The sequence below is a fragment of the Nomascus leucogenys genome, chromosome 13, assembly GCF_006542625.1.
Source record: "Nomascus leucogenys isolate Asia chromosome 13, Asia_NLE_v1, whole genome shotgun sequence".
Classification (NCBI taxonomy): Eukaryota; Metazoa; Chordata; class Mammalia; order Primates; family Hylobatidae; genus Nomascus; species Nomascus leucogenys.
The window spans coordinates 19,793,162-19,915,057 of NC_044393.1; the positions used below are offsets into that span (position 1 = coordinate 19,793,162).

Here is a 121,896-nt window from a genome sequence, read left to right on the forward strand (position 1 = left end):
ATCGCTTGAACCTGGGAGGCGGAGGTTGCAGTGAGCCAAGATGGCACCACTGCACTCCAGCCTGGGCAACAGAGCGAGACTCCATCTCAAAAAAATAAAAATAAAAATTTATTGATAAATTTATATAAAAAAGAACACTGGGGCAGGCATAACAGAACATATCTACAGGGTGGATCCAAGCCTACACATTGTCAGTTTGCAACCTCTGCATTAGAGCATTTAATTTTTGCCACACTCCCAGAGGCAGTATGTTTGGTAACATAGCGCTCGTTACCTTAACAGATACAAATCTCAGTGTATAAACACGTGGAAGTTTATTTTTCACTAATATAAAGTCCAGTTGGCAGCGGTGTGGGGAGGAACAAAGAGTTCTATCAACTTTCCCTTGGGGCTTTCAAGCTACCCCAGGCATTGATATCCAATGGGCAGATGGGAAGAGAGAGTGGAGGATCATGGGGGTTTTATGGGCAGCAGTATTCCTCACTTCTGCCCACATTCATTGGCCACAAGTCAGTCATGTGGTCGCCCCACCTCAATGCAAAGTGGAGCTGGGAAATGCAGTCCCTGGTGAGTGGGAGCCTCTTTCCAACACCTACTGCGTCCTATGGACTGAGAACACAGGGCTCTGGGGGCAGAGATCCATTTCTGCCTCATGCAGTTATTATCATCATCTCTATTTTACAGATGAAGAGATGAATCTCAGAGAGGGTAAGTGACCTGTGAGAAGTCACACAGCCAGGAGCTCTGTCTTACTGACTCCAATCCAGGGATCTTTCCTCCATCTGTGTTTCTCAACCTTGCATCTCATGAGAATCACCTATGGCACTTGTTAAACATACAGGTTCCTGGTCCTCACCCCAGACTTTGAATCTGAATGTTCAGCAGAAGAATGTGGTAATCCTAGATGGTTCTTATATTAGGCTCTACACTGGTGGCTGAACCTTAGCACCATCTGGGTAGCTTTATGAAACAAGAATCTCTTGGCCCTGACACCTAGCAATTCTGATTCAGTTGGTCTGGGGCAGGAGCCCTGACATGGACATTTTATAAAGCTCCCAGGTGATCCTGAGAACACTGCTTCTGCTCCAAACCAAACTAGGCTGGTCATCAGTCTCACCCAGTAAAGATTTCAAGCTAAAGCAGTGAAAGAGAAGTAGAAGTAGAGGAGTAGAGGGGTGTCAATCAGTGATTTTCTACCCTGTGTGCACATTAGAACTAAGGCCTTTTATAAAGTAGCAATGCCAGGAATCCAGCCCTAGAGATTCTGATTTAATTGGTTTATGGTATGGCCTGGGAATCCACATTTATTTATTTATTTATTTATTATTTATTTATTTTTAAGATGGAGTCTCACTCTGTTGCCAAGACTGGAGTGCAGTGGCATGATCTCAGCTCACTGCAACCTCTGCCTCTCGGGTATAAGTGATTCTCCTGCCTCAGCCTCCCCGAGTAGCTGGGCTTATGCCTGCCACAACAACCAGTTAATTTTTGTATTTTTAGTAGAGACAGGGTTTCACCATGTTAGCCAGGTTGGTCTCAAACTCCTGACCTCAAGTGATCCGCCTGCCTTGGCTTCCCAAAGTGTTGGGATTACAGGCGTGAGCCTGTAATAAAACAAATAAATAAATAATAAATATGAATATAAATAAAATAAAATATAAATATAAATAAATAAAAAATACATAAATAAAAAATAAATAAATAGGTGCCTGGCCTATTTATTTATAAAATAAATTTATAAAAATAAATATATTTAAAAAATATAAATAAATAAAATATAAATAAAAAAATATAAAATATAAATATAAATAAATAATTAGGCACCCAGCCTATTTATTTATTTTTGAGATGGAGTCTCGCTGTGTCACCAGGATGGAGTGCAATGGCATAATCTTGGTTCTCTGCAACCTCTGCCTCCTGGGTTCAAGCAATTCTCCTGTCTCAGGCTCCCAAGTAGCTGGGACTACAGGCACCCACCACCACACCCAGCTAATTTTTGTATTTTTAGTAGAGATAGGGTTTCACCATGTTGGCCAGGCTGGTCTCAAACTCCTGACCTCAGGTCATTTGCCCGCCTCAGACTCCCAAAGTGCTGGGATTATAGGCATGAGCCACCGCGCCCAGCCACTTTCCCTATTTTTAAAGCTCTCATAGAGGACTGTGATCCTCCCCTCTGCCCCAGGGTCTTGCTACTCAAAGCATAGTCTAAAGCATCAGCACATCACTGGGAGCTTGTAAGAAATGCAGAGTCTCAGGCTCTACCCTAAACCCACAGTTTAGCAGACTCCCAGGAGATTGACATGCACTTTGATTGTGAGAAGTTCTGTTGTAAGGCACACAGGCTCCTTTTGGGAGGACAGCAGATTAGGTCCTCCAATCAGGGCTGGCCCATCTTCTCTTCCTTCCCCACCCAGCTCGTGAAGCTGCGAAAGTTTTTTCAGTGTCAGCATAGCTGGCCCCCACGTGTCTGGCCCTTGCTGTCCCCTGCTGTGGCCATCTGCTCATGAATACTCTGTCGGAAGGTCTGGGCATGTGCAGTTTGGTGAATCAGCAGGGGTTTGCAGGCCCTTCCTGCCAGGGAAGGGTATCACAGACCCTGGGCATCCACTCAAGGAGCAGACCATGGGATTGCATGCTTCACCCAAGGAAGATCTAAAGGTCTTTAGATCTGCAGGTTGGAGAAAATGACAGACTTGTTCTGTGAGGTTCTGGGACCAATCAGAGGAAGTTATAGGGAGGGCTGTTGCAGTTCAATATAAGGAAAAGGTTCAAACAGGCAGGAAGGCGCTGAGGCAGAGGGCAGTGAACATCCTGTTTCTGAAAAGAACATGCAGGGGTTGAATGATCTTCTTTCAGGGAGAACCTGTGGGTTGGGTGTGAGCTTGGAGGGGGCCTCCACTCAGGGCTGGAACATGCAGCCTCCTCAAAGGCAGGGAGGCCAGGTCATGGCACAAGAAGAGCACGGGGAGCGAGATGATTCAGGGTTCCTCTGTGTCTCTCCCTGCCAACGTTGATTCGTCAAACCGCGCCTATGCCCAGACCTCCTGACAGTTTCCATAATGAGGGAGCTGTGGCAGAGGTCATGGGGCATGAAGACAGTTTGGTTAAACACAAACTGTCTGAGTGTGAAATAACGTCCGTGTTGGTCTCTGCTAGTTTGTAAGCTCAGTAAGGTCAGTGGTGGCTACCTGTTGAGTCTGCAGCACTGGCAGAGAGTCCAGCAGATAATATTCATAGCATCTGCCCAATAAATATTTGTTGACTTAAATATAATTGGTTGAAAATATTAGTCCCTTGTTTGTTTGTTTTTTAAGACAGTCTCACTCTGTTGCCCGGGCTGGAGTGCAGTGGCGCGATCTCAGTTGACTGCAACCTCTGCCTCTTGGGTTCAAGTGACTCTCCCGCCTCAACCTCCCAAGTAGCTGGGACTACAGGTGCATGCCACCACACCTGGCTAATTTTTGTATTTTTAGTAGAGACAGGGTTTCACCATGTTGGCCAGGCTGGTCTTGAACTCCTGACCTCAAGTGATCTGCCTGCCTCAGCCTCCCAAATTGCTGGGATTACAGGCGTGAGCCACCACTCCCGGCCCCTTGTGTGTGTGTGTTTTTTATTTTTTGAGACGGAGTTTTGCTCTTGTCACCCAGGCTGGAGTGCAATGCCAGGATCTTGGCTCACTGCAACCTTTGCCTCCTAGGTTCAAGCAACTCTCCTGCCATAGCCTCCCCAGTAGCTGGGATTACAGGCGTCTGCCACACCTGCCACATTTTTATATTTTTAATAGAGACAGGGTTTCACCGTGTTGGCCAGGCTGGTCTCAAACTCCTAACTTCAGGTGATCCGCCCACCTCAGCCTCCCAAAGTGCTGGGATTACAGGCATGAGCCACTGCACCCGGCCCCTTGCGTGTTTCTTATTGATAATTTTTATCACTGTAGGATAATTTGACATCCTTTCGTGCCCTTTTGAGCACTTTTGTCAGCTGTTCAAATTTTATGGTTTTTTTTCCCTTGATTTCTCTTTATGCTGTAATTCTTCTTCACCCAACTTATATGTGCACTGCACTCGTTGTAACAGCAACACAACTAGAATATCCTAAAGGGCCCACAAAAGACGGTTTGTTAAATTAAGATCAGCATATTAGTAAGGGACAACAGCAAATTGCAAAATAGCCTGTGTGGTATTTTTTATATATATGCAAAGAAAATACTTAAAACGCTGGTTCTTGTTTCAATGAGTCAGGAAACTCTCTGTGAATTGAATGAGAGGTAGAAACTCGAACCCAAACACACAACTTTAGTGAATTCAGGGGCTCCCTTCCCTAAAAGCAGGCTACTAATCTGGGTTAAGAATCACATATCGACCAGGTGTTGTGACTCATGCCTGTAATTCCAGCACCTTGGGAGGCCGAGGCCGGCTGATCACGTGAGGTCAGGAGTTCGAGACCAACCTGGCCAACATGGTGAAACTCCATTTCTACTAAAAATACAAAAAATTAGCCGGATATGGTCGGGGGCTCCTGTAATCCCAGCTACCCAGGAGGCTGAGGCAGGAGAATTGCTTCAACAGGGGAGGTGGCGGTTGCAGTGAGCCCAGATTTCACCACAGCACTCCAGCCTAGGCAACAGAGAGAGGCTACATTTCAATAAAACAAACGAAAAAGAACCACACATCTAGAGGGCTTCCACCAGGATGCCACGGCCTTTGGGTGGGTGGAATCATGGGTGTTCTTTAGGAGCTACTTTTTGCTTGACTGTATCTTTTTTTTTCCTTCCTGTTCTGAGCATTGGTTACTTTTGAATAAGAGACAGGAGCTGGACTTACTCTAAACTCTACTTTAAATCTCTAGTTCATTTTAGCCAGCTTTCTCTAATTGGCAGTGTTTTTGAGGAAACTTCAGATTGAAAAAGGGTGAATGCTTCCAATAACCAGTTAATGAGGAAGCCGAGGCCCAAGAGGTCCAGTGATTTATCTGCCCAGGGCGGGCAGCAGGGCAGGCTGAGAACTCAGGCCCATCTCCTTATGTCCTCTCCTTCCCTCCCGATTACTGCCATCTCTCCAAGTCAGCAATGCCCAGGTGTCTCAGGCATTCATGGCCTTGCAGCTTGGACACTCCATGCCCCTGACATGACTGGTGTGGATTCTAGAGTAGAGACGTTAGACCATGCAACCTCCACATACGCCTTTGCTTTACTGGAAAACCACACTGGGCTGCAGATCAAACACACAGAACTGCTGGCAGAAGTCCTGTGCCCGGCACCAGGGCCAGGAGCTGTCTGCCCACTCTGAACGTCGGCTGTTGGAGGAGCCCACTCCACACAATTCACAAGGGCTGCAGGCAAGTTTACGCTACTTCCACCACGTGGGACATTTTCTTGGGAATATCCAAGTGATACCAACAAGTTCCCCGTGGACACTTCCTCCAGGCTGACTCTGGCTGACTCTGCACCAAGTGGAAGGAGCGCGGCACTGCCCCAGGAGTCCTTGCCATGCCGGGTCGGGGGGTGAGGGGGTGGGAGTGGGTGAGACTGGGCTCCACTCCGTTTCCACTCTGACGGGACGTAGTGGAGATGAGGAGGGAATGTGAGCCCGACCAGAGTCTATGCCAGCAGCTCCAGCTCTAACTCCGCAACAGCACCAGGGGGCTTGGCTCAGCTCTGACAGCCCTGGAAGTTCACTGGGCAAACAGATCTCAGGTTTCAAAGCTGGGAAATGAACGTGAGTATGAAATGTGCCCCTGGGCAGATGAGTCCATGGTGTATGTGCTGGGTTTCCCAGGGTCGGCCGCAAGGTACATTTTGTTTTGGAGGTCTGCTCAGTGGTAAGGAGTCTCTCTGGGCCAAGATGATTCTTGGAGACAGCCCCTGGGCCTGGGTGTCCACCAAGTGAAAATGGTTTGGAAGAGCAATAGAGGAATTCCGAAGGCCAGAGGATGGGAGACTGGAACCTGAAGCACGGATGGATTCTCAAGGCCCACACTGAGGACTTCTTTCTATACCTTATCAAGGAAAAACAAGCAGGCACGTACACAATTAAGTCTTAGGAACACACTGCAAAGTCAGTCAACAGTTAATGGTCCAAGAGGTAGAGATCTTTAAAAAAACCCCTTAATGGCGCCAAGTGCAGTGACTTACGCCTGTAATCCCAGCACTTTGGGAGGCTGAGGCGGGTGGATCACGAGGTCAGGAGTTCGAGACCAGCCTGGCCAACATGGTGAAACCCCGTCTCTACTAAAAATACAAAAATTAGCCAGTCGTGGTGGTGGGTGCCTGTAGTCCCAGCTACTCGGGAGGCTGAGGTAGGAGAGTTGCTTGAACCCGGGAGGTGGAGGTTGCAGTGAACCGAGATTGTGCCATTGCACTCGAGCATGAGCAACAGAGAGATACTCCATCTCAAAAATAAAAAAAAAAAAAAAATCCTTAATGGCTTTTCCAAAGAATTATAGAAATCATACATGTTCATTATATCAAATTCAAGTAATATATAAAGGAAGAAATAAAGATATCTATATTATTCTGAAGAGGTACAGAATAAATTATTATTTTGCAAACTACCAGATTGGCAAGATTGAAAAGAATGACACTGTCCAACGCTGGCAATCTTGGTGGAGGCCAGGGTTTCTCATCCTTGGAACTATTGACATAATTCTTTGTTGTGGGGGACTCTCCTGTTTATTGTAAGGTGTCAAGCAGCATCCCTGGCTTCTGTCCACTAGATATCAGTAGCATCTCTGTCACCATCCCCCAAGTTGTGACAGCCAAAAATATCTCCAGTCATTGCCAAATGTCCCCTTAGGGGCAGAACCTCAGAGGAAGAAGCATCTCTTGCTGAGAACCACCATAGGCCAATGGGTGCCCCAAACACCACTGGTGGGAGTGGAATCCAGGAATTCTGCCTGTTCATCAAATATTACAATCTGTGTTACTAGCAACTTCACTTCACAATACATTTACAAGAGTACAAACTTGTTTGACAAGCATTTTGATGCAGCACCATTGGTAATATTTTAAACATTGGTAATAACCAGGCCAGGTGTGGTAGCTCACACCTGTAATCCCAGCACTTGGGGAGGCTGAAGCAGGTGGATCACCTGAAGTCAGGGGTTTGAGACCAGCCTGGCCAACATGTTGAAAACCCATCTTTACTAAAAATACAAAAATCAGCCAGGTACGGTGGCGCATGCCTGTAATCCCAGCTACTCGGGAGGCTGAGGCAGGAGAATCACTTGAACCCAGGAGGCGGAAGTTGCAGTGAGTCGAGATCGCACCACTGCACTCCAGCCTGAGTGACAGTGAGGCTCTGTCTCAAAATAAATAAATAAATAAAATAATAAAAATTGGTAATAACCCAAATTAAATAAGACATTAAATATACATACCTGTAAAATGCCCAGACATTGAAAAGAGACATTGAAAAGTTTCCATGTCTGTCTTTTTTTTTTTTTTTTTTCTGAGATGGAGTTTCACTCTTGTTGCCCAGGCTGGAATGCAATGGTGAGATCTCAGCTCACTGCAACCTCCGCCTCCCAGATTCAAGTGATTCTCCTGCCTCAGCCTCCTGAGTAGTTGGGATTAAAGGCACGTGCCACCACGCCCGGCTAATTTTTGTATTTTTAGTAGAGACGGGATTTCACCATGTTGGCCAGGCTGGTCTCGAACTCCTGACCTCGGGTGATCCACCCGCCTCGGCCTCCCAAAGTGCTGGGATTACAGGCATAAGCCACCACACCTGGCCATGTCTTTCTTTCTAGAATAGAAAAGTAGCTCTGATGTAGCAAGGTCTTAAAATTATGAGAGGGATAAATCAAGATGCAGTATAGAGGACATTTTTATAAAATTTAAAGAACAAACTGTATGAACAAGTGCATGTACATGTACTGAAAAAGTATACACAGAGAAATATGCATGGGTTTAGTTTATTTAAAGCCTGGAAGGAGGTGTACTAAACCACAAACAGCAGGCAGCCGTCTCTCTGCAGAGTAGAATGGAGGGGCATGGGGGAGCACAAGACAATTTTCGTTTCTACTTTAAGTATTTCAGCCCCATCCCATTAATGGATATATTACACTCAAACGAAAAGAAATCGTTCTACCACAAAGCCACACGCACCCACATGTTTACTGCAGTGCTATTCACAATAGCACAGACATGGAATCAACCCAGGTGTGGATCAACAGTGGATTTCATAAAGAAAATATGGTACCTACACACCATGGAATATTAGGCAGCCATATAAAAGAATGAAATCGTGTCTTTTGTAGCAACGTGGATGCAGCTGGAGGCCATTATCCTAAGTGGATTAACATAGAAACAGAAAACAAAATCATACACCACGTTCTTTTTATTATTTTTATTTTTTTGAGATGGAGTCTCACTCTGTCACCCAGGCTGGAGTGCAGTGGCACAATCTCAGCTCACTGCAACCTCCACCTCCTCGGTTCAAGCGATTCTCCTGTCTCAGCCTCCCGAGTAGCTGGGACTACAGGTGCCCACCACCACACCCGGCTAATTTTTTATGTTTTAGTAGAGACGGGGTTTCACTGTGTTAGCCAAGATGGTCTCGATCTCTTGACCTCATGATCCACCCATCTCGGCCTCCTAAAGTGCTGGACATGTTCTTACTTCTAAGTGGGAGCTAAACATTGAGTACACATGGTCATAAAAACGGGAACAGCAGACACTGGGGAACACAAGAATGGAGAGGGATGGGAGTAAGGGCTGAAAAAACTACTTATCAGGCACTATGCTCACCACTGGGGTGAATAATTCATTCGTACTCCAAACCTCAGCAGCCCACACTATACCTGTGTAACAAAGCTGCACATGTACCCCAATTCTAAAATAAAGGTTAAAAAAAGAGATAGGAAAAGAAAAAAAAAGGGAAAAAGAAAAAAAGCCCTCATTGGAGTCCTGTTCTGCCCACCCCTGGAATTACTAAGTAAGCCCAACTTAAGGGGTCCCTTGAGCTCCAGACTGTAAAGCCCCCAAGGCAGCATCATCCACACCACCTTATCAGATCCTCAAAGCAATTCTTCTAAGTTGGTAGACCAGGGTAGTTATTTCCATTCTGCAAATGGGGAAACTGAGACTCAGAAAGTACAGTGACTTGCCCAAGGGCCCACAAGAAGTGGTCGCCCTGGAGGGATGAGAGGGAACCCAGTTCTCTGGAGTCCCAGGCCGCTGTTCCTTCTGCTGCAACTCCCCAAGTAACAGGAACAGGTGCAGCAATGGGCCTTTACAATCAAGGGCCAAACATGCAACCCTGTTCAAGCTTGTGCCTCAACTCCTTCAATTCCTCATCAGCTTTTATTCCTTCAAAGCTGGTATTCATCTTTCTAAAGTAATTTCCATCCTTCTGGCTCTTCTTTTCTGAAGGCAGCACACTTTAGAAAGAGCAGGGCTTGAGATCTGACTGTCACTCACGAGCTCAAGTGGCTTCGCCTCTCTGGGCCTCATCTGCAAAATGGAGATAAACATAGTAACTCCCAGAATCATTCTGAGGATCAAGGCAGTCATGTGTGAATGCATTTTGTAAAATACAGAGCACTGGGGAATACTGATTTTATTTTAACAAAATAAAACTCTAGCTCTCTTTCTGGGAGGTTAGGATACCAGCAGTAGGGTAACTTAAAGGGAGAGTACACTGAACAGGAATCTGAAGTTGAAAAAGGCAGAAGTATTGGCAATATAAGTTGGGAAGGCCACACACAGATTTCAGATAATGAGTCCGTCCAGCTAAGCTCGTACCTTACCCGAGTTAGATTTCTTTAAAATCTATTACTGGACTTTGGGACTGTGCTGTCACCAGGGAGGGAGGCCACATGCTAAACATCTTAAAGCAGGGGCAACAGAGAAACAGAAAAACCAGTGAATTGGCTAGGCACGGTGGCTCATACCTGTAATCCCAACACTTTCGGAGGCCATGGCGGGTGGATCACTCGAGGTCAGGAGTTTGATACCAGCCTGGTCAACATGGTGAAACCCTGTCTCTATAAAAAATACAAAAAAGATTAGCTGGACGTGGTGGTGTGAGCCTGTAATTCCAGCTACTCAGGGCACTGAGGCAGGAGACTCGCTTGAACCCTGGAGGCAGAGGTTGCAGTGAGCCGAGATGGTGCCACTGCACTCCAGCTTGGGTGACACAGCAAGACTCCATCTCAAAAAAAAAAAAATTTCCAGCACTGAAAATTATATTTCCACCCGCAGGAAAACAGACCAGGCAGGAAATAGGTGAGTATCTCCACTCAGGGTTTATGGGACTGTTAGCTAATTTAAGAACATTATAACAGACAGCATAGGTGGAAGCACCTTGGGCATGGGACCAACCCCCACCAACCCAGGGACATGTAGTAAAACCTGCCTTGTAAAGAAATAGCAACAAAGGTGGACTTTGAAAAAGCTCACCTCTCTGCCTGAAAGGGTGTGGTGAGGACGGCCCTAATACACGCACTGCTGAGAGTAAACGGTTGAGAACTTTCCTTTGAAGCAATTTATTAGTGTGTTGCCGGAGACTTTAAACTGTTTATACCTTCCCACCCAGGAGTTCCAGGTGTAAAATTCTATTCTAAGAAAATAATCAGACAAGAATTTTTGGTTTAGAGTTTTTTATTACAACAAACACCCACACACACCCCTAATTGTCCAGAAACAGGTGAATGGTTAACTACAGAATAAGTTATGAATATATTTAAATGATGGACTATTATACAGTCATTAAAATAATGTTTTGAGGAATATTTTGTGACATAAAAATGCTAATAGTAAATTGAAGGAAAGCAGGATATAACATGTATGCCCAGTGTATGAGGCTGTTTGTGCACTGATATAAATAAATGCCTGAGTCTGTCTTTATAAAGAAAACAAGTTTAATTTGTTCTTGGTTCTGCAAGCTGTACAGGAAGTGGGGTGCTGGCATCTGCTTCTGGTGAGGCCATAGGGAATTTACAGTCATGGTGGAAGGCAAAGGGGAGCCCGTGTGTCACATGGCAAGAGCAGGAACAAGAGAGGGGGGAGGTGCCACACACCTTTAAACAACCAGATCTCCCATTAGCTCACTCATCACCACAGGGATGGCGCTAAGCCAAGCATGAGGAATATGCCCCCATGATCCAAACACCTCCCACCAGGCCCCACCTCCAACACTGGAGATTACAGTTTGACATGAGATTTGGAGGGGACAAACATCCAAGCCAGCTCATCCAGTGTACTAGCAATTAAAATGCACACACTTAAAATACTAATGACAATAGTAGCAGTGGCTAATGTTGTTGGATGCTGTATTAGTCTGTTTTGCGATGCTATAAAGCAATAGCTGAGACTGGGTAATGTACACAGGAAAGAAGTTTGCTTGGGTCACAGTTCTGCATGGCACCAGCATCTGCTTGGCTTCTAGTGAGTCTCAGGCTGCTTCCACTCATGGCAGGGGGTGAAGCGGAGCTGGCCTGCACAAGTAACACGGCCAGAGAGGGAAGCAAGAGAGAGGAGGCAGGAGGTACCAGGCTCTTTCTAACGAATGGGCCTGGGGTGAACTCATTACCATGGGAGGGCACCACGTCATTCCTGAGGGATCCACCCCCATGACCCAAACACCTCCCATCAGGCCCCACCTCCAACACTGGGGGTGACCTGAGATTTGGAGGGGACAAATAGCTAAGCCATGTCAGATGCTATGAGCCGCGCAGTGTTCTACCACATTAGTCATTTCATCCTCTCCTAGCCCTCTAAGGGAAGTCCTATGATTACTATCATCATCCCCGTTTTTCAGAGGAGTAAACTGGGCACAGGGGCTTGGGCAGTGTGCCCAAGGCCATGCAGAGGGGTGGGCGTGTGAGGCAGGGCTTCTCAGAGGCAGTGTGGCTCCTAGGCGCTCCGCGACACCTTTACCAAATGCTGCCAGGGGACATCCTCAAGGGTAGGGGCCAAGTCGAGTGCTTCTGAGGCAAAGGCCAAGCCCCTCAACTGAGTATCCCAAAGACAAGACCGCCTCCAGCTCGCAACCACAAAGACCTGGGCTTCAATCCGGCATAGATCCTTCTGACCTGTGTGAAAGCACCAAGCCATTTTCCTCTCTGAGCCTCAGTTTCCTCATCTGTAAAATGGGGATAAATAATAGTACCTGCCTCCCAGGGCTAACCAAGGGATAACAAAGATAAGGTGCCTGAGTCTTTATGTTTTCTAAATTTTCCATAAAGGTATATTTTTCTTTTGTTAAAATTATTTTTTATTAAAAAATAATATATTAACACATTAAAATATTTCCAAAGTTTGGGGGGCGGGTATTAAATAACCCAGGAGCCAGACGGATGGGAGGAGGTGAATCACATTCAATTTGATTCAATTAAACTGGAAGGGACTGGGGAAAGGCCAGGAGACCAGGCTTAGGGGGAAAGATAACCTGCTCAATTAGAAACACATCATGTTTCACCAGGTGTCAGAGGGACATCCACATAGGCGACTGACTAGGAAGACAGTGGACACAGAGGTGTGGCATCGAGGAGACACATGGGCTGCAGATATGAATGTGGTATCAGCAGCAGGCAAACGTGACCTGAAGCTACGGAAGACATTTACTGTTTCCGCTTGCCCTTTCCCTCTACCCCTTTTATGGGTGACAGCAGCCCACTTTTCCTTTCGGAGAAGTACCCCACACCTTTCCACACAGTCTTGGTGAGACAATCAAAGTGTCCTGCCACCCAAGCAGTGGGCACGTCTGCCAAGACAGGTGTAAAGGAGGATATTTCTTGAGATAAAACCAAATGCACTCTGTTGTGGCTAATTCCTAATTCCTAGTTAGCCTACAGCTCCCTCCAGCCATTGAATCAATGGGAGCCGTTGCCTGGCTCTGTTTTACATTAGATTTCTTGAGTCCACAGTGTGAGACATTAGTGTTAAAATGTGACTTCGTTTTTTCCTAACTTCCAAAATCTTCCCTTTACAGAGCAAGAGGACAACTTGAGGATGAGAGGATAGAGATTTTCTATAGGCCACAGTGTGGAGATGACACAGTGTAAGGTTCAGACAAGTTCCTGTACAGCAAGAGGGGCAAAAGCCTTCTGGTGCTGCCAAGGAGAAAAAAAGGAGGACAAGCGTTCAGGTGCAAGTGTCCACCCTCCTCGAAGGAAAACTCCTATGTAGGACTAAGAAGCATCTGGACAGGTTTGGGGGACACTAGGATCCCACTTTCCCAAGCACAGCCCAGGGAGAGATGCCCCCCACTGACCACACCACAGCCCTGAGCTGGCACCAAAGCTGTAACAGCAGCCTGTGTCCCCTTGACCTGTGGGTGCCATGTAGGTGGTGATCCAGGTATGTCCACATGTCCCAGTGATGTGCTAAGTGGACTGATGGACAAAGAGAGGTCAGGTGACAAGCTGCGAGGGTTGTGGCACATGAGGACCTCATGGCTACAGACAGGCAATTTTCTAAGCAGGTCCCTGTACTGCTAAGGAACTAAATCAGGTTCACCCCATTTTGGTAGTTTCCACCATAATCCATAATGCCCAGGGACAAATTCCGAGCGACCACGTGGGAGTGAAGACCAGCAAAGGGTAGGGAATGGCATCTGAGCCATAAGGCTCACCCACTGCCCCCTTATAGCCAGATGCCACCCCGGGAGGATGGGAGCACACAGTAGAGAGGAGGATCCTGAATACTGAATATCTGTGCAAAACACAGCGCTGTAAACCAGAAGAGAAGGAAATATCCCCTCAAGTTGGGAGAATGAAAGTTTGAGATGAAAATGAGATTAGATGAAAATACAGGGCTGGGTGTGGTGGCTCATGCCTGTAATCCTAGCACTTTGGGCGGTCCAGGCGGGCAGATCACTTGAGGTCAGGAGTTCGAGACCAGCCTGACCAATGTAGTAAAACAGCCATCTCTGCTAAAAATACAAAAATTAGCCAGGAATGGTGGCACATGCCTGCAGTCCCGGTTACTCGGGAGGCTGAGGCAGGAGGATAGCTTGAACCTGGGAGGTGGAAATTACAGTGAGCCGAGATCATGCCACTGCACTCCAGCCTGGGTGATAGAGCGAGACTCCACCTCAAAAAAAAAAAAAAAAAAGAAAAAGAAAAAGAAAAAATACAGAGGAAGTTGCAGTTTTTGCCCCTGTGAGTAGGAGTGGGTCAAATATGACCCTGCCACGAAAGCCAATCAGCTTCTTTCCTGGGAATTTGAATCCTGTATGGAGAGATGTATCAGGAACAAAGATGTGTGGAACTGAATCACCTGGAGGCAATGCTCAGAGATTCCTGGCACCTGGGAAAGGCTTGGTCTGGCTGCCAGGCTGATAAGGCCTAGCTGTTCAGCTTTTCCTTTTGTTGAGTGAGCTTTCTGACATTCTTCCAGTGGATTCCTTTTTCACTCGAGAAAGTCAGATTTGTTTTCCATATTCTCCAACCCGGGATCATCCTGGAAGTGAATGTGAGATGAGAAGAGAGCCAAGGCATGGCCCCTGAGGGTCAGCAGACCAGCGAGAAAAGAGGAGCCTGTAGAGGAGATAGAAAAGGTGAGGCTGAGAGGGTGCCCCTGTGAGCAGTGGCCACAGGGGCTGAAAGGAGAGCAAGTGGAGGAGGCGGCTGTGTTCAGTGTCAGGCAGGGCTCAAAACTCAAGCAACATGAGAACGAGACTAGGGCCACTGAATTCAGCAAAAGGAGGTTATCCATGACCTTGGCAAGGAATATTTTAGTGGGATAGAAGTCTGGTTGCAGTAGATTGAAGAGAGGGTGGTGAGACAGAGACACACAGAGAGAGAGAGAGAGAAGGGGGGTGGGTGGAGAGGGGAAGAAATACAGCCACTGAGAGAGAGACAGAGAGAGAGAGAGACCCAGAGAGAGAGAGAAGGGGGTGGGTGGAGAGGGGAAGAAGTAGAGCCACTGGCTAAGGCTCCAACAGGAAGAAAAGGGCAGGAGCTCTATGGGCAAGCTGGGTAGAAGGGGGCTTTGTGGGTTTGGGGTTTGCTTTTTTGTTTTTGGTTTTACTATGACAGAAGACATGATGTGTGTTTGCATATACAGAAGAAAGTGAGTTTCCTGAGAAGGGAGGAGAGCTGGGATTGGTTTTAGCTAGGAGGAGGGAAAGGAGAAAGGATAGCTATAGAGACAGGCAAAGATAAGGGACGGAGAGCAAGATTTCATATCTATTGGTTTCTGAAAACACAGATGGACTTTTCTGGTGAAAACTTTTCTTCTTCCCCTCAGGCAGAGTTAGATGCTCATGAATACATAAGCTGAAAATGAAATACTTTGAAAAATGATAGCTAGCTGAGTGTCAACACTTGAGGGGCAAGATTGGTTTTGAGCATATGGAGGGCAAAGAAAGAATTCTTGAGTTAGGCTGAGCCAGGAAACTGCAATACACTTTCCTGAACTGTGTTCAAATGTGGAGTAAGCTGAAGACTCTCACCAAGACACAGCTTGGTTCAAACTGAAAAAACCAAACCCAGCTATTCTACAATTGGGCAGATATAATAATTTATGAATTCCTAAAGGCTTAGCTCAGCAGCTTTAGAGCAGGAACTCCAAACTTTGTTTTGTTTTGCATAGGTTATACACTGACACGATTCAAAAATCAGAACACGAGGTACACACTCAGAAGCCCGGCCCCTCCTGCTGGCCCCCAACCACTTCCTGAAACACTTCTCTTAGTTTCTTGTCTAGCTTATCAGTTTTTCTTTATGAAGACAGAAGCAATACAAACATATATTCTTAGCTGTACATCGTGCTTTTTTTCACCTATATCTTAGAGATCTTTCCTCAGCACACACAGAGCTTCCTCAAACTTTTTCCCAGTTATATAGTATTTTGCTTTGTGGATGCACCAGTCCTGTACAGACACTTCAGTTGTTTCCGATCTTTTGCTATTGCAGCCAATGTTGCAATGGATCACCTTTTACATAAATTATTACATATATGTACAAATGTCATCTACAGGGTAGATTCTTGGACTTGTAATTTTGGTAGATATTGCCCAAATCAACAGGGCTGTCAATTTCACAATCCCACTGGTAATGTATTAAAGGGCCTGCTATTTATTCTCCCGACTCCCCCACCTCCAGCCCCAACCACAGGGCATGCTGTCAAGCTTTGGGATTTCTGCCAATCTGACAGGTTAAAAATGGCATCTCCGCATACTTTTTATAAGCACTTCTCTTTGAAGATTGAGACTGAGCATCTTTTCACAAGTTTAAGTGCTATTTGCATTTCTTTTGCTGTGAACCGTCTGTTCATGTCCTTTGCTCACTTTCTCTATTCGGCTGCTACTGCAGAAGTCCTTAACCAGTGGTTTGTGGCTTTCTGGGAGGAAGGGAGGGAGGGCTGTCTTGTGACTCAGATAAGGTTAAGAATTGTAGGGAAAAGAACAGCTCACCCTAACCTGATACCTATTTTGTGGTATACATAGAGATGTTTAAGTTTTAAAAACTTTTAACTGAAGTTTAGTTATACACACAGAAAAATGTACATATACTACATTACAGCACACACTCCTATAACCAACATCGATCAAGGAACAATATTAGCAGCACCCCAAAAGCCCCTCTGAACACTCCCTTCCAATCCTTACCACGTGGAGATTCTTTCTTCTGCAGCTTTATTTCTTGATTCTATTCTAAAGGCAAGTGATCCACAAATCCCGGGTCTTCCACAGTTTTGAAGCCACAGTGAAGGGCTTTATCATCGCGAAGGAAAGAGGCCCTGCAGTCCTAGGGCTCCCTCTGCTGGTGATCAGCAGCTACCAGGAAAAACTGCCCCTCCCCTCCTGGAGCTCTGAGGATTGACTGGAGTCTTGGAAATCAAACTGGTGCAGGCTTAATGGGAATCGGCACACAGGCGCATGGCTGAGGCATCAGAGTCCTCCTTCACTCTCCATCCTGTCAACATTTCGGGAAAGCAACTATCAAAACAATAGACCACAGTAGCTTGGGGGCTATGAAGAGAATGACAAGAAAGAGCAGCGAATTCCCGCTTCCCAACCCTTGCCTATTCCCCACCCACAAAAACAGGAGGCTGTTGTGAAAGTTCCTGCTGCTCGAATCAACAGTCAAAGGCATCAACAGTCCCCAGTCATGTTTCTAGAAAGCCAGTAGACAACTGGAATTATTTGCTGATATGACTGACTGACTGATGGACTCACTGGCTCCTGTGCTAGGTACAGAGATACAAAATGCAGCTCCTATTCTGGTGGACTGCATGCGAAGTCCCATGGGACAATGGCGTCAGGCCATTTAACCCACACAGGGGAGCAGGGGTTGAGGGAGGGAAGGTCAACGTAATAGGTTCTTCTTGCCCTCCAGAAATTTAGAATCTAGGAGGAGATATAAGAAATGCATGGGTAAAGGGCTGAAAATAAGTTCAGGAGGGACCTGAAGACGCTGCAGGTGAAATGTTACTGTGGTCCTAGAGACAGGGAGGGAACCTGAGCTGACAAAGTCAATGGGTGGTAGACAGAGGAGCTGGAGGCTCTTCAGTTGTGGGGAGGGGCAACAACACAGATGCCCAGAGAAGCCAACGGGCCCCCAGGGGACTCTCACGGTAGAAGAAAGTGGGGAGGATCACCACCATTGAGGCAGATCCTTAGGGTTGCGGGTCCAGGAACTCCATTTTGTCAGGGTACCCAGAGCCAAACAAATTCTGGGGGATGGACTATCTGTTGACTGAAGATCTATAAGCCAGGTGCAGTGTATTCGTTTGCAGAAAGCACTATGTCCTTCCCGCAACTGCAATGCTTGTGTTTGCCTTCCAGGGCTCCCTTGTTTCTTTCCTCCGATTATTTCCCACCCTCTCCTTAAGGGTCCTGACCTTTCCTGTGGCTTCAATGGCCACCTGTATGCAGACTCCACAGTCTTTATTTCCAGTCCCCACCTCCCATGTGAGCTTCAGAACCATATATCTTCATGCTTGCTAGACACCTCCACGCAGCTGCCCCACGGATCTCTCAGGTTCACTCTGTCCAAACTGAGCTAATTTAGAGATACATCAGCACAGAGACGCAGTGACAGCACAGACTCTACCAAGCTGCCTAGGTTCAAATTCTAGCTCCGCCACTTGTTAGCTGTGTGACCTTGGCGAGTTACTTAACTTCTCTTTGCTTCGGTTTCCTCATCTGGAAGATGAGTGTGATAATGGTAATCTCATAGGATTGTGGCGAGAACTAAAATGAGTCTTCTGATGCATAGGAAGAGCTATGAAAGTATCAGCTCTCATAGGCTGGGCACGGTAGCTCATGCCTGCAGTCCCAGCACTTTGGGAGGCCGAGGCAGGCAGATCACTTGAGGCCAGGAGTCCGAGACCAGCCTGGCCAACATGGCAAAACGCTGTCTCCACCAAAAAAAAAAAAAAAAAAAAAAAAAAAAAAAAAAAAAATTTAGCCAGGCATGGTGGCACACGTGGATGACTGAGGTAGGAGAATCACTTGAATTAGGGAAGCAGAGGTTGCAGTGAGCCAAGATTGCACCACTGCACCCCAGCCTGGGCAACAGAGCAAGACTCTGTCTCAAAAAAAAGAAAAGAAAAGAAAAGAAAAGAAATGAAAGTATTAGCTGTTACTATGATTCTCCATTTAAATGTTCTTCCTCTGCTCACTGTCAGCTGGGTTCAACAGAGTTTAATTGAGATGGGCACCAATATCCATTCAGTTGCTCAAACTGGAAAGCAACGTATCATAGTCAGCTTTCTCTCACTGCCCATCCTGTTCGTAGTCAAGCTCTCCCCGAGGCCTGATCTACACAACTTTCCAATCGGCTCACTTGTTCTCCATACTTAGGGCCACCTGCCCCTTCGATCACCATCATCTCAGGCCTGGATCACCATGCCGGCTCACGCTGAAACCAGTCATCTTTCTAAAATAAATTTGGTCATTTCTTTCCATAGCTCCTACAGTTCTCAGAAGGAGAAACCTCAGGATAAGTCCCTTGCCACAGCCTTTGGGAACTGATGCCTGTTTTCATCTGCACTTGAAACTTTTATGTTCAAATCCAAGCCCTCCCACACTCCCCAAACCTAGTCTTCTTGGATTCCCTTCTTTAGTGAAGGGGGCCACCTACTGGCGCGGCTCAGGCCAGACATCTCTGCTCAGCAGGCCGCCAAGCCCTGCTGGTCTCACCATCCTTCAGCCATGGTTCCCATTCTGGTCCTCCCTCAGATTATTTCGAGTATCTTCTAACTGGTCTATCTTACATTCCCCACCCTCCCCATCTACTTTCTAAGTCTGCTAGAATGATATAAATTGCTACTAAAAATACAAAAATTAGCAGAGCATGGTGGTGCTCGCCTGTAATCCCAGCTACTGAGGAGGCTGAGGCATGAGAATCGGTTGAACCTGGAGGCGGAGGTTACAGTGAGCCAAGATCGTGCCATTTCACTCCAGCCTGGGTGACAGAGCGAGACCTCAAAAAAAAAAAAAAAAAGTTTCAATAGTTTCTGGCACACAACACTCAATGCCTTCCTTTAACAAGTAATTACTGAGAGCCAACTATGTGCCACATAGAGTTCAGGCCTTGGGGATACACTGTATTTTCATCAATTCTAAGACACCATCATTTTAAAGACTCACCACTTACTGTAGGTACAAGTAAGAAAGAAAAAAAATATGACCAATTAAACCAGGACACACTGGCGATTATAAGACATATCCAGATTTTCTAACCGCTATTAATAAATTGTGGGAAAATGTGCATCTTTGATTAAAAAAAAAAAGTGACAAAAAAAAGACACAAAGTCCCTGTCCTCGGGTAGCTTCTATTCTAGTGAGGGGACCAAAAAATAACTATACATTGCCAGGTAGTGACAAGTGCTATGATAAAGCAGGGTAAAGAGATACAGAGTGAAAGGGGTGCTGGGGAAGCCAAGGAAGACCCCCCTGGGGAGCTGATATGAGCAGAGACTTTGAATGATGAGATGAACGGTGGGTAAACAATGCTCCAGAAGGGGAAACACATACAAAAGACCTGAGCGGGAAATATGCCTGCTGGGTTCAAATATATGCAAAGAAAGTGTGGCTGGAACAGTCCTAGGCCCTGGGCAGCCAATTTCCTCAAACCCAGTGTTATTTTCCAGGTGAAAGCAGGTATCCCTGGTCTAGCTGGGTACATACAGGAGGTGAAGGTGGGGAGGCTAAGAAAAGCAGTGTAACTCAGCGATCAGAAGGGTGCTATAGTCAGACTGCCTAGATTGGAATCCCCGTTCTACCATTTACAAGCTGCGTAACCTTGGACAAGTTATCTAACTATTCTGAGCCTAGTTTCCTCAGCTGTAAAACAGACATCATAAAAGTACATTTCACAAATTGGTTATGAAGATTACATGCGCTAACATCTTGTAAATCAAGACAAATAATCATTATCACTACCTTCTATCTCAAAGTCATTTTAATTTTATTTATTTATTTTTTTTTGAGACAAGGTCTTGCTCTGTAGCCCAGGCTGGAGTGCCATGGCATGATCTTGGCTCACTGCAACCTCCACCTCCTGGGTTCAAGCACTTCTCATGCCTCAGCCTCCAGAGTAGCTAGGATTACAGGCATGTGCCACCACTCCAGGCTAATTTTTGTATTTTTATTTATTTATTTATTTCAGTAGAGATGGGGTTTCACCATGTTAGCCACGCTGGTCTCAAGCTCTTGACCTCAGGTGATCCACCTGCCTCAGCCTCCCAAAGTGTTGGGATTACAGGTGTGAGCCATCACGTCTGGCCTACCCCAAGTCATTAAAAAAAGTTTATCGAGGTAAGAAATACATTAATTTGAGTCTTAAAACATAAGAACAGAATATTTTCCAGATTACCAACTGGTAGGATGGCAGCTACATGGTTAGGGAAAGAATTTTCTTTATTACTTTAGACTTGGCTTCTCCAAAGTTATTTTTTAAGAGAAACTATTATCTTCCTATATAAATTGTTCTTGCAGTATAAATTCATGGAATTAAGTCTCTCTTACTAAACCATGTACAAGACACTTGTAACAAGAAGGAAGCACTGTTAGAGGAATTTTACATCTACCACAGCTTTTTAATTAAATGGCATTACCATGTGCATTAATACAAAGTTGATTTCTTGAATATGAAGTCCACACACAAATTCAGGTTTTTTTTCCCATGGTTAAAAAGACTCGGAATTGCTGGTATAGGACACCGATCTGGCTTTTTGTTCACTCAGATCCATCCCATTTTGTAGCTTTTCTATCTCATTCCAAGTCATGATGTACCACACCGTGAGCCAGTCCTATGTATAATGACTTAAAACTTCAGGCCACATCAGGTGTGTGAGTTAACAGGCTTCAGCATTCACAAGACGTTCTCACCTTCCAAGTACTCCCCGAGTAATGAGTCACATTCTTGGAAAGCATCTAACTCTTTATGATGGAGATGTGCTTACATAAAACGAAATACTGTAACTTTTTAGTTTTTGGTATTTAATATAATTAGGGATGGAAAGCAGGTGAAATGAGAATTCACCAAAACTGTATTGAACATCTACTAACCCCCAGGAAGTGTGCTAAGCCCTGGGAATTCAATCATGATCCAGACAATTCTTACCCCTCAAGGATATATGAGAATTTTTTTTTTTTTTTTTTTTGAGACAGTCTTGCTCTGTTGGCCCAGGCTGGAGTGCTGTGGCGCAATCTCGGCTCACAGCAACCTCCGCCTCCCGGCTTCAAGAGATTCTCCTGCCTCAGCCTCGCGAGTAGCTGGGATTATAGGTGCATGCGCCACCATGCTCGGCTAATTTTTCGTATTTTTAGTAGAGACAGGGTTTCGCCATGTTGGTCAGGCTGGTCTCAAACTCCTGAACTCAAGTGATCCACCCGCCTCGGCCTCCCAAAGTGCTGGGATTATAGACATAAGCCACCGTGGCAGCCTTCTCAAGGATATATGAGATTTTATCTAAAGTTATGTTTTGAAGTGGCAGCTTAAAAAGACATATTTGGTCTAGATACACTTCACTTGGCAAGTTCTGAGAAAAGAAAGGCATCATATTTCCCGCTTTTTCTTGTCCAAGAGATGTTGAGAAGGGCAGTTTAAATCCTGACTTATTAGCACTGTGAGACAGGATAAAGGCAGCTACAACAAGTTATCTAATCTCTAACATAATCTAATGCTATCTAACTAGCATCATTAGGTTACAATGAACAGTTTTCTTTCATCCCGTCAGTTACTGAGCCTCTGGTACGAACGACGAGAATTTAAAATGTTTTATCCAGGGCCAACATCATGCTTCATGTTTAACAACGTTATACAATAAATTGTTAGATTTCATTTACAGACATAGGCCAGGCATTCCAAAGCCTGGCTGTAGTTAAGCTAGACACAGTTAAACCATCTTCGGCAGCCTATCTAGTTAGTTGACTACAACTAAGGTATTGGGGAATGATGGTGGATGGGGCCAGTTTTGGTTCAGGGAAAAACCCTCATTCTAGGGGTGGGCCACAATCAACGCCAGCCAACTCTATTGGGCAAAATCATCTGTTCTCACGAAGCTTTGAGAAGTGCAGACGTGGAGCTGGAGACTGGCAGGCGAGGAGAGGCACAGCTAGATCAGCAGAACCAGTCCTGGTGATGGAGCAGGTGGCAGCTGTTACACAGATCACCTTTTCCCGCCTGCCATCTGAGCAACATTCGGAATCAGAAAAATGTAAAGAACCCTAAAATTCATCTCCTTTGGTGAACTGCCTAAATCTTTTTGCAAAATTTGGTGTGTAGGTGCATTTCTTTGGCAAGAGGATCTACAGTTCTTACCAGATTCTCAAAGGAGTCTACGCCTGAAAAAACGAGATTCACCGATAAGGTTCAACTTCCTCACTTACTAGATGGAAAACTGAGAGGCCCAGAGGAGGAAAAGCAGTTGCCTCAAGACAAACAGCAGCGATATCAAAACCGAAGGCATTTCAATTCAATTCTAATTCCAGCTTCACAGTATTGACCCTGGCCACGTCCAATACCTCTTCGCTTCTCTGCAGGCCCTAAAAGATCACCAGGAGGCGAGGGCTGCTGTCCGAGTCCAGGAGAAGTCGCAGGCAGTCCAGATTCTAGCATCACAGAAACTCTGGCCAAGCGCTCAGCCGGGGATTGGCTGCCATAAAGACCCCCTGTCCTCGCCCCCGCCCCGCGGAATTCCGCTGCATAGGTGACTCCAGGTAGAGGACCAAGCACAAGGAGATCCCGGGGCGGTGGAGGCAGAGGACTACTGTGAAGAACGACGCCTCACTCACTCACCTGACAGACAGGAGGAAGCAGGCACGCCCCAAAAGCGGGTCGGGAGCAAATCCACGCCACTGGGAGGAGGCAAACCGAAGAATAACAGGAAATGACGTAAGGCGCACGTGCTTCTGAGGGGGGCGGGTGCGGGGCGTTCGAGAGGCGCGGCCGCCGCCCTGCGCCTGCGCAGTCGTCGCCTGCCGCGCTGCCGAGTCACTGGGATGGGAGGAGCATGAGTAGGGGGCGGGGTGCATGCCGGAGTGCGCAGGCGCGATGCGACTCCCGAGGCGCGGGCCGCCCCCTTGGCTGGTTTGGATCCGGGTCAGTCGGGCGCCGAGATTCGGGAGAGACGCTCTGAACTGACTGCACAGCATCACCGGAGCGCCCCAGCTGCGAGGAGGTAAGTTCTCTGACGTGACGGGGAGGGGCCGCAGCACTGCGTCTCGGCTTCCACAGCCGGTCTGGCCGCGGGCCGTTTTCCCCGGGCCCGCCCGCCTTGGGTCGCGTCGTCTCCCGACGCCTCCTGCCTGGGCCGGGCCTGGGCCTCTCCGTGCTCCCTTATCTGCCGCGGCCTGTGCCTGCTGGAGCTCCGAGCTCCGCGCTGTCTCCTCTTCCCGCCTTCGCGTCCTCCCGCGGTCCCCGCCCCGTCCCGCTCCTCCGCCGTCTCCCGCCCAGCGGCAGCTTCCCCTTTTCGCCCTCCTTGGCCGCTCTTTGCCCCTTCCAGTCCTTTCCCTCTCGCCTCGGAGCCCCATTCTCGTTGGCTACCTCTTCGGCCCCACTCCTTTCTTCTCCCGCATCCCCTGTGCCTCGCTCCGACTCCAGCCTCTCGTTCTGACCCCAGGCATCTCCCGAGGAGCGCAACTTTCCAGCTGGAGACCCCGGGCGGGCAGAGCCCCTGGACAGCTCCCTGCCCGGCGTTGTCCCCACACTCCAAGCCCCGTCCTACCCCTCTGGGTTCTGACTAGGAATTTTCCTCCGTTCATGTTTAACCGCGACAGGCACAGACTGGGTGAAAAGAAAGAACTTTGTGCTTTGGCTGCAGCACTACGAGTATAAAGGGATGAGTGGGTTGCACGGAGAGGTGTGAATGTGCTTTTTGTCCTGGGGGCCGATTGTTTCCTCCCGGTCTTGTTTGCCTCTTCGAGTTGCTGGGCATGGTTTTCTTCCCCATACTCTACGCTTCCTGGTGGTCTGGGAGTTTCGAAATCTTTAACGTTGTAATGACAACGCTTACCCGCGCATCCCTTCTTGATCGTTCTTAGGTCTTCTCAGGGGCCTGGAAATGTAGACCTAGACTTGCGATTCAAGGAGGTCTTGGTTAAAACGGCAAGATGTAAAAAAAGATTGTAACGCATCCATTTCGTTGAAAGAAAAAACCAGGAATTTGTCCTTTTGATGGGGAACTTAGAAGAACTTTATAATTTTTGTAAGATTGTGGAAAATCCGAGGCAAAGTTAAATTGCCCGGTGTGATTTGACTTAAAGAAACTTCGAATAGGCTTTTTAAAGTTTCATCTCTTTGGAGATTGTTCAGCTTCACGAGTTCACTGCAGCGAAAACGCCAAGACTGTCTCCCACAAATTTAATATTAATGAAGAAGGGCAAGTCAATTACATCTGTTGTCCACAGTTAGTTGTACAGCCCTTTCTTTGAATAGGGATCTGGGGATGCAGAGGAGCATAATGAGCCTTTTATAATTACAAACATGCTCTTCTCTAGCTCTTAAGGTTATGCCTGACGCTCATCTTTGCTCTTGGCTAAAATAACTGAGAAAAAAAGTGAGTAGTAAAAAAATGCTGGATGTCTGAAAATCGTTTAGACAGAACTTCATTCCTGAAGTTTTAGTCTGTAGCCAGATTTTAATTCTGGCCTGTTTTGGTTTTTAGATGATAGATCTTTTAGTGTGTCAACAGGAATGTAAAGTTTGTATTAACATCTAGGATGATCACCTGCCGTGCTATTAAGTCAGCATGGTATAATTAAAAGTTACATATATAGGTTCAGAGCCTCTTAGCACAATGTTACATGGTAAGCTCTTGGAGGGCAGGAATGAGATTCTAGTCCTTACGGAAATGGAGTTTAGGCTTCTATCCCTAGCGTTCATTCTAGTGCCATGCACGTGGTAGGAATTCTGTAAATATTTGTGAAAGAAATGAATTTATGCCTTTAGGGTTCAGCAGTGTATACTTAAATGTGATGTGTACGTAAATGCTGACTGATTTCCAGAGAGGGCTAAGGAGGACTTGTGGGGGGTCTGCGGGTTGGGGAGATTGGCTCAGATGATTTACGAACTCGGTAAGGGCTGAACATTGACTAACGGATCATAAGGTAATTGAGGAACACTGTAAGTCAAACTTCAATTTAGTTCTACCAGCAGGAAGAATTTGTTTACAACCTACAATAGTACTCTTTTAGATGATGTGAAGCTTTGAAAATATTGAAATAAGTGATTGTTCACCTCTCCCCCCAGGTATATAGGAATTGATTGTATATTTGAGGGATCCTACCCTAAATTGAGAATTAGAGACTAGAGAAGCATGGGATTGTGTGGATAATGTTTCTTCATGTTTATGTACTTAAATAAACCAGCAAAATATACGTGGAGAATGTATTTAAATTTTTTTTTGTCCTAAGAAGTTGAGGTGCAGGCTGGCAGAATTTTTTTTTTTTTTTAAGTAGCTGAATTCTTTTGAGACTGTTTTCAGTGTTCCCCAGAGAGCTCTGCCTAAAATACCTTAACTTCCGCAAATAAGTAAAGTGAAAAGTCCTGATTCCTTGCCTCTTTATTTTGCGCTGGTACTACAATAATATAGTGGTTACATTATATCAAACATTATGACACCTTGACCTTTGGAATATTAGAGGTCTCACAATAACTTCGGAGCCACCCTGAGAAACGAGCAGATATGAATCAGAGAGGACCCAAGGGCCGGTGGAGAGGCACTGCTCCCTCTGAGAATGCCCAAGAGGGGTGGGGGCGGGTGGCGGGGGGGGGCGGGTAAAGGCTTAGAAATAAAGAGGTGAAGTGAATCTTTTGCTTCAAATATTCTCTATTTCTATTTTTTTTTGTGGTACTTTTTTTTCTTTCTTTCTGATTCTCTCTGATATGTTCATAGATGCTGGTTTGCTTAATTTTTATTCAAAATTTGGTACTAATAACCCTGAGTGAAAAAATAATTTGGAGACTAGATTCAAGGGTTTATTAACAGACTTCTCTGTTGTGTTTCTTGTTGCCTCGGTTGGTTCTTCATCTCCTTTTCTCTGTTTAAATATAAAAATCAGGTGGAAAATATGGAGGACTTTAGTTAATCAAACTAGTTAAGAGATCATTTAGTGGTGCATCTACACAATAGTCATTTCTATTTTTTTTCTTTACTTTTCAGTCTTTCTTTAGGCTAAAGAAAAGTTTGTTTTTTTTTCTTTTTCCACTCATGTGCACAGTGATTTTTTAGGGGTTTGCAAGTATATAGTTCATTTATTTTCTTTCTTGTTTAACAATTAATTACACTATTCCAGGCTATGAAGAAAAACACAAATAGAAGTTATCAACCTTACTGGTAGAGTGCATTTCTAATTCTGCTTTCACAGTGGTAACGTCTTGTTCTCTAAAATGTGCCTTCCTGTGAACATAGCTGTCTGGGTCAGGATTGCTCTAGAGAAATGCTATCATGTGTCATGAAAGTTATACTTAACTAGGGTTAGGCCAGACAAATACTCAGTGTCATTTTAAAGAATCAGGGTGCTATAATTTGAGCTATTCTCTTTTATTTCTGATGTCATTTTGTTCATAGGTTTCTAAACCAACTGGGGAGATTCCCCTGTTAAAAAGTATGTATACTGAAACATAGATTTTAGATCATCTAGTTTCCAAAATTGTGTAATAGGATATTGGCATCATGTGTGTGAACAGTTTATATTCTGTCATAGTACATATCCATTTTTGGTATCATTTCATTTGTTTTCCTTTAAGAAATAAAACCTATAGTCTCCAGTTATCTACACTGAAACTTCCTTTTTGAAATAAAAATTTGCTTTTTTTTCCTAACAGTAATGGTAACAGGTATACTTTTGATCCCACCTGTTTTTACTTTGCTCACTTTATTTTCTTTTTTAGTGTTAACAGGAACATTGATAAGTAGTGTAAAAACTTGCACAATGAAATCTGAAGCCAAGGATGGAGAGGAGGAGAGTCTACAGACTGCTTTCAAGAAATTAAGAGTGGATGCATCAGGGTAATTAAATATGTAATATATTATTTGGAATTATTTACTCATTTTAAATAGTCCCTTTTCTCTAAAAACTTCTTCCTCTTTTAATATTTCTCATTATTGAAAGAAGATATAAATGCTAATAGTGTGACATTCTTCCAGATTCTGCACAGTATTGTTTTAGTTTAAAAAAAAAAAAAAACGTTTGGTTAAATTTGAAAAGTAGCAGTTCATTTGCCCTCTCAGGTTGGGTGTTTTGGTTTTCGTTCACTTTGAGGAGGGCTTCCCCCCACCTCTTTTTAATCAAAGATTATCAAGCAGTGTCCCACCAGGGATTTTATCATACGTCTCAAGGGAATCGCAGTATTTTTCACTAAAAGTGGGTTGGCTCAATGGAAATCTATGAAGACATTGTAGATTTCATGGTCTGTGATTGCTCAGTCTATCACTATGGAAACCTCTATTCAGTAGGGTTCTGTCACTGAGATCAATAACCTTGGACCCTTTGGCCAAACTAATTAGAGCACCTGCATGCCAGCTGCTGTCTGAATGTTAATGTTTCACCCTTTGCATAATGTTCTGTGTAAGACTCTTCTCACACCAATTCTTTCTCCCAGGCCAAAATAAATCAACATTTTTAATGGATATAAGAATTTCTTTTCATGAATGGAAACTAAACACTGGAAGCTCAGAGTAGAACACCCACAAGTAATAATCATCATCATTAAAGTTTATTATTCACTTCCCGTGCCCTCGACACTGGGTTAAGTATTTTGTGCACATTATTTAATCCTCACTACACCTTAGGACATGGATACTACTGTCATTTCAGTTTACAGATGAGACTCACACAAATACTTGCTAAAAGTCACATTGGTAAGAAGTTGCAGAGCCAGGATTTGAACCTAGACAGCCTATCTCCAGAACCTCTGCTCTTTTTTTTTTTTTTGAGATGGAGTCTGGCCCTGTCGCCCAGGCTGGAGTGCAGTGGCGTGATCTAAGCTCACTGCAAGCTCTGCCTCCCGGGTGCATGCCATTCTCCTGCCTCAGCCTCCCAGGTAGCTGGGACTACAGGCGCCCGTGACCACGCCTAGCTGATTTTTTGTATTTTTAGTAGAGATGGGGTTTCACCGTGTTAGTCAGGATGGTCTTGATCTCCTGACCTCATGATCCACCCGCCTCGGCCTCCCAAAGTGCTGGGGATACAGGCGAGAGCCACTGCGTTCGGCCCAGAACCTCTGCTCTTAACCATCCTTTATGTGGTACCTTGAAGACAATATGAAGAAATGCATGCAGTACCTAGCACAAAGTAAAAACTAGATGTTAGTTGTTGTTACGGCCACCTGCCTATTGCTAGTACTATTTTTGGCCTATCAAATGAGAAGGTTTATGCTGATAGATTTGCACAGTAGATGTTATAGGTGCTCGTATTTGCTTCCATGATACTTCAAAAACATATCTGTCCTCCTAATGGTTTTCTAATATGGTCAACTTGCCAGTTCATGTCAGTACTTAGATAAATTGTCTTGGGAAACAGAAGCAAAGCAGAGAAGCAGAGAGTTCCAGATTGTGGCTGCAGTGTATCCTTTGTGATTTCTTATATAGGAATAATTTTTTTAAATCAGGAAAATACTAGGAATGTGTACACACAACCATACATAGAAATCTCTTAGAGTGTAAATTTGTATAAGTAACTCTTGATACACCGACTTCTTTCCTGATATTTTAAGAAGTTGAAATGTAAAATAAAGCCAGGCCGGGCATGATGGCTCACGCCTGTAATTCCAGCACTTTGGGAGGCCGAGGTGAGCACATCGCTTGAGCTCAGGAGTTTGAGACCAGCCTCGGCAACATGGCGAAACCCTGTCTGCAAAAAAACCAAAGAATTAGCTAGGCATGGTGGTGCGTGCCTGTAGTCCCAGCTGCTCTGTAGGCTGAGGTGGGAGGATCACTTGAGCCCAGGAGCTGGACGTTGGAGTGAGCTGAGATCATGTCACTGCACTCCAGCCTGCGCAACAGAGCAAGACCCTGTCTCAAAAAAAGAAAAAAAAAAAAGTAAAATTAAGCCATTTTGGTATCCCTAAAAATTACTTGGAACATTATTTAAAAATTTTTCAAAATATATGGTCAAAAATTATATATTTGTTAAACCAAATGCTGGATGTTCTCACTTAGAAGTGGGAGCTAAACATTGAACACACATGGACATGGGAACAATAGACACGTGCTGACTACTGGAGTGGGGAGGGCAGGAGCGGAATGTGGGTGGAAAACCTACCTGTAGGGTGCTGTGCTCACTACCTGGGCACAGTACCCAGTAATCCTACGTATGTACCACTTGTATCTCAAGTAAAAACTGAAATGAAAAAAAATTATATATTTGTAGCATATATTCTGCCTTGAGTAAAATTATAAGAAGGGAAGGAGAATGAGAAAATAAGAGAAGGGGTGAGTCATTAGCATGACTAAGCAGAATAAGACTTGTGTAGTAGTGTATCATACATTCTAGTTGTTTTATATTGTTGCCAGTTTACAAATGGGATATCTGAGGATTGACTCATAAACTAACCAAGCCTTGCCAGGAATTTAGCATGATCCTGTTCAACAGGTTTTGATTCCTTAGTGGTATTTGTCTTATTAGGACAAATCTCTATATATTTATTACAAAACAATATCCTATTTATCTGACTGTAACATAATACATGCTTATTATGGAAAAATTTACAAAAACAAAACAGGATAAAAACGGAAGTAAAAATCACAGTTTACCATAACCACTGTTAACATCTAGACCACTGGTTCATGATAGCCTATACTTATTTTACATAGTTGAGATCATAATATATGTATAGGTGTTTAACCATGCTGCTTTCTCCTTATAAGCCTTCCCGCATATCATTAAAAGTTATTTGTACACTTAATTTCTAATAAATTCCCAACATTTTACTGTATAGATATGCCATAATTTAGAAATACAGTATTTTTTTCTATTAGATATTGAGGTTATTCCCAGTTACTTTTTACTTTAAATTATGTTTCGTTGAACATCCTTTCATTTTAGTAGATTAATGTCTCCTTCTAAAGAATTTTTGTCAACACCATAACATGTATAGTAGGAGGGGTGTGTGCGTGTGTGTTTGTGTGTGTGTGTGTGTGTGTGTATGTGTTGAAAAAGTCTGGAAGGATTTCCACCAATGTTCGATGTTGGTAGTCTCTGGGTTGTGAGGTTATGGATGATTCTGTTTTTCTTGCTTTTAGATTTTTTCACATTCTTTACTGGGAACCCATATTATCTGTATAATTTTAAACCATAAGGATTTAACTCTGAGTAATATTTCAAGTTCATTAGTTGCAAAAGTTAGAATATTTTTCTAAAAGTTGCATAATATTTGAAAATGTATTCAGTGTTAAGTTAGATGGAATCTCCTAAAGTTTTTGCTTCTAAACTTAGTTCCATGACTCTGGTTTGCCTGCATAAGATAAATGGTCAGTGTCATTAGCATTCTCTGGCCATAAGGCCTGATCTGCCCCAGGGAAACAGCCTGAAAGTCTATTTATATCCTGCTGCGGGGTACACTTACCAGTCATTCTTTGGCTTATGATTTTGCAGCCATGGGCTTTTAGGGATCCTCTAGATTTGGTTTTGAAGGAAAATTTACATTAAAAGCTGAGCAACTTTTGAGAAACCCAAACTAGAAAAAAAAATGTATTGATAAAAGTTGTATTTGAGTTAGTGAGAACAATATGTTCTCCTCATTTTACAGTTTTTTGTAGCCGTAAACTTTGTTCTTGTCTTCAGGTCCATAGCATCTCTGTCTGTTGGAGAAGGCACAGGTGTCAGAGCACCAGTCAGAACAGCAACAGATGATACCAAACCTAAAACCACATGTGCATCTAAAGACAGTTGGCACGGGTAAGAGCTTCTTATTGAAATGATTTTTATTCCAATATTACAAAATATTATTGGATTTTCCTTTCTGAGTGTCCAGAAAAGAGTTAGGTTATGATGTAGAACCTAAGACCCAATGATTAGATAAGGACCTATTCCTTCTTTTGCTGAATTTGCTGAGACTTTTTTTTGGCCTGGTCCATAGTCAATTTTTACAAATATTCTATGTCTATTTGAGAAGATTGGGACTTCTCTAATTATTCTTGGGTTCTCTATCCATTAAATCAGGCTTTTAAATGTGTTATTGGAACCTTTTTTTCAATTATTTGGTCAGCTTGACTTACAAATAATAGAGATGTATGTTGAAATCTACCCCATGGAAGTGAATTTGTCTATTTTCCCTTTAAATTCTATGTTTTTGCTTTATGTATCTTGAGGTTATTTTGTTGGATTTATATAGCATAGGTTTAGAATGTTTTCCTCCTGGTGAATTGAAACTTTTATTATGTAGTGACATTCTTAATCCCTCATAGTGGCTTTTGTCTTAAAGTTTTCTTCTAGTTAGTGTTTTGCTTGTGTGACTTTTTCTATTCTTTTTTTTTTTTTTTTTTTTTTTAAGATGGAGTCTTGTTCTTGCTCTGTCCCACAGACTGGAGTGCAGTGTCACAATCTCAGCTCACTGCACCCTCCGCCTCCCCGGTTTAAGCAATTCTTCTGCCTTGGCCTCCCAGGTACCTAGGGTTACACAGGTGCCTGCCACAAAGCCCGGGTAATTTTTGTATTTTTAGTAGAGACAGAATTTCATCATGTTGGCCAGGCTGGTCTCAAACCCCTGACCTCAGGTGATCCGCCCACCTCAGCCTCCCAAAGTGCTAGGATTACAGGCGTGAGCCACCACACCCAGCCTACTATTCTTTCAAGCGTTCTGTGTTCTTGTATTTTAGCTGTGTTTCATATAAATAGCATATGACTAGGTTTTATTTTTTTCTGTTTTATTCAATGTGATCAGTTTTTTTTAACTGCTGAGTTTAGTGCATTTACATTATTTGATTATTGATATCTTCAGAAGTGATTCTGTCATTTTACTTTATTTGTCCTGCTTTTTTCTATTTTTTTTCCCACCTTACCTCTCCTCCTTTACTTTCCAATTGTTTAAACACAATTGTTTGCAAGGATTTTGTTTGTTCTTTTCCTCTAGTGGTTTGGAAATGGCACACTTTGTTTCTAGTCTTTCAGTAGTTGTTAGCCTGGATTTTACCATGCGTGCTTTTAACAAAGACAAAAATTAATGGTATTTTAGCCCTTCTCCTTAGAACCCCTTTCTTCTGGTCTCCTGACTTCCATGATATAGTTGCCCAGTATTTTAGCTGTGTTACTTAATCTCACAAACTAGGTTTTATTATTATTATTTAAGCAGACAGTGTTTATTTAGATTTTTCTACTTGTTTATAACTTCTTTCCTCACCAGGCTTTCACCTCAGACCTCCCATATACAATCACTTACTTTTTTCCTAAAGTAGTTTCTTTACTGAAGGTTTATTATTAGTAAATAGGACCTCTGCATTGTATAACTCCATATAAATACATTTGAAAGGGCCCCTGATGTTAAATAACATCATGTCCTATTGGTAAATAACAATCATCTGTATCCATGGGGGATCAATTCCAGGTCCTCCCCACTCACACGCCCCTCTCAATACCAAAATCTGAGGATGCTTATGTCTGTTAGACAGAATGGTATAGTATTTGCATACAACCTATGCTCATTCTCCTGTATACTTTAAACCACCTCTAGAGTACTTATAATACCTACCACAGTGCTTACACAGCACTTCACTCACACAGACTCAGCATAGTGCTTAGAGCACAGCAAATTCAGGGTTTGCTTTTTGGAACTTGGTGGAAGCGACATTTTCAGTCTGCTGCTGGTTGAATCCACAGGTGTAGAATCCATGGATACAGAAGACCAACTGTACTTTGCTTTCATTTATCTGAAAATGTCTTTATTTCGTCCTTGTTTTTGAAAGATAGAGTTGATATACTCAACATTATATTTCTAGATTGACAGTTATTTTCTCTTAGCACTTAAATTAGATACAGTTCGTTGTCTTCTGGTTTCATTACATTGATACTGAAAAGCATACCTTCAATCCAATTGTTATTAATTTGGAAATAATCTTTCTAGTCTCTGGCTGCTTTTAAGATCTTCCTGCTGGGCCGGGCGCGGTGGCTCAAGCCTGTAATCCCAGCACTTTGGGAGGCCGAGGCGGGCGGATCACGAGGTCAGGAGATCGAGACCATCTTGGCTAACACGGTGAAACCCCGTCTCTACTAAAAATACAAAAAATTAGCCGGGCGTAGTGGCAGGCGCCTGTAGTCCCAGCTACTCGGGAGGCTGAGGCAGGAGAATGGCGTGAACCCGGGAGGCGGAGCTTGCAGTGAGCCAAGATCGCGCCACTGCACTCCAGCCTGGGCGACAGAGCGAGACTCCGTCTCAAAAAAAAAAAAAAAAAAAGATCTTCCTGCTGTCTTTGCTATTCTATAGTTTTGCTACAGAGTGTCTCTATGTGGATTTCTTTTTATCCTGCTCCAGTGTATTTCCTGTGTTCATAGATTCTCTTACCAATTCAGAAAATTTCTATCATTATGTCTATAAAAAAATCACTTGTCCTGTGTTCTCTGTATTTGTTTCTTCAGAAATTCCAGACTTATTCTGTCATCTCTCTTAACTTTTACATTTTTTCCAAATCCTTGTCTCTGTACTGCCTTTTAGGTCAGGGGTTGGAAAACTTTTTTTGTAAAGCACCGTATGGTAAATTTTTTAGCCGTTGGAGGCCAAGAAGGAAAAATCCAAGGATATTAATAAGTGCTTAAATAAGAGAGAAAACTCCTACTCTACCCTGTTTGCCTGGGGTTGGCCGTCCTGGCTGGTGGACACATTTTGTCTTCAGTTGCTGAGACAGTCGCAGGATAGAATGACTAGCCTGAAAGGAGGACCTTGTGGAATGGGTGGGTAGTAGGTAGTGCCAATTCTACTCTCTGTCCCAGTGAGGCTCAGATCCCAGCATGCTCTTTTCTCCTGCAGAGATCCCAGCATTGGTTGGAGTCTTGAACTGAGATTCTGCCTCTTAATGATCAGCAGTTGCCAACAGTAGAGACCCAACATGTAGATGTTAGCCAGTGTGGGCGCTGGACAGTGGTGCAGCGTGTCTACTGGCCAGGAAGGCGGGCAGGGAGAATGGGGACAGGGGAGGATCCCCTAGCCTGGTCTGTGGCTCACAGTGCTAGCCCACTGGAGCAGTGTCCACAAGCTGTACAAAAACAGGCAGGGAGCCAGATTTGACCCACAGGCTGTAATTTGCTGGCCCCTGTTACAAATAATTCAGATTTATTTTCCAGTCAGTCATTCTTTAGCTGTGTGTACAAGTCCCCCCTTATCTATCCATAGGGGGTATGTTCCAGGAACCCCAGTGGACGCCTGAAACTGCAGACAATATCAAACCCATTTGCCATCAGTCAGAACACGTTTTTGTTCATGTCTTCCACCCACACATTTAATGCCTTTCCATCTTAACTAAGGGCTTACATGCACTGTGGCTGTAACTTTCACATTTGAAGTGCAACAGCAAGTCTATAACAAATTTGTTTTTCCTTCTTCACAATTTTTCAGATGGAAGATTCGTTCTTAACGTAGATCTTAGCAACCTCAGTATATGATTTATTTTTTTCCTTTCCTTATTAAGTCAAGAACTTTCACCTTTTCACTTAAAGAAAGCTGTCTTAGTGCATTTTCTGTTGCTGTAACTGAATGCCTGAGACTGGGTAATTTTTAAAGAGACTTATTTCTTACATTTCTGGAGGCTGGGAAGTGTAAGAGCATGGCACCAGCATCTAGTGAGTGTATCATTGCTGCATCATAACATGGGGAAGGATATCACGTGGCAAGGGGGCTCGTGAGAAGTAGCCAAACAGGCTTTTATAACAGAGCCATTCTTGTGATAACTATCCCTCTCCCTCAATAACCTTTTAATTCATTAATCTGTGGATGGATTAATCCATTCTTGAAGGTGGAGTGTTTGTGACCCAATCACCCCCAAAGGTCTCAGCACTGATGCATTTGGGACCAAGTTTACAACGCATGAACTTTTGGGTGACACATTCTAACCACAGCAGAAGCACTTCGTGGCTTTTCTTGGTATACCCAAACTGCTAGCATCACTACTCTTGTACTTTGGGGCCATTGTTAAGTAAAATAAGAGTTACTTGAACACAAGCACTGCAGTACCATGATAGTTGATCTAATAACCAAGATGGCTACTAAATGACTAATGGTTAGGTAGCATATATGGTGTGGATACCCTGGACGAAGGGATGATTCACATCCCAGATGGGGCAGAGCAGGATGGTGCAAGATTTCGTCATGCCACTCACAGTGGGGCGCAATGTAAAACTTAATGAATTGTTTATTTCTGGAATTTTTTATTTAATATTTTCAGACCATGGTTGACTGCAGGTAACTGAAACTGTAGAAAGCGAAACCATGGATAAGATGGGACTACTGTGTTCTGTTTAGCTCATTCATTTTGTTTAATTTCAAATAAAACATTTTTTGTTTTTTAGTGTCCTGTTTGGTTCTTGTCTCTAATTCACTTAGCATTTTTGAGTATCTTTTCTTTTCATTCAGTTATTTAAATTTTTTTTTTTTTTTTTTTTTGAGACGGAGTCTCGCTCTGTTGCCCAGGCTGGAGTGCAGTGGCGTGATCTTGGCTCACTGCAAGCTCCGCCTCCCGGGTTCACGCCATTCTCCTTCCTCAGCCTCCCGAGTAGCTGGGACTACAGGCGCCCACCACCACGCCCGGCTAATTTTTTGTATTTTAGTAGAGACGGGGTTTCACCATGTTAGCCAGGATGGTCTCAATCTCCTGACCTCGTGATCTGCCTGCCTTGGCCTCCCAAAGTGCTGGGATTACAGGCGTGAGCCACTGCGCCTGGCTATTTAAATACTTTATAAATAGTTATCTTACATAGTGTGTCCAGTAATTCCCAGTATCTGAAAACCTCAGGGGTTGTAAATATTGTTAGTTTTTTGGTTTTGATTGATTGGCTGTTACCAATGATAGAAATGAATCAGAAATCTGTTTAATAGTAATGGCATAATGGTCATTTGTAATGTTAGCCTCACAGTGGTTCTGAAGCTGCTATATTCAGGTTTAGGGCACCATATTTAAGCTTTACAGGATCGGTTTCAGTTGTCTGTTTGAGGTGCTTCCCTCAGACCCACTAGTCAAAGGCTCCCAAGCTTAGAGTTGGAACAGGGCAGGTGTTCTGTCCCAAATGTTTGGCCCAAGTGATTCAGTTAAAAAATACCATTATCTCACCTGGTTCTATAGCTTGCTGATAAGATGGTGTTGAAGTTTTTGGGACACAAAGATTTAGGCAGCATGAAAATGGAGGCAGGTGCATCTCTTGCAGGAAATTTATGAGCTTAGACTCATAAATCTGAGGGAAGGTAAATTTCCTACTGTCATAAAGAATCTGTTTAGGACAGCTCTGTATCCCAACATCTTCTTGTATATTTTTTTTTCCTCTTTAGGTCTACAAGGAAGTCTTCACGAGGAGCGGTGAGAACTCAGCGTCGTCGACGTTCTAAGTCTCCTGTCCTTCACCCTCCAAAGTTTATACATTGCAGTACAATAGCGTCTTCTTCCAGCAGTCAACTCAAGCACAAAAGCCAGACTGACTCACCTGATGGCAGCAGTGGGCTGGGAATTTCATCCCCTAAAGAGTTCAGTGCAGGAGAAAGCTCTACTTCTCTCGATGCTAATCACACAGGGGCAGTCGTTGAGCCTTTGAGAACTTCTGTTCCAAGGCTCCCATCAGAGAGTAAGAAGGAAGACTCCTCTCATGCTACCCAAGTCTCCCAAGCAAGTCTCAAAGCTAGTGATCTCTCTGACTTTCAATCAGTTTCCAAGCTAAACCAGGGCAAGCCATGCACATGCATAGGCAAGGAATGCCAGTGTAAGAGATGGCACGATATGGAAGTGTATTCCTTTTCAGGCCTGCAGAGTGTCCCTCCCTTGGCTCCAGAACGAAGATCCACACTTGAGGACTACTCTCAGTCGCTGCACGCCAGAACTCTGTCTGGCTCTCCCCGATCCTGTTCTGAGCAAGCTCGAGTCTTTGTGGATGACGTGACCATTGAGGACCTATCAGGCTACATGGAGTATTACTTGTATATTCCCAAGAAAATGTCCCACATGGCAGAAATGATGTACACCTGATAGCAAGAAGCTAATTCATATGCTTTAAACCAATGAAGGCTTGTCAAAGAGATTTAGTTAATGGCAGACCTTGCGGCCACTTTGTGTGAGAAGACATCTCTTTCTGCTCACTGTGCTTGCAATAAAAACTTTTCTTGGCATCTCAGTTAATCTTCATTCTTTAAACTTACTCTCTGAGTTCTTACATACACTTCAAGGTGAGCAGATCAAAGAAAAATCCCCCTTATTTAGAAATGTTCCTGGGGGATGAAGAAACCATAATTACTTGTGACTGGCAGCAGTGGGTATATGGTAAAAGCCTTTGTAAAACAGTGCATTTTTCAGATTTGTTTAAGGTTTGGTAGCCAAGGAAAGTAAAATGTGATTTTGTAACTGCACTGAACATTTGTCATGCTGTAGTTGCCAGCCCAGAATATTAGAAGTTACAAGACTGATTTAAACCATCTCTGATTTAATGCAAGATTTATTGTGTCTATAAAGGTTTCTCTTGTTATTGTTAAGCCAGAGATCTAAGGTTTAGATTCAATTTGAATAAACTAGCTGGCCTGCCCTCTATTGTTTGAGAGAGTTATTAACCATCACTAAATAAGCCCCTGCTGGTGCCATTCATCCTGAGACATGTTACATGCAGTTTCAAGTTAGCAGCTTGGAATGGGCTGCCTCACTTGGAGGGATGGGGGTGTAATATTTGAAACGAGTGTGTCTTCACCATCTCCAGCATTTTAAATGTATGGCGTTTTTTGTTTTTTTTTTTGTTATCAGTTGTAATACTGGTCTCATACCTCAGTTTCAGATGTTACAGATGGTTACCTCTTTGAGCTGCCCTGTCACCCCAGCAACCCCAAAAGAGAATTTTGTACATTCTGTATCCCACAGATTTGGTCAACCATTTCAAAATTCCCTCCAGTTTGGTAAAAAAAAAAATCTGTCTTCGGTTTCAGCTGGATGATGAATCCTTGTTTTTCAGGTGGCTCCAAAAAGAATGTTGGATGTGTTCAGACCATCCTAAGCAGAGCCACCAAATTTAGTGACAGTGTCTAGCCATGTTAGCAATAATGTTAACAGATGCTTTTGTTTAAATTACAAAATACATTTGTACTATTTACTAAAATATCGCACTGGCTGTGGTTGATTCATGATAATGGGATGTGGGCTTCAACAAATAAGTGATTTGTACTTGGGGGAGAGGGGAAGGGTGTTTACTAGAAAAACCCTAAGCTTAAGTAGTGGGAGTCCTCTGCTGGTCATTGGTTTGGTGTGGATTTAGTGATATCTGAAGGCTGTAGTTAAAGCAAGGGAGCAAAATACCTTATCACAGCTCTAGAAGCTGTGACAGATATTTCCTAATAATGGTGACAGAAGGTGCACTATTTAGTATATCTAAGGCAGAAATTGTCAAACTTTTTGTAAGCACTTCCTTTACACTGACAAATTCAGGACCCAAAAGGTTTTGTTATAATCTCCAAAAGGATATAGATATTTACCATATTAGAAATTAAAACTAAGATATTTTTAAAATATTTATTTAAAAACTCATTACAAGCTAACAAAATTTTTGAATGAAAAATAGCTTTTCCAAAACAAAAAATAGTAGAAGAGTGGCATTCTACCTTTTTGCAAATCTTTTTTAATGTTTGGCTTAATTAGAAGACAGATTCTCATATGTTTCTGCATTCAGTCTCTAGGATATCGTGTATTGTGTGGTCTCTGGCAAACTTTTGTACACTTGGGAGAATGAATGTGAAAAAGGCAACTACAGGTTGAATATTCCTTATATGAAATGCTTGGGACCAGAAGTGTTTCAGGTCTCAGATTTTTTTTAGATTTTGAAAGATTTGCATTACGTGCTTATCAGTTCAGCTTCCGTAATCCTAAAAGCCAAACTGCTCCAATGAGCATGTCCTTTGATCCTCATGTCAGTGCTCAAAAAGTTCTAGATTTTGAAGCATTTCAGATTAGGGATCCTCAACCTGTAATGTTTTAGTACCATGAAAATAATTTTGACCTTAGATTTCCTAAAAGGGCCTCAGGGACTCCCAGGGATTCCCAGACCAAAATTTAAGCTCTGGTTGTAAAGGTACCACCCCACTTTCACCTCCACAAGTAATGTTTTGGCTCACCTTTAAAAAAATAAAAACGGGGCTGGGAACGGTGGCTCATGCCTGTAATCCCACCACTTTGGGAGGCGGAGGCTGGCAGATCACAAGGTCAGGAGATCGAGACCGTCCTGGCTAACACGGTGAAACCCCGTCTCTACTAAAAATACAAAAAATTAGCCGGGCGTGGCCGGCGCCTGTAGTCCCAGCTGCTCAGAGGCTGAGGCAGGAGAATGGCGTGAACCTGGGAGGTGCAGCTTGCAGTGAGCCGAGATCGCGCCACTGCACTCCAGCCTGGGCGACAGAGCAAGACTCCGTCTCAAAAATAAAATAACTGTAGAGGAGTGGAGCTATTGTAATTAAGTAGTGAGCTATTCAAGTTCATGTTAAATGGGCTTAACATGGGCTTAACATGTTCTTTGAATTAAGACAAGTTCTTAAGCCTTTAAATCCCTTTTAGTTTGTTTTTCAAGCCAGCGGTCTGGTTATTTACTTAGTGCTGTATATTAGTGCAGCAGTCACCAGAGAATGATGATACGTATTCTTTTCATACGAAGGTGTTAGGAGGGTGTATGGATTGAAAAGAGCAAAGTTCCAATGACCCAGTAACTCAAAATCCAACTTGCATGAAAGTTTAGGCATTCCAGATTTGTGGGAATAAGTTGTAGGTTATCTACATCTCAGCAAAATCTTCCTCAAAACATGAATCTTGAAGTTAAAAATTACTCTGCTCAGACCTAATTGGGCCAACTTTAACTTTAGGGTCCCTCATTGGGACATTTGACTTTCTTTTGTGAATGTGACGTACCAAACTAATTTCCTTTCTTTGATACATCTAGGAAAATGGATTTGGTTTGTGGATTGAGGGATTAAGTCTCACTCTGATGTTCAAAAAAAGTAATATCCTGATTTCCACATGCCTTTATTTAACAAGTTTTCATTGAACATTCATTCAATAAGTATCAAGTGCTTACAACACACCAGGGACACTGTACTAGATTCTGGGAATCAAACAGTAAGCAGAACAATACCCTTGTCCTCAGTAGAGAAAGGTGATGAACATATACGTTGTATGGAGATAAGAAGAATTAGGAGATAGAAAGGGGTGGGCTAGGGATAGGGCTGCTATTTGGCGTGGGCAGAGAAGATGCTGTGATAAGGTGACATTTGAGCAGAGACCTGAAGGAAGTAAGAGAGTGAGCCATGGGGGCATCTGAGGGAGGGAGCATTCTTGGCAGAAGGAACCACAAGGATGCCAATGCAGCTTGAGCAGGTGGGGTCAGAGAGAGATGGATAGGGCCAGATCATGGAGGGCCTGGTAGGCCATTTTAGAGGTGTTGGCTCTTACTGTGAGTGAGATAGGGAGCCATTTGGGGGAGCAGAGAAGAGAGACATGACCAGACTTAACGTCTTAACTTTTTTTTTTTTTTTTTGAGACAGAGTCTTGCTCTGTCACCCAGGCTGGAGTGCAGTGGCACAATCTCAGCTCACTGCAACCTCCACCTCCCAGGTTCAAGCAATTCTTCTGTCTCAGCCTCCCAGGTAGCTGGGATCACAGGTATGTGCCACCATGTCTGGCTAATTTTTTTGTATGTTTAGTAGAGATGGGGTTTTGCCGTTTTGCCAGTCTGGTCTCGAACTCCTGACTTCAGGCAATCTGCCCACCTTGCCTTCCAAAAGTGCTGGGATTACAGGCATGAGCCACCATGCCCAGCTGAGACTTAACCTTTTGAAAGAGCACTGGCTACTATGTGCAGACTAAGGGAAGGCAAGGAGGACAGTTAGGAAGCTACTGCAGTGTCAGGCAATGGGTTTGGTGGCTTGGGCACTTGGCAGTGCAGGAGATAATATGTGTTCTGGAAGGTTTTTTTTGTTTGTTTTGACGGAGTCTCACTCCGTTGCTCAGGCTAGAGTGCAGTGTTGTGATCTCAGCTCACTGCAATCTCCGCCTCCCAGTTCAAGCAATTCTCCTGCCTCAGCCTCTCGAGTAACTGGGACTACAGGTGCATGCCACCACACCCGGCTAATTTTTGTATATTTAGTAGAGATGGGGTTTCACCATATTGGCCAGGCCGGTCTTGAACTCCCGACCTCATGATCTACCTGCCTCTGCCTCCCAGAGTGCTGGGATTACAGGTGTGAGCCACCGCACCCAGCCTGTTCTGGAATTATTTTAATCCAAATCCCTTCAGGGATTTGCCGATGGACTGGATTTAAGGTGTGAGAGAAAGAGGAATTAAGGTTGACTCCAAAGGTTTTAATAAGTTTGGAGTCGGCTGGAGGGACACATTTGCAAGTGGAAATTGAGAGTTTCATTTGTTCTTGTCAAATCTGAGATGCTCGTGAGATATTTAGAAATGTTGAGTAGGTGGCTGGATGTCTGACTGAAGATCAGGAGAGTGGTGCAGACTGGGGATGCAGACTTCGAAGTCATCGGTAGAGGGAGGTTATGCAAAGCCATGTGACTAGAGACCTCCTCAGAAATGAATGTAGATAAAGAAGCCAGAGAACGAAGGTTTGGGACATTCCCAAGGTACAGAACTCAGGGGGATGAGGAGGAACCAGTAAGGCAGGGGCAGAACCGAGAGAGATTCTAGAAGTCAATTGAAAAAGGATTTCAGAAGGGGGTCATCAGCTGCTAGATGCTGGGAAGACCAGGAGCACCCACTATGTGCAGGCACTGGGTAGACACAGATGAGCTGCAATATCTACTGTACAGCAGGTGCTCGGGTTTTTTAATAATTTAAGTTCTGAGGTACATGTTCAGGGCATGCAGGTTTGTTACATAGGTAAGCATGTGCCGTGGTGGTTTGCTGCACCTATCAACCCATCACCTAGGTATTAAGCCTATTAAGCCCCGTATGCATTAGCGATTTATTCTGGTGCTCTCTCTCTTCCTGCTCCCCCACCCTACCCACAGGCCCCATTGTTCCCCTGTCTGTGTCCATGTGTTTCCATTGTTCAGCTCCCACTTATAAGTGAGAACGTGTTCGGTTTTCTGTTCCTGTGTTAGTTTGCTGAGAATAATGGCTTCCAGCTTCATCCGTGTCCCTGCAAAGGACGTGATCTCATTCCTTTTTATGGCTGCATAGTATTCCATGGTGTATATGTACCACATTTTCTTTACTCAGTCTATCATTGATGGACATTTGGGTTGATTCACTGATCATTAGAGAAATGCAAATCAAAACCAGAATGAGAAACCACCTCATACCAGTCAGAATGGCAATTATTAAAAAGTCAAGAAACAAAAGATGCTGGTAAGGCTGTGGAGAAATAGGGATGCTCTTATACTTTTGGTGGGAATATAAGTTAGTTCAACCCTTGTGGCAGACATTATGGTGATTCCTCAAAGACCTAGAACCAGAAATACCATTTGACCCAGCAGTCTCATTACTGATTTATATTCCTTTGGGAATGGGTTTGGTGGCTTGGGCACTTGGCAGTGCCCAAGGAATATATATTTATATTCCTTTGGGAATATAAATCATTCTATTATAAAGATACATGCACACCTATGTTCACTGCAGCACTATTCACTCTTTTTTGGAAAGAAGAAAATCCTTGCTTTAAACAACTCATAGTCTGGGGGAGGAGCCAGCATGTGGGAAGAGCACTAGCCCAGTTGGGAAACCTGCCTGGAAAGGCTTCCTGGGCAGTGAGGCTCGCTCTGCTGAGCCTTCCATGGCTGAGAAGAACTCCAGTGGATTTCTGGGTGCAGTCCTTCTCCTTGTTCTGGATTTCCAGTTCTCTCCCTTTGAGGCTCCCAGAGAAGCAGTCAAGCTTGAGAAGTTGAGCAGGAAATAGAGGGAGAAAGTGACCAGGGAACAGAACTAGGGAGTGGGAAGAGATCTGGGATGAAGAGAGGGAATAGGCTAGCTACCTTTAAAACCAGTTTATAATTATTTCAAGTTTATTTTATTTTTTATTTTTATTTATTTATTTTTGAGATGGAGTCTCACTCTGTCGCCTAGGTTGGAGTGCAGTGGCACAATCTCGGCTCGCTGCAACCTCTGCCTCCTGGGTTCAAGTGATTCTCCTGCCTCAGCGCCCCAGTAGCTGGGATTACAGGCAGGTGCCACCACGCCCGTCTAATTTTTCTATTTTTAGTAGAGACGGGGTTTTGCCATGTTGGCCAGGCTGGTCTCAAACCCCTGACCTCAGATAATCCGCCTACCTTGGCCTCTCGAAGTGCTAGGATTACAGGTGTGAGCCACCGCGCCAGGCCTATTTATTTTTAAATTATTATTTATTTGTTTTTTTTTGAGAGAGGATCTTGCTCCATCACTCAGGCTGGAGTGCAGTGGTGCGATCATGGCTCCCTGCAGCCTCGACCTCCCAGGCTCAAGCGATCCTCCTGCCTCAGCCTTCTGAGTAGCTGGGACCACAGGCATGCACCACCATGCCCAGCTAATATTTCAAGTTTAGTAAATTCCGTTGGATTTGAAGAACTTGGTTTTTCTGAGGAAAGTCCGTTGTAATGCACATAACGCCACAAGAGGTCTCCCTTTCCCTGAAATGCACTGGTTTAAAAGACGGGACAAATGGTAGCTTATCAGAAAGCTCTGGGCAGGTAAGGCCAGTACCAAATTTGGCAAAGAATCTTACTTAAACTTTTACAAAGTCAAAGTATCCCTTTACCAGTAACTTCGTTTTGCAGTTTAAAACATGAGAATAAGGAGTGCTTCGATGTCAAGATATTTAGTATTTAGGAGGGGTTCTCTCTTCCCTCTTTGATGAATATTTTATTAAGCCTGAAAAGTAATTTAGTATGTAAGAGTAATACTCATAAGAGCTAACACTGATTATATGTGTAATGTGTTCTAAGCCTTTTTACAGTATTAACTCTGTAATCCTCACCCAGTCATATAAGGTAGATACTGTTATTCTTGATACCAATAATCCTCTGAGGCAGGGACTTTTACAGATGAAGAATTTGCAGTTTAGGGAAATTAACAATTGGTCCAAGGTCACACAGCTTGTGAGGGGCAGGACTGGGATTTGAAGACGTATCTAACTCCAAAACTACTCATCCTGCGGCGAATGGATTCATGAATTTTTATGTTATTAAACAGTTTCTTAATTTGAAATTTTACCATGGTTTTGTTGTTGTTGTTGTTTTCTATCTATTTATTGATTTTTTGAAACAGGGTTGCCAGGCTGGAGTGCAGTGGCACAAATGTGGCTCATTGCAGCCTCCAACTCCTTGACTCAGCGATCCTCCTGCCTCAGCTTCCCATGTAGCTGGGACCGCAGGTGTGTATCACCACACCTGGCTAATTTTTTAAAAAAATTTTTTTAATTGTAGAGGCGGGGTCTCACTTTGTTGTCCAGGCTGGTCTCAAACCCCTGGGCTCAAGCAATCTCCCAGCCTTGGCCTCCCAAAGTGCTGGGATTACAGGTGTGAGCCACTATACCAGGCACTTACAGTGTTTTTAACCAGAAATGAAAATCAGATTCATCTGAGGAGCTTTTAAAAGAATTCGACTGCCCAAGTCTTCTCCCAGGACAATCTAATTCTGTAGGTCTCGGGTGGGGTTCTCAGATCTCTTTATGTTTTTAAGTTCTATAGGTGATTCTTATGTGTAGTAACCCTGGGTAGAGAGCTACCCTAGGGAGCTGCTATGAACAGTGGTTAAATTCACATAGGTGGAACACCCTCCTAAGATGTAGCAATGGCTGCCTGGCCTAAGCATATGATTACAGTATTGAATCCGCAGCTCAAACTCCCCTAGCTTCCAGTTTGAGATGCTCTTCCCTTGACAGCAGAGCTAGAAAGAAGTTTGTGATTCTCCGAAGACCTCAGTGAGAAGTGGCGAAAGCAGAACTCCCTGGGCGTAGCCCTGAGGTGTTCTTAGAAGTGAACCGTGCAAGCAGGCTGTCAGTCAACCTGGCCAGGGCTCACACCTAACTACCCAGAGGACACAGTTTTTATCCAGTACGTGCTCCCTATCAGCTTGGCAAACAGACAGTGACAGTGAGCCCAAGAGGCTGGGTGCCTCTACCTGGTGGTGAAACACAGATACAGAAGGGGCTCTTTAAGGTCGGGGCTGTGACCAAGGATGGAACCAAGTCCTAAGAACAGGTAACCTGCTGGAAGGAAAGGAGGGAACATTTTTCACCCACTTCCCGAACAGGAACAAGACTTCCGCAGTGACTTCACGTGGCCTAAGTTCTCACGGGGTTTGGAAATATGTCAGATAAGTTTAAAGTCAGATAATTGTCTAATGTTCTCTAGTACCTTCTGTGCTTAGTTCTCTCTTTCTCTTCCGTCCCCATCTTCACACTCACACTCACACACACACAAACACAAACACACACACTCTTACCACACACACTCACACACACAACACACTCTCACCACAGACACTCATACACTTTCACACACACTCACACGTTCACACACACACACAGACACACACAGACACACACAGATCTTCCTAGTCTTGGTGGCTGTTACCTTTCCCAGAATTCCTCTATACTCCCATTAACCTTGGGCTTAGCTGGGATTTGCAGTCATTAGCTCTGGCCACAGCTTCTTGCCGTGGAGATTTATTTGTTCTTTTTACTGGAGTTTGGTGGGAACCTGAGTGGCTGGGAATCCACCCAGGCCCTTCTCTCCTGGCCCTGCCCCAAGAGCTTTCTGAACTCTGGCCTCACAGGCTCCTAGGACACTAGAGCAAAAGACAGCTCGGAAAGGGAAATTTTAAAAAATCATGACCCTTGAGAATTTCTGAGAGGACCTCATTACAACACAACCTGCGTTGACAGGAAGGGGACTCCTTTGACCCTCAGGATCGGCTGGGTCTGCGGCAGGGGGCAGGGAGGGCGCGGAGGCATCAAGGGGTGGGGAGAGGAAGCTAGCGGGACGCCCAGTCTGTGTCTCAGGCAGAGAGGAGGGCAGGCTCCTCTCCCTTCTCTTTGCCCTTCAGGGGAGAGAGAAAGGGAACAGATGGTTGCTTCTTGCACCAAGTTCTCCCCGGCTTCCAGAGGTGGAGGGAGCTCAGGATGGTGCGTGAGCACTGGACTGAGATTCGGTGTATCTTCCAGACTCTGTTTCCACAGCCTCCCCTCTCTTTCTGACTTCCCTCCTCTGCTTTCGGAAGCACATGTGAAACTGTCTCCATTCCTTTCTCTTTAGGTCACCGGATTCCTTGATGGGGCTGGCAGTGGTGCTGTAACCCCAGGTCCCCTTAGGGCATGTGAGTGGTGATGGGGCTGAGGTCTGCCAACCTCCTCGCTCTGGGGGATTTTCAGTGTTCCAGGACTGGGCGTTCTGCTGGTCTCCCTCTCCCCTCCCTTCCCCGATTCCCCGGCGCCCTCCCTGCCCGCAGACCCAGGGGACTCTGAGAATGGAAGGGAGCTGTCATTCCCGGGAGGAAAAGACGCCAGGTTCCCTGGGCTGCCTGCACTCAGTTCTCAGCCTCCTTCCTCATCCCTCCAGCCACTGCCCGGGTCTGCAGCACGGGCGTGATTTGAAATACGCCTCCTTCCCGCTTTGAAGAAGGCTGGCCTGGCGGGGGGTTATTTTGGGAGCAGCTTCTGAGATCCAATGGCCTTGTTAGGGCAACACTGACCTTTCCGTCCCAGGAGGAGGGCAGGATTGGAGAAAGGGGGCGGGGCAGCGGCAGGGAGACCGACAGGCCCGCACACCCACTGGGGTGGAGAAGGGGGCCAGCGGGCTGCGGGAATTCAGCCTCCGGCGTGGGCTGTCACCGAGGGGAATTTCCCCTCTTTGAAAAGGCTGGGGACCCCTCCACCCCACCCTTTCAGTGGGCTTCTTAAAGAGATCACACCGTTTTCCCTTGGACTTTTGGAAGGCAGATTTGGGACGCTTTGTGGGACTTTGAACCTTTCCTTCCTGCTTTCTTTCCAGCAGGCAGCCTTACTCTGGCTGGTGGAGTCGGGGATCCCGGGCATGGCACTGACTAGCCTACCCGGTGCTGACTTGGCGCCGGGGCTCTTTCAGCCTCTGCTGGCATCCTGCTTCCCCCGTCCTGGGGTGCAGTGGTGAGTCTGGGGGCCTGCCCCCGAGGGCACTGGAGGAGTGTTGCAGGCATTACCCACGCCCTCTGCACCCACGCTGGAGCACGGGGAGGTTGTCAGGGGCTATGATGAGATGAGCGGGGGCCGCTTCGACTTTGATGATGGTGGGGCGTACTGCGGGGGCTGGGAGGGGGGAAAGGCCCATGGGCACGGACTGTGCACCGGCCCTAAGGGCCAGGGCGAATACTCTGGCTCCTGGAACTTTGGCTTTGAGGTGGCAGGTGTCTATACCTGGCCCAGCGGAAACACCTTTGAGGGATACTGGAGCCAGGGCAAACGGCATGGGCTGGGCATAGAGACCAAGGGGCGCTGGCTCTACAAGGGCGAGTGGACACATGGCTTCAAGGGACGCTACGGAATCCGGCAGAGCTCAAGCAGCGGTGCCAAGTACGAGGGCACCTGGAACAATGGCCTGCAAGACGGCTATGGCACCGAGACCTATGCTGATGGAGGTGAGGCCAGCTGGGGGCCTGCAGAGGTGGGGCGGGGCCAGGGGGGGTGAGAAACGCTGGCGGAGGGTGGGAAAGGTGACCGGCAATTGGCACAGAATCAGATGGGCTAGGATGTGATTTGCTGTGTGGCTTTGGGCAAGCTGCTCTACCTTTCTGAGCATCCATTTTCTTGTAGTAAAGATGGAGCTAATAAAGGGGTTATTGAGAGGATTAGTGGGAGTGCTTAGTACAAAGCCTGCCATACAAGTGCACACTCAACACACAATAAAATGTAACTACTACCGTTAGCATGTTCGGTATGCCCCTACATAAACAGCCGTGGAATATACTCTAGCAGAATTAGGGTCTAGTCTTAACTGTGCCATGAAAATTATTTTCAAGCAATAGATCATGAGGAGTATTCATCCACCCACCCACCCATCCATCCACCCATCCAACTATCCACTCATCTATCCACACACCAATCCACCCACCCGTCCGTCCATTCATCCATTCATCCATCCATCCACCCACCCATCTGCCTGCCCATCCATCCATCTACCCACCCACCCATTCATGCTTCCACCCAACCATTCATCTACCCATCCAGCCATTCATACATCTACCTGCCCATCCACCCATCCATCTTTCCATCCATCCATCCATCTATGATCCACCTATGGATTCTTTTTTTTTTTTTTTTTTTTTTCGAGACAAGGTCTCGTTCTGTTGCCCAGGCTGGAGTGTAGTGTCATGATCTCGGCTTTCTGCAGCCTCGACCTCCCAGGATCAAGTGATCCACCAACCTCAGCTTCCCTAGTAATTGGGACTACGGATGTGCACCACCATGCCCTGCTAATTTTTGTATTATTACGATTAATTTTTTTTTTTGTAGAGACAGCGCTTTTCCATATTGCCCAGACTGGTCTCAAACTTCTGAGCTCAAGCAATCTGCCTGTCTCGGCCTCCCAAATTGCTGGGATTACAGGTGTGAGACACTGCCCGGCCTACATTCCTTTTGTGTTTCCTTTTTTAAATTTTTTAAAGATAGTTCTTGCTCTGTTGCTCAGGCTGAAGTGCAGTGGCACAATCACAGCTCACTGCAACCTTGAACTCCTGGGCTCAAGCAATCCTCCCATCTCGGCCTCCTGAGTAGCTGGAACTACAGGCACATGCCACCAAGCCTAGCTAATTCATTGTTTTTTGGTAGAGATGGGGTCTTACTATGTGGCCCAGGCTGGTCTCAAACTCCTGGGCTCAAGCAATTCTCGGATTCCGTGGCTCATGCCTGTAATCTCAGCACTTTGGGAAGCCGTGGTGGGAGGATCACTTGAGGCCAGGAGTTCAACATCAGCCTGGGCAATCTAGCAAGATCCCCATCTCTACAAAACGAAAAATAAAAAAACAAAGATAGGCATGCAGACAAACAGTTATACACATTATACACAAGTATGTACAGATACTGTTGCAGAAAGGAGAATTTAGATTTGAGGAGGTCAGGAAATACTTCAAGTGGAGCCGATGCCTGAGCTTGGTCTCTACAGGAAAGTTACATTTGTGAGGGTGGGCATGGGGCAGAGAGAGGAGTGAGGACAAAGGCTCAGAAGCATGAGAGTAGCAGTGGGTTAAAGAAGCACAGAGGAGTTTTCTGTGGCAAAACAGCCCTGTGGAGTGGCAGAGCAGATGTCATTACCTAGTCCACGGGGTGTAACATTGGACATATCACTTAGCTAAGCCAGTTTCCTCATCTGTGAAAAGGGACACTTTAAAATATCAGTACTGCTCAAAATGTGGTCGGTGGACGGGCAGCATCAGCACCGTCTATCCATCAGTTGGAAATGCAAATTCAGTGGCCCACCCAGACCTTCTCATCAGAATCTCTGAGTGTGGGCCCTAACACCGCTTTCACAAGCGTATCAGGCAATTTTTATACACATCAAAGTTTAAAAAGTATTGATTTAAATTACGGCCTAGCAAACCATAGATCATGGGCTGAACTGGCTCGCTGTCAGTTCTGCACAGCTTATAAGCTGAGAACAATGGAAAAGAAGAAGAAGAAGAAGAACAATATTTTTTTGACATGTGAAATTATTTGTAAAGCCCCTACGTAACATCCTCAATTTTGCTTCTTGTCCTGCAAAACCCAAAGTATTTACTATCTGACTTTTTTTGTTTGTTTGTTTTTTGAGACAGGGTCTTACTCTGTAGCCCAGGCTGGAGTGCAGTGGCACAATCTCAGCTCACTGCAACCTCTGCCTCCCAGGTTCAAGTGATTCTCCTACATCAGCCTCCCTAGTAGCTGGGACTACAGGCACCTGCCACCACACCCTGCTAATTTTTGTGTGTGTGTGTGTATTTTTTGGTAGAAATGGGATTTTGCCACGTTGGCCAGGTTGGTCTTGAACTCCTGACCTCAAGTGATCCACCTGCCTTGGCCTCCCAAAGTGCTGGGATTACGGGTGTGAACCATCACACCCCGCCCTACCTGACTCTTTACAGCGAAAGTTTGCTGGCTGCAGTTTTGAATGGTCATTCAAACTCTTTCTGACGCAGGATAATTCTATGGAGTCTTCCTAATGAGCTGCATTGGAAAGAGGAACTGACACAGATAACTCAAAACTGGCTAATTTTTACAAATGACATTTGGCATCAGAAGGCATTCATAGGACATTATATTCGTCACTAGTGTCTCTTCTTTTTGACAGTGGCCAGGAAGTGTGGGAATGGGGCTGGGATCAGGGCAGCTGGGGCAGGAAAAGGCATCAGCCAGCCCAGGGAGCAAGGTTTGCTGAAGCCGAGGCCCTTGGGCATGTTGAAAGCAGCCTCAGGTGCAGGATAGATTTGCATCTGAGCTGCCAGTTGGTGGGTGTCTGGGTGAGGGCCTGCCCTCCAGACCGTGTCTGGATGTTAACGAGGTCGCTGGAGTTTGTGCAGGTGCCTATGGCTGCTACCCAGCACTGGCTGGGAACTGAAGAGCCCTGAGCACAGATTATGGCTCCACCACTTGCTAGTTGGGTGACCTTGAACTGTTTTCTGAGCCTCTTGAATCTAGTGCAATTCAGTTCAGCAGACGTTTGTGCCAGGCACAGTGCTAGGCACTGGAGACACAGCAGAGAGCAAGCCTCAGTTTCTCTGGCTAAAAATGGAGATAATCCTTGAGTGCTTATACGGCGTCAGTTACCTATACACAGTGGTGTACTGTAGGCATGCGTAGAATGTCCGTTCCCATCCCTCTTCTCTTCAAACCAAGGTGTGTGTGTGCGTGTGTGCATGTGTGTCTGTGTGTGCACATGTCTCTGTGTGTGTGTGTCTTTATGTGTGTGTGTATGTGTGTGTATGTGTGTGTTTTGGGTCTGGATGTGAGTCACAGGACACAAATCTCTGGGTCAAAATGAGCATAGGAAACCATAGGCCCATCTCCCAGTGTGTCTAAAAGAGGAAAACCTATTCATTCATTCATTCATTCATTCATTCATGCAACCAGTACTACTGAGCACCTGCTCTGTTCCAGGCACTGCTTCACAGCAAGTTCTAGGGCGGGGGCAGTGAGCAAGACAAGGTCCTCAAGGAGCTCCCTGTCCAGTGGAGAAACATAAACTAGAAAACAAACATACATGTAATCTCCAAAAGTTACAAGTGTTATGGAAAAAACTAACAGAGGCGGAAGAGGAAGCTGTTCTTACATGGAGTCGTCTCAGAAGCGGGATGGGGGAGCCTGTAGAGGAAGTAGGTCCCCTCAGGCAGAGGGAATCCCGTTGCAAAGGCCCCAAGGCAGGGCTGGGCTTGGCAGGTTTGAGGAACAGCAAGAATGCCAGAGTGAGCGAGGGGTGCAGACATCGTGGCCTGGGCTGGATCACACAGGCTTTGCAGGCCCTGGATTTTATCCCAAGTGTGCCCAGGAGCTCTTCAGGCCAGGTGACCAGAAGCCCTGCTGCCTTGGTTTGTCAGAGCCCCAGACTTCTCCCAGAAGAGACAACCCCACATCCAGGGACCCTGGAAACCTCACAGATTCTCTTTCCCAAGCCACACACGAGGTGTAACTCTCCAAAATTAGACGTGGCCACTGCTTCGGAAAATCTCTTTAATCAACCTGTCATCAGTCCCCCGAGGGTTTGTTAAGGATCTGCCCTCACCCTTTGCCCCAACCTGGGTATGGCTGAGGGGAATATGGACAAATAAGATCCTGTGATTAGGAACGGCTGGGAGTCGGGCAGCCCTGGGTCATTCCCCTGGCCCTGCCACATTATTTAAACTCACCAAACCTTAATTTCCTTGTCTATAAAATGGACCTATCCGTATGTCTCAAAAGACTTCTCATGGGATGAATGAGTACTCAGCAAATGGTGGCTGCTCTTATTACTATTACCTATTATTAATTCATCCAGTGAATATTTATTTAGTGACTACGATGCAGCTAGCACTATGCTACGCCTGTGGTGTAGAAATAAGCAGAAGGGAAACGCTCCCTGTCTTCACAGGAAATCGTCCTGCAGTTCTGTGTTGGGTGCTAGGTAGGGACAGACAGGGGAGTAACAAAGCCAGAGTGAGCAGCTGACCAGACGCAGGCATTCAGGGAGGCTTCCTGAAGTCAGCTGCAAGCCGAGCCCCGACATACGTGCAGGAGTGAGCCAGGTGACAAGGGCGGAGGGAGACTCCAGGATGAGAGGACAGAGCACGAAAAACTGCGAGGTCCAAAACTTGCCATCCAGCTAGGAGATAAAGCTGAAACTTGCATCTTATCCTCAAAGGTTCAGAAGTCTTCTCCACTGCCCTCCTTTTCTTGCAATCAAATGCTACAAAGGAACCAGCAGTTTTCCAAACTGGAGATGTCAATGCATTAGTGGATGGTGAAGTCAGTTCAGTGGGTCAGGACCTGCATTTTTCAAAAGGAAAGAACAGAGCAGAACAGAATAGAAAAGTATCGGAGTATTTCACAGAGAATAAGATAAAGTATTATTTTCTGAAATATTTATTCAGTTGGTGAGATACACATATATATGCACACACACACAATGTGTGAGAGTGTGTGTGTGTTTAAAAGTGTCTGCATTTATGTATGTTTTGCAATGTAAAATGTGTTTCTTACTGCAAGTCATGGTCCAAAAAGTTTGACGCTCATTCTAAGGTGACTTGACTTGGCGTCTTCTTCAAAGCCCTGCCATTCCCATCTCGCAGACCCCTCCCTGTCGTCTAGGCTTTCTCTTTGGTCTGAGGATAAGCTCTCCAGCTCTCGCATGGGAAGGGGAAGGTGGGGCTGGTGCAGGAGCTCTGGCCTCCCAAACCCTGTTGTGAGCTGCTTGGCACCCCTCCCCCTCCTATAGCTCTCATTCCTCGCCTGGCCATATATAGCAAAGCTAAAAACAGCTGCTGACTTAAAGCACACGCACACGCCCCAGCCCTGAAAGAGTTATGTGCCTGTTGCGTGGCTGGCTGGCTGTTCCCACCAAGACACTCACGGACTCCAGACCTCCTAGAGTCCTTAGTGCTTGTTGTTTTCTGAGGTTCTTGGTCCTGGGGCCCCTGCGTTGGCCTCAGAGACCCATAAATACCCTGAAACTTCAGGCGTGATGTGAACATACATGCAACACTATCTGTGTTTTTCTGGGAGGCATTTTCTCACATAGTCTCAGATTCTCCAAGTCATCTCTGGCTCAAATAAGTTCCAGAACCACTGATGACTTTATTAATCCCCTCCCCAAAATGTGCACTGGAAGAATGAAGCTCGAAGTTGACTTTTTTCCATAAAGCTAATAAAAATAATAACGCTAAGGCCAAGATGGACAGATTGCTGGGGCCCAGGAGTTCAAGACCAGCCTGGGCAACATGGTGAAACCCCATCTCTACAAAAAAGAAAAATACAAAAATTAGCTGGACGTGGTGGCACATGCCTATAGTCCCAACTACTTGAGAGGCTAAGGTGGGAGGATCGCTTGAGCCCGGGAGGTTGAGGCTGCAGTGAGCCGTGATCACACTACTGCACTCCAGGCTACGCAACAGAATGAGACACTGTGTCAAAAAAATATATATAATAATAATAATGATAGTTAATATTTTTGGAGTGCTTACTAAGTCCCAGGCACCGTTCTTAGCACTTGAGGTTCTTGAGGTATGTTATGTTATTTATTTATTTATTTTTTGAGATGGAATTCCACTCTTGTTGCCCAGGCTGGGGTGCGACGGCGCGATATTGGCTCACTGTAACCTCTGCCTCTTGGATTCAAGCAATTCTCCTGCCTCAGCCTCCTCAGTAGCTGTGACTACAGGCGTGTGCCACCATGCCCAGCTAACTTTTTGTTTTAGTAGAGACGGGATTTCACCGTTTTGGCCAGGCTAGTCTCGAGCTCCTGACCTCAGGTGATCCCCCTGCTTTGGCCTCCCAAAGTGCTGGGATTACAGGGGTGAGCCACTGCACCCAGCCTGTTGTATCGTTTAAACCGTCACACGACAACCTCATGGAGAAGTAGTTATGGCTCCTGTTTTACATATGAGGAAACTGACGTGGAGATCATGCAAGTACCTCACTCAAGGTCGTCTAGCTAATAAGAGGCAGAGATGCAATTTGACAATAATAAGTGATCATTAAACATTTTGTATTATAAATAAGTATTTTAAATAATAAACAGTAAACAATGATACAGAATAGGACATGCTTCATAATTCGTGAGACCCAGTGCAAAATGAAAATGTGGACCCCTTCTTTAAAATCATTAAGAATTTTAAGATGGGGACAACAGAGCATTAACCCAGGCGCAGGGCCCTTCTGAGTGCTGGGTCCTAGGAGACTGCATGGTTCCAGCACCCACGAAGCTGGCCTTGACAATAGTAATAACTGTGCCTGGCTACTAGTTAATATGCCTTTACTATGTACCAGACTCCGGCTAAGAGTCTTATGGGCATTATATCACTTGGGTTACCTCAAACCCTCTCATCTACTACCCTAGTGGCTTTTAAACTGTTATAATTGCAATCCCACTATAAGATATGTGTTTTATTCCTTCCCTGGTGGTGAATGCAAAAAAAAATATGTATTTTACATTGTAATTCTATACCTATACACATCTAAAAAGAATGTAAAATTGAAACAAACCATCACGAAACAAGATTTCCCTTCCTAGGTGCAATGCTTGCTATTTTCTCTTTTATTCTATTTTGTTGAGAGAATTAAATGAGGCCCTGATCCATGTAAAGCTCTTAGAACAGGGTATGGCATGTGTTAGTGCTTTTATTACTACTACTACTATTATTATTATTACATGCTGAAAAGTTGAGACTTTATGTTTAATTATGATGATTGGGTCAAAAACCCAAGCTTCTGTGCTCTGGATCCAGTTTTCTTTCTTCTGCTCAAAGCTTATGACTTAAGCTAATTTTAGTCCAATTGACTCTGAACACAGGAGCTACGTGATTTTGCCAGGCTGGAGGACTGAGCAGTAAGTAGCTGGTATCACATTCTCTGGGCCTGTGACACATGTTCCTTGCAGAGATAAGCTTGAAGGAACTTAACTTCCATATTTATTTATTTATTTATTTGCATAATAGAATATCTTTTCTGCTGATCAGTTTGTCTATCTTTATGCCAATGTCATGCTGCCTTGGTTACTGTAGCTTTATATTGTCATAAAATCAGAGTAAATTCTTCAACTTTGCTCTTCTTGTTCAAAATTGGATTATTCTAGATCATTTCCATTTTAAAATCAGCTTCTTCAGCCTGGGCAGCAGAGTGAGACCCTGTCTCAAAAACAAAAACAAAACAAAACAAACAAAGGAAAGAAAACCAGCTTCTTGATTTCTGAAAAAGGCCTGCTGGGATTTTGATGAAGATTGTATTAAATCTATAGATCAGTTTGGGAGAATGGACATCTTATTATCAGTGAGTCTTCCAACCCATGAACATGGTATATATCCCTATTTGTTTAGGTTTTCTTTAATTTCACGTAGCAATGTTTTAGAGATTTCAATGTCTTACGCATCTTTTGTTAATTTTATCCCTAGATATTTTATTTTCTGTGATACTGTAAATGGCATTTAACATTTTATTTTTTCAATTGTTCACTGCTAGTTTATAGAAATACAACTATTTTTGTATATTGACTTTGAATTCTTTTACCTTGCTCAGTTAATTTCTTAGTTCTAGTGGATCTTTTTGTTTTTGTTTTTCAGATGAAAAGGAGTCTCTTTTAACTTAAAATAGTTTGATTGTTATTGAAAACCAAGTGTAGAGGCCCTGAGAGAATCTGATATTACTAAAGGAAGACATGTGATATTTAAGCATCTGAGACTTGGGGTAGCCAGATCTGGGTTCAAATCCCAGCTGTGCTGGTTCTTAACCATATGAACCTGGGTGCAGCATGTAACCTTCCTGAGCTTCTGTTTCCTTTTTTCCTTTAGGGATGTGTTAAAATCGCCCTCAGAATATGGTCGAGACAAGGAAACAAGATAATACATATGAAGCACTTAGCATCATGCCTGGCACATAGGAAATGCCAAAATATATATTCCTGTATTTCCTTCACATTCCAAAGGGTGAATTAATTCAGGATGGCCTGAACCATAGCTGTCCCTGTCTTCGGGAAGATATTTGAGGACAAAAACGAGTTTTTGACTTTGGAACAGTAAATAAGACAAGACTCTGATTCGCTTAGTTCTGCCTTGAGTCCTGCCAGTGTAGATGGAATCCATGCCAGACACGATTCCATTTCGAATGTAGAATCAGCATAATTTAACCTCATCTTGGAAATCTCATGTCCCAGTTCACAGCCAGGCATCAGTGTGACAGTCAGCTAAGCTGCTGTCTTGGCAGCTTCTGGGCATTCTATGGAGACCCCAGGAGAGCACAGCAGACCCTTAGCAGGACAGAAAAGCGGACTGTATTAGTCTTTCCTCTCCACGGCCTTGTTTTCAGTGATTCATGTGCCCGATTGGCCAAATATCTGCAGACGTGCCCCTGTCCAAGGCCAGGCTTCTGGGATTCATCGAGCTTGCTTGTTTCCAGGGCCTGCTAATTCCGTGCCCAGCAGCTGTTCCCCGGAGCAGGCCCTGCCCTCCACACCCTCATGAGGAATGCCGAGTCTCATTTTCTGAGGGCCCTGGTTGAGGGTGGGGTGTGGGGCGAGGGGAACAGGGTTGCTTCCTGCCATAGATTTCCTGCCTTGGAGGGTTATCCTTGTTCTCACCTATCCCTTCCCAAGCTGAAGCCACAGAGTAGGAGAGAAGTTAGGGCTGGCACACCTCCCTCCCGTGTAACTTTCATTCCCTGCTTAAAGGGAACTGATGAGAGTTGCCTGGCACAGATCTGCGCCTGGCAGAATCCACAGAGCAGCCCAGGTGTGCTAGGAACTCCAGAGTGACCCCTGCTCCAGGCCAGGAATGAGCACCTTATGCCTGGAGGTCTTCCTGCCAATGCTGGCTGACCATTGCTGTGGATGGGGTAGAGTTGGAGTCACACATGGAGGCTGGACGGCTGCATGCAGCCTGCAGGGGACACTCTGGATGGCATGCACCATGTTTTTATTATTTCTATTTGTAATTAAATTGGAATCCTTTATGGGTACTTTTTTTTTTTTTTTTTAACAGGGTCTTGCTCTGTCACCCAGGCTGGAGTGCAATGGTACAATCACGGCTCACTGCAGCCTTGACCTCCTGGGCTCAAGCAATCCTCCCACCCCAGCCTGCGAGTACCTAGGATTACAGGCGCACATCACCATGCCTGGCTAATTTTTTTGTAGAGATGGGGTTTCTCCTTGTTGCCCTGGCTGATCTCAAACTCCTGAGCCCAAGCCATCCGCCTGCCTCAGCTTCCCAAATTGCCGGGATTACAGGTGTGAGCCACTGTGCCTGGCCTATGGCTACCTTTTAACGAAGTGATCAAATTTAACATCATCAGTGACAGACAAACCTACAGTATGTACCCTTGATGGGATGTACGGAGAAGGCCAGCACTTTAAGAGGCCAAGGCAGGAGGATTGCTTGAGCCCAGGAGTTCAAGACCAGCCTGGGCAATATAGTGAGACCCTGTCTCTAAAAAAAAAAAAAAAGACAGGATCTGACTCATTTGTTGAGATTCTTTTAGCTATTGTGTTGAGAAGAGGCTGTTTTGGGAAGACAGGTATTAGGTGAGGGGGAGGTGGCATGGATACCAACTAGTGAGTTTATTACAATTATTACTGGTGAGATGATGGTGGTTTGCACCACTACCTTGTAGCAGCAGAGGTGGTGAGAAGACACATTTTGAAGCAAAAGCTTATAGACTGGATAGGATTGAGAGAAAGAGGAGTTAAAGATGGTCCCAAGGCTTTTGCCTGAACCATGGAAGGATGGTGTTGCCATGAACTGAGATGGGGCGAGGGTTTGAGGAGGGAAGGTCAGGAGTTCAGTACTGGACACCATGGGTGAGAGATGCCTGTTGAAAGTGTCCGTGGGCATTGGGGTTGTGGGCAGGCCTGTGCACAGGTAGGTGGGGCTCCTTTTAGACCCTCTCCCCTTGACCGTTCTTGCCTTCTGCACACACAATCATTTCTGGTCTCCAAGGCCCTTAGGGTTGCTGAGCTGACCCCAGGCCTGGAAATGGGCCTTTCCCTCAGGCCACAGGCTCCAGGGCTGTCAGCACCCAGGCGATGCCTCCTGGTTAATCCCCTGCTTCTGGGGTGAGCTACGGGGCATCATCTGGGGCAGCAGCCTCTGGATGTAGGGGTGGTGGAGCCCTGTCGGCTCAGGGACTTGTCACCCACCTGCTGCAATCTGACCCTGTTCCTGGGAGCTGGTCCCAAATGCCGCCAGCTCCTCCGCTTCGGGTTGTCTGTTGGTGATCCCAGGAAACCAGAGACGGTGGAGATTTGATGGACAGCAGCATTTGGAAGCCATGGGAAGGGACTTTGGTGCCAGCCTTGCAGGCCAGCCAGAGAGCAAGGCCTTGGGATTGTTATGGGAAAAATGTAACGCAGTCTAAATGCTCACCGAAGGGACTGTTAATTATGAGACCATGCGATGAAGTACAACAGGCCTTTAAAAAGACAGAGGTGGACCCACCTGTATTCATACAGAAAGAAATCTAGGGCATTATAAGTGAACAAAAGCCATTTGGCGAATATTTATTGAGTGCCTGCTAGGTGCTATGTAGTGTTCTCAGAGATGGGATCAGTGGTAGACTGGTGAACAGCTAATCTTTTAGTCTATTTGTGATGAGTATATGGTTGCAAATTGGCAGAAAAAGGCCTGGAAGGATCTAAATCATTAACAGAAGTTACCCTGGGGAGACCGGACAAAGGTGTTTTCTTTTATATACTCTTCTGTTGTTTGGATTTTTTTGCAATGAGCATACGACTTTTTAAATTTTGTTTTCTTTTTTTTAAATTTGAGACAGGGTCTCACTCTGTTACCCAGACTGGAGTGCAGGAGGGATCTTGGCCTCCACCGCAACCTCCACCCCTGCACGGGGCTCAAGCAATCCTCCCATGTCAGCCTCCTGAGTAGCTGGGACCACAGACATGCACCACCACAACCGGCTACTGTTTTTGTAGTTTCAGTAGAGACAGGGGTTGACCAGGCTGGTCTTGAACTCCTGAGCTCAAGAGATCCACCCACCTCAGCTTCCCAAAGTGCTGGGAGTCATGACTGTAGTCATGAGCCACCACACCTGGCTCACTGCAACCTCCGCTTCTCGGGTTCAAGCGATTCTCCTGCCTCAGCCTCCTGAGTAGCTGGGATTACAGGCAAGCGCCACCACACCTGGCTAATTTTTGTATTTTTAGAGATGGGGTTTTCACCATGTTGGACAGGCTGGTCACGAACTCCTGACCTCAAGTGATCTACCTGCCTTGGCCTCCCAAAGTGCTGGGATTACAGGCGTGAGCCACTGCACCTGGTCTAACTTTTGCAATTTTTAAAAAGTGCTTCCTCCATACAAACAGTATTTACATGTAGACCTAATAAGGAGCCCTCAGGATGCAAAAAGGGTTGGGGGTGGGGGTGTCTAAGCACAGTTTTCCAGAATGTAGGCTCAGAATCCTGGATGGCCTCCCTCTGTTTCTCCCCACTCTGGGTACTCAGCTTTTCTATGCAAGGCAGGGCTGAAAGAGCAATTGAGGCAAGGGACCTGTTTTTCAGTCCCAGCTGAGCTACTCCTGGGCTGTGTGGCCTTGGGTAGGTCCCTCTACCTCTCTGAGCCTGAGCTTCCTCCCCTGTATAATGAAGGAATAAGACTACGCTTACCCATGAAGGTAAGCAGATTTTCTCACGCACAACACTGGCTAATTGGGTGTGGCTACCTGTGGAAGTGGTGAGGGGGGACTGCAGGCTATAGTGCTACTCAGCCTCATGATCCATTAGCAATGTCAGTTGTGGACACGGGATGGGGAATAAGTGGCCTATGTGATGGATTACTTATGGGCTTGGACTAGAAGATCTTATCATCGTCTGATGAATTGTTTGTTTGTCTGTTTTGACATGGAGTCTCTCTCAGTTGCCCAGGCTGGAGTGCAGTGGTACGATCTTGGCTCACTGCAACCTCCGTCTCCCGGGTTCAAGCAATTCTCTGCCTCAGTCTCCTGAGTAGCTGGGATTACAGGCATGCGCAAGCACGCCAGGCTAATTTTTGTGTTTTTAGTAGAGACGGGATTTTGCCATGTTGGCCAGGGTGGTCTTGAACTCCTGACCTCGTGACCCACCCACCTTGGCCTCCCAAAGTGCTAGGATTACAGGTGTGAGCCACAGTGCCCGGCCTTTGTTTGTCTGTTGTATGGATAAAATTAACTTATTAGGACAATGGTATTATAGTACAGGAAGAGTTTAATAAATGTAGGGCTAGTCAAGTGGGAAGATGGGGGTTTATTATTTAAATTTATGTCTCTGAAAGTTTGGAAGGTAGCGTTTTTTAAGGATAGTTTGGCGGGCAGGGGGCTAGGGAGAGGGAAATGTTGATTGGTTGGATTGGGGATGAAATTATAGGAAGTCGAAGCTGGCTTTTTTGTACTGAGGCAGTTTCGGGGTGGGGGTTATAGGACTGGTTGAATTAGTTTTTTGTTATGAGTCACAGGTCTGGGTAGAATCGTCAGAATGTAAAAGTTCAAAAAATATTTTAAAGGCCAATTTTAGGTTTTGACAGTAGTGATGTTATCTATAGGAGTCACTGGGGAGGTTACAAGTTCTGTAACCTCTGGCTATATTTCTCTGGAGTCATAATTTTATAAAGGCGGTTTTGGTCTCTGAGTAAAGAGGGGGTTAGTTTCAGGAAAAGACTGTTAACTATTTTTGTCTTAAACTATTAACTCAATTTTTGAGTAGTTAGTTTGGTCTATGTCCAGGCATGAACGAAGATAGTTAGCTTGTGAGGTTAGAAGTAAGATGGAATCAGTTATATCGATTTTTTTTGCTGTTAAATATTTTTATGTCAGATTTTTTTCACTGTCATAATTTTTATAAAAGCGGTTTTAATCTCCAAGCTCCACTCCAGCTGTGACCTTCTCAGGATTGAAATATTCTCACTTACACCAGAGTTGAGGTTGTCTATGGCTGTGTGGCACATTTGCAATAGAAACCTGAGAGCTCATATTAAATATGAGTTATTGAGCCGGGCTTGGTGGCTCCTGCCTGTGATTGCAGCACTTTGGGAGGTTGAGGCAGGAGGATTGCTTGAGTCCAGGAGTTCAAGAGCAGCCTGGGCAACATAGTGAGACCACATCTCTACAAAAAATAAAATTAGCCAGGCGTGATGGCACGCACCTGTGGTCCCAGTTACTTGGGAGGCTGAGGTGGGAGGATCACTTTAGCCCAGGAGGTTGAGGCTGCAGTGAGCTGTGATTGTGCCACTGCACTCCAGCTTGGATTACAGAGCGAGACTCTGTCTCAAAACAAAAGGAAACAAAACAAAAAATATTTATATATACACACATACAGGTTACTAGAGCCAGCTCCTACTGGCTCATGAGAGCTCAGGAACTTTGCAGTCATGGTGGGGATATTTACACAGTGGAAACTGACTAATAATACAAACTGAAGTTGGTTGGTTTGTTTTTCCTAAAGAGCTGGTTTGCTACTATATCCTGACTATTGTACTACTATGAAATGCCCCTTTTTCCTTCTCACCCCAATTTAGGGTGAGCAGCCATCTCAATTTGCCTGAAACTGCCCGGTGTTAGCATTGAAATTTCCACATCCCAGGAAATCTCTCAGACATAGGCAAACTGGGATGACTGGTCACCCTACAGTCTTTTCCCATGAAGTGAAGGGAGCCAACCTTTGTTGAGAGCCTGAGATCTTTGCTAGATAAACCATGTAATACAGCAACCTTGCAAAGGAAACTTGCTATGCTCACTTTACTGAGAGGAGACAGACTCAAAGAGACCTTATTCAAAGCCTGTGCCTGTTAATGCATTTGACAGTATCTGCTGAATGTCTTCCATGTGTTAGTTCGTGCATGGAGTGCTGGGGATGCTGTGGTGGGCAAGGCAGACCTGTCCCTGCCCCCAAGTGCATGTATCCTAACAGCAGGGACCGGCATCTAACAGTTACTTAAATACAAAATGTGATACATATTTTGAAGGGAAAACAGAAGAGTTTATGAACTGATAACAGGGAAACCTGGTCTGGTCTGATAATCAGAGAAGGCTTCCTTGAGGAAGTGATGTTTGAGCAGAGATCTGCAGGATGAATAGGGCTAAACTGGGTGACAGGGAAGGCCACACAGGCAGGCAGAAGGGACAGCAAATGCAAAGGCTTGGAGGTGGGACCTGAGCATGCTGTGTTCCAGAAAAGGCTGGAGCACAGACTCAGAGGGAGAGTGGGGTGGATGAGGCTGGAGAGATTGGCAAAGCCCAGATCATGAGGGTTTTGTGGGTCACAGTGAGGAACTTGAACTTCATCCTTCTAATAGATTCTAGGCTACCCCTTCAGACACTCCTTAAGACCAAGGACACATTCCCTGAGCTGCCAGGAGTGTTAGCAGCTGACAGATCCTAGCTGGGTATTTCTCTCCAACAAAGGGAGCTGCCTCATTCACATCCAATGACTGTAATGACCTGGCCCCCTTGCTTGGATTTTGGGCAACGCTGAAGGGCTATACCAACTTAAATCCCCCTGGGATCAGTTGAAGATTCTGTTGCAGATGTTCAGCTCCTTCCACTGCCAAATCCTGATTCCTTCCTTACACGTGCTCTTCCTGAGAGCACTCCCCACTAAATCTCCCACACATCATCTCAGCTTCAGAATCTGTTCCCTAGGGATCCTGACCCGAAACAATCCTCAAGGCACTGGGAAGTTACTGCAGGGTTTTAAGAGGGAGAGTAACCTGCTGAGAGTTGTATCTTACGAAGAAGACGAGTGGCAGCAGCAGAGGGTCAACTGAAGTCGGGGGCAGGGAGGATACTACTGTCATGATCAAGGGAGAAAAGGATGTGGCTTGGACTAGACAGATAGGGTAGAGACCAAGAGAATTAAGGAGTATCGCAGTGCGTCATCATGAGAAAGTCATTTAAAGTCTTAGTTTCAGTTTTTCCAATTGTAACATCGAAATGATGATACCTGTATCTGTTAGGATACTTTCTTATCTATTCATTTTAACGATATATTAAGCAAAATTAAGGAGAAATTCAGAGTCAGGTCTATCTGTAGAGCATGTGATTTCCATTATTCTTTGCTACCTCCAAAGATGTCTTAGCTCTTACTTACTTTCTCTGGGATGCTGGGTCCATAGTCTTTATCAAGGTGGGTTAGAGCCAAGCTGGGATGAGTCCCTTATAATCAGGAGCATCTGTGTGGTGTTTGTGGCATGGGCATGTGTGCTGACCACAGTGAGCATTTCTGGTTCACCTGGTCTGATCTTGGTATGCTTGGAAAAGAGCCACTAACCCCTGGACTCCCTGATGCTCCCCCTATATCTGCCATGCTCCATCTTAAACACTGTCTGAAATTTGTTGATGACACTTCGTGGGCCACCCAAAGATCTTGTGTCAACATCTGGTACTATGTGAGAGGACTTGGAGAAGGATCAGGGATGGCTGGTAGACAAAACAGGCAAGAGAAAGACAAGAGAGCTGCCGTGGGAAGTAAGAAGTGATAAATGTCTTGGGCAATGAGAGTTTGGTGGAAGGGAGGTGGTACCCTGAAGGAGGTGGTTTGAAACTGGGCTATGAAGGATTTGAGAAGACAAGGCTGAGAAAGTGACTTGGAACCAGGTCACGAAGGAACTGGACTATCAGGTAAGGACTTCTATAGGCAATGGGGACTCCTAGAAAGGAGCTAGTCCTCGTTCTTTTCTCTCCATCTCTGTTCAGTTCTCCAGTTTGTTAGTCTGCTTTCTGTTACTTATAACAGAATACCTGAAACTGTGTAGTTTATAAGAAACAAAATGTATTTCCTAGAGTTCTGGAGGCTAGGCAGTCCAAGGTCAAGGGGTCATATCCAGGAGCGGCATTCTTACTGGTGGAGACTCTCTGCAGAGTCCCAAGGTGGCACAGGGTGTCATGTGATGAGGGGGCCAAGTGTGCTAGCTCAGATCTTTCTTCCTCTTCTTATAAAGCCACCAGCCCCACTCCCATAACCAATGAAACCATGAATCCATGAGTGGATTAATCACCTCTTAAAGGCACCACCTCTCAATACTGCCACATTGGGGATTAAGTTTCAATATGAGTTTTTTTAGGGGGACAAACATTCCAACCGTAGCACCCAGGCACACTGATCTTCCAACCTCAGATAGTTTCCTAGAAATAGGAAGGTGTCGCTGTCCAGATGGGTGGTGTTCTCAGTGTCCATTCTGTATTTGGAGGCAGAATCCTGGTCTGGCCCATATGTCTCTTTGATGTCTCAAACTGGATTCTGGATCTCCCAGCTCTTCCTTGGTGTCTTAGTCAATTTTGTGTTGCTATAAAAGAATACCTAAGGGCCAGGCGTGGTGGCTCATGCCTGTAATCCCAGCACTTTGGGAGGCCAAGGCAGGTGGATCATGAGGTCAGGAGTTCGAGATCAGCCTGGCCAATACAGGGAAAAATCCCGTCTCTACTAAAACTACAAAAAATTAGCTGGGCCTGGTGGCAGGAACCTGTAGTCCCAGCTACTTGGAAGGCTGAGGCAGGAGAATTGCTTGAACCTAGGAGGCGGTGGTTGCAGTGAGGCAAGATCACATTACTGCACTCCAGCCTGGGCAACAGAGCAAGACTCTACCTCAAAAAAAAAAAAAATACCCAAGGCCAGGTAATTTACAAAGAAAAAAGGTTTGTTTGGCTAACGATTCTGGTGGCTGGAAAGTTCAAGGTGGGGCATCTACCTCTGATGAGGGCCTCAGGCTGCTTCCACTCATGGCAGAAGGTGAAGGGGAGCCGGTGTGTGCAGAGATCACATGGCAAGAGTGGAAGCAACAGTGAGAGTGAAAGGTGCCAGGCTCTTTGTAACAACCAGCTCTTGTGGGAATTAACAGAGCAGAAACTCACTCACCCCCAAGGGAGGGCATTAATCTATTCATGAGGGATCTGCCCCCATGACCCAAACACCTCCCATTAGTCCCCACCTCCAACACTGAGGATAACATGTCAACATGAAGTTTGGAGGGGACAAACATCTGAACCATAGCACTTGCATTTCTGAAATGGTCATGCTTTCTTCAGAGCTGAGATTTGGGTGAGAATTTTGGAACTTTTAACTTGTAAGGGAAGTTCTCATATTCTTAGAGGTGAAAGTGCTAGTCAGGACGCTTGGCTGTGATTGCCAACAACTGCCACATTGTGTCATCATGAGCAAGTCATTGAAATTCTTAGTTTCGGCTTTTCCAACAGTAAAATATATATATATATATATATATACAGGTATATAATATAATACCTGTATTATATTTAGGATACAGATAAAATCAAAATGATGTTACCTGTTTCCATTAAGATACTCTTTTGTCTGCAGGTCATGGAAAACCCTAACTCCAAATGACTTAAACCAGCACTTTCTAACGGAAGTATAATATGAACTATGTATGTAATTTAAAAATTTTTAGTAGCCGTATTTAAAAAGGTGAAATTAATTTTAATAATACGTTTTATTTAACTCACTATCCACAATATTATCTTTTTTGTGTATAAACAATATATAATCATTAATGAGATATTTTCCATTCTTTTTGTGTGAATTTTTAAAAATTCTGAATATTCAAAACCTGAGTATTCCAGAGCACAAACGCGCTTTCTTACAAACAACTGGACCCGGGCAGAAAATTGGAGCTGGTCTTATTTTCTTCCTGAGCTCTCTCTGTCTTCTGTGGCTCCTTTTCATCTTTCCAGTTAATCCTTTCTGGGCAAAGACTCTGACCTGTCAAAAATCTAGGGTTTATTGAACACTTACTATATCCTAGGCACTGAGCTAGCTGCCTCACACACAGTTTATTTAATCTTCAACCCACCCTCCCCACTCCCTGCCACTCAAGACCTGGGGCATCACCTCTCATCTGGACTCCTGCCATGGCTGCATTTATTTCTGTTTTTGGTTAATTAAATTTAGTCTATCCCTGGCACAAGACTCTAAGCCCCTTGCTGGCAGCAATCATGTCCACTTAGTTCACGGCTGTATCCCAGCACCTAGCTAGAAGAATGCATGGTCTTCATCTAGCTTGTCAAATGCAAAGGGTTGTATGAACAACCAGATGAAGTAGGTATCATGATTTCCATTTTACGGAAGGACAAACTGAGGCTCCACAGGCTTAAATAGTTTATGCATGTCTTAGAACTATTCAACATCAGAGTTTAGATTTAAATCCCTGTTATTCTGTACTCACCAGAAGAGCAACTGCAAGGAGAAGGCTATATTTAGGTTTTATTAATTTCAGGAGTCCTATCGGGGGGACAGGACCATATTTTTGCCATGGTTATGACCTTCACTAGCATTTTACACATACACCAATAACTCCCAGGGCTTGAACTGCTGAATCTGGACCTGAACACCCTTGGCAGCCACTGCTGTCCACTACTGAGCACCTACTGCATGCCGAGTCATGAGGGAAAAAAGATGGGTTTCCTGCCTCTCAAAGGACATAAGAGTGTCATTCAAGAAAAGAGCTGAAAATTCATCGGATGCTTACCAAGGATTTCCTTGGGCCTAGGAACTGTGCTAGATGCCAGGATCTTTGCAAGAATAAGGTAGACAAAGCTTCCTCCCTCTTGGAAGCCAAAAACAAGCAGGGAAGGCTTACGGTGAACAAATGGTCATGATAATTATTCAATGGCACCTGTGAAAAGTGCTAAGAAAAGTGGATGACATGATAATGTGTGGCTGTTTCCGGCAGCACTCAGGGAATGGGGCTCAAGAAATCTTCCTGGATGAAGTCACGTTTAAGCCAAAGCTTGAACTGTCAATAGAAGTTGGCCAGGGGAAGAGGGAAGAGAAGAGCATGTGAAGAAATGGGGAAAGCTTGTGCAAAGGCCCCAAGGTGGGAAGGAGAGTGTGAGTGGTGAGCAGTCCCAGCTGAGGCAGGGGAGGTGGCAGGGGCGGCCCCTGCCAGGTTTCGTAGGCTGTTGGGGATCTCAGTCCTTTCTGTTGGGACAGTGGGAAGCCCTGCAGGGTTTACAAAGCTCAGTGAGGAGGCAGTCCAAAGGAGGAGGCCCTTCCTTCTGTAGACGGCCCCTCTCAGCCAGATGGCCATGGGCAGGGGCCTCCCTCTCTCCTTCTGCGGATGCATTCTTCCTGTCCCCAGGGAGAACTGTCCTGTCTTGGAGGGAGTTGGAGTGGGGATGGCCTCAGGAGTTGGTTTTTCCCCTTCCCAGGGCCCTGTCACTCCCAGCCTCCCCTGGGTGTCTGTGCCTCTTGCCACTTGCTTGTAAGTTTCCTAATATAGCCTGACTGTTTCCTTCCCAACTGGTGGCCAAGAGCTGCTCTCCTGTTGCAATCTCAGTTTTTCTTGGGCTTAAAGGGACTACGTCAGCCCATCTCATGCCAAACTGAAGCTAAAGGTAGGTTGCTTGATTTAATTTCATCAAGTTGTCCAACCCAAAGATTAGATGTCTTGTCTCTTTCTCCCAGTTTACCATCTTCTCTGCTCTCTGCCTGTTCATTTTTCCCTTTCATTTTTTTAAATTTCTTCTGAGAAGTAGAGGAGCATAACCAGACACAGATGTGAGTTTGGCTCTGGCATATTTATTAGCTGTGTCATCTTGGATGAGTCCTTTGTCCTTGATGGACCTTAGTTTTTTCTCATCTGTAAAACAGGAACCATAAAATACGTCCCCAGAGCTGTTATTTCCACAGAGCTGTTTGCAGATGGACAAAACAGAAAGAAGAGAATAAACAGTTATGGAATGCCTGCTGTTCATTCATGCATTCATTCATCCGACATATATTTACTGAGTACCTATTTGGCACAGTTCGAGGCACTGAGGATACCACAGTGAACAAAAAAAGAAAAGAATCCTTGCCTTTAAGGAGCTTGCGTGCCAGTGAAGGGGATGGTCAATAACACAAAAAAAAGCAAAATGTATGTTGCATTAGATATGCTCTAGGAAAAATAAAGCAAGGAAGGGAGATAGAAGGCCTTGGGCAGGGGTTGAATCTTAAATAGGGTGGTCACGGGTGGCTTCGCTGAGAAGATGACATTTGAGTAAAGGCTTGAAGATGGCAAGAGGGTGAACCATGTAGGTATCTGGAGGAAGGGCATTACAGGTAGAGGGAACAGCAATACCAAGGCCCTGAGGTGGTTCCATGGCTCCTGTGTGGCAGCAAAGCAGTCTTTGTGGCTAGAGTGGAGTGAGGGAAAGGGGAGGATGTGGGGAGAGGAGCACAGAGGAGTGAATGGGGATGAAGTCAGGTAGGGCCTGTGGGTCCCGAAGGACTTCAGCTTTTCTTCTGAATGAGAAGGGTCAGTGCAGTGTCGTGATCTGACTTAATACATGTGAACAAAATCTCTCTGATTGCTGTGTTAGGGATGGATAGAGGGGCAAGGGTGGAATCAGGACACCAGTGTGGCAGTGACCATGAAAATGCAGGTGAGAAAGAACGGTGGCACAGACCACCATCTAGTCGAAGTGGAGGTGGTGAGAAGCAGCTGGATTCTGGATTCATTTGGAAAGTAGAGCTGACGACTTTCCTGACAGATATTTGCAGAATGCTATGCTGGTTTTTTTTTTTTTTTTTTTTCTGAAAAGCTTCTTTACAACTTATTTATTTACATTACAAAATCAACTTTATCAAGGTGTAATTTCCACAGGATAAAATGCATTTGAAATGTACAGGTGTGACAGATGTACACACTTGTGTAAACCATCAGCACAATCAAAATGCAGAACATTTGGCTGGGCGCAGTAGCTCACACCTGCAATCCCAACACTTTGGGAGGCCGAGGTGGGTGGATCACCTGAGGTGAGGAGTTCGAGACCAGCCTGGCCAACATGATGAAACTCCATCTCTACTAAAAATGCAAAAATTAGCTGGGGGTGGTGGCACACACCTGCAATCCCAGCTACTCGGGACACTGAGGCAGAAGAATCGCTTGAACCCAGGAGGCAGATGTTGCAGTGAGCCAAGATCGCACCATTGCACTCCAGCCTGAGTGACAAGAGCAAAACTCTGTCCCCCAACCTCCAAAAAAAAAAAAAAGGTGCAGAACATTTCCATCAACTCAGAAAGCTTCCCTGCGCCCTGTTGCATTCGATTCCTTCCACACCCAGCCCCTGGCAACCACAGATCCACTTTCTGGCACTATAGGTTTGTTTTTTTTTGAGGGTTTCATGTAACTGGAGTCACACAGCTTTCATCTCTACCTTTGTTCACTTAGCATATTTTGGAGACCCATTCATGGGTGTTACATACACCCATGTATGTAACAGCAGGCTGCTCTCTTTTCTTGCTGACTAGCACTTCATTGTGTTAGTTTATCCATATACCAGCTGATTGACATTTGAGTTGTTTCCGTTTTTTGTTGTCTCATTTTTAATCCTCAGAAGACCCCTGGAAAGTGGTATTACTTTTCCATTTTCCAGATAAAAAAACTGAGAATCAAAAGAAGGAAGTTGCCCAAGGTTCCCCAGCTTAGATGATATTTGAAGCCAGGTTGACTCCACATTCCATTCTATCCTCAGCCTCCATCCAATGGGATCACACGTGAATGAGCTTGGGAAATGTGACCTATTTGGTTTCCTACCTATCCAACTTTCCTTTTTTTATCTACTATACCCCATTCTCATTTCTCTGTTCATTGCGCCTGCCACACAATCCCATTTCCTGCTTCCTTAGCTTAAGTTGGACCTTAGTTCAAATCCCAGTTCTGCTCCTTTCTCACTGTGTGACGTTGGGCAAGTCACATAACTTCTCTGAACATCAATCTACCTATGAAATAGAGGTCATATTTGCATATTCCTCTATGAGATCATGCCCAATGCTTTCCTCTCCATTTCTGTCTCTCTCCATTTCTCTTTAGCCCTTTTATTGCTGATATTCCATGATCCTTGGTTTTTTGAGGCTGGTCATTGAAGGGAACAGAGCCCAGGTGTCTCTCACTCCTGGCTATTCTTTCTTGCTGTCCAGAGGGGCTGGAAGCACTAGGGACCTTCTCCAACAGAATAAACTGGAATTGATGGTGGTGAAGCCCAAGGATCAGTTGTTTTCTTTTAAAGTTTCACTGGTGCTTCTAATGCACACCAGGATTAAAAGCCATGGGCTCGCAGCATACACTCTGGCATCATACAGACTTAGGCTTGGATCCCATTTCCTTGGTCAAATTGCTTAATGTCTCAGATCACCAGCATCCTCCTGGAAATGAGCATTATCATGGGACCCACCTCACAGGACTGTTGAGAGGTTTAGTGAGCCCCTGGCATTGTACATGATCCTTAATGGGGGTTCTTGATTCTTAATGGGGGCTCTTCATGCAGAAGGCACAGGGTGGGGTAGAAGTGGGATCCTGAGCTCAATGTGCTGGGAGGGACCAGGCAGTATGGAAGCATCTAGATGTGCCTTCCTTTGCCTCCAGAGTCGCAGTGCACCAATTCCTAGAAGTTCAGTATCTCAGAGTTAGGTCAAGCCTTGGATAGCTCTTCACCCAACACATCATTGATAGGCAGACATTGGAGGCATTAAGAAAAGGAATTGCCAAGGTCACCCAATGAGACGGAATTTTTGAACAGGTTTAGTCAGTCAGCCATTCTGCAGATATTAACAGAGCACCTTTGTGTACCAGGCACTGTTCCAGGTTCTGGAATCCATCCAAGAACAAAATAGAAAAGATCCCTGCCCTCATGGAGCTTCCGTTTTAGCAGAGGGAGAAAAGCAATTAATGTAATAAAGAAGTCACATGGTATGTTAGAAAGTGATATGTGCTATGGGAAAAATAAGGAAAAGTAGATAAGTGAGCAGGGTGATGGGGGTGCGGGCAGATTGCAATTTTGGAAACAATTTTGTGGGTTCATAATAGATGTATATATTAAATATTTGTGGGGTATATGAGATGTTTTGAATAAAGGCACGCAATGTGAAATGAGCAGGTTGCAATTTTAAATAGGGTGGTGTATTCGTCAGGGTACTCTAGAGGGACAGATCTAATAGGATATATATATATATATATGGAAATTTATTAACTCACAGGATCACAAGGTCCCACAATGGGCTGTCCACAAGCTGAGGAGAAAGGAAGCCAGTCCGAGTCCCAAAGCTAAAGACCTTGGAGTCCGATGTTCGAGGGCAGGAAGCATCCAGCATGGAAGGAAGATGTAGGCTGGGAGGCTAAGCCAGTCTAGCCTTTTCACATTTTTCTGCCTGCTTTATATTTGCTGGCAGCTGGTTAGAAGGTGCCCACCCAGATTAAGGGTGGGTCCACCTTCCCCAGCCTCCTTTGGCAACACCCTCACAGATACACCCAGGATCAATACTTTGCATCCTTCAACCCAATCAAGTTAATACTCAGTATTAACCATCACAGGGGGTCAGAGTAGGTCTCACTGAGCAAAGACTTGAAGGACATCTGGAGGAAAAGAGTTCCAGGAAGAGGGAAGAGCAGTGCAACAGCAGGTCTGCTGGGGTGAGTTTAGGAGTCCCTTCCTTGGTTGTCTACTCAGCCATCTTGCTCCTGGACATTTATTAGGAGGAAGATCTTTTGGTTTTTGTTAACCAGGGAGAATGTATCAGCTTGTATTTAAAACAAGGAAGCCTCAGAATTTCTGCCTTCGGTGCAGTGAACATTATGTATCAGGTACTGTTCTACATGCTGGAGGTACAAAGATGCAGGCAGAGAGCTGCCTTTCAGCAGCACTGCTGTGGGAGAGAAAGACCAGGACTGCGGCCCAGGTGTGTGTGGGGTGAGTGAGGAGAGATGTGAGCTGGAGGTGGCTGTGTACCATCTAAGGGAACACAAATTTCCAAGGTGACATCTGGAGCTACCGAGGGGAGAGGAAGGGGTTGGGGATATATTTGGGGGCAGTCAGCAGGACATAAATGGCAGTTTAAAAACACTAGATGTGCAATCATCTAGAGAGAATAGGAGAAGGTTTTTGGATGAGCCCTGGGGAGAACCACATGTCAGGATGGGGGTGAAAGATGAACTTATTTTGGCAGCTGTGTATCAGCTTATCATACAACTCAGGTGACCTCACACGTGAGCACAACTTTGTAGAATCACATTATCACACATATATCTTTGCTCTCAGAGTTTTCCAGAGACATTAACCCATTTAAACCTCAAAAAAACCCTAGGAGGTAAGAGGCAGTTATTACCTCTGGCAGATAAGGAAGCTAAGGTACAGGGAGGTTAAGTCAGTTGCCCAAAGTCACACAGCTAGTAAGGGCAGAGGCAGGATCTAGATCCAGGGAGCCTGGCTCTGGAGTTTGTGCTCTGAACCACTACTCTTTGCTGCCTCTCCACACACATAAGACTTGGATGGCTACTAACATAAGGTATCTCAATCCCAGGAGCTCACGGACTTGTGTACATGCAGGGCCTAAGTTGCCGACACCTTGTACACACCACTAGCCTTCCTCCATATGGTTTCATATGGTCTCAGTGTCTCGGTTTCACTGATGCCCATCACCTCACACACTTAGCCTGGAGTGCTACATATTACTTTGTTCTTTGGCACTCTGATAGCCTTGCACACTCAGAACCTCATACACATCCATAATGTCAACTCCGTGAGATCTCAGGCACTGACCCCACTGTGCACACACTGCCCTGCACACTCATGATTTGTGTGTGTATGTGTGACAGGGTCTCAGTCTGTAGCCCAGGCTGGAGTGCAGTGGCACAATCATGGCTCACTGCAGCCTCGACATCCCGGGCTCAGGTGATCCTTCCACCTCAGCCTCTCTAGTAGCTGGGACCACAGGTGCATGCCACCACATCTGGCTAATTTTTTTTGTAGAGAGAGGTTTCATCATGCTGCCCAGGTTGGTCTTGAACTCCTGAGCTCAAGCGATCCACCCGCCTCCGCCTCCCAAAGTGCTGGGATTACAGGCGTGAGCCACCTGCCCCCACCTCATGATCTTATATAGTCGAAAGACACCGATATGCATGCCCACAAGTGTCTTGTACACACGATCTTGCACAAATACACACACAAGCCCATGGTCTCCAACATTCACTCTACCATGCAAACTCACTGGCTTATCCGTTCACGACTTGTGACCTTGCCATGTTCCCACCAACGTAAATATTCCCACCATGGTGCAAGCTGCTCCTGGCTCACCCACTCGTGTTATTGCACACTCGAGTAGACTCAAACACTCATAGCACTATGCACTCTGATCCTCAGACGGCCGTGCGCCTCTCTCTCGGTCCCACACCTCCTTGCCCACTCCTGCCCTTGCCCTCCCAGGCCACCGTGCACACGCGGGGACCCGTCGTGCCGCCTACTGATGCGCCCTCTCCTCGCCCGCAGGGACGTACCAAGGCCAGTTCACCAACGGCATGCGCCACGGCTACGGAGTGCGCCAGAGCGTGCCCTACGGGATGGCCGTGGTGGTGCGCTCGCCGCTGCGCACGTCGCTGTCGTCCCTGCGCAGTGAGCACAGCAACGGCACGGTGGCCCCGGACTCGCCCGCCTCGCCGGCCTCCGACGGCCCAGCGCTGCCCTCGCCAGCCATCCCGCGCGGCGGCTTCGCGCTCAGCCTTCTGGCCAATGCCGAAGCGGCCGCGCGGGCGCCCAAAGGCGGCGGCCTCTTCCAGCGAGGCGCGCTGCTGGGCAAGCTGCGGCGTGCAGAGTCGCGTACGTCCCTGGGCAGCCAGCGCAGCCGTGTCAGCTTCCTTAAGAGCGACCTCAGCTCGGGCGCCAGCGACGCCGCGTCCACCACCAGCCTGGGAGAGGCCGCCGAGGGCGCCGACGAGGCCGCACCCTTCGAGGCCGATATCGACGCCACCACCACCGAGACCTACATGGGCGAGTGGAAGAACGACAAACGCTCAGGCTTCGGCGTGAGCGAACGCTCCAGTGGCCTCCGCTACGAGGGCGAGTGGCTGGACAACCTGCGCCACGGCTATGGCTGCACCACGCTGCCCGACGGCCACCGCGAGGAGGGCAAGTACCGCCACAACGTGCTGGTCAAGGACACCAAGCGCCGCATGCTGCAGCTCAAGAGCAACAAGGTCCGCCAGAAAGTGGAGCACAGTGTGGAGGGTGCCCAGCGCGCCGCTGCCATTGCGCGCCAGAAGGCCGAGATTGCCGCCTCCAGGTAGGACAGCGGTGGGGGTGAGAAGGGGTCGCCTCCCGTAGAGGAAGGGGATCCTGGGGCAGGACAACCTAGGAGGCCCTGTCTCCAAGCCTGATTCTGCTTCTTTTACCCCCATCACCTTCAGGGGGTTAATTGGTGGCTCTTAGGGAGCCGGTGGCTCCTGTTCACTCACCCATCCATCCATCCATCACTCAATTACACCCAGCCCCTCCACTGACTTCACCCTACCACTCACCCAACCTTTCTAATACCCACCTGAACAACCATCTCTCCAGTCATCCACTCCATTCCCCTACCCATTCCACTTCCTGTTTACCCACCCAGTCATCCAGTCATCCATCTATCCATACAACCTCGCAGTCAACCACCCAAACATCCACCCAAATCCACCCAATTCCTTCATTGGCTAACTTCTCTAACACTCACTGAACAGCTCCTCCACCCACACACCCACCTCCAGTCCCACATCACACCTGAACATCCACCTGAACAACAGCCTAACATCTACCTGAACAACCACCCATTCACTCAAATATTTACTCATCTATTCCATCCAACCTACCCAATTTTTCATCCTTTTACCTACCCAACCAGCTAATCACTCATCCATTTATGGACTCAACCACCCATCCAACTACCCAGATGCCCATTCAAACATACAGATACCCTTTCAACCACTCACCCGTCCCCTCACCCACCAATCACGTGCATTCACTCAGCTGCTTCCAGCTGCCCAGCCACACATCTTAACATCCAGCCACGCGTCCATTCACTCAAGTACTTCCATTTATCCACCCAGCGACACTTCCATTCATTAAAATAACATCTACTCCCGTGCACCCACCTGGTCATCCAACCACCCAGCCAGCCACCTCTATCACTCAACCAAACTTCTATTCATTCAACCACCCCCACCTATCCATCTACCCATGCATCCATCCACCTTCCCATCTACTAAACACCCACCCTATCATCTACATTCAAACCCCTTTAAGTCTTCTCATTGTACTTCAGATAAAGTTCTAATGTTGTCTCCAAACATTTGTGGCACCTACTAGGTACAAGGCAATTTTAAGTGGTTCACAAATAGTGACTCACTCAGTCCCTTTAACAACCTTATGATAGGTACCATGTTTATTGCTGTTTTGCAGATGAGCTAAGTGAGGCTCAGAGAGATAAGGTGACTTGTCCAAAATCACTCAGTTAGTGAGTGGCCTTTTATAATCAGGTTCCCACCCTCTTACTCAGCCTTATTTTTTATCATTCTTTCCCTGAGCCTGGAGTTTTCTTCCCTCTGTGCTGGTTCTTCCTTCTTTAGTTCCTCCTGCCACAGAGCTTTTGTTCATACCAGTTCCTTTGCCACTCACTTAACCTCTACTCCTCCTTCAGAGCTCAGGTCAAGCCTGACTCCCTTAGAGAGCTGATGAGGTCCACTGCCAGCTACCGTTCTGTCCTTAGAGCGCATCACAGATGCAGCTTTACATGACTTACATGATTTGTTTTTAACCCACCACTTAAATAGGATTCTCTAGGTGCCGGTCACTATTCTGAGGTCTCTACGTATATTAACTCATTTAATCTGACAAGGTCCTGAAGAGGTAGATACTGTTCTTATTCTCATTTTGCAAATTTGGAGTGAGCTGCAGGGACAGCAGCAGTGTGGTCTGGCTGGAGGGTGGTAAAAGGCACTCGCCTGTCCTGGGGCTGTAGCAATCCTCCTGGGGATGTAAATGGCCTGGGCAGGAGACTGGGCACATGGTCTTCAGAGTTAAGCAGGCCTAGGGCCAAATCCTGGCCCTGCCATTTTTTAGCTCATTGACCTGGGCAGATCAGTTGGCCTGTCTGAGTGTCAGTTTCTCCATCTGTGGCACCGCCATTTCTTTGTATGTCCTTGGCCAGTTCCATTTTCTTCTCTAATCTCAGTGGTCTCATCTATAAAGACAAGTTGGTCTAAGGGTTAGGAACGACAGTGCAGGTCAGGTGGCTCACAATCCTATTGTGAGTTGAGTTTCCCAGGAAGCAGACTTTGAGATGAAGATTAACATGCAGGAAATGTATAGGGAGCACTCTCTGGATCAACACTTGTGGGAAAGGGAAGAAGGCCGGACTGGGTGGTGGGAGACACTGGGTTGCAATGCAGTCTCAGCAAAGCCTCAGCCAACCATAAGGGATGCTCTGCAGTGGAGATGACCTTCAAGGTCATCCCAAGCTAGGATGAGGGAGCTGGATCTTTTATACTCTCCACATTTGTATGCAGGCTACCCTCCAGAAGGAGGCTTGACTAGGGCTGGACAGCTCTCTTCAGTCAAGGGCAATCCCTGGAGAGGGCTGACAGCTGGCAACTCTCTGAGTAGCTGGGAGTGGGAGAAATAAGTCCCTCAGTCCTGAAGGGGAATCTGGGTAGCCCATCACAGTCACCACTACAGTGTCAGACACCAGACATGGCTTGATAAATATGACTAGTCATTGTCATCGTACAATGAATTCATTTTACAGACATGGAAACTGAGGCCCAGGGAACGAATGTAACATGCCCAAGACTACCTGGCAAGCAAGTGGGAGAACCCAGGCATCAGTCTCTAGCTTTCTGATTCGAAAACTTTAACTAGCACATCTTGCTAATGCTAAACTTTGTAAACTTTACACTGCTATAAATGTGTGAGCAGTTGGCATCACTAAAGGGGACAGAAGGTATGGGTGATTTTTTAAAACTTCTTGGTTAGAGGAGACTATAGTTTGAATGTTTATCCCCTCCAAAACTCATGTTGAAATTTAATTGTCATTGTAACATTAAGACATGGGAACTTTGAGAGGTGATTAGTTCTGAGACTAATCTTTGAGAGGTGATTAATCCTCATGGGTGGGATTAAATCCCTTTTAAAAGGGTGAGTTTGACCCCTTTTTGTCTCTTGGCACTCCTGCCTTCTGCTGTGTGAGGATCCAACCTTCTTCCCCTCCGGAGAATGTAGTGTGCAAGGTGCCATCTTGGAGGAAGATAATGGCCTCACCAGACACTGAACCCACTGGTGCCTTGACCTTAGACTTCCCCTACAAATGACCCAGTCCCAGGTGTTCTGTTAAAGTGGCACAAATGGTCTAACACAGGCAGGACCAGGCTTATGACGACGTGCTCATATAATTTATTGTGTAAACCTGAACACTTCTATGAGTGAAAGGGAGCACTTTTTAAAAATAAAACTTTTAGGTGGGAATAATTTTAGATTTACAGAAAAGTTCCAAAAAGAATACAAAGAGTTCCCATACACTCTACCGATTTTCCCCTATTGTTAACTTCTTACGTTATCATAATACATTTGTCAAAACCAACATGGCACATAACTCTTCACTGAACTCCAGACTTTATTTGCATTTCACTAGTTTTTCCATGAATGTCTTCTTCCTGCTTCAGGATATCCTGAAGGATCATACACTGCATTTAGTTGTCAGGTCTCCTTGGTTCCCTTTGGTCTGTGATAGTTTCTCATTCTTTGCTTTTTTTGTGTGTCCTTGACAGTTTTTTTTTTTTTTTTGAGGCAGGGTCTCACTGTGTTGCCCAGGCTGGAGTGCAGTGGTGCCATCTTGGCTCACTGCAACCTCCGCCTCCTGGATTCAAGCGATTCTTGGGCCTCAGTCACCAAAGTAGCTGGGACCACAGGTGTGCACCACCACACCTGGCTAATTTTTGTATTTTTAATAGAGACGGGGTTTTGCCATATTGGCCAGGCTGTTCTCGAAATCCTGGCCTCAAGTGATCCTCCCACTTTGGCCTCCCAAAGTGCTTGTATTACAGGTGTGAGCCACCATGCCCAGCCCCAGTTTTGAGGAGTACTGATGAGACAGTTTGTAGAGTGTCCCCCAATTTGGGTTTGTCTGATATGTTTCTTATAAACTGAGGATGTTAACTTTGATCACTTGGCTAAAGTGGGTCGGCCAGGTTTCTCTTATGTACAGTTACTATTTCCTCTTTTCCCGCTCCATCCTTTGGAATTCAGACACTCAGTGCAGCCCACACTCAAGAGGGAGAAGGGTCTGGAATTCAGGCGCACCATTTGGAGGGGGGAATATCTACCTATATTATTTAAAATTCCTCTGTATAGAAGATTTGCTCCTTCTTCCAAAGGGAACATTTTAAATAATTACACTAAATGTATCTGGTTATGATAAGTGTAAGCCCAGACTGTCCTGGACCACCCTGGGCCAATTTGGCAGAGCACAGCAGGAAGGAGCTTAGGTTCTTGATTCAGAAGACCGTGAAATTGGAACCCCAGCTCTTCTCCTGAAGAGCTGTGTGACCTTGCCCAAGTTGCTTCACCACTCTGACCCTGGGATCCTCTTTCTTCATAGGGCGGTTAGGAGTAGGTGAGCTAATGCCTGTAAAATGCCTGGCACAGGGCAGCCAGCAGTAAAGACAATCATTGCTATGATCTAACAACATTTGATTTTAAAGGTGAGGAAGTGGAAGTTTGGGGAGAAGGAGGGATGCCCCCTTATTTTCCTTGCCCTCCTGGTCCTTCCTGCCAGTGCCTGTGCCCCTGCATGTGGAGGTTTCGAGCTCCCACCGAGAAGGCTGCCAGGCCCACAGCCGGGAAGTGAGCCTGGGGACTGAGAAGCTGGGATCCAGCCTCTTGCATGCGGTGCTGCTGTGGGATTGGATTCCTTGTGTGTCTGGGGCAAGAGTCCTGCGTGCCCATGGAGATGTTGCCATGGGTGGAGGTGGCTGCCTGGATGGGTTTCAAGCTCAGACTGGATTTCCAATTAAGGGAATTTTGGGGTCAGAAGGAAAAGCAGGATTGTGGCCATCTTCCTCAGGGACTCTCCCCATCCCTGGGGCTTCGTGAGTAATCTGGCTGTGGAGAGACAGAAAGCATCCCCAGCAGCCATGGCCTCTTCACACCCAGGCAGGCCCAGGCTTTCTCTCCATTGCGGCTTCCAGCTCCTCCCTCCGGGCTTATGTGGAACTTGTCAGCCCAGAGGCTACGATGAGGACATCTTTCCTAAGAGAAGGGAGAAAGGAGACAGCTCTTCCCTGTAAAATGAGCTATGGATTGAAAAAGATTCTTGACCTGGGCTGTCCAGTATGGTATCTGCTTGCCATACATGGCTACTGGGCATTTGGAATGTGGCTGGTCCAAATGGAGCTGTAAATGTGAAACATCCTGGATTTCAAATACTTAGTATGAAAAGAATGTAAAGTAACCTATTAATCATTTTTAAAATATTGATTGCATATTGAAATGGTTACATTTTAGATACAGCAGGTTTGACAAAATACATTATTAAAATTAATTGTACTGTTTCTTTTTACTTTTTTGAATGTGGCTACTAGAACATTTAAAATTACGATGTGATACATGTTATATTTTTATTGGACAGTGTTGCTGTAGACCTATTCAGGGCCCTCAGAGTAGTCCCAGCCCTGTCACTGAGCAGTTGGGGAGACTGAGGCGCAGAAAAGGATCTAGATACACTCACAGCCACAAAGCGATCGAGAGAGAACTAGATTTATGTCTTCTGATTTTGTAGCTAAGAACTCTTTTGTGATGCCTTTTAAGGTCATAGATACTGGATTGTGGAGGGAAGCTGGTATGTTTGGGGAGGCGCCTAAAGTTTTCAGGTTGTCATGCCAACACCCTGACAAATGCCTGTTTTCTGGAAGGAGCACAGTGAGTGTTAAGAGTAAGGCTTAGACTCAGCCCCTTGCTTGCTATATCTTTTCTTCCCTCCAGACCTCAAATTTCTAATTTCTAGAAGACCCACCTCGAAGAGTTTTCACAAGGTTGAAGCAGAGCCTCTATACGAAGGGTATATACACACGCCACAGGGCTGACCAGCAGGAAGTAGTCTGTAAGCGTCAGCTGCCATTGCTGTTGTCTAGTCTTCCTGCTGTTGTGCCCCCGTGGCAGAGGCAGCGCATGGCCCTGAGTTCTCAGTTGTCCTAGGGTGTGAGGTTTGGAGCATCTCAGGTTTTGTACCAGGGTGGCATCCGTCTGTCTTCTATCCCCTCAGCGCCCCACCTCCATCTCCTCCCCATGCTGGCTCTGGAAACTCCGAAGCTGATCATAGCTTAGAGTTGGTTTTTTGAGTTGCTGGGGGCTGAATTTCTCTGGTGAGCAGGAACCCATGTGGTCCATGGGCAGTGGCATTCGATGGACCTAGGTTTGAATCTGGCTTCGGCCTCTTATAAACTGTGTGACCTTAGGCAAGTTACCTCACCCCTCTGGGCTCACTTTCCTCTTTAATCAAATGGGAATTATATTACCTCCTCCCTGAAAGTAGCGCTGCAGAGAGTAAAAGAAATAGTTCATGTAAAGGGCTGGTGCTTGGAAAGCAGGCAAGGAGGTGTAAGCTGTTATTATCAATCCTGTATCATTCTGTACTGACCCAAGAATGAAATTGCCCCAAGGGAAGGCCCTGTCTTCTCTCTCAGTCCCTACAACTGTGCTTCCCAAATGTTCATCTTCTGCAGGCCCCAATCCCAGTTTTTGTTACATTCACACAGCATCTCTACTTACTGTCTTAATCTTCATCTTTGAATCAACTTACTTAAAAATATGTAAGTACATTTATTGAAAAGGAAGACTTTCTAATCACTATTGAAAATACGAAATGAATATCACAGGAAGTTCTGAAAACAGAACAATGCTATTCAAGTTCCACGTCAAACTACTGATGCCCAAAGGCACTGAGCCTAAAGTTTCTTTTTGTTTAAAAGAGAAATTGGCAAGAGATTGACCTGTATGAAAGAGCCGTAGGCACCTACAGAGGCCTTTTCCTTAATTAATAAGCAAAATGGATTTGGTGTCACTTCAGGCTGTGACTCTGCACTGCCAACACTCATTTCCACACCATGAGGAACACAGCGGAGGGAAGAGGGCCTGACACTGGACTAGGTCTCAGGGAGGGTCTTGGTAATTGCCCATCTTTGAGCCTGCTTATTTAATTTTTATTTAATATGCATTCATCTAGTTCTTATTTCTGGGAGCCGGGCATGATTTTAAGTACCTTACCTGTATTAACTTTTTTCCCCTTTTTTGTGGAGAATGGGGTCTTGCTATATTGCCCAGGTAGGTCTTGAGCTCCTGGGCTCAAGCTATCCTCCTGCCTTAGCCTCTCTAAAAGCTGGGATTATAGGTGTGAGCTACCATGCCCAGTGGGGATATATTAATTTATTTAATCCTCAAAACAACCCTGCAAGGAAGGTACTGTTATTCTCATTTTACAGATGAAAAAACTGAGGCACAGACAGGTTAAGTTTCTCAAAGAGGTTGCACAGCTGAGTCATGGGAGAGCTGGGAGTTGAAGCCAGGTGACCTGGCTCTAGAATGCTCTTAACCACGATCTGACCTTCGGTTGGTTTTCCTTCACAAACTTTAATAAGCACTTACCCTGTGCCAGGCTTGTGCCAGGGCGCTGGACACCCAGTGGTGAATCAGTGTGGGCAGCGTCCTCTGGACACCCCCATGTTGAGGGCGAAGCCATGCAGGGATTGGACAGTCGGTGGTGGAAAGGGAGGAAGGAGCTGAAATTGATTGGGTCCAATGGAAAGAGCAACTAACTGCCCCAGAGGAGGTCTGGGAAAGCTCCCTGCAGGGGCCACCACTGGTTGGGAGTCTGCCAGGTGGAAAAGAGAGAGAAAGGTCGTTCCAGGTAGAGGAACTAGCATGTGCAAAGACATGAAGGTAGGAATGTGCATGATGTATTTTGGGAGCAGTGAGTCATCCAGAATGCTGGAATGGGTGGGGAAAGATTAGAGATGAGGCTGAGAAGGCAGCCCAGGGCCAGGTTAATACGGGCTTTGAATGCCTGGTGGAGTGAGAGTCTGACGTTACAAGCTAAAAGGTTCCAGGGGCCAGGCAGGCCGCAGGCTTGTGTCCTACTCACTAGAGGGTAGTGGGACCATGGGAACCAGGTCTCCCTGGTCTCTGCAAGCCCCCTTGGCGGGAGCTGCTGCTTCCTAGCTAATGGCTGCCCTGGAGAAACATGGATTCAATGTTAGCACAGCTCTTGATTTTTCTTTCTTTTTGTTTTCCTTTTGAGACAGTCTTGCTCTGTCGCCCAGGCTGGAGTGCAATGGCATGATCTCAGCTTGCTGCAACCTCCGCCTCCTGGGTTCAAGCGATTCTCCTGCTTCAGCTTCCCAAGTAGCTGGGATTACAGGCATGCGCCACCACGCCCAGCCAATTTTTGTATTTTTAGTAGAGGAGGGGTTTCTCCATGTTGGCCAGGCTGGTCTCAAACCCCTGACCTCACGTGATCCACGCGCCTCAGCCTCCCACAGTGCTGGGATTACAGGCGTGAGCCACTGTGCCCAGCCAACTCTTGATTTTCCAAGATAAACTAGAGATTTGCATTATGTTATAAAAATTTCCATTTTTTGACTTTTTATTATGGGAAAATATGAAGCATATATATAGAGTGATATAATGAACACGCATGTATCCATTAACTGGATTTAATAATTCTTAGCAATTTTTCCATATTTACTTTGTCTTTTTGTTTTGTTTTTGAGACAGGGTCTCGCTTTGTTGCCCAGGCTGGAGTGCAATGTTGTCATGTCAGCTCACTGCAGCCTCCACCACCCAGGCTCAAGTGATCCTCCCACCTCAGCCTCCCAAGTAGCTGGGGCTACAGGTGCATGCCACTACAACTGGCTAATTAAAAAAAAATTATTTGTAGAGATGAGGTCTTGCTATGCTGCCCAGGCTAGTCTTGAACTCCTGGCCTCAAGTGATCCACCCACCTAGGCCTCCCAAAGTGCTGGGATTACAGGCATGAGCCACCACCCCTGGCCTGTATTTGTCTTTTTGTTGTTATTTATTGACTAGACTCTCAATTCTGTTCCAATGATCTATATACATCCATCCTTATGCCAGAGGCTAGTCTTCATTACTGCAGCTTTGCACTAAGTATTTTTTTTATTATTATTATACTTTAAGTTTTAGGGTACATGTGCACAACGTGCAGGTTTTTTACATATGTATACATGTGCCATGTTGGTGTGCTGCACCCATTAACTCGTCATTTAGCATTAGGTATATCTCCTAATGCTATCCCTCCCCCCTCCCCACTGTACTAAGTTTTGAAGTTGGGAAATGTTGAGTCCTCTAATTTTGTTCTTCTTTTTCAAGATTATCTTGGATATTTTGAGTTCCTTGCATTTCCATATGGATTTTAGCATCAGCTTGTCAATTTCTTCAGGGGAAAAAAAGGCCGCTGGGATTTTGATAGGAATTTTGTTAAACCTGTAGGTCAACTGGGGGAATATTGCCCTTTTAACAATTTTAAATCTCCCAATCCATGAACATGGAGCACCTTTCAATTTATTTAAGCCTTTAACTTTTTTCAATGAAGCTTTATAGCTTTCAGTGTACAATTTTATACTTATTTTGCTAAATTTATTTCTAAATGTTTTATTCTTTTTGCTGCTACTTTAAGTAGAATTGTTTTTAAATTTTATTTTCAGGTTGGGAGCTGTGTCCTAAATCTCTTAGTCTAGAACCATCCTCCTCATTTTTTTTATGACATGACATCTTCTGGATTTGTCAGGCTGATTCCTTATGGTGCTGTTTAACTTGTTTCTCTCTTTCCTGTACTTCCTGTAAATTCTATCTCACATGGATTCAGATTAGATTTTTCTGGCATGAAAACTTAATAAATAGTTCTGTGTACTTCATATCGTATCACATCAGGGGCACGTAATGTCTGGTTAGTATGAAATCTTCCAATTCTTTTTTTTTTTTTTTTTTGCTCTGTCACCCAGGCTGGAGTGCAGTGGCATGATCTCGTCTCACTGCAACCTCCACCTCCTGGGTTCAAGCAATTCTCATGCCTCAGCCTCCCCAGTAGTTGGAATTGCAGGCATGTGCCGCCACTCCTAGCTAATTTTTGTAATTTTAGTAGAGATGGGGTTTCGCCATGTTGGCCAGGCTGGTCTCAAACTCCTGACCTCGAGTGACCCACTGCTTCGGCCTCCCAAAGTGGTGGGATTACAGGCATGAGCCACTGCGCCGTGCACAAAATCTTCCAGTTCTTAAGTGCTCAGCATAACAAATTGGAGGACTTGATTTAGGAGCAGGGGTTGGGGAGAAGCAGAAGGAGGTGGTGAAGAAAAGGGCAGGGTCACAGGCAGTGGGATGGAGCAGCAGGGAAACGGGGAGAGAGACCTAGCACATATGTCACTAAACCCCAAAGCTCTCACATCCATGCAGGAAAACTCACCAACGTGTGGCTACACACATGCACACATACACACACTCACACACATGACAAATATCATGCAGGCGGAGAAATCATATATGTGTGCTATATGCTACCCTGTCCCGTTTTGTGAGTGGGTAGCCACGAGAGCTGGGAGCGGCCTGCCCAAATGTATATGCCCACACCTGGACCATGGCTCTTGTAGCGAGAATATGGCAAGGGCTAGGCTGTAGGCTGGGCATCAGTGAGGAGGCTGCTGCAGGGATCTGGGGAGATGGTGGAGACCTGAAACATGGCAGAGCCACTGGGGTGGGAAGGGAGGGCCTGGTAGTACCATCAGGAGGCTGGGCTTGGGCTTCAGAAGCCTGGGGCACGGTTAGTCAAATTGTCCTTCTTGTGTTCTTTTTTTTTTTTTTTTAATTGCAGGAGGGAGAATGTTGATTTTTTTTTTTTTTTTGAGACGGAGTCTCGCTCTGCTGCCCAGCCTGGAGTGCAGTGGCGCAATCTCAGCTCACTGCAAGCTCTGCCTACCAGGTTGACACCATTCTCCTGCCTCAGCCTTCCGAGTAGCTGGGACTACAGGCACTCACCACCACACCCGGCTAATTTTTTTTTGTATTTTTTTAGTAGAGACAGAGTTTCACCATGTTAGCCAGGATGGTCTCGATCTCCTGACCTCGTGATCCGCCTCCCTGGGCCTTCCAAAATGCTGGGATTACAGGCGTGAGCCACCGTGCCCGGCCGACTGTTGATTTTTTTAATTGGAGGAAGGAGATTGTTGAGGTGGCAGTCTGCCCGGTGTTGAATCGGGGGCTTGCAGGTGTCCAGAGATGCCCACCTTAGATCGTGGGGGAGAAGGGAGGGGAAATACCCAGAGCCCACACACAGAGGACCGTAACGAACCTGAGGCCACGCGGCAGCTCGGGTCGCCTTGGCACAACACATTCCCCCTTTCTGCATCCAGGACATTGTCAGCAGGTGGGAAAGAAATGAAGAACCCTTTGTTTCCTTTCCTTGTTTCCTCACCACACTCCCTTTCCTCATCTGTTAGGGGAAGGCCTTGTGTCAGAAACAGAGGCAGGCACGTAGAGCAGAAGGAGCACTGGAACAGGAGTCAGGAGACCTGGGGGCTGACCCAGCCTCAACACCCATTTCCAGTCCCACCTCTCAGCCTCAGCTGTCTCAGGGAATCCCAGGAGATCTGGGATAATAATGGCCAACACTATTGGATGACATTCATTGAGGACTTAATATGTGGCAGCCACTAAGTGCTCAGCTAAATTAACTCATTTAATTCTAGCTTAGGCATATAGAGAGGTTTTTTTGTTTGTTTGTTTTTGTTGTTGTTGCTGTTGTTTGAGAGAAGGTCTCATTCTGTCACCAAGGCTGGAGTGCAGTGGTATGATTTTGGCTCACCACAACCTCTGCCTCCCAGGGTCAAGCAATTCTCCTGCCTCAGCCTCCCGAGTAGCTGGGAGTGTGCGCCACTACTGCTGGCTAATTTTTGTATTTTTAGTAGAAACAGGGTTTCACCATGTTGGCCAGGCTGGTCTTGAACTCCTGACTTCAAATGATCCACCCGCCTCAGCCTCCCAAAGTGCTGGGATTACAGGCATGAGCCACCATGCCTAGCCCTTGTTTCGTTTTTAACATGCCCTAAGTCACACAGCCAGTAAGTGACAGAGCTGAGATTCTGGACCTGAGTCTATGTTCTAAGCCATCACCCTATGCTGCCACCTCAGATATGGTGAGTTTCTGTCTCTTTCTTCTTTTCTTACATTGTTCTAAACAACATCCCTGTCATTAAAATCCAAGGAAGATCTTACACACGCAAAATCCAAGGAAGGTCATACACATACAAAATAAAAAGGTAATAAATCCCCTGTTCTACTTCCACCCTCATTGCACCTCTGAAGTGACCGTTGTTTACAATTTGCTTATAGAATTCTTCTACTTATCTATTCTGGTTTTGTTTTTGTTTTTCATAACTAGGACTACCTACATAATGTTCTGTAACTTGCGTTTTTGATGTAATATGTTTTGAGATCTTTTTATGTTATGCACGTAGATTTATCTTCCTCCCTTTAGCAGCTGTATGCTAGTCCGTAGCGTGGAGGTACCATGATTCATTTAACCAGATCTCTTTTGATGGAGATTGAAACCATTTCATGTTTTCTTGATCACCAGTGAGGCCGCAGTGAACAGCCTTGGACCAATGTCCTTGCTCACAGGGCTGATTAAAGGAATGGCCCAGCCAGGCAACATATCCCATCAGGGACATTCAAGCAGCACTGGAATACATTGGGAATGTAATGGCAATTCACGTGGGCCTTTGCAAGGGACTGACTCCTGACATTACTGTCAAAATGTCAATTTGGTCAATTTGGTTCCTCTTGACAGGGTCCACAGTACCCCTGAGTGAATTCAGCAAAAATCCAGCCAACCCCATCTAGTGTTTCACCCCACCTCTCCAGTGTATGTTCAACAAATATTTAAAGAATAATAATTGCAAGGGAGATGCAGATGAAACTTTATGGGCTAAATTCCTAAAAGTAGAATTTTGGGGTCAAAAAGAATGTGCATCTTAATTATTATCAAAACTCAAGTTAACATCCAAAAGGGTTGCACTCAATTTATAACCCCCCCAAACAGTGTACACGAGTGAGTCTTCCTCACACCCGTGCTGCCGGCGCTGTGTGCTGTCAGTCTTTTGCATCTTTGCCAAACTGAAAAAATTTTGAAGAAAATCTGGTGTTCCATGAACCCACCTTCAACACTCCTCCAAACAACTGCCCATATCCACAGAGGCTGTGTCTGTCCTTTTTCTCAGTGTCTCTGGCTCACCTCCTGAGATGCCTGGATAGGCAGGAGGTTCCACTAAGCGAGACTGAATTCCCTGAGGATGGGCTTGAAGCGTTGGAAAGGCCCCCGACTCCGGATTCCTGCCCTTCACCACATCCCTCCTTTGTGAATTACCAGATGGACAAAATCCCTTTGTGCCCAGAAACTGAGGTGCAGGAGTGAATGGAATTTCCTGAGTTGTCAGAGCCGGATTCTCGAGACATATATGAGGCAGCTGTGACTCCAAGGCTGAGTGGTCTGGGGAGAGAGGGGAGCTTGCCTGGGTCCCTGGCAGCAGGGAGATGTTAGAACAATGGTGACCATGTGGGCCAGGCACGGTGGCTCAAGCCTGTAATCCCAGCACTTTGGGAGGCCGAGGAGGGTGGATCACAAGGTCAGGAGATCGAGAACCATCCTGGCTAACACGGTGAAACCCTTTCTCTACTAAAAATACAAAAAATTAGCTGGGTGTGGCGGCAGGCACCTGTAGTCCCAGCTGCTGGGGAGGCTGAGGCAGGAGAATGGCCTGAACCCGGGAGGCGGAGCTTGCAGTGAGCCGAGATCGCGCCACTGCACTCCAGCCTGGGCGACAGAGCGAGACTCCGTCTCAAAAAAAAAAAAAAAAAAAGAACAATGGTGAGCCAGGCCTCCCAAGCTTGCAGCGTAGAGTACTAGAGAAAAGACCCAGTGTGCTCCCTTCAGTCTTCAGAAAAGCTGGTCAGAGCTGGAATGTGCCTTAGGGAAGAGGAGACCCAATGTGCTCATTTCACAGATGAAAAAACTGAGGCCTACCAAGGGGCAGAGACCCAGCTAGGGTTGTGCAGGAAGTCTGGGTCAGAACAGAGAGGAGTGTGGCTGGAAGTCAGGGTGAGGGAGGCTCTCGTGAAGCCTCAGTTGGCTTCTGGGTCACAATTAATAAATGAAAGGGGACAGAACTCTGCAAAGTGGAAAGGAATGTTTTTATCTCCTCCACCTCTATAAACGGTGCTTAGGGCCTAGCTCCAGAATGTTTCCAGCTTTACTTTTTTTTTTTTTTTTGAGATTGAGTTTCACTCTGTCGCTCAGGCTAGAGTGCAGTGGTGGAATCTCGACTTATTGCAGCCTCCTCCTCCTGCATTCAAGCGATTCTCCTGCTGCAGCCTCCCAAGTAGCTGGGATTACAGGTATGCCACCACACCCAGCTAACTTTTGTATTTTTCGTAGAGATGGGGGTTTCACTATGTTGGCCAGTCTGGTCTTGGACTCCTGAGCTCAGGTGATCCGCCCACCTCGGCCTCCCAGAGTGTTGGGATTACAGCCATGGGCCACCACACCTGGTCCAGCTTTACTTTTTAGCCCAAGTAGCAGAGTCAGAGAACATACAGGCCAGCTGCCTGCACCTTCGGGAGAAAAATGTCCCTCTCCCACAGATGCAAGTGTTTCCCCACAGTGAGACCAGTGCCTGGCCCTGCTCCTGGCTCTGAGCTAAGCCCCAGGGATTCGGGTCAATGCTGGAAGGGCCCAGACCGAGAGTGTTGATATAACAGTAGAAATGAGAATGCTAGTGGCTGCCCCAGGGTCAGTGAGTTCAGGCCAGGGTCAGGGTCTGGGCTGTAGTCCTGCACTCTTACTGGCCTTGTGGCTTTGGGCAAGTGGCTTTTCCCTAAGCTTCCTGTATCTCCATTTCTTCATCTCTAAGGTGGGGATCATGAGAGAACCTGCCCCGTGGGGCCTAGGAGAGGGTCATGTTGGTGTTGATAAATGTGCAGTGCTGGGAGCAGTGCCTGGCATGGACAGGGCATCTCTCAGTGTCCCCTTCTCACCACTGCCTGCCAGCCTCTACACTGAGTTCCCTTCTATGCCTCATTTCATCTAAACCTCATGAAGGAGGTGCTACTTATTATATTAGCCCTTTTCACAGATGAGAAAACCAGTCCAAACTCACACGAGAACTGACACAGCTGGGCTTCCGATTCTCTGAGCCAAACTCCACCTTCTTCACCACAGTGGGAAGAGAAAGTCTCTCCGCTGCTCCCAGGCTGACACTCTGTGCCTAGACCTTGGTGCCTGACCATGCTTTCGAATGGTAGAGCGGCTGAGAGCGCAGGCTGGGGAAGCTGAGGAATCGAGGCTCAGATCCTGCTCTGTTACTTGCCCACCAAGTGTCCTCGGTCTTCCCTGAGCCTCCCTTTCCTCGTCTGTAGAATGGGGACAGTAACAGCCCTGTCCCCCCAGGGCTATGGTGAGGACAAAACGAGGCGATGTTTGTAGAGGGCTTCGCGTGGCCATGGCACTTGGGGGTGCTTGGTAAGGAGAGACCATGGGCAGTTTTATCATCGTTCTTACCCGGAGCCCGAGATGAGTGGAACGTGGTGAGGCCAGCTGTCTCCTTTAAGCTTCATCCTTCCCCAAATGCCGCTTCTCTCCTCTGGGTTTCCAAAGCCCAGTCCAACTTCCACTTGACTTCCTAAGTCCATACCAGTGAGTCCCTGCCATTGGGAGTGGAGTTAAAAATAAAGCCCATCTTTAAATCCTTCAAGTAAACACCCAGCTCTCTAAAAATAACCCCTTTGCAACAGGTCTTCACAGCCAGGCAGGGCTTGAGGGATGGAACTTGGTGAGGCTGGTTCCCCAAGCCAGGCATGACCCAAACCTGGCCTCCATGTCGCCCCTCCTTGCCTCTCGAGCCTCTGGTTCTTTGGGGAGCCAAGCACCCCCTCTTTGTCTCCATCCCCTATTTGTCTCTCTCCACTGCCACCAGCTCAGTGCCGGCCGCCAGCCCCTCTCCCTGCCCCTCCGCAAGGGTCCCTCACTGCTTTTCATGCCTCCTCCTGCCCCCGTACTCTTCTCCACACAATAGCCAGCATGAGCTTTAAAAAATGTCAGCCTGCACATGCCATGCTGCTGTACAAAACTCTCATGGGGCCCTTCGTTAAGGTTCCTGCAAAAGCAGAGCCTGAGACAAGGATTCAGGTGCAGATAGTTTATTGGGGAGGTGATGCCAGGAGGGAGGAGCTGAGAGGACATGAGCGGGGAGCACGAGAAGGAAGAAGGACAGGCAGTGCAGGTGTATGTTATCGAGGCATCACTGCAGACCACGGGGACTGGATCCAGCTCGGGCCTCAGTACCTGCAGCATTGTCCGTCTGAAGGATGGATGCAGGCTCCGGTGCCGCATTCACTGGGAGTTTCCCATGCGGCAGAGGGTGAAGGGGCCTCCTGCAGCCTCAGAGCAGGCTCTGGGCAGGAAGTGGACAGCTGTGCTTGTGTGGGACCCTGACAGTGCTGGGTAAGTCTGACCTTACATGGAGCTTGCCTCCACAACCACGGGGGAAACTAGGGGTAGACACAGGAGCTGGGATGCAGGCACCAGGGGTGTCGCTTTCAGGAGAAATTCCAGATTCCTTCCTTTGGCCCCCAAGTCCCTTCTTGTCTGGCTCTGTTTACCCCACCGGCCTCATCTCATACCACTCTCCCCATCATTTGCCTTCAGCCATGTTTCCTTCAAAGGGCCGTTCTCTTTCCTGCCTGCAGTCCTTTGCACATGCTGTTCCATTTGCCCAAAATGCTTTTCCTTTACTCTCTCATGAACACCTACTCTTTTTCATCTGGCTTCACTCAGCTTGCCTGTTTCTTCCTCAGAGGAGCTCTGAGCTCCCTTCTAGTCTGGGTTTCCTGTTTTATGTGCCCCTGGCTCTCCAGTCCCAGGTGCCAGCACCTGACGTAGCACCCAGCAGGTGTGTGTGGCCCAGGAAGCCTGGTTGACTGACTAATGTCAGGCCTTAAACACCCTGTAATGGGAAGAACCCACAGCATGGGGCACCCTCCATGTTACTTATTTCAGCCTCGAAACACATCCAACAAATACTTATTGAGAGCCTGCTCCATGCCAGGTAAAGTTCTAGGCTCTTGGGGAAGAAAACCTGAAGATCCAGCCTTCATGATGTTTGCCCTCCCGCTGGGGAGACAGACAACACAACAGAGGTACATAAAGACAGAGCCTGTGGTCGGGCAAGTTGCCTTTCAAAATAGGTGGTCAGGGCTGGCCTCACTGAGAAATGCTTCGTTGACATTGAAGCAGAGGCATGGAGCTGAAAGAGTTGGCCAGGGGGCCGCGTCAGGGAGAGCCGCCCGGGAGAGGGAGGGGCCAGGGAAGGCTCTGAGGTGGGCATGTGCTTGGCGTGCTCTGGGGACAGTGAGGAGCCCAGTGGGGCTGAAGTGGAGTGAGGGGGAGGATAGCAGTGGGAGAAAAGGCCAGAGAGCGTGTGGGCAGGTGGCGGCGATGGATGGCAATGTTGTACAATCTGGGAGCCACTAGCAACCTGTGGCTATTTAAGTTAACTGAAGTTAAAGAAAGGAAAAGTTTCCTTTCTCAGTCTCAATAGCCACATATCAAGTGTTCGATAGCTGGGACAGCACAGATATAGAACATTTTCCTCATCCCTGAAAGTTCTATTGGGTGGTGCCTTCAGGGGCCTTGCAGGTCATGGTAGGGCATATGCGCTTGCCCATACATAACTGGGCACGCATCCTGGGGGCCTTTCCTCACCTCCCAAAGTGGGTATGATTAAAGCATGCAAGGCCATTTGGTCCAACCCCAGCCAATGTCAGAATGCCTTTCATCGTCCTGCCAAGTGGTCATTCAGTCACTCAGTCACTGCGTCTGTCTCTCCAGGCATGGGGAGCTTGCCATCTCTTGAGATGGTCCAGCCCAGCTTTTGATAGATTTGCCTTTTGGATTTGCTAAAACCAGAAGGACTTTCTGCTTCTCTGTAGTTTCTACCCATGGGTCCTGGTGCTATCCTTGAGGATTGTGCAGATTAGAACTGTGCTCAGCTGCAGGTAATAGAAGCTGCCTGTGGCTGGGCATAGTAGCTCCTGCCTGTAATCCCAGCTCTTTGGGAGGCAGAGGCAGGAGGATTGCTTGAGGCCAGGAGTTCGAGACCAGCCTGGGCAACACAGTGAGACCCTGTCTCTACAAAAATAAAAATATTAGCTAGGCGTGGTAGCATGCACCTATAGTCCCAGCTACACAGGAGGATCCCTTGAGCCCAGGAGTTCAAGGCTTCATTGAGCTATGATCACACCACTGCACTCCAGCCTGGGCAACAGAGCAAGACCCTTTCTCTTGGAAAAAAAAAAAAGCTGCTTCTACTGCCTCGCCCATTGGGCTTAGTTTCTCACATAATGCGATCAGAGAGGCTGTGCCAGGCTGAATGGCAGCTCCATGATGCCCTCAGGGACCCACCTCCATCTGCCTTTCCCACCCTCTGTCCTTAGAGGATGGCTTTGTCCTCACGCTCAGAAATAGCCATTGCACACCTAGCTTCACCTCTGCATTCCAGGCAGCAGAGGTTCAAATGCAACAGCTTCTCTCTGTGCAGAAGTGAAGACCTTCCCTAGATGTAGAGAATGAGAAGGTGAATATTTTTAGCCAGACGCGTTGCTTCCCTGAACAAATTAGGCTTCTGTTAGTGGGAAAGAGGGAGAGAATGGATATTTGGTGGGCAGCTAGCAATGTCTGTCTCAACATCCTTGCAGAGGTTTGAAGACTGTGACCGTAATATCCCGAGTCTTCCCTGGTCACCACATCTCTAGTCCCTTCACTGCACCTCTGTTTCCACATCTCCTCATTCTCCATTTTTCAGATGGAGAGACAGAGGCACAAACATGATTCATGGTCAAGAGCACAGGCTTTGGGGTCAGATAACACTCGTTTCTTGGGCACGTCACTTCCCTGAGCCTCAGTTTCTCCAACTGTGGGAGGTGGTAGAAACTGATATAGTACTTACCACTGAGGGTAAAATGAGATATAACCCACGTCAAATACTGCACACCACAGTCATTCAATAGTGGCAGTTAAAAAAAATTATTCTATGATTACTCTTGCTTCAGTGATTCTTCCTGGTGTTATTGAAGGGTGAGATCTCGGTGGGGATCTCCCAGGTGTTTCCATAATCCCAGCGATCACCCCAGGGAGAACCTCTCTCCTTAGGCTGCTAGAGGACATGTGCCATAGGACCAGATAGGAGGGAGGGGCAGCGGTGGGAATCCATTTTCAGAGCTACTTTGGCAAAGCCATATCCTTGTGGGGACCTATTGCATTGCTGCCGAAGCACTGTTCCCATCAGCCCTGGCTTCCTGTGGCCCTGTCTGGGAAGGGGGTGCTCCTACAAAGTCATGGCAGCCTGGTGCCAAAACCATCATCCCACAGGACCTGCTGTAGCTTTGCCAGAAGCCTGGCCCAAGGGGTGGAGGCCCCTGGATCTCTGACCCACCACGTGGAGGGTGGGAAGTGCCACAGAGCAGGCTCTCTAGAAGGGATTTGTCAGAAGCTAAACTGGGGTGCCCCCTGGGCTCAGGCCTGCACAGTTCCTCCCTGACCACCCAGCTAGGAGGGATATAGAGACAGGTGTCGTGTTGCAGAAAGCCTGCCCTAAGAGGCCCTACCAGTGTTTTCCTTTATTTAAAAAAAAAAAAAAAGTCTCGCCCAGGTGCGGTGTCTCATGCCTGTAATCCTAAGCACTTTGGGAGGCCAAGGCGGGCAGATCATGCGGTTGGGAGATTGAGACCAGCTTGCCTAACACGGTGAAACCCCATCTCTACTAAAAATACAGAAAATTAGCTGGGCATGGTGGCATGCGCCTGTAGTCCCAGCTACTCTGGAGGCTGAGGCAGGAGAATCACTTGAACCCAGGAGGCAGAGGTTGCAGTGAGCTGAGATCGTGCTACTGCACTCCAGGCTGGGTGACAGAGTGAGACTCCATCTTAAAAAAAAAAAAAATCATACATTCATTTGGTTCAAAACCCAACAGTTAGAAAAGTATTACTATAAAGAGTCCATCTCCTTTCCCTGTCCCCATCTTGTTGCCACCTCCACACCCCATAGGCAACTCTTGTTTGTAGTTTCTTTCCTTTCCTTCCAGTTACTTTCTATGAAGAAATATGAAATTTCTAATATTTGACCAGGTTTGACCTATAAAATGGCAGTTTCATATGGTTCAACCTAATATAAGTAAATGCATAGATTCCTGTTCCTCTCTTTCTTACACAAAAAGTAGCGTATTATACTGTAGCATATACACACTGTTTGGAATCTTGCCTTTTTCTCTTTGCTGTGTATATATTGAAGATCTATTAATGTTTTTCCAAATACAGAACTTGATCAGTTTCTAAATGCTTGTGTAGAATTCCATTATATAGCTGTGCCATAATTTATTGAATCAGGTCCCCGTTGTTGAACATGGATGTTTCGGTAGTTGCCAGATATTTGCTGTGTTAGATCAATATTTCCACCCATGGGTTGGTATATCTCTAGAATAAATTCCCCCTACTCACAGTTGCTGGATCAAAGGCTCTCTGTGGTGCTTGTGCCATTTTATCTTCCCGTCCACATTGTTTTAGGGTGGGAAGGCCTCTGCCACTGACTTGCTGAATGACCCCGGGCAAGTCCCTGCCTCTCTGTGGGTCTCCATTTCCTGGAGCACTGAGCTCTCCTTGCCTTGTCCTTGGGGGGAAAAAAGCCGGCCCAGATTCACTTCCTTGCTTGGCCTTTCCCACGTCCCAGTTATGGGCAGCTATTGTTACTGTGGATCCTTTGGGAGATGACTTTAGCTCAGAGGGAGTCCAGGGCAGCCCAGTGAGGTCAGCATGGAAGAGCAGACAGGAGGACGAGGCGAGGCAAAGGCATAGCAGTGTGGCAGCTGGGGCAAGACAGTGATTGCCAAATGCCAGTCACTGCCATACCTTCCTGAGCCGTGCCATGTCCACATGCCGTCTGGATCTCCTTACTATTTAAAAAACATTTTAACTTTCTTAAATCTAAATTTATTCTTATAAAGAAACTTTAGATCATTACCGTAAATGGAAATCTAGTATTAGATGAGAAAAAGCCAAAAAAAAAAAAAAGAAGAAAAAGAATACAGTGAAGCGAAATATTAAACCCCATCCCTCAGTTGCTTATGAAAATCTTGGCCAGGTACAGTGGCTCATGCCTGTAATCCCAGCACTTTGGGATTACACTTTGGGAGGCACTTTGGGAAGCCAAGGTGGGCGGATCACAAGGTCAGGAGTTCGAGACCAGCCTGGCCAATATAGTGAAACCCCATCTCTACTAAAAATACAAAAATTGGCCAGGTGTAGTGGTGGGCACCTGTAATCCCAGCTATTCAGGAGGCTGAGGCAGAAGAATTGCTTGAGCCCGGGAGGCAGAGGTTATAGGGAGCCGAGATTGCACCACTGCACTCCAGCCTGGGTGACAGAGCGAGACTCCGTCTCAAAGAAAAAAAAAAAGTTTTTAAAAATTTTTTCTCTTTTTACAGATGCACTTTCTACAATGTTACTTAATGAATGGTCTGGTACCACCTATCATTCTTGGTCCTGCCAGTAGAAAGCATCCCATCCTTTAGAGACACTGGCCTGAAAGACAGATTTCTCCTCTCTCTCTTCCCAGTGTCAGAGAGAAGGAAAGCCAGTCTTCGGAAGGGCTTGTTCAAAATCCAGTCTTTGAAAGGGCAGGATTCAAAGACTTAGCCCGGTTGTGACTGCTATGATGGGGTAAGGCAACGGGGTTGGAACCTCCTCTGGACCTCCAGTACCTGGCACGGTGCCTGGGGCCAAATCCGATCTCTGGAAGTGCATTTTGAACAAAGAGATGCAGTTGTCCAGAGGAAGGCTGGGTTCGGCCCCTCCTGGAGGCTTCTTCCTCCCCTGTCCCTGTGACAGCAGGGTCGCCAGCCCCTAGGAGCAAATGGAGCTGCCTGGAATTCCTTCTCAGAGCTCCTTATCAGTTTTTAGAGCAGCCTGGGGTGGGGTGCGAGTGGGTGTCAGTGACACTGGGGGCTGCTCTGGGAAAAGCTGGAATGCCCCAGCCGAGCCCCACCTGGGGAGGGGCCGGAGGCGGGGGGAGGCTGCTGGGCTGGGAGGACTCAGCTGTCACATTCCTCCGGCTCACAGAAAGCTCTCCTGGGCGCCTTGTCCTTATTTAGGCAGGAGATGTCTGCTGACTGGGGCCTTGTAAGATGCCATTGCAGGCTGGCTCCTGGTTGGGGTGGGGTGGGGCTGGGGCACAGCACACCAAGAGCTAAGTCAGCAGGCTCCTGGGCAGGCGAGCCGCAGGGTGGGAGCCCAACCCTTGGGAAGAAAATCCGCTAAGTAATAATAACAAAAAATAGCGGCTAACATTCATGGGGTGCCTACTGTGTGCTGGGCACAATGCTGAGCTGGTCTGGAAGTTCCAGAAGGCGAGTCTGTCCTGTTCACACTGGTACCCCAAGATTAGCCCAGGTTCTGGTACACATAATGTGCATATATACTATATACTATATGCACATTCAGAATATCCAAAAGGGTTGTATCAGTGTGGGTTCTGGCAGGAAAGAGTCTATTAGGTGCTTAGTAAATACTTGTCACAACTGAATGAATATACCCTTCACATGCCACAATTTACATAATCCTTACAAGAAGCAGCTACTAGTATAGCTAAGTGCTATTAGTAACCCATTTTACAGATGGGGAAACTGAGACTGGGAGAGGTTCATGACTTGGCAAAGATCATGCAAGTTGGAAGTGAGGGAGCTGGGGTTTGAAACCAGATTGTCTGACTCCGGTAGTAACTAATGCTTCCATCTTCTTATTTTGGTGTTAAGCCACAATAGAATTCCTGGCTTTCCTCTTCCCTGGCTGTGTGGATTGGACAGGTTATGTAATCTTCTCACCTGCAAAGTGGGGACAGTGATATCTACTTTAGAGAATATTGTGAGAATTAATTAAGAAAACGCATGCAAGTGCCGGGCACCTAGTAGGTGCGCAGCAAGTATTGCCTATTCATAGTGGTGACGTTGATGTTGATGATGATGATGATGATGATGGCGATGAGTCCCAGGGGATTCAGCATCCTCTTGCTGGGTTGCACCCAGGGAGCAGAGTAGGCAAATGGTGAGGCCATTTTCCAGCAGACTTCGTCCCCCTCCGGGAGCACAGTGACAGTCATGGCCCTCTGGAGAAGGTGGCAGGACCTTCATCCTGTCTGTGTTCCCTAAAGAGAAATGTTCACTACTCCTAGGCCATCTGAGGCCTCCAGGTTCCCCAAGCAAGAGGCTGGAAGGGGTCTGGGGTAGGTTTTACCCTCTGTTCTTCCATGGTACATGATCACATTTTTTGTGTCAGCTCAATTGCCCAAGGCTTCCATGAGCACCTCCTGTGGACCCAGACTAACTTTCCATCCCTTGCTGTCTGTGTGCAAGTTGTCTTGGGCAAGTTATTGAAATGCTCAGAGTACCGGTTTTCTCATGTGTACACTGAGGGTGATAATAATAGTATTTCTCTCATAAGGCTTCTATTCAGGTAAAGTGACATGATACGTACAAGCACTTACAATGGGGCCTGTCATGCAGTACATGACCCTTCCAATATGTCTATAACAGAGTAACAATCACAATGACTAACTTTCAATGATTGAAAATTGAAAATGATCACACAGCCTTCTCTGGGCCTCAGTTTCCCCTTCTTGTTACTGTGTTGATCTTAAAGGAGATGAGATGATTCCTGAGGATCCATCCAGCTCTGTGAGTCTCACAGTCAAGTATATGTGATTCTTATAACAAAACGTTTATCCATCACATTCCTGGCGAGCCTAAATATTTTCAGATAAATAGTCCTGCTCTGTGCCAGCCTCTGTCTGGTGACAGGCACACAGCAGCGAAGCTTCTGCCCCTTGTGGGACTCACAGACTAATCAGAGGAAGACAAAGTGACCTGGGAAGTGAAATGCAGGAGACGGTAGTGTAGAGAGCTGGCAGTCAGGGTGAGCTACCCTGGGGAAGGGTCCTGAAGGATGAATAGGAGTTCAGATAAAGAAGTGAAAGATGGGGATGGGGACAAGGGTTCCCAGGAGAAGAAACTACCTATGTTTTCACCCCAGGCATAGAAACAATAGACAGGGCACGTTTGAGGAACTGGAAGTTTCTGTCCGACTAGAAGGCTGAGTTTGGAGTCAGACCAGAGAAGTCGGCAGGAGCTAAGTCATGAAGTTGTATGAAAGCATTTCCATGTCATCCTTCAGGCACTAGGAAAGGCACTGTGGGGTTTTAAGCAGAGGTTTAAGACCAAATTTTCTGGGGGTGGCCTCTGGGGAAGGTTTCTGGACCAGATGTGGCATAAGAAGGAATATTTACATCCGGGGTTAGCATCTAGCTGGGCACCCCAGTAGGTACGGTCATGCCAATTGTTAAATATTGAAATAGTCTGTACTGGTTTGTCACTAGCAGCCTCCCCGAGCCCCCCAGGCATTCCCCCTACCCCTGTTGCTATTCTGTCCACTTGGTCTTTCCCAGCACCCAGCAGCTAAATGGTTAGCCACCTGGCACAGCAGGTGGTTTTATTTATTTATTTATTTGAGATGGAGTTTCACTCTGTCACCCAGGCTGGAGTGCAGTGGCACGATCTCAGCTTACTGCAACTTCCACCCTCCGGGTTCAAATGATTCTCCTTCCTCAGCCTCCTGAGTAGCTGGGACTACAGGCACCTGCCACTGCGCCCAGCTAATTTTTTGTATTTTTAGTAGAGATGGGGTTTCACCATCTTGGCTAGGCTGTTCTTGAACTCCTGACCTCGTGATCCACCCGCCTTGGCCTCCCAAAGTGCTGGGATTACAGGCAGGAGCCACCGCGCCCAGCCAGCAGGTGGTTTTATATATATATATATATATATATCACCCCCTGCCTACATCTCAGTCATGCCTTCCAGCTCTAAGAAGGCATTAGAGAGCATCAGATGGAACAGGACCAGCCTGGGAAACTTGGGTTTTTAACCCAGGCCTTTCCCCCTTCTTGCTTGATAGGCAGGAGATTAGACTGGAATCTCCCCTAGGGCCATCCTGCCCTGAGATAGAAGGGGAATAGACACCCAGCCCTCTCTGGCCTCTTGCTGGGGCCCCCAGTCAGCTAGGCACGCTGGAAGCCAGTGAGCAAGGGTGCTAGTGATGAGGCTTAGCACAGCCTTTGGAATCAGGTAGACTGCCGTTCCTTCCCAACCCAGAGCTTCCCTGCTGTGTGGCTGCCCCCAAAGGAGGCCTAGTTTCCCTATTCGGTGGACGTAATAATACCTGCCCGCTAGGATTGTTGTAAGGAATAAATGAAATCATACTTCTAAAAGTTCTAGTACTAATAGATTTGAGATTTTAAAAATATTTATTTATTTTGGAGTGAATATAATTTATGCATATTCAGAATATCCAGAAGGGTCGTATTAGTCTGGGTCCTGGCAGGAAAGGATCTATTGCAAGGGTTTAATTGGGGAGAGTTTAATGAAGGTGCTGTTTGCAGAGATGTGGGCAGAAAAATTAACAAGGTATGTTAAGGCATCCAGGACCAGCAGCCATGGGAGCTGTTATACCCTAGGCCTAAAGGGGCAAGAGGTGGGCGAGAGGGAAATGGTGTGATGACTGGAGCAGGGATGGGGACAGTGCAGGTGGGTGAGAGTTGCAGCTGTGGAGGGGGGCGGTGGGGGTGGGTGAGAGCTGCTGCTGTGGAGGGGGACGGTGGGGGCAGTGAGAGCTACATCTGTGGAGGGGGGTGGTGGGGGTGGGTGAGACCTGCAGGCGTAGAGGGGGCGGTGGGGGTGGGTAAGAGCTGCAGGTGTGGAGGGGATGGTGGGGGGTGGGTGAGAGCTGCAGGTGTGGAGGGGGATGGTGGGGGTGGGTAAGAGCTGCAGATGTGGAGGGGGACGGTGGGGGTGGGGAGAGCTGCAGGTGTGGAGGGGGACGGTGGTGGGTGGGTGAGAGCTGCAGGTGTGGAGGGAGACACTGGGTGTGGGGAGAGCTGCAGGCATGGAGGGGGGCGGTGGAGGTGGGGAGAGCTGCAGCTGTGGAGGAGGGAGCCAGGCAGGAAGAGGGATAAGTGGAATAGACACCCAGCCCTCTCTGGCCTCTTGCTGGGGCCCCCAATTGACTGGGCGCACTGGAAGCCAGTGAGCAAGGGTGCTGGTGATGCAGGCTGTAGAGATGATCTCCCTGGGCAGAGCTGGCTAGGGAATGGATGGAGTGGGGCAAGGGGAGGAGATGGGGCAAAAGGAAAATAACCACCCAAATGTCTGTCTGTGTGTATGTGTGTGTGTGTGTGTGTGTGTGTGTGTGTGTCTGTCTGTCTGTCTTCCTCCCTTCCACCTCATTCCCAGTGGGCAACCTGTATTATAAGTTTCTTACCTATCTTTCCATAAATATTCTCTATATAGAAGAGCAAACAGGTTGTCTGTTTACACAAATGTTACATACAATAGAAATTCTTTTACACCTCACTACCTGACTTAACATATCTTGGAATTCACTCTTTGTCATACATAAAGATCAATCTTATTCCTAGGATTGGCTACATAATACTCCTTCAAATGGCTATGCCATAATTTAGTTAACCAGCTCTGTACTGCTGGACTTGGCTTTGTTTCCAATCTTTTGCTGTTACAGTGTTACAATAAATACCATGGAGCTCACAGACTAATCAGAGAAAGGCAAAGTCACCTGGCAGCTAGGTGCAAGCGATAGAAAGAGCAGACAGCTGGCAGTTAGGGTAAGCTTTCCTGGGGAAGGGTCCTGAAGGATGAGTAGGAGTTCACCAGATAAAGAAGTGAATGATGGGTATGGGGACAAAAGTTTCCGGAAGTCATTTGGGACTTGTACATGTGTCATTTTGTACAATTTGAGTATATCTGTTGGTCACACTCCCAGAAGGGGAATCACTAGCACAAAAATATGTAGATGCTGGATTTTTAAAGAAAAAAATGGTTGAACAATTAAATGATAAATGTCAGTATATGGAAACATGGAAAATTACTTAAGTGAATAAATTATAAAAGTATGGCAGGAACAGCTAACACTTCTCTAGTGCTTACCCTGTGCAAGGCACTGTTCTTAGCCCTTTGTGGCCATTAACTCATTTAATTTTCATTACCCTATGATGTAGGCACTATTATTATCCCCATTGTGTTAGTTACCCATCACTGCGTAACAAATTATCCCCACACAGAGCAGCTTAAGACAACACACATTTGTTGTCTTAACAGTTCTGCAGGTCGGGTATCAGGGTATGGTAGCTGAGTCCTCTGGCTCAGGGTCTCTCTCAGGCTGCAGTCCAGGTATTGGCCAGGGCTGTGGTCTCATCTGAAAGCTCCACCAGGGAAATATCCATTTCTCAAACACGTGGTTATTGGTAGGATCCAGTTTCTTGCAGCCTATTAGACTGAGGGGCTCAATTCCTCTCCAACATGGCAGCTTGCTTCAGCAAAGCCAGCAAGAGACTGGTGGCAAGAGAGAAGTCACAGTCTAAACGAATCATGGAAGTGACATCCCATGACTTTTGCATATTTTGTTCTTTAGATGCATGTCTCTAGGTCCAGCCCACACTCAGGGGGAAGGGATTACACTAGGATGGGAATACAGGAGCCATATGAGAAATCTGCCTGGCATCTCTTACTTTTAAGAAGAGAAAACCAATGCACAGAGGGACTAAGTGACTCGTCTAGGTGAAAGCTAGTAAGTCAGGGATTCACACCCACATAGTGTGACTTCAGATTCCATGCTATTAACCACCATGCCTCAAAAATGGAATCTTTATTGTGTTCACAGCCCTGATAAAAAATAGGTGTGTACGTTGTGTTATAAATGGAGGGCCCCCCACAAAAACGAAAAAATAATAGGTGTGCACCCGGACAGACAAGGAAGGCTCAAAAGCTAAAATAGCTATTCTATTAGCAAAGTGACTTCAGCACACTGTTGCTTTAATATAACGGTTTTTGTAGTTTGTAAAATTTTAAAATCAGGCATAGATTTTTTGAAAAGGAAGTTTCCCCGTATGGTTTTGAAGAGCTTTGTCAACTCATGCAGTGAAAGCCTCTTTGCCGGCAGCTAGATCCAGGTTGAACTGCAGGGTCCACTACTCTGTTGGTTGGTGGGGGAGGAGCAAGGCCCAAGGTTCCCTCCCTGTCATTTCACTGGTTGCCAAAGTGCAGCTAGACCTCCGTCCTGCACAGTCAGCCAGGCGATGCCAGGCCCCAGAGAACCAGACTTTCTTGCAGATGTGAAGGATGTGGGGAGCATGCTGGTAACCCAGCACCAGGCCCTGTCAGACAGGCAGCAGGAATATCAGGAATATAAAACTCGGGGGCCTCCTGATATCCCTGGGGGATGAGGCTGGGCTGAGGCAACCACAGCTGCTGGGCTCTGTGGAAAGTGGGCATGAGCTGAAGCGGTGCAGCAGATGCAGGGGTCAGCAAAGGCTTTTGTGCCAGGGAGTCCTGGGTTTGGGCTCGAGCCAGCTCTGGACTTACTAGCTATGAGCCATGGGCAAATGATTTTCTGAGCCTGCGTTTCTTCTGCTGTAAAGTGCATCATCTTGAGGACAACATGAGATCACACAGGTTGTTTTGTTTTGTTTTGTTGCTGCAGTAACAAATTACTACAAACTCGGTGGCTTAAAACAATACAGATGTATTCTTTTACAGTTCTGGAGGTTGGAAGTCTAAAGTCAGATTTCCTTCTGGAGGGGAGGAGGGGAGGATCTTTGTGCTTGTCTTTTCAACCCCTAGTGGCCCCCTGCATTCCTGAGCTTATGGCACCTTCCTCTGTCTTCAAAACACATCACTCCCATCTCTGCTCCCATCATCACATCAGCCTCTCCTCTTCTGTTATCAAATCTCCCTCTTATAAGGACACCTGTGGTTACATTTAGGGCCTACCTGTCTAATCCAGGATGATCTCTCTATCTCAAGATCCTTCATTTAATCACACCTGCAAAGCCCTCTTTGCCATAGAAGGTAACATCCACAGGTTCCAGACACTAGGACCAAGTATCTTTGGGGCTATTATTCACCGATGCCTTTGGCTGAGTGTCTGGCGCATAGTTAGCTCTCAGTAAGCAGCAACTCTTTTTTTTTTTTTTTTTTTTTTTTTTTTTTTTTTTTTGAGACAGCCTGGTTCTGTTGCCCAGGCTACAGTGCAGTGGTGCAATCTCGGCTCACTGCAACCTCTGCCTCCTGGATTCAAGCAATTCTCCTGTCTCAGCCTCTTAAGTAGCTGGGATTACAGATGCGCACCACCACGCCCAGCTAATTTTTGTATTTTTAGTAGAGACGAGGTTTCACCATGTTGGCTAGGCTGATCTCAAACTCCTGACCTCAAGTGATCCACCTGCCTCTGCCTCCCAAAGTGCTGGGATTATAGGCGTGAGCTGCTGCGCCCAGCCCCGTCTTCTAGGCTGAGAGCTCAGACACCCACTCCCTCACTGGAGTAGGCTTCGCTCCGGCTGGAGGCTGGGGGATTTCAGTGGAGCTTCCAAGATGGAGAGGTTCTACATAGGGCCTGAGGGTTATCACAGCCCCTCAACCTCAGAATCCCCAACACCACCCTTGCTCCTCGCCTCAGCTAGAACAAATCTGCATCGAGCTTGCTGTGTGCCAGGCCCTGTTCCCAGTGCTTTCTGCTGGTCACTTCTGTCTCTAATCCCCACAAGCCTATGAGATAGGGGCTCTTCATAACCTCATTTTACAGATGGAAAAATCAAAGCACAGAGAATTTCAGTAAGTCACCCACAGTCATGCAGCTGTGTTCCTAACCAACTTGGAATATACCACCATGGTAACCGGGTACAGTGACATGCCCCTGTAATCTGAGCTACTTGGGAGGCTGAGGTGGGAGGATCACTTGGGCCCAGGAGTTCAAGGTTGCAGTGAGCTATGATTGTACCACTGCACCCAAGCCTGGGCAACAGAGCAAGACTCTGTCTCTTTAAAAAAAAAATGTTAAAAAGAAAAAGACGAAAATGTTAATAGCAATTTTTTATTTTTAAAAATGCTCATTTTCCAAAATTTTCTTTGAGGAAGCCATTTTATTTTTATAGTATATACAATATATCTCATACTTATATTTAAAATATAAAAATAATAGAATACAAATTATGAACATATCACCCACCCCATGGGCTTTCTCCTGCCCCATAGTCTTATTCTGCACTCAAGATTTTTTACTTGGTCTTGTCTCTCTTAGCAGACTCTACATCCTTCAAGAGCAGGGGCCATGGCTGCCTTCATTATTACTTTGATTATAACAAGAATGAGCAAATGATCTAACCTCTCTGTGCCTCGGTTTCCTCATCTGTAAAGTGGTGGTAGTACCTACCTCAGAGGGTGGGATGAGCCCTTACGTTATTTCCCATTTTTTTTTTATTAGAAACAGTGTTTGTAGAACTAAGTAGAAGAACTAAAACCATAAAATTTTTAGATGAAAATACAAGAGTAAATTTTTTTGACCTTGGATTAGGCAAAACCTTCTTAGCTATGACAAAAGCACAAGTGACAAAAGATAGCTAAATTGAACTTCATTAAAATAAAATAACTTTTGTACTTCAAAGGAAGAAAGTGAAAAGACAGCCCAGAGAATGGGAAAAATATTTGCAAATCATATATATGATAAGTGACTTGCATAAGAATATATAAAGAAATTTTACAACTCAATAATAAAAAGGAAAAAAAATCCAATTAAAATCTGGCAACGGATCTGGATAGACATTTATCCTAAGAAGATATACAAGCAGCCATGAAGCACATAGATGCTCAACATCCATTAGCCATCAGGGAAATGCAAATCAAAACCACAATGAGATGGCACTTCCCAAACCTCTAGTATGGCAACAATCAAAACAAAGGATGGGCTGGGTGTGGTGGCTCACGCCTGTAATCCCAGCACTTTGGGAGGCTGAGGCGGGTGGATCATGAGGTCAGGAGATGAGACCATCCTGGCTAACATGATGAAACCCCGTCTCTACTAAAAATACAAAAAATCCGCCGGGCGTGGTGGCAGGCACCTGTAATCCCAGGTACTCGGGAGGCTGAGGCAGGAGAATGACTTGAACCCAGGAGGCGGAGGTCGCAGTGAGCCAAGATTGCGCCACTGCACTCCAGTGTGGGTGACAGAGCGAGACTCTGTTTCCAAAAAAAAAAAAAGAAGGATGATATCAAGTGTTAGGGAGGATGTGGAGAAACTGGAACTCTCATGTGTTATCGATGGAACATATATGGTACAGCCATCTCAAGACCAGTTTGGCAGATCCTCAAAAGGTTAAACATAGAGTTACCACAGGACCCAGCAATTCTGCTCCTAGGTATATACTCAGGAGGAATGAAAACATGTCCACCCAAAAACTTTTATACAGATGTCCATAGCAGCATTATTCATAATAACCAAAAAGTGGAAAGAACCCTAATATCCATCAACTGTTGAACAGGTAAACAAAATATGGTTTATCCACACAATGGAATATTAGTTGGCAATAAAAAGGAATGAAGTACTGATGCATGCTACAACGTGGGTGAACCCTGAAATGATGTTTAAATGACACATCCATATGTTGGCAAATGAGAGAATTTTGGGAGTGAATGGTCGTCAGCATTGTTATAATAGTAACAGAAACAATGATAGCTAATATTTGTTACGTGCTCAGTTTATGCTAAGCACGTTTGTGCTATCTCATTTCAGACTCCCAGTAATTTTGTGAGTTTATTCTCATTTCAGAGTTGAAGAAACTGAGGCCAGAGAGCGAAGGTCAGATATCTAGATGATGGTGCTACAAATTGGACTTGAGTTTGTGCCCTTAATTCCTCTGTGAGGGGCTTCCCAGTAGGGCACTGCCTGCCTCATTGACCACTGTCCATGTCTCTAGCATCCAGTTCTGGGCTCCACATAGCAGGGGCTCAGCACACATTTGCCGAATGAGAATGAATGGAGTCCTGGGTGGGGAGGGGGAAGGTCCCATGGATCAGGGCTCCCTGACTGCACCTGCATCCTTGGGGGCAGAAGGGGCTTTCTCCTAGGGAGTTCTCTGGGCCACTGGCTGGACACCCAGCTGTGGTCCTCCCTCTAGATTAGCCTGACCATGGTTGTTCTGGGGGAAATGGCCATGACCAGCCAGAGCTGGGGAGGAGGGGCTATCTTGGGAGAGGGTAGGGCAGTGACATTGGAAGCATCCCCACCTCAGGAAGACGCTGGGCAGCACTTTCCCTGTAACCACCTCAGCAGCCTCCAGAGAGGCTGGCAGTGGCCTGCGCCAGGGACCCTCATTATCTGCCCCCATCATCCAAACCTACCATGGGATTCCTGGGCTGAAGGATTTATTATTATTATTATTATTATAATACTAAAGTGAACAATTCAGTGGCATTTAGGACATTCAGGACTTTTGTTTCAGTCCCCTTCAAAACACTATGCCTTCTCTTCTCTTCTTCTTTCTTTCTTTCTTTTCTGAGATAGGGTCTTGCTTTGTCACCCAGGCTGGAGTGCAGTGGCATAATCATGGCTCACTGCAGCCTTGACCTCCCGGGCTCAAGCAATCCTCCCACCTCAGCCTTCCAAGTAGCGGGGACCATTAGCTACCATGCCTGGCTAATGTTTTTATTTTTATTTTTTGTAGAGACGGGGTCTCACTGTGTTGCCCAGGCTAAAACTGCACTTCTCATTTTATGTAACAAGCCCTTAGGTAGCACTTCCTGTGTTCTGAGCCACGTGACTGTAACTAATTTACTCCTTACACCATTCCTTGGAGACGCGTGCCCTTATTATTCCCATTTTACAGATGAGGAGACTGGGCTCAAGGTGATGAGCAGAGCTAGGGTCTGCACCTGGGCAACCTGGGCAGAGTTACCCCTTCTTTGCCACTCCACCATGTGGTTTATAGACTTTGCTGTGAGCCCCTGCTCATCCATGGACTGCCAGAAATGTTGCCTGATTGACCTGGCAGGGCTGCATTGGGCTGCGAGCTCCCTAGGCAGCTGCTGGGTCCTATTGATTTCCATCCTTGGCCCCAGCACATGACGGACCTGGCTCAGAAGTGGTACCAGGAAGGCAGCAGCTTGGTGTCATGGGTAAGAGCTTGGGCAGGTTCACTTTCTAGTGTGTGACCTCCAGCTCTCTGAGGCCGTATGTGTTTACACAGGAGTCCATGGCATAAGGCTGGTCACAGAGTGCTCAACAAATAACCAAGATTAATATTATTCATAATAATAGTAGAGGAGACATTCATTGAGTGAATCCATTAGTACAAGGGTCGGCAGACTTTTGTAAAGGACTAGATGGTAAATATTTTGGTGTTTGTAGGTCATATGGTCTCTATGGCAACTACTCTAGACAATATGAATGAGCATAGCTGTGTTTCAACAAAATTTTGTTTATAGGGACACAGATATCTGGATTTCATATAATTTTAATGTGTCACAAAATGTTACTTTTTTTTTTTTTTTTTTTGAGCCAGAGTCTCACTCTGTCACCCAGGCTGGAGTTGGAGTACAGTGGTGCAATCTTGGCTCACTGCAACCTCTGCCTCCCAGATTCAAGTGATCTCTGCCTCAGCCTTCTAAGTAGCTGGGACCACAGGTGCTCACCACCGTGCCCAGCTGATTTTTGTATTTTTTGGTAGAGACAGCGTTTCGCCATGTTGACCAGGCTGGTCTTGATCCCCTAGCCTCAAGTGATCCACCCGCCTCAGCCTCCTATAGTGCTGGGATTATATGCGTGAGCCACCATGCCTGGCCTTACTTTTTTTTTTTCTAACCATTCAAATATATAAAAACCATTCTTAGTTCATGGGTGGTACAAAAGCTGGCAGCAGGCTGGGTTTAGCCTACCACTGTCATCTGCTGACACATGCCCTGGAATGTAACCTCTGCAAGGGATTTTTGTTTCCTTTCTTTCTTTTTTCCTTTTTTTTTTTGTTTAAGGTAGAGTTGGGGTCTTGCTATGTTGCCCAGGCTGGTCTTAAACTCCTGGCCTCAAGTGATCCTCCTGTCTCAGCCTCCCAAAGTGCTGGGATTACAGGCGTGAGCCACTGTGCCTGACCATACAAGGGATTTTTGGCTGTTCAGTTTGCCTCTATGTCTTCAGTGCCCAGAAAAGTGCCTAGCACATAGTAGGCACTTCATAAAGTTGTATTAAATGAATGAACCAATACATAGAGGTGGGTCTAAAACTGACTCTTTAAGGCCAGGATTGTGGCAGGAGGGGAGAGAGCCTTCCAGGTAGGGGAACAGCCTAAGCAAAGGCCTAGAGTTGGGGCAAGTCCGGTGAGTGTCTCCCTTTGGCCTCATAAAGCCACCAATGCCTAGTGGAGACAACTGGGAAACAACCAAGCAGTTATGGGCCTGGGAGGAGAGATGGGGAAAGGAGGCCAGGGAAGGGGCAGGTGCTTTTAGAAGTGGCTCTATTGGGTGAGAGCCCTGCTCCTACCCCAGAAACACCAGCCTTATTTTTAACCCTGCTGACGAAAGTTAATCCGAATGAAATCAAGAAGAGTCTCCCCGTTCCTCCCCCGGCCCCAGTGACTGCTCCCTTCCCCCAGGCAGGGTCAGAGACATCCTCCAGACCCTCACCCAGAGGCATGGATCCAGAGATGGTGAGTGATCAGCAGAGCAGGAATGCTTCCTGATTTCCCCAGCAGGGCCTTGATTCAGGGAGGGACCCTGGTGCTGAAAGGAAAACATCCAAGGCTCCTAGGGGCTTGAGCAGGCTGAGAACAACTTCAACATGGAGCTGGCTTTTCTCTCTGCGGAGCACGTGCTTCTTAAACTTAAGTCAGGATCTGGAATATAAAACACAGATTCCTAGGCTCGTTCCCTTCAAATTCCAATGAGTCGGTCTGGGCAGAGCCCGAGAATTTGTATTTCTGAGCTTCCGGGTGATGAAGATATTGGGTGGGGGTCACGGACTGCATTAGGAGAGGCACTGGCCTAGAAGCAATAGCCTCCCAGCCACAGTGATTCCGCCTGCCCTTCACCCCGTGAGCTGCTGGTATACCCCATCCAGACTGCCTTGGGCAAGCGTCTGGAGAGCCTCGAAGGCCATACTAAGTAGCTAGGGTTTTATTTTGAGCACAGTAGGAAGACTTGCAAAGATTTGAAGCAAGGGGCGAGGCCACAGGTGTGTGGTTAAGCAAGCTCGCTGAGCCAGTGTGTGTAGGAGCAGCTGTAGGAGTTAGCCTGCAGGCAGGGGAGACACATGGGAGGGCGTGCAGGAGGAGTGGCAGAGGGTTCAAGAGTTATAAAGGGAGCCGGAGAGACCAGTGTTGGTGATTGATGGGCGGTGGATGTGGAAGGAGGTGGGGAGGGAGGGTGCTGAAGAACACTGGGATTCCTGGCCTGAAGGCTGGGATCAGAGACTGGGAGCAGGGGACAGGGGAGAAATGCTGATAGGATGCAGCGGGCCGGGTGGTTGGAGATGGACAGGGAGTATGCTTGCTTCCAGCACAGCAGCCCTCATTGCCCTGGGCTGTGTGGCCGCCCCTGTTCTGGCTGTGCACAGTTGGTCCCCCAGAATCTTCCAGGGCTGTGGGGAGAGGCTGCCTTTCCTGCCTGAGGAGTCCTCGGCACAGCTTCCAAAGGCACCAGAAAGTGGGCATCTTTCTGCTCACATGACCAAAAAAAGGACATTTTCTCAGTTTGAAGTCTTGCCCAGCCCTTTCCCTCCCCCTCCCTCCTGGGGATATGCATGTGGCACACTCAGTTTTGATGTACAAATGTCATCCTCCTCCTCCTCTTTCACCACTGCCACCAACACCCATCATCATCATCATCATCATCATCAAGGATAAACACTTTCACGCGTTGCCTCTCACTTAGTTTTCACAGCAACTTCAGGAGGGGAGAATTACTATTTCCACTTTACAGATGAAGAAACTGAGGCAGAGAGAGGTAAAGCCATGCATGCACCCAAGGTCCTAGACTCCCAGTGGGGTGAGGTGAGTAAGTAAGTGAGGGATCCAAGTGCAGGGTCCAATCCAGGCTTTATTAAAAATTTTCTTCATAGGTTGTTCATCAAGGATTTATTTTTGCATTAATTTTGACTTTTAAAATATTGCATTAAAATGTGATTCCTCTTGATCACTGAGTTTTTTGGCAACCCCATAAATTTTGCCCCTGAGGTGAGTGCCTTGGTCATCTCAATCTGTCCCCGGCCTTGGCAGAGCCCAAATTGGAATCCAGGGCTGTTAATTCTAAAACTATGTGCTCTTAACTCTTCCCTAGGCTGCCTCCTTGCCCCTACATTTGTGCACGCCTGCATGCGTGCCTTCAGCCATGTATTCATTCATTCAGTAAACATTACTATGGCAATATGGCATAGTGGAGAGGCAGGGCTTGGAAACCAGACAGCTCCAGGTTTGGAATCTTACTCTGCTGCTTGTTATTGAGTGGAAATTGAGCCTGTGGTTAGGATACAGACTCTAGGTCCCAGAATGCTTTGGTTTGAATCCTTACTCTGGTACTTACTAGCTACGTAAGCTTGGGTGGATCCTTTTTTCTTTTTGAGACGTGGTCTTGCTCAGTTGCCCAGGCTGGAGTGCAATGGTGCGGTAATAGCTCACTGCAGCCTCGATCTCCTGGGCTCAAGCAATCCCCCCCCACCTCAGCCTCCTGAGTAGCTGGGACTACAGGCGTGCGCCACCACACCTGGCTAATTTTTTTTTTTTTTTAATTTTTAGTAGCGACAAAGTCTTGCTATGTTGCTTAGGCTGGTCTTGAACTCCTGAGCTCAAGTGATCTTCCTGCCTCAGCCTCCCAAAGTGCTGGGATTACAGGCACGAGCCACCATGCTGGCCTGGGTTCTTTAGAACACTCCTGTGCCTTGGATGTCTCCTCTGTAGAGAGGGATGATAGGAGTAACATCTACCCTGTAGAGTTATTGGGGGTTAAATAAGTTAATTTCTGTAAAGCCCTTGGCATATACTAAGTGTTTTGTAAATGTTAACTCCTATTTTGTTTCCTTGAGCAAGACACCTTTCTGAACCTCAGTTTCCCCACCTGTGAAGTAGGGACAGGTAAACACTACCTCACTACCTCACAGTTTTGAGGTTTGTAAGGGATAAAAGGCCTGGTGCATAGTAGAAGCTTAAGGGAATTTATCCCCCTTACTGTGCGCCCAGTTCTCTGCTGGAGACTGAGATAAAGACACACACACACATCAGGTCCCCAAGGAAGTAACTCATCTGTAGAGAGTGGACACTCTGACTTGGCTTTGCAGCTCCTCGAAGGCACCAAGCTCTTCCTCAGTCTCAGAGTCTTTGCACGTGCCCTTCTGTCTACCTGGCTCATTGACCCACCCACCTCTTAGGGGCCTAATGTATGTGTTTCTTCAAGTCTCAACTCAAATGTCAACTTCCTCAAGGAATCCTTTCCTGACCAGCCCACCTCCACCACCCATCAACCTTAAGTCTTTCTATCCTGCATTTTCATTGTATTCTCTACTCCTCCTTCACGACATATTTCACAATTATAATTAGGTACTTTTTATTTAATTGCATTTTATTAAATAGTTTTTGTGTCTGTTTACTAGCCAGCTCCCTCATCTGACAGTGGCCTTTCTGGTCCACAGAGTCTCTGTCCTCAGTTCCTGGCCATGCTCAGCTCCTGGCACAGGCTCTGGCACATGCTCAGCTACTGGTATAGAGCAAGCTTGTCTAACCCTTGCCCATGGGCCCCATGCAGCCCAGGATGGCTTTGAATGCAGCCCAACACGAATTCGTAAACTCTCTTAAAATGTTATGGGATTTTTTTTTTGTGATTTGTTTTTTTAAAGCTTATCAGCTATCGTTAGTGTTAGTGTATTTTCTGTGTAGTCCATGACAATTCTTCTTCTTCCAATGTGGCCCACGGAAGCCAAAAGATTGGACACCACTGCCCTAGAGTTACGTTTCCTGGGTTTAAAATCCCAGTTCCTGCACTTCAGGACTCTGTGACCTTGGGCTAATTGCTTAACCTGTTTGCGCTTCAATTTTCTTTTCTGTAAAATAGGGATAATAATAACAGCACCAGCTTCCTAAGGCATTAGAATGAGCATATGAGATAATCTTCATAACTCCTTTAGAACCATGCCTGGCCCATTCGGAAATTGGACTGTTATTACTTTAGTAGGTACTTCTGTGAGTTAAGCTAGGCTGACAGCCGAAACAGACATCTCCCAAATCTCAGGTACTTAACACAATGAATGTTTAAGATTTGCTCCTGTCACGTGCAACTGTGGGGCTGTGGGAAGGGGCTTTGCTCCACGCAATCATTTATGGGCTCAGATTTCTTAACTTGGAGTCCACAGGAGGTTCTGTGGATAGATTTCACGGGTCCATGAACTTGGATGGTGTAGGTTAGATTCCCTAGAAGTAGAGCCTGAAGTGGGGATTCTTGTATGAGTGATTTACTGAGGGAGGCTTTCAGGAGAGAGGAGAATGAGACGCAGGATGGCGTAGGGAAGGAGATGAGCTAAGATGTGGTCTCAGCTGGAGACCTGCTTCAGCCAGTCCACCAGGGGCTCTGGAGCGTGGATTGTACCTGCTGCAGCTGGAGTTCCTTCCTCGTGAGGCAAGAGGAGACTGACCAGTACCAGTCATCGGTATGGGCTGCCTGGGTTTAGGGGTAGGCAGGGCAGGATTTTTTTTTTTTTTTTTTTTTTTTTTTGAGATGGAGTCTCGCCCTATCGCCCAGGCTGGAGTGCAGTGGCGCAATCTCGGCTCACTGCAAGCTCCGCCTCCCAGGTTCATGCCATTCTCCTGCCTTAGCCTCCAGAGTAGCTGGGACTACAGGCGCCCGCCACCACGCCCGGCTAATTTTTTGTATTTTTTAGTAGAGACGGGGTTTCACCATGTTAGCCAGGATGGTCTCTAGCTGCTGACCTCGTGATCTGCCTGCCTTGGCCTTCCGAAGTGTTGGAATTACAAGCGTGAGCCACCGTGCCTGGCCAGCAGGGCAGTATTTTAACTTCTGGAACAAGGTGGCTTCTGTGGGCTACAATTCTCTGGGGTAGTAAGGAGCCATTAGCAGCCAACACTCACATCAGCCGGGGGTAGGCACATTTGCCCAGTGAAGGGATCTGCATAGGGCACCAGAAGTACCCACTACAATGGCAAAAGCTACATCTGTATTTTTATTAACTCCAACTGAAATGTAGCCTTCTCTTCAGTTATGGAAATAGGCAATAAACCATAGTAGTAGTAGTAGCAGCTGTGACTTTGTCACCAATAGAAATCTCATATATTTTCATGTCATATTACATGTTGTAATTAGATATCCTTGAAATATCCTTTATGCTAATCTATACTTTAAAATTACGGTAGTTAACAGACCTGATATTTTGTTTAATGTGATTATAAAGATACAGATTATTATTTTACAAATGTGTTCTTTAAATATTTTGGAAACAGTATGTCAAGTAACTGCATCCTTTTGTAATCCTATGTATATTATGCATTCGAAAACATTATTCTCAGAAGGGATCCATAGGCTTCACCACATTGCCAAAAGGATCTGTGACACGAGGTTAAGTCCATATTCTGGGGACTCAGCCTGCTCTGCATTCAACCAGCAATGCTGGGGAAAAAAGAGAGGGCACAGAAGTTTTTATGGGCCAAGCCTGGAAATAGCATACATGATGTCTTCCCATAATGCATTGGCCAGAACTCAGTCACCTGACCACACCTAACTGCAAGGGAGGCAGGGAAAGGTAGTCTGTCTATGTGCTCAGAAAGAAGAAGAAATGATCTGGAGAATGCATAGCAGTCTGGGCCATGAGGCTCAATAAATATTCATTGACTGCCTGAGTGAAAGAATGCTCTGTTTAGCATGTCTCTTTGTGGGTTGGGGAGAAGGGGCAGAAGGCTGGTTCTCTGGAAGGATCCTGAGTCTTCTGCCACGTTGTCTCCATAGGACAAGCCATGCCAAGGCCAAAGCTGAGGCAGCGGAACAGGCCGCCCTGGCTGCCAACCAGGAGTCCAACATTGCTCGCACTTTGGCCAGGGAGCTGGCTCCGGACTTCTACCAGCCAGGTAGGGCCAGCCAGGGAAGGATGGGAAGGGTAGGGCTATCCCTAGGGTGGGCGCTTTTCTTTGCTTACTGGAATCTGAGATGCCCAAGTGGTTTCCTGGATGCCTGTGAGTCTTGGAAACTGGGGCATGGTGCAAATGTGGGATGGGATGATGCAGGGGTAGGTGGGGAGACACATCTCTGCCTTCATGCTGAGCTCGTGGGGAGGGCAGCAGAGTCGCTCCAAGTGATCTTTTCTCTCTGCTTTGAGCAGGGAGGACAGTTGGAGCTGGTGAAGCTTAGGGGGGAGAAGTCACTTGTGGATGAGAGGGAAAAATGGCTTCTTGCACCTGCCCAACAGTTTCAGTCAAGCATTGAGCACTGTCCATGTGTCAGGCACTGTGCCAGGCTCTGGGGTTACATAAGTGGGGTCCAAAATCTAGGGGAGCAGAGAGTCACAAAAACAACAGAGCTAGGGGTACAATAAACAGACTCTGCATTCGTTCAAACCCTGATTCCACTGCTTCCCAGCTGTGAGACTTTGAGTGAGGTGTTTAACCTCTGTAAACCTCAGTTTCCTGATCTGTAAAATGGGAGTTAGAATGGTGCCTGCTTTTTTGTGCATGGATTAAATGCATGTAAGGTACATTCCCAGTCCTCAGTAAGCTCTCAGTGACTGTAGCTGTTGTCTCATGATTATGGTTCCATCTCACACAGCAGGATGAGCACTGTGTGTTAGAATGGGAGTGGAGGGAGCTCACAGGAAGCAGTTAGGCAAGAGGAAGTGTTAGAGAAGGCTTCCCTCAGGAGAGGCCATTTGAGCTGAATCTTGCAGGCTGAACAAGAGTCTGTTAAGTCAGTGGGTCTCAAATTTGACACAGATTGCTGGGTCCACCCCCAGAGTTTCTGACTCAGTAGGTCTTGGGTGGAGCCCATGAATGAATGTGCATTTCTAAGGATCAGGCGATGGGGATGCTGCTAGTCTGAGACCACACTTTGAGAGCTGCTGTACCAGATAGTGCTGGGTGGGATGAGTGGAGGAGGTGCAAAGGCACAGAAACTCGGACAGAGCAGCATGCCAGGAAGCCACATCACAAAGTAGGCTGTGGGTCCTGAGAATCGAGGCTGCAGAGTAGGGAAGACCTCCCGGCCTTGATAGAGATCTGACACATTGATAGAGTGGTGGGAGCCCCTGAGGGACAGAGATGGGGATTCTCTGTGATGAAGGTTTTGTTTTTTTGTTTTTTGTTTTGTTTTGTTTTTTTTGAGATGGAGTCTTACTCTGTCACCAGGCTGGAGTGCAGTGGCGCGATCTCGGCTCACTGCAAACTGCCTCCTGGGTTCGAGCAATTCTCCTGCCTCAGCCTCCCGAGTAGCTGGGATTATAGGCACGCACCACCATGCCCAGCTAATTTTTGTGTTTTTAGTAGAGACAGGGTTTCACCATGTTGGCCAGGATGGTCTCGATCTCCTGACCTTGTGATCCGCACGCCTCGGCCTCCCAAAGTGTTGGGATTACAGGCGTGAGCCACCGCGCCCAGCCACGAAGGGTTTTTCAGTTAATGACATGATCAGATGTGTGTTTTCTAAACGTGATCCTGGCTGCAGAAAGGAGGCCAAAGGAGGCCAGATGCAAAACCTAAGAGCGAAAACCTATGCCTGGGAGGATCCCTCGCTTCTGGTCACAGCGCTCCCCCTGCTGGTCTATGCTGGTGCCGGGCCTGAGGTCCGCCTTTGACATGCATTTTCTTAATCCTTCCATTCGTATTTATAAAATAGGTATGATCAGGCGCATGTTTCAGATAAGGGAATGGAAAGAGACTCGTGCCATAGTAAAGGGCATCGCCTCTGGAGCCAGACTGCTGGGTACTACTCCTGGCTCTGCCCTTTGACAGCTGTGTGACTTTGGGCCAGTGATTTAACCTCTCAGAGCCTCCCTTTGAGGTTCACAGTAGCATCAACTTCATAGGGTTACTACAAGGATTAGATGAGTTAATATTTGGAAAGTGCTTAGAACAGTGCCTGGCACTTGGTCAGTGCTATGTGAGTGCCGACTGAGCCCATGAATGAGGCTGGAGAGGTGAAGTGGCTGGCCCAGGATCACCCAACAGTGGTGCAGGGTTCGAGCCCAGCCTCCCTGTGTTGCCCCTGGCAGGTCCAGAATATCAGAAGCGCCGGCTGCTGCAGGAGATCCTGGAGAACTCGGAGAGCCTGCTGGAGCCCCCCGACCGGGGCGCCGGCACAGCAGGCCTCCCAGAGCCGCCCCGCGAGAGCCCGCAGCTGCACGAGCGTGAGACCCCTCGACCCAAGGGTGGCTCCCTGTCACCGGCCGGGACGCCCCCGCAGCCCAAGCGGCCCCGGCCCGGGGCGTCCAAGGACAGCCTGTTGAGCCCGGGCGCCTGGAACGGCGAGCCCAGCGGTGAGGGCGGCCGGCCAGTCACTCCGTCCGAGGGCGCGGGCCGCCGCAGCCCTGCACGTCCAGCCACCGACCGCATGGCCATCGAGGCTCTGCAGGCACCGCCTGCGCCGTCGCGGGAGCCGGAGGTGGCGCTTTACCAGGGCTACCACAGCTATGCCGTGCGCACCACGCCGCCGGAGCCCCCGCCCTTTGAGGACCAGCCCGAGCCCGAGGTCTCCGGGTCCGAGTCCGCGCCCTCGTCTCCGGCCACCGCCCCGCTGCAGGCCCCCACTCTCCGAGGCCCCGAGCCTGCACGCGAGACCCCTGCCAAGCTGGAGCCCAAGCCCATCATCCCCAAAGCCGAGCCCAGGGCCAAGGCCCGCAAGACTGAGGCCCGAGGGCTGACCAAGGCCGGGGCCAAGAAGAAGGGGCGGAAGGAGGCAGCGCTGGCGGCAGAGGCGGAGGTGGAGGTGGAAGAGGTGAGGCTGTTGGAGAATGTGTGCCTAAGGTCGGGTTCCCTAGAGGTGGCAGGGCTTGAGGCAGGATTCAGGGGCAGGGGATTTGGGGTTTGCTGGGGTGCGAGAGACCGAAGCAGGATAGAGCAGGGGGAAATGCAGCAGGGCTGGGGATTAGGGGAGTATAGCCTTGGCCTGGTCCACAGAGGACGTTGGAGCGTAAATGGCCCCATGGAGTCCTCCTACCTTTGCACCTGGTATCCCATTGGCAGAGACAGTTCTCATGAGCAGGGGGCAGCTGGGAGCCTGAGCAGCTGGAGGGTGGGTCCATTTGCCTAGTCGGGGGGGTTTGGCTGGGCACAAGCAGCATCTGCTACAAGGTGTGGCAGTGAGGGCTTCCTGAAGGTGGAGGAAGGGCCCAACAGGATTTGGGTTATAGACCTCCTGATTTATGGGAGGCAGGGAGCTAGGAACGGCGGCAGCAAAGACTGAAGCTGGGCTTTGAGGGACTGAAGAATGCGTCCCAAGGGGAATTAGCAGGATGCCGGGGTTCCAGGCCTGATTCACACACTATATGACTTGGGGCGTGATCTTGTCCCTCGCTGGGCCCTGAGGGATTTGGTTATTTCGAAGAGTCCTTCTGCTGTGATGGTCTGCCATCCGGGTGACAGGATACAGCAGTGAACAAAGCCGGCAATGCGCTTAGGAAGGTCCATCCGGAAGTTCCTGCTCGGTCCAGCGTTGCTGTGACCTGGGTGGGGGGTGTCTCAGAGGCCATGGGGACTCAGGCAGCCTCTCTCCACTGCTCCCAGGTCCCCAACACCATCCTCATCTGCATGGTGATCCTGCTGAACATCGGCCTGGCCATCCTCTTCGTTCACCTCCTGACCTGACCCTCGCCTACCAGGTGCAGCCAGCTGGCTGGAGGAGGGGTTGGGGGGTAGGAGCCCCTGGGGAGTTTTGAGCACCAGGGTGGTGGGAGGAGGGACCTACTCGGTACTTGGATGACAGTCCTGTGACTAACTGAGGCCCACTCACCTGCAGAGGCCAAGACCTAGAGTGTGATTTGATACCAACACACACACACACACACACACACACACACACTTCATTAGCTCAGTGTTTGCAGAGCACCTGCTGTCAGGTGAGCACTGAGGGCTTCATTTACTCATTCATTTGGCCAACATGTACTGCTCTGCTGGGAGCTGGGGGTAGAGCAGGGACTCACTCCTGCTCTAAGAATGGGGTGAACATAATGAAAGTAACCCTGAACTTAGAGCTCATTACAGAAAAGTCTTCCCGTTCAAACACTAAGCACAACAGGTCTAGACTGAGCTCACCTGGGATGGTGGGACACTCATGTCTGTGCTCCCTTTCTCTCTCCCCCACTTCAGTCTTTAATCCCTTGGCCCCCCAGCCTGCTCCCGTTCCTCTGCCCATTGGTTCCCTCTCAGTTTTCTCCCCATGATGGAGCTGGGGGCTGGGGTAAGTTCCCGTGAAGTAGGGTGGGCTGGGCTGGGCTGAAGGAGAGTGGCCCTCACTGCTCTCAAGATGAAGCATCTACAAGACAAAATCTTTCCCCTGCTGGAACCAGCCTTCACAGCCTCAATCCCATGCTTGGCAATAATAACAGGGTTTCTGCCTTTTCCCCAGGCCCCCTTTTTTGATCCTAGCTTAGTTTGGGCTGGAGGTTCTTAATCAGCCCCAGGAGAGTCTATGCTGTCACCATGTAAACAGTCAATGTCAATACCAGCCTGGTAAGTGCTGCCATAGGGGTGAACACTTGAGCTCTGCAGGTTCCATGTTTCACAGGGGCTCTGAGAATGCTTCCTGCAGGCACTGATTCCTTTAACGACCTGAAGGGTGAAAAGGAGTGAACCGGATGACAGCGGGGGAGGAAGAGGGAAGAGATGAGTGCACCAGCAAAGGGAACAGCATGTGTAAATAAACAGGCAGGCAGCCAGGGCCAGGAGAGGCCTCGGGGACCTGTTTGTGACCTGCCGAGTATCAGAATCAAGGGACAAGGCTGTCTGGGGGGATGCAGAGGTGGGATCTTGCCCCAGAGAAGATGAACCCTGAGGCTTGAGCCCTGCACCTGGCTTGGCGGCCCAGCCTCTGCCCTCCCTCCCTCGCCTGACCCTTTTTTGTCTCTTTGCAGAGCCAGAAGTTCCTGCTGAAGACATGAGGACCGTCTTTTTGCAGTGCCAGGCAGGGTGGCCAAAGAGGACTGGACTCTGGACCCGGAGCCCCGCGGTCCAGTTCACATTCACCCCACAAGAGTTTCAGGAGGCCTCCCATGGCCTGTGCTGGGTGGCGGTGGTGGTGCCAAGAGGAATGGAATGTCCTGGGCTTCTTCAGGAGCTCTCTACCCAGGGGCAAGGAGAGCCCAGAGAGAAGCGCCCTGGTCTCTTGAGCTTCCTGATCTGCTCCTGTCCCCCGCCCTCCTCCACTCCCTTGCCTTTCCCTAGGTTGTCCCCTCCCTGGGCTTTTGTGTGTTTTGGGAGATGTCACCTAACCAGGACGTTGATATTTGATCCCATCCCCCTCCTCCCACCCTGCCCCACTTTGATTTAATCCTTTGGCTGTGGGCTGAGGCCTCCCAGGGAAGCTGGGTGGGGTGGGTGCTGAGACCCCCTCAGACCAGCGCAGAGACCTGTCCTTGTTCAGTCTGCACCCCGCACTCCCTCCCTTGCCTGTAGATGTTCTGGATGACAGTAGAGGAAATGGACAAGGTCAGTTTGAATATCCCAGAACACAGTGCTCTGTCTCCTCCCACCAGTCCAGTTAGCTTCCCTTCTGGACCAATAGACGAGGGGAGACCCCATGGAGCCTCTGGCTGGGAAGCCGCTGACCAGGTGGCCAGGGGGCGGGTTGGGTAGAGGGGTTAAGGTGCAGTGATGATGGCCTGTTTTGGAGTGTGTCTGAGACTGAGATTGCATTTGGGGTTTCCCGTGTGCTTGGGATGCTAAAGGGTCACCTGCAGGAGGCCTGGGGCCGGCGAGAGAAATCTCCTGTGACGCCCTGTGAGATGGCTTGTCTCCTCCCCCATCAGGGCCCACTGAAAGCTCAGGGGAGCACAGAAGCCCATGGAAGCCCAGGGAGATGTCCCTGGGGCAGACGCTCAGGCAGGTGTTGAAGACAAGCTGCTTGTCAAAAAGCATTTCCTGGCAAGAGAGGAGCAAGTCTGGGGCTCCAACTGGGTACAGCTTGGGTGCAGTTATAAACCCCTTTGGCTTACTTGGCAGAAGACGGCTACTTGGATGTACCTCACTTAAAGATGTTTTGTACCACACTAGGTCTCTGGGCCCTTGTGTTTCCTGGGGGTGGGGTGAGGGCCAAAGGCTATGGTTTCCTGCCTCCAGGAGAATGGAGGGAAAGGGCTTCCAGGCTCCTCCAAGCCTGGGGAAGGACGTGGCATCCAAGCTGAGCCAGAGGGAACTGCTGCTGTCCTCCCTTCATTTCTGTGGACCTTGGAGGCTTTGGCTTTGTGGCAGGGCCTCCCCAGGCAGCTCTGGGACCTAGGAGTTTGCTTCTGACGGGGTCAGTTTTCCCATTTCCCCTCAGTGCTTCTCCCTTAGCTTCACACTTGCCATTTCAAGCCCTGCTGGGACCTTGTGGCATGGCTGGAATCCAGGACTGTATTTTCATGGAGAAGAACCTGCAGATTCTTCCATCCTCAGCTGGCCATGGCCCACGGCTCTGCATCTGCATCTGAGCTTCTCAAGACTCCTGGAGCATGAGGGGAATCGGGCGGGGCCGCTGCTCAGTGCTGACGGGCTCCAGGCTCTAAGTCTTGGAGATTCTTGTCCTGTTTTGTTTTTTTTTTTTTTTTTTTTTGGCTGGTGCTGGGGACAAGCCTGTGCCTGCCAAAGCTCCCAGGCCAAGTTTGGGGGTTGGTGTTTGGAGTTGGGGTTGGGGTTCAGGATGCTGCAGTCTGTGCAATAATAAACCCGCATCTGCTCACGGGCTCTGGCTGGGCTGCAATGTGCTTGTGGGTCCAGGATTAGGGGCTGGCTCAAGGAGGGTGGGTGGGAAGAGGCTGGGGGACGTGGGTCCTGCCCGTCTGTGTCCTCATTCTCACGATACTTGAAGGGCAGCTGAAGGGCTTCAGTTTGAATGGGGGCTCAAAGACCATAGAGCTTCTACAGTGGGGTTTCTAAAGCAAACTTCCAGAAACTTCTATGAGTAGCTGACAATAGAATCAAGAGCCTGCCCTTTGAGGTGGAGTCCCCCCAGCCTCCAATGCTAGCCCAGCCACTTTCTTCACTTCTCTGAGCCTCAATTTTCTCATCTATAAAATGGGGATAATAATAGTGCCTACCTCCTGGTAGTGGGGATTACATTAGATGTCGAGGCTGTAGAAAGCAGTGGAGAAATGGAGACGAGTGTTGTTGTTATCACACTATGGTGCTGTTAGCTCTGCTACAAGCCCTCTTGCATTTCGGTAGAGGATCCCGGAGACCC

The 121,896-nt window shown here is 46.9% G+C and overlaps 2 protein-coding genes and 1 long non-coding RNA gene across 4 annotated transcripts; 2 read left to right on the forward strand and 1 right to left on the reverse strand.

Annotated features, from left to right (window-relative positions):
- Positions 1-10,585: 10,585 nt before the first annotated feature.
- Positions 10,586-23,282, reverse strand: LOC105740709. Its single transcript, XR_004032965.1, has 3 exons — positions 23,203-23,282; positions 16,560-16,866; positions 10,586-14,484 (listed from the first exon to the last, which is right to left on the reverse strand). It is a non-coding gene; the product is annotated as an uncharacterized LOC105740709 (long non-coding RNA).
- Positions 23,283-23,370: 88 nt separating this feature from the next.
- On the forward strand, positions 23,371-38,116 carry OSER1 (oxidative stress responsive serine rich 1). Its single transcript, XM_003253596.4, has 4 exons — positions 23,371-23,584; positions 27,298-27,415; positions 31,191-31,304; positions 36,874-38,116. Exons 2-4 carry the CDS (start codon positions 27,339-27,341, stop codon positions 37,559-37,561), a joined length of 879 nt encoding a protein of 292 aa, XP_003253644.1. The 5' UTR covers positions 23,371-23,584; positions 27,298-27,338; the 3' UTR covers positions 37,562-38,116.
- An 8,788-nt stretch (positions 38,117-46,904) lies between these two features.
- On the forward strand, positions 46,905-121,398 carry JPH2 (junctophilin 2). 2 transcript variants are annotated; one of them, XM_003253595.4, is made up of 6 exons: positions 46,905-48,155; positions 73,961-74,750; positions 114,484-114,602; positions 116,735-117,456; positions 118,245-118,339; positions 119,591-121,398. In XM_003253595.4, exons 1-5 carry the CDS (start codon positions 47,777-47,779, stop codon positions 118,323-118,325), a joined length of 2,091 nt encoding a protein of 696 aa, XP_003253643.2. In that variant the 5' UTR covers positions 46,905-47,776; the 3' UTR covers positions 118,326-118,339; positions 119,591-121,398. The 2 variants fall into 2 exon arrangements, with proteins under 2 accessions (XP_003253643.2, XP_030681494.1); XM_030825634.1 differs by lacking the exons at positions 73,961-74,750; positions 114,484-114,602; positions 116,735-117,456; positions 118,245-118,339; positions 119,591-121,398 and adding an exon at positions 56,523-57,684 and having other exon boundaries at positions 47,296-48,155.
- The last annotated feature ends 498 nt before the right edge of the window (positions 121,399-121,896 follow it).

What these genes read in the sequence shown, in the direction of transcription:
- OSER1 (XM_003253596.4), top strand. Translation starts at nt 27,339, where the DNA reads ATGAAATCTGAAGCCAAGGATGGAGAGGAGGAGAGTCTACAGACTGCT. An exon ending in TTAAGAGTGGATGCATCAGG is followed by an intron (nt 27,416 to 31,190) that starts GTAATTAAATAT and finishes TCTTGTCTTCAG; the next exon opens with GTCCATAGCATCTCTGTCTG. An exon ending in TCTAAAGACAGTTGGCACGG is followed by an intron (nt 31,305 to 36,873) that starts GTAAGAGCTTCT and finishes TTTCCTCTTTAG; the next exon opens with GTCTACAAGGAAGTCTTCAC.
- JPH2 (XM_003253595.4), top strand. Translation starts at nt 47,777, where the DNA reads ATGAGCGGGGGCCGCTTCGACTTTGATGATGGTGGGGCGTACTGCGGG. An exon ending in GCCGAGATTGCCGCCTCCAG is followed by an intron (nt 74,751 to 114,483) that starts GTAGGACAGCGG and finishes TTGTCTCCATAG; the next exon opens with GACAAGCCATGCCAAGGCCA. An exon ending in CGGAGGTGGAGGTGGAAGAG is followed by an intron (nt 117,457 to 118,244) that starts GTGAGGCTGTTG and finishes CACTGCTCCCAG; the next exon opens with GTCCCCAACACCATCCTCAT.